This window comes from Mixophyes fleayi, chromosome 1 (assembly GCF_038048845.1).
Source record: "Mixophyes fleayi isolate aMixFle1 chromosome 1, aMixFle1.hap1, whole genome shotgun sequence".
NCBI lineage: Eukaryota > Metazoa > Chordata > Amphibia > Anura > Limnodynastidae > Mixophyes > Mixophyes fleayi.
In genome coordinates this window covers 434,728,638-434,872,816 of record NC_134402.1, presented here as the reverse complement: position 1 = coordinate 434,872,816, position 144,179 = coordinate 434,728,638, and the positions used below count along the sequence as shown (strand labels likewise).

Here is a 144,179-nt window from a genome sequence, read left to right as displayed (position 1 = left end):
TCTTGCTTGGACGGGACGATCACCTGCGATCCAACAGTCAGCAGGCTCTGCCGATCCTTCCCTCCGGATTCCGACTTCTCTTGAGATCATGGATGGAAGGCTTCCTCGTCCTTCCACTCGAAGACTTCTACGTCTTCCCATTCATCGGAGACTTCTTCGTCCTCCCATTCATCAAAGAGCTCCTCGGTAACTGGGCACTGGTATGCGAAGTGTCCAGGCAACCCACACTTCCAGCACAGCATTTCTTCCACCGGTTGCCGTTTAGTACCTTTGTTCTTCTTCTTCCTTGTCTCACAACGTTCCAGGATTTGCTTCGTGAACGCTGCCACTTCGTCACGAGAGATGACACAGCTGTATCCCTCGTACAGCGGAATGATCCCCCGATGAGCCATCGTTGATCCTGCCGACTACGCCAAAATGTAACGCCCCCTGCGGGGAAAGACAGGGACAGACGCAACAGAAAATAACTCACCTTGTAAACGATGGTCACCTCCAGTCCGCTTCCGATTTCCCAGCTGCGATCCGATCCCAGCAGATCCGCAGTCACCTCCAATCACGTCCCTCTAAGATAGAGGCAGAGATTACGGCCGTGCCTACCAGGTAAGGGCTGTCCGAGACTACGGCAAAGGACAAGGACACGGTCAGTCCAAGCTCCTTGCCGCCTCCTCACTTTGTTCTTGCCAAGACGCGGGGGACTACAGGCACTGAAGGCCAAGACTAATCCGAGGACTAATCCCGCCTCAAGTACCTCACACACCTGCCGGTGAGGGCCTAACCGAAAGGAGGAATCGAGCGTGATACTCACCGGGACACTCCCACTTCCGATCCGGTTCTCCTGCACCTTCCCGACTCCTGCGGATGACAAGACACACAGCCTCCCTCTACGCTCTCCGTGAACTAAGATGGCACCCACAAACTGGACTAACTACAACGGCGACCCGACCCTAACAACGTTCTAATGGTCGGCAACGCAACTACGTCAAACACTAGGACTAACTAAATGTGGTGCACTAACGGAACTACTAGTTACACGCTACGGGGAACACCAGCCGGTGTTCACAGCCTAAACCGGAGGGCGGTTCCTAACCCCCTCACCCAGGTCGTACCAAGAAGCTGCCTTCTTGCTATGGAGTCACACACAGGCCCTAAGTACGGGTTCTTTAAGCCCGGCTGAGGCTCAGTAAAACAGCACACTAACCCGCGGGCCGACTGCCGCACGGAACAGCCGATCGAACTGAACCGCCCGACTGCCTGTACTCGGGTATCTCACACGTGTCCCTACGTCCGGAACCACAGGTCCACCTGCACGGAACCGGCCTTGAGGACCCTTGATCAGAACCACGGCCGCCCCTGGAACTGCCTCAAGGTGTGCTGTACTGCCACCAACTCACTCAGCCACCCCCTCTGGGTACCAGTGTGACCCCGGGGACCTAAGGGACAGGAAAACTACATGTGTTCTCCCCTGACTATGTGTATGCTGGTACTTACACTTGTCCCCACACAGCACGGGTTAGCACAGGAAAACCACAGGAAACAAGAGCCTACCTTTAATGGGGGCCTGACATCTTGCCCCTGGACACAGTTAGAAAGCACACCAAAATACTGTAATGTAAACTACACTCGCCACACAGACAGAATAAATACAGTCTACAGTACTTTGCCGCTACTTACCCGAACACACCGCTGCTAGCCAACCAGCAGGTTGCTACAGCACCACGGGAGCCTACGCTCGACCGTACCTCCTAACCACGTGTGCTCACCTCACACAGGACCGCGCCTACTCTCACGAGGCTCCCACGCCTCTACCACACACCACCAGGGCCTTATGCCCTATACACCATGGGTCTCTGCCCAGCTACACACAGAGCCTTCTGCTCTGACTAATGGGCCTCAGCCCCCTCTCTACCTCAGGGCTCTGAGCCCACTCACTAGGGCCTTATGCCCTACTACCTAGGGGGTCCTAGCCCCTGCCTGAGGCCTGTGGCCTTCCTAACTAACTGAGGGCCTTGTGCCCTTAATAGCAGATGGGCTACCAGCCCCTAACCAGGCCCTCTGGCCTTCCTATGGCCTCTAGGCCACTAACTACCTAAGGGCCTTGTGCCCTTGTACACCTGGGGCTCTCACGCCCCCTGTCTAACTAATAGGGGCTTGTCCCCTTTATATCCATATACTAATGGCCTACTGGCCCACTACTTCGTTGGGGCCTAGTGCCCAGGTCCCTGGGCCTTGTGCCCCTACTTTATTGTGCCACGGGCCTTGTGCCCGAATGTGCCCACGGGCCTAGTGCCCGAACTTAACGTTGAGTATACTTACCTGCTCTGCGCAGGATACTCAACTTGACACGCCGTCTTCTGTTTCTTTCTTCTCCGGGTCTTCCAGACCCTCCAGCCGGCGGCGCCTCTTCTCCTCTTCGGCGCTGTTGAAGGCTGCTTGGCGGGGGCGCTCTCAGCCCTTACAAGGGCTCCCCGCCGACGTTCTCCGCTCCGGCGGCTTGATTGAAGTCTTCTGGCGGCAGGGTAGCTCACGGCCCTTACAAGGGCCCCCTGCCGCCGCTGCTGCTGGCTCTGTTGATGGACGTCTGGACGAGACGTCCTCTCTCTTCCCCGCCGACGGACTTCTGCCAAAATGGCGCCACCCGGCGACTTATATAGTCGCCGGCGTGACGTCATCCGCCGGCGCGAGCGCTGATTGGCTCGCGTCGGCGCCAATCTTTTGAATGGCCGGGCGCGAGCCGCGATTGGCTCGCGCATCCGGCCGCTGATTGGCCAGCGGGGAAAGATGAGCCCTGATTGGCTCATCCTTCCCCCGCGCACAGGACCTGCAAAAAAGAAGTTATACTCACCGCCGCTGGATCGATGGACGGGTGAGTACTTCTCCTCTTCTTTTTTGTAGCTGGGCACCATTGGGGACCTCTTCAGCCCCTCCAGGGGCACCGCGCTGCCGGATATCTTCGCCCTCTTCACGGGCACCGGCTCCAGCGTCTTCTGTCCCTCCACATTTACGTGACAGTAGGTTAATGTGATTACATTGATTAATTTATTACAGTCTAATAGTAACCATTGCATAGAAAATGTTTTTTAGAGTTACATGTATTGCCACTAAAAACTTTACAAGTTGCAATTAAAACAGTATCTTTGTAACAAACTCTGTCATGGACCGTACTTCAAGCAGAGCTGTAATTAGACGTTTTAGTTCTATGGGGTAGAGGGAATCCTAGCGCCTCTTCCTCCATCCTAACCAGCACAATGAGGGGTTTGCTTTGCCCACAGAGGGCATGCTTAGTCCTTTAGAAGAACTAGAACACTCTCCATCCTCCTCCATAGGCCCCCTCTGCTTCCCACGTGGCGGCTTAATAAAAATGATTATGCACTTTGCGTCACTCTGAGCTGAGGCCATGCAGGTGGCGCTCTTGAGCAGGCTGCTCATGTAGCCCCAATAGTATAAACTGTATATAAATAACAATCTTGTTATTTTCAAAGGAAAAAAAAAAGCAGTTAATCCCACACCGGAGCCCCACTAGGCTTTACGCCTTAGGCGGGAGCATCTGTTGCTTTGCCCTAGTTATGGTTCTATCTGAAAGTAAAGCTGTTATCTATTCTGATTGCCCAAGAGAGATAACAATGAAAAGCTACTGTAGAATTGTATGTTTCTGATAATTATTAAAATTGTATCACTATTTATACTTTGGAACCAAAGATTTTCAAAACAGGTACATTCCCTCTATTTTCTGTGACTCTAGTGCTCCTACTGAACTAGTACTCACAACATTCTAGAATTTCTCGTACAGCAGCTAAAAACACAGGTTCTCTAGCACTAAGCTACATTGAAATTGTCTGCTTACCTTGGTGTATTACTATAATGCTGAGCGATTCATCACAGTTAAATCACATGATTGATTATCCGAGTCACAAATGCCTGGGAGATGGAATGATATAGTAGCACATCATGGGAAATGATGGATTGTGAGTTCTCTAAGATGCACATTTCTGTATCTGTCATTTCACTAAGACGAAGCTGGTGCTTCCTTTATTCATCCTGGAGGTTCAGTGATTATTTTTAACTCCCAAGGCTCCTGTCTTCTATTACTCACTCTTAAAATCATTTATTTATTTCAATGGCTGTGCAAGGTCCATTCTGATCATCATCGCCATCATCACGTATCTTGCACAAGTGGGTAAGCAATCCCAACAGATATGACTCCAAAGAGCTTTCTAAGTTATCTGAATTGATTTCCTGCTTTGTCTTAAAAATACAAAATAATGGTATTTATTTGAATAAATGTGTGTTATTTTTTTTTAGGAAATGTTCATCTTTATGAATTCTTTTTCCCTTAAATAGAACAGAACCAAAGCATCTAAGAGAAGTTCTTGCCTATCTTGTTTTGAAATACTCTCTTGTAGAGCTACCTGTTGCTACTGCTCAATGACAGTGATGTGCTGGGAGTGTATTGTGGGTCTATGGTGTCACAACCCAGCACCGCACTCCCAGTCTGATAAAGGAGCAGAAGATGCCACTATGGCCTCCGCTCCACATAAGGTAAGAAGGGGGCGCGGGGCAGCCTCAGGGGACGGTGGGGATGGTGCGTATATATTTCGTACTGCACATGTGCAGTAAAGTTATTGGGCCTGAGTCATTAAGGAGAGCAAAGCATAAACAATGAGTAACTTTGCACCTGGGCAAAACCATGTTGCATTGGAGGGGGGAGGAAAATGTAAAATGTGATGGAAGATTTATAGTTGGGGTAGGGCATGTCCTAGATCAACTTTAAATGTCAGTGTAAAAATAATAAAAACAGCCAGTATTTTCCTTCTGTGCAAAATAACAAACTAACTTGTACCCCTTGCATTGCAACATGGTTTGTACAGGAACAAACTTACACGCTGCCTAGGTGTCATCCTCGACTCCTCTCTCTCCTTTGCCCCTCACATTCACTCTCTCGCCAAATCCTGCCGTTTCCAGCTTCGCAACATTGCCCGCATTCGGCCCTTCCTCTCCCAGGATGCCACCAAATCTCTCGTCCACTCTCTGATCATCTCCCGCTTGGACTACTGCAACCTTCTACTTATCGGCCTCCCCCTCTCTAATCTCGCTCCCCTTAGATCTGTACTTAACGCCGCTGCTAGGCTTATTTTCCTCTCTCGCCATTCCACCTCTGTCTCCCCACTCTACCAAGCCCTTCACTGGCTCCCCTTCCCCTACAGAATCCTTTTCAAGCTCCTCACTCTGACTTACAAGGCCTTCGCCAACTCCACTGCTCCCTACATCTCTAACCTTATCTCTATTCACACTCCCTCCCGCCCACTGCGATCGTCCAATGATCGTCGCCTCTCTTCCCCTCTGATTACCTCCTCTCACGCACGTATCCAAGACTTCTCCCGCGCCGCTCCCCTCCATTGAATCAAGCTCCCCCGCTCCATCAGAACTTCCCCTAATCTGTCCTCTTTCAAACGAACATTAAAAACCCACCTTTTCCTTAAAGCCTTCCAGTCTCATGCCTAAACTCCCACCGGTCGGCTACCTCTCTTTCTCATCCCTTCTTCCCTTCTCCCCCTTCCTCGACTCCGTCTCCGTTTCTCCCGTCTCTCCGTCTCAACCATGTGTCTGTCTGTCTTCCCCTCCCTTTAGATTGTTCGCTCCTTTGAGCAGGGCTCTCCTACCTCCTGTTTCCATCACTTTTAACTGCGCTCTCCAGCTACTCTGCTCACCTCCTCTCGGTCCCTCTGCCCTCTGTCTCCTCTCGCTTCTCTCCGCTCCCCTCAGTGACTCTCAACCTGTCATCTGTGCCCACCCTCTTGGGCCATAGTTACCTGCCTATACTCACTTTTCCCCTCCCTCCCTCTTTTTCATGCTGTGCCTGAGCCCCCAGAGTTATAGTGCTTACTGTTACTTGTACTGTGCTGTTTCACCTTGTACTGTGCCATTGTTTGTCCTTGTACGGCGCTACGGATACTTTGTGGCGCCCTATAAATAAAAATTAATAATAATAATAATAATAATAATTATGCTTAAGTCCATATACATTCTTAGACCTATCTGTTTGCTGTGCCTCTCTATGATTGTGTACTGTAAGGGTAGTAGCAGAAGCAGAAACGCCTCTTAGACGGCATAACTGTTGGGGCTGCTTCCCCCGGTAGATGATATATGCTAATGATGATCATCATCAGCATGGACCTTACACAGGCATTAAAATAAATAAATAAATAATAAAAAACATGACCCTCCCCAAAAGTAAGGCATTGGGCCCACAACTACCCCCCCAAAAAAATGCTGACATCAGCACTAGGTTATGCCAGCTAGTGAAATCCGCAGGATGGGGTTCCCCAGCAGTAATGTTAACCAGCCCTAGTCTGGTTACCATGGAGTTGGCTTTCTGTAGGTTGATCAAAAGACGGGGGCCTACTCCCCTTCCCCCTATGAAATATCAGCCCCAAGCTGACAGCACTAGGGGCTAGATTTACTAAGGTGCGGGTTTGAAAAAGTGGGGATGTTGCCTATAGCAACCAATCAGATTCTAGCTTTCATTTATTTAGTACCTTCTACAAAAAGACAGCTAGAATCTGATTGGTTGCTATAATCAGCATCCCCACTTTTTCAAACTCGCAGCTTAGTAAATCTAGCCCTAGGTCTTTTACCATTCACCTGTTCTTAAATGTCTCCAAGTGGGTTCCTTAGAATCCAGTAGATTCTCCAGCATGTCCCTAAAAGAGTCATTGTCATCCTGGGCTATCAGGGCATCCAGCCATCCAGGTCTGCAGTGCAGTGCTGCTACAGTGCCAGTGATTGGAGGATGTGCTATGAGCATGCACAAGAGAGGGATCCAGCAAATCCATGGAAAATGTCAGGTGACGCCATCCTGAGACGATGTTACCTTGCTGCACAATGCAGAGCTTTTCAAAGCTTAACGAATTGTTGAACTTACTACTCTATGGGGCCGCGTTAAGAAGTTAAGTGGTTTATACTATAAAACCTTCATAAATTGTGTGACGGCCATTTTACAGAGAAAACTGATGTTTCCTCCGTTTTAATGACTGATAATAAACAGACTCCTAATAATTAAAGGAACTACAGAGTTGTGCAATAATTTTATTATTATTATTATTTTTAGTCTTTGACCACTATTTAGCTCTCCTCCTTTGCTGTGTAGTAGTACAATTAATACATTAAAACATGCAAATAAATAGAGAACGGTCTAGATTATCTATGTCATTTAGATTACCTTTCTCTATTTATTTGCATATGTTAATGCATTCTGTAGATGTAAAATGAATTATACTAATAGACAGCAACAGAGGAGAGCCAAGTAGTTGGTATATAGTAAAAAAAAAAAAAATATTACTCAACCATTAAGTATTAAGCTGCCTATTTATTAAAAGCTTGTGAGCAAGAGGGTATGTGAGGAAAAAGCTGGTTGCAAAGGGTATGTGAGAAGAAAGCGGTATTTCAGGGGAGCATGTTTGAGAAAAGCAGATGGGCAGGGGGGGGCATTTTCAAAGAAAATCTGGTGGGCAGAAGGGCAGAAGGGCATGTGTGAAAAAACTGGCCAAGGCGCCTGGGGCATGTGAGTAAAGCTGAGTGGGCAAACGGGCATGTTTCAGAAAAATTGGTGGGCAGTGGGGGACATATCAGTGTGTAACAGGTGAGTGATGTAAACTTTTTTTTCGTTGTTGTTCTGAATTGTAACATTTTGGAGCCTCCCCTCTAGATATCTGCATTTGTACCTGAACAGCATTCTGCATCAGATCTCAGTATGTCTGGACATCAGTACATCTGGACATCAGTGCATCTGGACATCAGTGCATCTACACATCAATACATCTGGACATCATTGCGTCTGGACATCAGTGTGTCTGGACATCAGTACATCAGATCTCAGTACATCTGGACATCAGTACATCTGGACATCATTGCATCCGGACAACAGTACATCTGGACATCAGTACATCTGCACATCAGATCTCAGTGCATCTGGACATCAGTACATCTGGACATCAGTGCATCTGGACATCAGTATATCTGGACATCAGTGCATCTGGACATCAGTAGATCTGGACATCAGTGCATTTAGACATCAGTACATCTGGACATCAGTACATCTGGACATCAGTGCATCTGGACATCAGTACAACTGGACATCAGCATCTGGACATCGGTAGATCTGGACATCAGTGCATTTAGACATCAGTACATCTGGACATCAGTACATCTGGACATCAGTGCATCTGGACATCAGTAGATCTGGACATCAGTGCATTGAGACATCAGTACATCTGGACATCAGTACATCTGGACATCAGTGCATCTGGACATCAGTACAACTGGACATCAGCATCTGGACATCAGCATCTGGACATTAGTGCATCTGAACTGCAGCCTTACCAGCCAGCCAGGAGGAGGTAAGTGTGTGAGCAGCTGTGAAGTGAGTACTAGGGAGAGGAGGGGCAGTAGGCTGAAGCTTTGCCTAGAGTCAAGCACCATTGCACCAGCCCCGAGGTACTGTCTATCCATTTCATGACGCAGACTGAGGCTACATGCACTGCTGCTGGTTAGTATTATTCTGGGGTAACTAAAGAAGAACTGATTTTTGCTTGCACTGAGGATCCCAGGAAAGAACCCCTGCTGGACTGCCATCAAGAGGTTGTTGATTTCAGTAAAGTATTTTGGTGGTCTACCACATTAAATGCTATAATATTTATACATTCATGCTTTGCATACAACTTGTTCGTTTCATACTTGATCTAAAATACAGGGGTCGGCATTTTCAGGGAGGTCCTACTGATTCCTGTTGGTTTCATATTTCAAAAGAAGTCATACATCCCTTGTCATTTTGTAATTATCGGATTTTTACATGGGTGAAAAGTGGTTTATTTTAATCGGTGACATTTAGAACATTTCAGCCCCCATCACCATCCTGCTTTTCATCTGACAGGCTGGAATTAACATCTCAAATGTACCAGGCAAAGTGGAAATATCCAAACCAGATGTCATCCTACATACATCCATATACAAGATGGTATTTCACTTAGATTTTATGAAATAACTCTCTTCTTTTGTTCTTTACTGATTGCGGTTTTGAAAATAATGCTAAAGAGCATGAGCAAAATGCCAGCGGTGTAACTAAATACTAGGAAAAATTAATTAGATAATTAAATTTCAGCTGAAGAGGATTAGTGATTTAATTGACTGCAGTCGTTCTCTTTCAGTAAAATCCCCAAACACTTAAGCTCTTATAAACACCCTTTGCCATATGACTTTAATAGCACATCTGGGAACTTTCTAATAGATGAAAATGGATAGATACACAACTAATCCTTCAGTGCAGGTGTCATGTTATTGCGGGACAATATTGGTTTAAACTGAAGTACAACAGTTTAAATTAATCTTATGCAATTACTGCTTTGGTCATTTTAGTACTAAACACTAATGACTGGCAGTCAGTTTTCTATACCTCTAGCAGCCTTTTTGCCTTAGAGTAATTTGGCTCACCAGTTCGTTGTTGTCCCCAGATCTTTTTGCACAATGTCATAGGTATTTATGGTAGAGATTACTAACAAATCAGCTTAGGCAAAACACATTGATAACAGGATTGTTCAGGATACAACAGTACCATAGGCAAACCGAGGGGGGGTTTCCGAGTGTCTGGAAATCCACATCCAAGTCTGGGGCACTGTATAATTGAAGTGGCTGGACCCTGCCCCTGCTTCACATGGATCTGCTTGAAAAGGGAGAGCTGTGTGCATCTAACAGTAGTGCCCCTGTATATTATGGGGATAGAACGAGTTGGAGAGTTGGAGAGCAGCCAAGCACTGTCTGATATTATAGCCACGCCTCCATGCATTCTGGTCATGCCCACTGGTGGTGTGGTGTGGAAACCCCCCTCTACAAATCCTGCGTTTGCTCCTGAGTACAAAGCCAGTAGACAAGCTCAAATCCAGAAATCAGGCAAGAGGTCATGATAGGCAGCAAGCATCGAGTCATCGATAGAAACCAACCAAACATACCAGGTAAGAGCAAGACTTACCAATCCCATGAAAGTTGCTACTTTTAGGCCTAGGTGTATATAGATGCCTAGTGCCTAATGGCACACACATTCCAAGAGCCATATATCTGCAGTTCGTGTAGACCAAGGCGTGCTCCTATGATGAAGTAGGTGCTCAGATACTGCAATAAATCGCCCACACTGACAACACTATGGAACATAAAAAACTCTAATGTACACACATGCCTAAGATGATCAAGAACAGACCCTCACCTTGAATATATAAGCAAATTAATTTAGACCAAGATATAGTTTATATAAAACAATTCAGTAATACAGAATTGTACTGCATTTTATTCTATTCCAAGGATATCCACCTATGATGACGGGGATAGAAATATGTAGTTCCTACACCATTGGATGAATAAATTTTATATGCACGTTGGATGAATTTATTAAATACACACTGACTTTTCATCCATCTGGTACATTACACACTAGAGGACATTGTTAGGAATCACCACACAACTCTACACTGATATCTGGCACCATTAACGTGTTTATAATTTTTCAATCTTTATGAATGGACATCTCCTTTGGAATTTGCCTACAGATCTTTTAAGTTGAACTGAAATTCTCATACACCCAACATGAATGCTTAAACTCAAGTTATAGATAAAATAGTAGCCTCTTTATTAGGCACATCTATCTTACAGCAAGTTGCTCACTCGATTGCCATCAGAAAAATATGATTAAGAGGCATGGACTCAGCAAACGTCAAGCACAGAGATGCTGGTCCATGTAGACTATTTATTGCAAATTAACTAGTGATAAATTTTCCTATCATCTTGCAGATGCTTAAATGGATAGAGATCTGGTGACTGATATTATACATTTACTGATATATACCTGGAACCATTCCAGAACCCAAACTATGAAACAAATATATACCCAACACTATCACCCCTTCATCATTGACATCTAGGTGGGATCCAGAGCCTTATGTTGGTCTTCCCATCAGCATAAAACAATAGTAAATGTGATCCCTTGGTCCAATCCCCCAGTGTTCAGTATTCCTTGGCCCACTGTAACCATATATCTTTCTTATATATTTTTGTTCCCCTGTGATGAAAGGGAGCTGCCTAATGCCAAATTAAATGAATGATAAGCTTGATACCTGGGTTACCCTTCACACACGACTCAAGGCCAGAAACTCATTCCCCATGTTGTTACCTACACAGTTTTTTCTATGTTTCCCTCAACAGGCTTTTGACAGGTCAGTGCGATTAAAGCACAAAATCCCCAAGGGATAAAACAAAACTGTGCATCCTTTCATATAGCTATCTTATTTTGTCTCTTTGTTCCTGCATTAAGAGACTAGTTTTCCCGGGGGTTATACCCCAACAGCATCGGACCATACCAGAAGGAATTCTAAGGACCGATCTCTTAATCATGCTCCTGCCATGTTCATCCCATCTTCAGGTACCATGGTTGGGTATTGAGCAACATCTCCAGGAAATGAAGAAGCTGATATAGGTGCATGGGATCCTAGAGACAATATTGACACAGTGCCTGGTGCCCATCTTATCGGTGAGAGCACCGGACGCCTTTAATGCAGTTTCCCTGAGATGTTTGGGACTTTGGAACAACCAAAGAGGCTGTACTGGCTCAATTTGCAATCACCCTAAGGACCTACCGGACCTAATTCTGGGGGATAATGAGAGTTCCTACTAAAATGCATGTTATCCTGTTGCACCAGATTTGGGCCCAACTAGGCTCATCTATTTATTGGATTTTAGGAGAATATATTTTTATTTTCCACTGAAAGGCTGAGTGTAAACCTTTTACTCTGGAAGAGATAAATAGAATATATTTGCTAATATGTTAAAAAGATCTAGAAAATTATTTTGTCTCTAATCTGAAATAAAATGAGAGTATTCATAACATTATACCCCTTAAGTGAATCAAATCTTTAATGAAATAAATCAACTTTTAGTAATTGTTATGGATATTACCATAGTACGAGAAATGGATAGCAATAGCTATATTTTGTGATCTAGCTGCCACTTAGACAAGCGACTCAAACATGACCCATAAAATCAATACGGGCAGCCTGAAAAGAAATTATACTTCTAAGAAGACATTTCGTGAATAAGTGCACTATCAATCAAACTATGATACATGCAATCCCTCAAACAGATGATGGATGCATTAAACAGATAGATTTTTTTAAGTAAAACAAATTCCATAACAATCTAAAGATTACTGTGTGTCCAGCAAGATTTTTTTGAACTTGGGTTGTATGAAGGCTAAAAATTCAATAACCAAACATTGACATATTTTAATTAAGGGTTACTTTTTGTTAGACCTTTTAGCTGTAAAATTTAAATGTATATAACAGTCAACTAGAACTGAAATCATTTATATAACATTCTCATATCACATATTATTAAAGCATAAAGAAATCAAACTATTGAAAATAAATGGTTAAGTCAATTGAATTTTTTTTTTCAAAATGTGGAAACTTTGTTGGCTATGAGAACTGTACAAATTAATGGGGGGGGGGGGGAGGGGGACACTCATGTCCATTTTATGTCCAGAAAAGAGTATAAGAGGTAAATGTATCAAAGTGCGAGTTTCTGGTGGGTTTGCAAAGTGGAGATGTTGCCTATAGCAACCAATCAGATTCTAGCTATCATTTTGTAGAATGTACTTGGTTGCTATAGGCAATATCTCCACTTTTCAAACCCACCGGAAACTCGCAGCTTGATACATTTACCCCTAAGTTGACATAAAACCTACATATTTCTATTTCCAGAAAGCAGAAGTAGAGATATTGAGCTTTTTGGTTTTCTATAGAGATTATGGGTCCAAGTTCATCTGTATCATATAATGGCTCTTCTTTTAGGACCATTCCTGGTTACCCTTGGGAGACCTGATCTTATCTTCCATCTTTCCTTATAATAGTTATTTTATTTTAGTACACATCAGGTATATTATTGAGTAGTTTATTTGAAGTTTATTAGCTTTAAGTTATACATACTTTTTATTAGCATGTTTAAAGCTTTTTGTAATATGAATATATCTTTATATTTCTTCTGGCATATTGTAGAATGGTAATGTATGTCTAGAAAATTTTCTATATTTCTAGTTAATATCAACATTCAAAAATTTGTAGAAGAACTTTATAGTGAAAAAAATAATCAATCAATGTTCGAATAAATACATTAATGTATACAAATTGGATCAACACATTGCTAATCGAAGGATTGGAAGTGGGTTTTTATGTCCATTACATCACCTAAGGAAGTATTTTTAAATGAAAAGGAACTCTTCTTAATGTTACCTGATAAGTGAGTGCACACTCTGAAAAGCATCATAGTGAGTCGGTGAGTGGACAGTCAAGACAGATAGGGTGGGCTGTCCCCCAATAAAGGTAACTGGAAGAACGTTTCTAATTCTAGCCAATAAGATGGCGGTACTGATATCACAGTTTTGTCTTACTGCATTACGGCTTACTTACGGCTTAAATTAGATACAATTACTCATTTAATTTGGCAGCTATACAACATTATATTTGTTTATACATTGCATGTAACTTGGCTGAAGTTTGTTAGGTCTATTTAACAACGTAGCCTGGATATACCTTTGTTATCAACATTATTTTATCATTTATAATCATTAGTGAATTAGTGGCGCTATATAAATAAATGATGATGATGATGATTATTATTATTTTTTCCCTGAAATTGTGATCAGGTTGATGTTGCTGCCATCGGTGTGCCAAATTCATCCCAGGCACTCGTATCAAAAGAGCACGTGAGCACTTTTCAAAGCCAGAGTGTAGGGCTCCATCCTTGCTTCGTTGTTCTAGTATTCAATTGTGCTCTTCCGTGTTACTGACCTCAGCTAGTTTTGACCACTGATTTTTGATGGCGCTCCAAGCTACCTTTACCATGCAGCCTGCTAGAAGCAAATCATCACACCAAGAGTCAGATCTGAGGGCCAAAACCTGGGGTCTCCCTGCAGCCTTCCTTGAGGGGGTCCCTGGTGTATACCAGGGTGTCCGATGCACTCTGTGTCTGTTCTCTGCCATTATTTAACTTGATTGACACTAAGAATCCACCACTTTCCAACCCAAGTGTGTGACAAACACATAACTCATATAATGTACCAAAAAGGTGAACTTACTAATATTGCCCCATAATACTTTGAAAGAAAACATTCTCATATTTGACTCATCAAGAAAAGAGATATATATATATATTACATTTTCAAAATAAGCAATTTCATTGAGCGTGTTGTCCTTTAAATACACTCCTGCTGCGCTACTCATATAAAATGTGTATTTTTATGTTTAGCCTTTAAAGGTCACTGTTTTATTCTCAGAACACATAACACATATTGGTGATACTGGTAAAGTCTAGGGCAATATTCTTTCCCAAAGGAAAAACTGGATTAGTGGATAAAAGTTAGAGTCTCACAATAATCACCTGATACATGCAAATCTGTAAGTTGGGAAAAGTAGGAATCAATCTCATTCTACAGTCAAAATGTCAGATAGAAAATGAGCAACATATTGAAAAAAGCTGACATTCATCATGACTTTAATTCAACATTTTACATCAACTGTTTTCAATCTCTCTTGGGAAATAAGGACTGTAAGGGTACTATATTTATTTCATCACTATTTCCATTGCTTTTCAGTATTTTCTTAGCAGTTCTATATGATTTTAAGATTAGAAACCCATCGTCTATACTTATCGTTTCTTAATATGTAGATAGGCACAATGCATGGATACTCTTGTCATAGAATATTAGTATACACCAAGGTGTCAAAACTTGATAATATACATCACTGGTTCCTGTATGGTGTAATTTTATATGTAAGATGTTTATATATTAAATATTTTGTATGTAAGACCTATGATGACATGCACATATTTATACATATTAAATGTTTGAGGTTATTGGAACTTAAGGTATGTGAGCAGGCGCGGGCTGGCAGTTTTCGGCCCGGGGGGGCGCACAGGCGGTCGCATCACATGACACGCGATGATATGATCATGTGTCACGTGATGCGGCCGCCTGTACGCTGACGCGGCCGCATCGGATGCGGACGCCGGTGATATTGCTAAATTATTGCATCCTTGGGGGGGGATGGGGGGAGTCGTTAGACTGAGCGGCCCGGGTGCCCGCTGCCCCCCTGCCCCCCCCCCCCCCCCGGTGCCCGCCTCTGTATGTGAGATAAGCTTTGGTAATGTGGAACCCTTTCTCTATGTGAACACCAGGCAGTATACTTAGTAAACTGCGGGTTTGAAAAAGTGGAGTTGTTGCTTATAGCAACCAATCAGATTCTAGTTATCATTCATTGGTACATTCTACAAAATGACAGCTAGAATTTCAATGGTTTTTATAGACAACTTTTTCAAACCCGCAGTCTATTAAATATACCCCCGTTTGTACCACTAGGGAACATTTTGGAGCCTAAAATGGTTCACACACATATATATATATATATATATATATATATACTAGCCATTTAATGCAATTCCCTCATTCTTTAGAAGTCTCATCCAGGACAACTTCAACATGTGCTTTGAATAGTTGGTTGAGAAGTGTGATCAATGTTTTCTCACGTATGTGTATTAAAACAGTAGTAAATACAGAAGAAGAAGAATTTATTATCAGCCCCCGTATGGACAAACTGGAATTTGATCTTGGCACTTGGGGCCTGATTCATTAAGGATCTTAAATGAAGAGGATCCTTATTTCAGTCTCCTGGACAAAACCATGTTACAATGGAAGGGGTGCAAATTAGTATTCTGTTTTGCACAATGGTTAAACACTAACTGTTTTTTCATGTAACACACAAAAACTTGATAGCTTATCTGTACACTGAAATTTAAAGTTGATATGTGTGTGTTACATGAAAAAACAGTCAGTATTTAACTTATGTGCAAAACAGAACACACATTTGTACCCCTTCCATTGTAACATGGTTTTGTCCAGGAGACTGAAATAAGGATCCTCTTCATTTAAGATCCTTAATGAATCAGGCCCTTGGTGCTTAGACCATGTGGAGGGATTCACCCATCTATGGACAGTTTTAACGTGTCATATTGTATTATTTTAAATAAAAGGCAATTTTGGGGGCACCTCGTCGAAAGACTCTATTACACTTCTCTTGGCAGACACTGGATAGATTATTTTAATGAAGACTACAGTCAGGGGTTTAAGATGTGATCAATAGGCCTCATAGCCAAATTGGAGAGACAATACATATCAACTAGAGATGAGCGCACTCGGATTTCTGAAATCAGAGCCCACCCGAACGTTGCCGATCCGAGTCGGATCCGAGACAGATCCGGGTATTGGCGCCAAATTCAAATCTGAAACTGAGGCTCTGACTCATAATCCCGTTTTCGGATCTCGCGATACTCGGATCCTATAAATTCCCCGCTAGTCGCCGCCATCTTCACTCGGGCATTGATCAGGGTAGAGGGAGGGTGTGTTAGGTGGTCCTCTGTCCTGGTAGATCTCGTGCTGTGCTGTTTAGTTCTGTGCTGTGCTGCGCTGTGCTGTGTTCTGCAGTATCAGTCCAGTGGTGCTGTGTGCTGTGCTCTGTCCTTCTGAGGTCAGTGGTGCTGCTGGGTCCTGTGCTGTGTCCTGTTCAGTCCAGTGGTGCTGTGTCCTGTGCTCTGTGCTTCTAAGGGCATAGTTATTTCCCCAATATTCCCCTGTGTTTAAAAAAATAAAAAAAAGTTATTTAAAAAAATACCAAAAACTAATTTAATTTTTTTTAATTACCACAAAATTTGCACAACCAATCCTGCAGTATAAGCCCATTGGTACTGCAATATTACCAAGTTCACACATTCAGCAGTAAAAGTCCAGTGGTACTGCAATATTACAAAGTTTACACATTCTGCAGTATCAGTCCAGTGGTGCTGTGTCCTGTGCTCTGTCCTGCTGAGTTCCGTAGTGCTGCTGGGTCCTGTGCTGTGTCCTGTTCAGTCCAGTGGTGCTGTGTCCTGTGCTCTGTGCTTCTAAGGGCATAGTTATTTCCCCATTATTCCCAAGTTTTTAAAAAATAAAAAAAAAGTAAAAAAAAATAAAAAATTTAAAAAAAAAAAATATATATAATAATTAAAACCAAATTTGCAAAACCAATACAGCAGTATAAGTCCATTGGTACTGCAATATTACAAAGTTCACACATTCTGCAGTATCAGTCCAGTGGTGCTGTGTCCTGTGCTCTGTCCTGCTGAGTTCCGTAGTGCTGCTGGGTCCTGTGCCGTGTCCTGTTCAGTCCAGTGGTGCTGTGTCCTGTGCTCTGTGCTTCTAAGGGCATAGTTATTTCCCCATTATTCCCAAGTTTTTTAAAAATAAAAAAAAAGAAAAAAAAAATAAAAAATTTAAAAAAAAAAATATATAATAATTATAACCAAATTTGCAAAACCAATACAGCAGTATAAGTCCATTGGTACTGCAATATTACCAAGTTCACACATTCTGCAGTATCTTGTGCTACATATAATGGAGACCAAAAATTTGGAGGATAAAGTAGGGAAAGATCAAGACCCACTTCCTCCTAATGCTGAAGCTGCTGCCACTAGTCATGACATAGACGATGAAATGCCATCAACGTCGTCTTCCAAGCCCGATGCCCAATCTCGTAGTACCGGGCATGTAAAATCCAAAAAGCCCAAGTTAAGAAAAAGTAGCAAAAAGAGAAACTTAAAATCATCTGAGGAGAAACGTAAAGTTGCCAATATGCCATTTACGACACGGAGTGGCAAGGAACGGCTTAGGCCCTGGCCCGTGTTCATGACTAGTGGTTCAGCTTCACCCACGGATCTTAGCCCTCCTCCTCCTCCCCCCCCCTACAAAAAATTGAAGAGAGTTATGCTGTCAGCAACAAAACAGCAAACAACTCTGCCTTCTAAAGAGAAATTATCACAAATCCACAAGGCGAGTCCAAGGATGTTGGTGGTTGTCAACCCTGACCTTCCCATCACTGTACGGGAAGAGGTGGCTCGGGAGGAGGCTATTGATGATGTAGCTGGCGCTGTGGAGGAACTTGATGATGAGGATGGTGATGTGGTTATTGTAAATGAGGCACCAGGGGGGGAAACAGCTGATGTCCATGGGATGAAAAAGCCCATCGTCATGCCTGGTCAGAAGACCAAAAAATGCACCTCTTCGGTCTGGAGTTATTTTTATCCAAATCCAGACAACCAATGTATGGCCATATGTAGCTTATGTAAAGCTCAAATAAGCAGGGGTAAGGATCTTGCCCACCTAGGAACATCCTCCCTTATACGTCACCTGAATAACCTTCATAGTTCAGTGGTTAGTTCAGGAACTGGGGCTAGGACCCTCATCGGTACAGGGACACCTAAATCCCGTGGTCCAGTTGGATACACACCAGCAACACCCTCCTCGTCAACTTCCTCCACAATCTCCATCAGATTCAGTCCTGCAGCCCAAGTCAGCAGCCAGACTGAGTCCTCCTCAATACAGGATTCATCCGAGGAATCCTGCAGCGGTACGCCTACTACTGCCACTGCTGCTGTTGCTGCTGTTAGTCGGTCATCTTCCCAGAGGGGAAGTCGTAAGACCGCTAAGTCTTTCACAAAACAATTGACCGTCCAACAGTCGTTTGCCATGACCACAAAATACGATAGTAGTCACCCTATTGCAAAGCGTATAACTGCGGCTGTAACTGCAATGTTGGTGTTAGACGTGCGCCCGGTGTCCGCCATCAGTGGAGTGGGATTTAGAGGGTTGATGGAGGTATTGTGTCCCCGGTACCAAATCCCGTCGAGATTCCACTTCACTAGGCAGGCGATACCAAAAATGTACAGAGAAGTACGATCAAGTGTCCTCAGTGCTCTTAAAAATGCGGTTGTACCCACTGTCCACTTAACCACGGACATGTGGACAAGTGGTTCTGGGCAAACGAAGGACTATATGACTGTGACAGCCCACTGGGTAGATGCATCCCCTTCCGCAGCAACAGCAACAGCTGCATAAGTAGCAACATCTACAAAATGGCTGCTCATGCAAAGGCAGGCAACATTGTGTATTACAGGCTTTAATAAGAGGCACAACGCTGACAACATATTAGAGAAAATGAGGGAAATTATCTCCCAGTGGCTTACCCCACTTAGACTCTCATGGGGATTTGTGGTGTCAGACAATGCCAGTAACATTGTGCGGGCATTAAATATGGGCAATTTCCAGCACGTCCCATGTTTTGCCCACACCATTAATTTGGTGGTGCAGTATTACCTCAAGAGTGACAGGGGTGTGCAGGAGATGCTTGCGGTGGCGCGCAAAATTGCTGGACACTTTCGGCATTCAGCCAGTGCCTACCGCAGACTAGAGGCACATCAAAAAAGCATGAACCTGCCCTGCCATCACCTCAAACAAGAGGTTGTGACGCGCTGGAACTCCACCCTCTATATGCTGCAGAGGATGGAGGAGCACCAAGCATGTAGCTCTTGTGGATGTAGCCCTTCGTACGCTTTGCCAGGATCCGAGGGTGGTCACTCTTTTAAAGTCAGAGGAATACATTCTGGCCACCGTGCTCGATCCTCGGTTTAAAGCGTATGTTGTGTCTCTGTTTCCGGCGGACACAAGTCTACAGCGGTGCAAAGACCTGCTGGTCAGGAGATTGTCCTCTGAAGAGGACCGTGACATGCCAACAGCTCCACCCTCATTTTCTTCCACATCTATGGCTGCGAGGAAAAAGCTCAGTTTTCCCAAAAGAGGCACTGGCGGGGATGCTGATAACATCTGGTCCGGACTGAAGGACCTGCCAACCATTGCAGACATGTCTACTCTCGCTGCATTGGATGCTGTCACAATAGAAAAAATTGTGGATGATTACTTTGCTGACACCATCCAAGTAGACATGTCAGACAGTCCATATTGTTACTGGCAGGAAAAAAAGGCAGTTTGGAAGCCCCTGTACAAACTGGCTCTATTTTACCTGAGTTGTCCCCCCTCCAGTGTGTACTCGGAAAGAGTTTTTAGTGCAGCGGGGAACCTGGTCAGTGAGCGGCGAAGGAGGTTGCTTCCTCACAACGTTGAAAAAATTATGTTTATAAAAATGAATAATCAATTCCTCAATGAAGTACAGCACTGCCCTCCAGATACTACAGAGGGACCTGTGGTTGTGGAGTCCAGCGGGGACGAATTGATAATGTGTGATGAGGAGGAAGTACACACTGTAGGGGGAGAGGAATCAGAGGTTGAGGATGAGGACGACATCTTGCCTCAGTAGAGCCTGTTTAGTCTGTACAGGGAGAGATGAATAGCTTTTTTGGTGTGGGGGCCCAAACAAACCAATCATTTCAGCCAAAGTTGTTTGGTAGGCCCTGTCGCTGAAATGATTGGTTTGTTAAAGTGTGCATGTCCTATTTCAACAACATAAGGGTGGGTGTGAGGGCCCAAGGACAATTCCATCTTGGAACTTTTTTTTTTGCATTATATGACCAATCAACAGTCGTTTGCCATGTTCAAAAAGTAAAACCAAATTTAAAAAAATTCAAGAAATGAAACCAAAAGTAAAATGCTGTGTCATAATTTAAAACAAGAGGTATTGACGTGCTCTAAAACTACTGTATTGTTGTTTATATTTTATAAACACTACACTTGAAAGCTTGAGTCTTTCAATAAAAAAGTAACTGTCCATTGCACGAATATTTGCAACAGGGACAATTTTAGGGTTAAGAAAGTCAACTAATAACACTTCGACGCTGTCTGTCTTTATAAACACTACACTTGGAAGTTGGAGGAGGTATTGTGGCCCCGGCACCAAATTTACTACCGGGGCCACTCCACTGTGCAGTCCATATTTAGGTGTATCAGATATTAAACAACGGTGACAGTTGATGCCCAATTTTTTAATTATATTGTGGCCTCGGTACCAAATTGTGTACCGGGGCCACCACACTACGCAGTCCAGATACTTGTTTGGTGGAATTCAGACCAGTTGAGGGTTTTATTATTATATTGTGGGGACCACTCTATCTATACCACACTACAACTCTATACCACTCTATTTAATACTTTAATTCTATTTAATACTTTAATTCTATTTCATACTTTAATTCTATTTAATACTTTAATTCTATTTCATACTTTAATTCTATTTAATACTTTAATTCTATTACTAATTACCATAAAGAGGAACTGCCGCTTCTATTTAATACTTTAATTCTATTAGTAGTTACCATAAAGAGGAACAAAATAAACCAATTTTACCAAAAGTATAATATGACTTAGACTTACAAACACTACACTTGAAAGATGGTGCCTTTAAATGAAAAAGTCAGTCTTCATTGCACGACTATGTGCAACAGGGACAGTTTTTTGGTTTACAAAGTCAACCAATAACACTTCGACCCTGTCTGTCTTCAACATACTTGATGGGATCTCAATGACGAATTGTCTGTACCATGTTTGGAGGAGGTATTGTGGCCCCGGTATCAAATTGGGTACCGGGGCCACCCCACTACGCAGTCCAGATACTTGTTTGGTGGAATTCTGACACGTGGAGGGTTTTTTAATTATATTGTGGCCTCGGTACCAAATTGTGTACCGGGGCCACCACACTACGCAGTCAAGATAGATAGATGCGTATCATAGATAAAGTACATTCAGTGGTGTGGGGCAAATTGAAAAATATTCAAAATGCACTGACATTATCAAAAACAAGAGGTTGTCACACGCTAAAACTCCAACATGTATATGATGGAGAGGATGGAGGAGCAGCCGTATGTGTAGTGTAATGCAGACCTGTTGAAGGTTTTTTATATATTTTATTGTGGTGCCCAGTGCCCACTCCTCTAGGCAGTCCAGGTACATTTATTGGTGCGATTCATAAAAGTTCAGGGTTTTTAATATATTGTGGTGACCCACTCCTCTACGCAGTCCAGGTACATTTATTGGTGCGAATCAAACAAGTTGATGGTTTTCTTATTATATATATTGTGGTGACCCACTCCTCTACGCAGTCCAGGTACATTTATTGGTGCGATTCATAAAAGTTCAGGGTTTTTAATATATATTGTGGTGACCCACTCCTCTAGGCAGTCCAGGTACATTTATTGGTGCGAATCATAAAAGTTCAGGGTTTTTAATATATATTGTGGTGACCCACTCCTCTACGCAGTCCAGGTACATTTATTGGTGCGATTCATAAAAGTTCAGGGTTTTTAATATATATTGTGGTGACCCACTCCTCTACGCAGTCCAGGTACATTTATTGGTGCGAATCATAAAAGTTCAGGGTTTTTAATATATATTGTGGTGACCCACTCCTCTACGCAGTCCAGAAAGATACCTTGTTGCAACGTTTTGGACTAATAACTATATTGTGAGGTGTTCAGAATACACTGTAAATTAGTGGAAATGCTTGTTATTGAATGTTATTGAGGTTAATAATAGCCTAGGAGTGAAAATAAGCCCAAAAACTTGATTTTTAAACTTTTTATGTTTTTTTCAAAAAAAATCCGAATCCAAAACCTTAAATCCGAACCGAGACCTTTCGTCAAGTGTTTTGCGAGACAAATCCGAACCCCAAAAATAACGAAAATCCGGATCCAAAACACAAAACACGAGACCTCAAAAGTCGCCGGTGCACATCCCTAGTAAATACAGAAGAAGAAGAATTTATTATCAGCCCCCGTATGGACAAACTGGAATTTGATCTTGGCACTTGGGGCCTGATTCATTAAGGATCTTAAATGAAGAGGATCCTTATTTCAGTCTCCTGGACAAAACCATGTTACAATGGAAGGGGTGCAAATTAGTATTCTGTTTTGCACAATGGTTAAACACTAACTGATTTTTCATGTAACACACAAAAACTTGATAGCTTATTTGTACACTGAAATTTAAAGTTGATATGTGTGTGTTACATGAAAAAACAGTCAGTATTTAACTTATGTGCAAAACAGAACACTTATTTGTACCCCTTCCATTGTAACATGGTTTTGTCCAGGAGACTGAAATAAGGATCCTCTTCATTTAAGATCCTTAATGAATCAGGCCCTTGGTGCTTAGACCATGTGGAGGGATTCGCCCATCTATGGACAGTTTTAACGTGTCATATTGTATTATTTTAAATAAAAGGCAATTTTGGGGGCACCTCGTCGAAAGACTCTATTACACTTCTCTTGGCAGACACTGGATAGATTATTTTAATGAAGACTACAGTCAGGGGTTTAAGATGTGATCAATAGGCCTCATAGCCAAATTGGATAGACAATAGATATCAACCCAGCTCTGTTCATCTGAATTTGAGCCGTCTGGTGCATTCTCAGTGAAGCACCTTTTGTACTTTCAGTTTTGGGACAGAAACTCTATACTGGACTTGACTGCACATGTGCCAATCACTGAGCATGTCCAGGAGAGCTGATCCTGAGCATGTCCAGGAGAGTGGCCCTTGAGCATGTCCAGGAGAGCTGATCCTGAGCATGTCCAGAAGAGCAGATGGCTCTGAATCAGATACACCAGTATTGCCAGGACCCCCTCACAGGCCCCAGAGTAACCACATAGGCTGTCCAGTGGTAATTACGCCATTGACTACAGCAATGTTAATTCCAATAATTGGGAAATAATCTGGGGTTGTTGAAGGAGCCTGTTATTTGGCATGTGATCTGATTAAATACCAATTGTTATTCATTTTATGTATTAGGTGCCACAAAAGGTCCCCAGCGCTGTACATGAAATTTATATAAACAGCAGCGTTCCGTAACACATACGGATAAAAACAAAATACAAAGACCAGACATCTATTGATTAACAAGTTATGCACAGATTCCTTGGTAATGCAGATCTAGTTATTTCATGACCAGAGAGCGAGAGTGATGGAAATGTCCAATGTAAAGTAAGCCTGGGCTGAAATGTAGAAATTTCACCAAAATGGTCGTGGGTGGATGTGAGGGAATGGTGTCTACCAAGGCTGAACAGCCTACCGAGTTCCCCTGTACGTGGGTAAATACTTACACCCAGGCAGATATCCAACTTACCAATGGTAGCTTTTATTAATGGGACATCAACAACAGGCACAAAACCAACATATGTACAGGAGTAACAATTACAGGTATGCATAATGGACATGAGAGTAGTATATACAATACAATACCAGTCCTATTATGGCCATCTTGGGAAATCCGACTATAGGCTTACGCTTTCCTGGTACGAAGCCCCAGTGATTGCCTGCAGGGTAGTTGTCCGGCTTCACTGTCTCCTCGCTTTTTGCGAGCACACAGATTCCCAAGACCTGGGGTAACTTATCCAAACGAAGAGGAACAAGGGTCCTTGCAGTCCTTCTCCCGATCTCTGTCGTCCGTCAGCTGGCAGGAACCATACCTCCTACACCAGCCTGGTCTGACCTCATCAACCCCTCTGACACTCCAGTGCCCTATCTTATACCCACAGAATAGCCTCAGGCTGTAGGGGTGTGTTGACTGTCTGCTGTGTCTAAGGATATTCAGCCATAGGAATACAATACATGTTTCCTAATTAAGGTACTTAAATCAGACACAGAAAGCCACCATGTCTGGCTTGTGAATACACTACTAAACATTATCTCGTTTGCCTACAGATGTAGCTAAAAGCACCATATTACCGTTTCTTATTTTTAGCCTGTAACGTGTGGTTAACTAGCAATGCAAATAGCGGGGACAAATATGCACAATCTATATAAATGGTTACAGCATAATGTAATGGTAACTATTCACTCCATTGTGTTTTAAACATAACACTTGCCTGACTCGATTTTTAACAGAGGAGGGGACCCTACCCCTAGCTAGATCTCCTGTTGTTTAGGCAAAACAAAGATGGCTTCTGTTAAACAATAGTCTGGTCTACCGGATAATATAATTATTGATGTATTATTTCTGCAGACCTAGAATACACATAGATTTCCTCTGTTGCCATAAGTAAACAATAGGAAGCCTTCAGACTAACACGAATACATCACCTACAGTGTAATAGATAATATGACACAATCTTAAATATTAGCAATCTTAAAGCTAATATTCAAACACAGTACAGGGGTGAGCACAGACATGCTATGGGAATGAAAACACACATACTGAATACACAGTCATAATGTGTGCTAGGGCAGACACTAGCACACATGGGGATATGGGGATAAAAAGTACATGCTCAACGGTAACGTGACAGTGGACAATTAAAAAAAATAATAGTAGTGTTCTGTTGTCTCATTCTAACACAAGATGAAGAGGAGAATCTACCTGGAGTGTGTCAGAGAGTATGGGATACATTAAAACAACTTACCTTTGTAATAGTGATAAAAGAAAGTTATCACAGTTTTATGAAATCCCATCACTTTTCTAAACTTTTTTTTGTTGTTTTTTTGTTCCTAGGCAGACACAGTGAGATATTATTAGGTATATTATATCTTCTATGAAATTCCCTGTATTTATTTCAATGATAATTTATGTAAATACTCTAAAAATAACCAGCAGGTTTTGAAGCATGTTCTTTTCCGTTTGATCTTTATTTTTAGATCTTTCAATAATAATTAGCAGTCCTTGCACTTTAGAAATAATTAAGTCTGTCATTATGGTTTTGTTTTTTTTTACTTACGTCGTTACTGTAAGTTTTGCAATAATTATGAACGTTGAAAGAATATTTTTATGCTCCACATTTCAAAAGAGAAAATTGTACAAATGAGACTAACTTTGTTTAATGCTAAGTGTCCTAGAAAACAGAACAGTTAATGTTGCAAATAACTTGAGGCAATCCAACTAACAGATGTGCTGTATGCTATTCTTCAACTGCTTCTAATTATGTAACCCAGACAACTGCAAGTCTGTCTTCTCTGCTCTGTTCCCCTTATATCTTCATTATTTTAAGCATTTCATTAGTATAATTTAATATTTCATGAACACAATGTTGTTTTATCATTAAACTAATTTTCCATGTATTTTGGAGATGCCGCTTTGGTTGCCTCATCATATATTAACAAAAAAAATAATTCTTCAAGTTCACCTTGTACAATGATCAGCCACTTCGTTGCTAATAATCTAATATACTGGGCCTTTTTTGACAGTGTGTCCCATAGCTGAGTAATAAATTAGCCAGTTGCAGATCTCTACTCTGAATAAACTTGTTTCATATCATCCCACTGAGACATGATTGGTTTGAGATCTGTTGACTGGAGAGATCTTCTGTGGTAGTACCTGTTATGGCCTACGACAACCTAGATGAGCTTTTAGAACAGGCAGGGTAGAGATCTCCACCTATAGCAGCCACCTTTCCCGTAGAGCTTTATATGCTTACAGGTACTCAGATGCCCCTAGGTCTTAGGCTCAGAGTAGTAAAAGCTCATCAAAAATGGCCGCAGTGCAGGTGGAACTGGAGGTGCTGGCCTAGGCTGGAGCTGATGGTCAGAGGCAGGCCGAGGTCAAGGGTCACAGGCAAGTAGCGGAGTCCAGTAAATACGCCAAATGGTCAAGGCAACTAGCAAAGGTTCAGAGACCTAGGTACAGGCAGAAGGTCAGGGCAACAAGTGATGGTTCGGAGTTCAGGTAACAGGCAGAGGGTTATACACAGAAAGGCAATCCTGGGAGTACACCAACACAGCACAGAGCAGATAGGCTAACAGAGAATCTGAACGCTATAACCGGCAGGGAGGCTAAGCCCTGCCTTAAGTACTGGTACTGGCCAATCAGGGCTTGCTCTGAAAACATCCCCAGGCAGCCACTAATTAATCTCCTGGCTGCTAATTGGCCATAGGCTATGACGCGCGCACCCGGCTGTTCTATAATGCCGGGGCACGATAGCAATTAACTTTGGCGTCCGGTCGTTGCCCTGGCAAAGGTCGGGCCGAATACCAGAAGTGACATCCCAGGCATCATGGAGACGGCCGGGAAAACAGAAGGAGATGGAAGTGCGCGGCTTCTACCAGTACCGTGCACTCTAATTCTTCAAATTTGCCTAGATTTCTGATGAAGCTCATGGGTTCACGGAGCAAGGTGTTGGAGCTTGAGATGGAGCAGAAGGTTGCAGAGTCTGAGGAGCTGTTGAGTGGAGTGAGGTTGATTCTAGCACAATACTTAGTAGGTATAAAGTTATGTCCAGATAGTTTGAGCAATAACAAGATTTCCATTTGTGATTTGAGATGATTGAAATTAGGTAAACGGGTGGAGAAGGTGACTTATTAAGGGGTTCCTCTGCAGTGTGGAAGAGCAAGTAGCCATTTTCACTCCGCAAAAGGACTTGATTTTTATACCACCTCTTTGCTGGAGTAGGACAGGTCTCAGCCTGTACTTTTAATCAGGACGAATTTTGAACCTTCTAGTTGCACTCGGCGAGAAGCGCAATTCTAACTATACTTTGCCCAATATAAGAAAAACTCTACAACAAACAAAACTGCCACAGGCAATAAAAGCAGTTAAAATATTCCCAAAGTCTCATGTTGAATTTAAGTCATCAATGTGGTTAAACCGAGCAGTATATTAACAGAACAACTGGAGAAGTTTGATTTAACGAAAGGGACGGTTGTAATGTGGTTAGAAGTTGATGTAACGTTTGCACAGTGCGCCCTTTGGGATTTCTACACCTCTCTGTACACCTAGGAGGATTTATAGTTGCAGAAGCGTCTCCAGATAGCAGAGACACGCCTCAATGTGTGCTGGGAGAGGAACATCTAGGTTCACTGGTGCAAAACCAAGGCGATCTGTGCTACGCGTTGAGTGCAGTTTTTTTAACAACCTCCACTGAAATTCCTATTGGGGAAAAACCTGAACTGCCCTGGGAAATCCAGAACACATAGCTGCACTAGTTTTAAGATATAAGGCTTGTGTGTGTGCAGAGTTTAAAGCCATTGATTGAAGATCATTTAACTGTTACAAAAAATAACCCACCTGCTAATTACGTGGCCCCCGGTCAGTGCATCATCAGGATTTCCTTGTCTGAAGACAAAAAAACGCTAATGGACAAGATACCCCTCATTCATTGATAATTTAAAGACCATTCATACACGTTCAATTTAAAGAATGATAATTTAGTGGCAATTTTACTCATTACAGTAATTGTAATGTTCCCATTTACTGTCTATCTTTGTGTAATGTCCTGTAATTCAACCCATCAATCAGTTGCTGAAATTACTCATACTATGCAATTAAAGCGGAGTTGTGGAAGCATGTTTATTAATAAAGTACCATCCACTGAAAACAGCTCTTAAAATCTTTAAATTTAAAGATTTAAAATCTTTCTACTGACAATATTAGAAAATATGTACAGACAGGTAGCTTTTTACTGACACGTTATATTGTGCATTTGTAAGTACACCTAAAAATTTGTAGGATGAAAAGAGTAAAAACCAACCTCCAGCTTTTATCCTTGACTCCCATATGTCACTATGGTACATCTGCATTGATTTTAATGCATTGCACGAAGCTCACCAGAAGATGCTCATTCTTGTATGCCTGGAAGGTGCAAAGGACATCCCACTGAAAGTACACTGAGATATATCCCAGAGTACATACATTGCATCCTTCTAGGAAACAGGAAACTGTGTCTTCTCCACTGATTGTCATTTAAATACTTTGCTTATAAATTGAGTTTACTTTAAATTTGGATATGAAGCAGATTATTATTTGCAGGATATTTGAATATACATATGAACTGTGAAGTCAGCTATTTAGGAGAGGATGGGGGGAGGGTCAAGGGGGGGCTGGGAAATTTTAGGCTGGGTGGCAAGACTCGACTCAGCAGCGTATTAGAAGCATTTTAAAGGGAAAAAAATGCAGGTGGCCCAGTGACCAAGCCCAAAGAAGCCCATTATGGGACCCCTGCCCCCAGCCCAGCCTGCCCCTGGGGAGGGGGGGGGGGGGGTCATCATAGATATCAATAGCAACCACATCACCTTCCTATTAAGGAAAGTCAATAGTATCCCCTACAGGACAAACTAATATTCATATACCTGGAGTTATGTAGAAACATAATGGATATATAAGCTTCATTTCACACAGGGGTGCATTTAGGATCTGACTGGCAAACTTTTGCCTGGGGGCAAGACTCAGCTGAGCTGCCTATTACTAACATTTTAAAGGAAAAAAATGCAGGCAGCCTAGTGACCCGGCCCAAGGTAGCCCACTATGGGAACGGGCCGGAGGGGGGATGTGGGGGGATGAGAGCTGCCCCCTGCCCAGCCAGCCCCTTGGTGCATTTCACACCACAATCTTCCTTAATCAGTGTCATTACCCTGTGAATAATGATATGAGGCTAATGAAGACCCTGCGCCTTTCAATATCTCTCTGTCCGTAACCTGTCCTATGCAGCCCCGTCCTCACTAACATAATCGCACAAGAGGACACGTCACTGCCTAACACAAGATCAGAACATGTATCTCCTGATACATGTTCTGATCTTGTGCCCCTGTGAGGCTTATTGTCCAGTGCTGCTGCGCTGAGGAGGGTTCATTATGGTGCTGAGCCCCAACTGTAAAAATAAAAATGTCTGTAATATGAAAATAGTATTTGATTGTATTTAACATGTATTTAAAAAACAAAATGTGTATTACCATGTCCTGGAGGTCCAGTGGAAATTGAGGCTCCTCTGATGGTGTTTGCCCACCACAGTTGCCTAGTCCCAGCCAGCAGCCACAGCACAGCGGTACCAAAGGGAACTTGCAATGGTGGCCTCCTGGATTCAAACGCATCCAAGAGATTTATTGCCTCTAGGGAGTAGTGGCAGGTACCCCAAGACAAATTGTTAAAACCACTAAGAGGATAGGTTGGATGAGCCAACTGCATGCATCGCAAAGGACAAGGCTGACTTAGTGTGTGAAAGAGAATTTAATATGGGAAAACTGGGAGACACTGGAGCCCTAACTTATGTGGGAGACTTTTGCACCAAATATTGGCATGGACAAATGTGGGTAAAGCCAGTGATATACAGTATATGACCAAATACCATGCATAACCCCATGGCTGATGAGCATAGCATGCATCACCCTATTGCTGACTGGTATACTATGCAGACAAAAATCTAACTAGACACTTAAATATCTTTGGTTCTCAGCAGTAGTTTCGGTACACGGGGAAATCCAAAGAAGAGTATTCAGGAACGGAAATGGTCTGTTACACGGGAATACACTAAGCCGGCAGGAAACAACAGGAGCAGGTAATAGGGTAAACACAAGGGAGCAGAACACTAAGGTAAATGTATTACCGGCAATCCTGCAGAGGATTAGCCGGCTATTTAAGGAGAGCAGAACCAATAGGCTGCAGGTGATAATGAGGAGCCAGGTGAGTGAGCTCAGAGAAACAGGCCGGCCAGGTGAGGCATTACATAGATATGACAGCATGAAATGAGGGCAGAGTCTGACAGAGAACAGACCTAACTGACCCTATCTAAGACCTATCTAATCTATCTGCCTATCTGATCTACCTAAACTAATCTATCTAATCTATCAAAGAACTAAACTAACGACCTATCTAAACACCTTGTGGCTATCTAACTTACCTAACTACCTACCTATCCCTATCTATCTATCTATCTATCTCTCTATCTATCTAGTTACTCTGACAGAGAGCCCGGCGAGTCATAACAGCAACATTGTGCTACGTACTACCCAAGGTTTGTTTTAGCTGTCAATGGCATCCGGTAAGTCCAGTATTATGGACAGAAATCATCATGCTTGTTTCCTGGCCCTTTGTTCCTTGCATACAGCATTCATACTGAAGGCTGTATACAAACTACAGAAGTGTTTTCACCACCTAATTATTAATGGCCAGCTCTGTGATGTCATAATATGACATCACTCCGAGAGCCCCTGAGAGGCTCCCGGATTTCGGGGAGTCCGCTCGGACTCCCGGAAGAGTAGGCAAACCTCCAGGACCCTGTAAAATGATGACATTCACAGCATTGAATAGCGGGGGGCGGGGCTTTATCACGTCATTAAGCAAACCCCCCCCCCCCCCCCCGCTATTCAATACCTTGAATGTCTGTATTTTATGTTAGGGGTGGGGCTATAGTGACGTAATGATGTCGTCACGCCCCCTCCTACCCTCTGTCACATGTCACAGATATCAAAAGTAGGTAAGTATGCTTGAAGGTGGGAGGAGATTCTGTCTATGCTCCAAATTAGCACTGGGGCGCACGTATGAAAATGTTTTTGCTATCTTGAAAATAAATTCATCATACACATACTATAGTAAGAATACTTTATTTTCCTGACAGATGATTTATTTATTGCTATTAGAAGTTACTGTACGTGCTCCTCATAAAAAAACAACAACAACAACAACACAGTGCTTAGAGTCTTCTCCGTTCTTGTCAACTGTGGTCTGTTTATAGGTTTTGACAGCCTGTTAGATAACCAAAAAGTTTACCAAATTGCTTTCTATCCAAAGAGAGTTTCTTTTTCCTCTGGGGTAACAGCTTTGTATATCAATCATACAACCCACACAAATATCAGAGCCATCGCTCCAGTTGTTGTTGTTGTAAATGATTATGTGACTACAGGATGTTCGATTTAATACAGAGGGATTTCATCTTTTCCCCCAAATATTATGATAGCTAAAAAGGAGACAAAACAAGGCACAGGGTAATGCAAAAGGAAGTCAGCTAGCAACAGTAACAAATATATACGTATAAGTTATCATGCCCTGATAGACCTCAATATATTTCACATTATATGCAGTTTTGCTAGGTAGCTGGTTTTGGGGAGCAAAGGAAAGTGTAACGAGGAGAGACGTGACGTCACTTTGAATCAGATAAAGTGCACTTTTAATCTTATGGATTTTATTTAACATTTGTTTGTGATCTGTGTTAAAATACACAGCACAGTTGCACTATTCAGTAAAAGTCTGTCCGTCACAGCCTTTATATGAAATATCTTCACTTCCCACAGGCACCTGAAACATTTACACATATGTATGTGAATTTTACTAATAGCAAATTGCATTTTAAGTTTATTGGTCCTTTATATGGTAGTCATCAATGGTATTTTCTATGGCCACAATTTGTTCTCTTGGCAACTAATTTTTCTACATATGTTGGTATCTTTCTCACTTAAACACTCTAATTCCTCTTAATAAATGTGTGCATAACCTGCAGACATAGAGAAGCCATCCTAATTCATATTTTCATTTAGTTTCAAAAAGAAGGAAGCCGCAGAAGGTGCAGTAACGCTGATGGTCCCCGTGGAGGGCGCCAGTTCCCATTCTGAGCCAGACCTCGTCGTCCTTTGCCAGCTTTAACACAGCGCTGTTTCCTGACGTGTCCTGTTTCCCTTTAGACTCGTAACTGAAATAAAAATATTTGCATTAATTCCACGTGGCGTAAGATATGTTATATAAACTATTATAATTCCTAAACTAAAGGGGTTCAGAGAATGAAGTGAATTTATACACTGAATTTATAGCTGCCAACATTCCTGAATGAAAAATTGTGACAAACTAAGCTGTGCCCCCAAATTGTACAAGATCCTCCCAAACCCTGCCTGTATTTTATTAAAGCTACTTAAGTCCTGAAAGTTGGGACTATCCCATGAATATTAGGACTGTTGGCAAGTATAGTATTAGTTAGTCTATTTTCACTAGGGATGTTCACTGACCCAAGTTTTGGTTTTGGATCTGTATTAACTTTGTGTTTTGGTTTTGGTTTTGGATCAGTATTAACTTTGCGTTTTGGTTTTGGCAAAACCGCCCTCAAGGGTTTTGGTTTTGGATCTGTATTATTTTTTTTTTGTAAAAAAGAAATAGCTAAAAAATGCTAAAATAACATAATGTGCACACTTTTTGTTTCTACATTATTATTAACCTCAATAATATTAATTTACAGTAATTTTTTGTCAAGTGACAAGAACACTGCTACCCCTCCTGTTTCTGTATGAGCAATGGCACTGGAGACTAGAGGAGTGACAAGAACACTGCTACTCCTCCTATTTCTGTATGAGAAATGTCACTGGAGACTGGAGAGTGACATGTCGAAGTCAGCAAGTTGGATAAAGTCATTTCAATTAATATCGAGCAAACTTGGTTGTCTTTGTCTGAAAAGATGCGTAGAGCACGCTACGGCGTGGAAGGGCGTATCCAGCCGCAACACGTGGCAATAACAGTTTTTACACTTTTACACACATTTGCACAAACAGACACATATGTAATTAGTACACATTAATTGTAGTTACAACACATAGTTATTTATGTCTAAATATAGTAGCATGTATGTTTAATATTATACGTTATATGCATGTTAGTAAAACATATGGTTCAGGTTATAGGAAATGCGTCATGTCTGGTATCATTTCAATCCCCTTTTCATCAGCAGTTGTCCGGTTCTTTCGCCGAAGAGATCGCACATTGCATACTCTAGTTAGCGATGTTAGGGAATAAATGTTTAAAGTGATACTGACTATAAAATGCTAATTAACTAGTTGAAACTGGATTCTTGGTGGGAAAGTCGAAGCACATCCCCTGGAGAGATGCCCCCCACCTTTGGATATTTTGGTTTGAACTGGCCTATGATCTGCAACATCCTGGACCTTCCTGAAACCTGGACCAATAGAAGCAAGTCACATCATCTGCATTGTTTTACTGTATTTCTATCTGCATATAAGCAGGAGCTCTTGATCTAGTGACCAGTCTTCTTTGACCACAGACTTCAGACCTGAATGACTGTTCACTGGATCCAGGGCGCCTGTGATAAGTAATGGCTGTACTTATTTTATTTCGCTTGAATTATTCTGCTACTTTTGGATAATAAATTACTTTGTGCTTTGGAAACACATATCGAGATTCGACAATTGTTATTCGATAGCGACAAAACATGCATAACAGGCAAGAACACTGCTACTCCTCCTGTTTCTGTATGAGCAATGGCACTGGAGACTGGTGGAGTGACAAGAACACTGCTACTCCTCCTGTTTCTGTATGAGCAGTGTCACTGGAGACTGGAGAGTGACAAGAACACTGCTACTTCTCCTGTTTCTGTGTGAGCAATGGCACTGAGCAATGTCACTGGAGAATGGAGAGTGACAAGAACACTGCTACCCCTGTTTCTGTGTGAGCAACGGCGCTGGATCTCCTGGGGAGGGAGATACTTATGGAATCCAAAACCCACAAGATCCAATGACACAATGATGATGTTTTGCCTCGATTCAGATACGAGGAAGCGGGAAAGTACCGAGGCAGCTTGGCTTGGTACTCCGATTGGCGATGCTCGGGGTGGGGGGAGGGGGTCAGTTTTCAGAAAACCGAGCCTGAGCATCTCTGGTTTTCACTAATGCCTTGATATATAGGCTATCCATTTATATCAGAAGAGGAAAGATGATAAGGGGCAATAGGATAATTGCTACTTGCCTAGCACTGAATTGAGAAGGATGAAGATTCTTTCACCACCATCATTTGTGCACAAGTGAGTACATAATCGCTGCGTACAGTAGATACTTAGTTGTCGTGCTATATAGTAGGTTTCATTAGGCCATGCCAGCAATTAAACATATAACACTGGCGACCCGAGTGGGTCACTCATGTGGTTTAGGTACCTCTCCCAGCATGCAGTGAGGAGGGGGAGTGTGTGAAGGAGCAGTTACAAATGGCAGTTGTAGATTCTGAAAGGCACTCAGAGAGACAGACATCCAGAGGGAGTCCTCTGCAGCCTGTCAGAGAGAGAGTAATGGGAATCTGAGAGGTCTGAGAGACAGAGGGATTAAGGGGAGAGAGACACCATGAGAGAGTGGAGAACACTTTATAGTGGAGAGTGGGAGAGCTTACCAGATACCTGAGCAGAGAGGAGCCATCTTGGAGACAGAAGGTGGAGACCATTGGGGATAAGTAAGTACCTTGTTATTGATCTACTTAGACTGAATATTGTTCTTACTAGTCAGGTAAGGAACAGGTGGGAAGACCTGAAGAATATTTTATAATACCTTTTTGCGGGAATGTTATATAGTAACAACCACCGCCCTTAGCATAGATGATGATCAAATTGCGCTCTTATATAAATGTGACCTTACAAATGAGGGAGGGGCTACACAGAGTGCGCAAACAAGAAATATTTACCAATAAATTGAATTTAATCAGAAAACTCTGTAAGCTGATTAGGGACCAGCACATGCAGGACTACATAAGGAGTAGCGTAGAAATGACAGCACACCTTTGTATGTGGTATTGGAGAATAAATAAAAGACTTTCATTGCTGCTTAGCGGTCTCCGTGGTAGCTATGAAATCCTTGTGACCGGACCTGGCGCGAGCTTGTGGCTGACTGCAAATGGAAAATAAAGCAATGTCAATCTGCCTAGAGCAGAATTAGTAATAAGAACACAAGACTGGGGTAAGCAGCGTGAAGAGCTTAAATGTTTTTTATGCAAGAAACCAGGTCACCTAAAGGTCGACTGCCAAGTATGAAAAGCTAGAATCAATCAGCTAAAACCAAGTAATTAACAGAAGGACAAATGTGCTATAAAAAATGATGACAACACTTCAGGTATTGAGGTTTCCGTTATCACGAGTGCAATCAAGGCATGCACGGTGCACTGACTCTGGTATCTATCGACCCTGGAGCCAGGAATCCTATCACTAAAGTTAAAAGCTTTTTTCTTACTTTGATCAATCATAGCTTATGGCCAGTATATGACCTTAGAAGGAATAGGGGAAGGTGACCTTCACTCTCCGGTCTCCCCTACACTCACCAAATAAATAATTTACTCTACGTAACTAGGAATCAACCTGTTGTCTGTGAACAAACTCACAAATCTGCAGTATTGTGACATACATGGAAAGCGGCTTCATCAGAGAAGAGTCACATTCTTACTAATGATGAACCCTACCTGCTGAAGTGTATTAGAAGTGTCTATAGAAGTGACCAACGCAACCAAGCAGGGCCAAAATACAAACTGCATGCATACGTGGCAACGACGTCTAGGACATGGGAGCCCCTGAACCAATAAGGAAGCAAAGCTAAAGAGCATCTCACTGGTCGTGGTCATCAGCAGAGCCGTAACTTAGAATTCTAGTGCCCTGGGCGAGAAAGACAAATGCCGCCCCCCTATCCCTCAATTTTAACCAAATTAACCTAAAATATTCCTAAATTGCGCCCCCCTTCAGCGTTGCGCCCTGGGCGGTCGCCCCTGTCGCACAGCCCTAGTTACGGCCCTGGTCATCAGTGCAGCTCGATGATGAGATGCACTAGCTTCTTGATAGGTAAAATAACAAGCAATCTTTTCCAAAACACATCATCATCATCATCATCATCATCAACATTTAGAGAGCCTCTGGACTTCATACACACATATGGATCAAAGACCACTGGGACCCCAGGAAGGAAGGACTATTTTCTCACATTATTGAATAATCAGTCAAATACACAATAGTCTGCATATACGTTCAATTTATCTACGTACACAAAGGACACTTAATACAGCCTACAATTTGTGCGAGTGAACGGGTCAGGGAAGGCGCATTCGCCTGTAGTCAATGTACACTATGGTGCGCCAAACTGGAGCGCACGCAGCCACGTCCGAACCAAGCTTTAGGCATCTCAAGTTTACTTGTCTTTCTGCCCTGCCTCTTGCTTCAGCTACAGGGCTAGTCTAAGTACTGAGTCCTAGTGATGACAGTCGCGTATGCATTATATAACATGTGTGTGCAATCAGAAGCAGCTGTAAAAATGTATTTTATGTGCACTGGACATTAAGATCATCATAATAAATGTATTTCATTTTTTTTTTTACTGTCTAATCCTTAATTCTCTATTTTTTTTCCTCTGCATTGTTTTGTGAATGTTTAATCCACATAGGCATTGGACGTACCCCGCAGTGTGGTAGAGCACAAGAGAACTACACCCGAATTGATCAGCGCACCTATCTTCAGATCCGTTCCTTGTTGAATTCAGGTGTGAGCGAAGACGATTTACGTGCATTTTAAGGAATCGCACGTTACGCTCCGTATGCGCACATTGATGAATCAGGCACACTGACTAATGCAAAACACATATTTTCATTGTGAAGTCACAATATTCAATTGACTGTCGGTTACAGGTGCTTTCAGACTGACACTTTTAAACAAATTAGTGTTAATCGAGATCAATGTTTCCCGCAATGACACATTGAAGTGAAGTGAGACTCTGTTTCCTGTCACATGTTATGCTCTGAAAACGCTGCTTCCCCCTCCGCTGTGATCTGCCAGCACAGGAGTGTTACGTTCTATTAATGCTAGAGTTGTTATGAGGGAAAAGCGCTAGGATTACAAGCATCCGTCTGACTACACTCCTACTCTAAATCTCTCAGTGACTTGCTGCTGTCTACTGCAGTTCTTTTCTGTTTATAAGTAAACCATCCTTATATGATAGTTTATGAATGACAGGCTAGAAAAGCGCAGTATTCCGTAGATCACGTAGAGACTCGCAGCAGCATATGGGCAATCAGATCTCTCCACTACATACAAAATGCTCTTCAGCTGTCAAACTCTGCACGCAGTATTCTGACAGCTGAAGTCCTCTGTAATCTCTTCCCGTAATACAACATTTATAAATGTCAAAAGCCTTGCAGTGCAACACAGCAAAATGTACCAAATAACATTTTATGATAAATCCATGTACTGCTGTCAGGGACACCCGGATGGTTGACGGCTTGGGCCAGTGACAGTTTTGTGTGATTGCAGACTAACCTATGGTTACACACAGCATCTGATGTCTATTTATACATGCGAGAGCTGGAAATGAAAGTGTAGCTTTATCTGGCTGGAGACTGGCATGATGATCTCAATGCAGACAGCGATGTGCTGGATAAAGCCGAGATTGTTCTGTCATAATAAGTGTACTCAGTGGCGGATTAAGGGAATGGAGGCCCCTGGGCTAAGGGGGCCTCCATTCCCCCGTGAGGGCTTCCCCCGTGATCCGAGCTGCCCCCCCCCCGGCACTTACCTCCTTCCCCGGCGCACTGTACCCTCTTGACTGAGGAGGTCTCGTGAGAGTGAGACTCACGAGATCTCCTCAGCAAGGAGACTACAGCTTGCCGGGGAAGGACCGCAGTAAAAGTGCTCAGCAGCACCGATCAATACTGCTGCTGAGCACTTTCAAGGGCCCCCTGGATGCCATAGGCCCCTGGTCTGTAGCCCAGTTAGCCCTATGGTTAATCCGGCCCTGAGTGTACTAGAAAAGTGTGATGTGTTAAAGGTAGTAAAAGAAATCTGCTGTAGAACACAGTGCATTGCTGCTAATAGGACGGGGGGAGAGAGAATTATATTTTGATCCAAGTCATTTGGGGGGTAAATCGGGTTGCACTCATTTCCGAGTACTACGATATCCTGTTTTCCCTGTGCATCCTCTATACACTTTCCTACAGCCTTCAAATCTTTAGACACTCTTTGAAAACTCATCTCTTTTTTGGAGGTGACTGAGAAATGTGATTTTGCTAAGCTGACGCCATCTTGTTGCCTTATGGCCATTTTGTTCTCTTATAGCTTAAAGACATATTAGATACAGCTAGTTTGTAGAAGTTATTCATTGTTTGCAGGAGACTGTGCTCATGACCATGGATATGGCAGCACAGGGGATAAGCCAACTCTCCCCTGGGGAGTATTCCTGTGTGAATATGTGAGAATGTAGCAAAATCTTTTTAAATGAAGCATGAGTGGTTAAAACCTTTTGGGGCGTAGTTTTCTGTAATACATGATTTTTGCTATATAGATATGGATTTGTAACTAATAAAGTAGAGAGCTAATTGTACATGCAAACCATGCAGTGTATTTAATTCTCTCCAGCTGATGAGCTCATAACTGATAAACTGACACTTACAGGTGAACAATTTGATTTAGATTCGACATGACCTTATCCCCGTTATTACACTAATGCGCCCTCACAACTGTCCCACTCTGAGCCACACTCGCTCCTCTTGTTTCAGCTGTGCCCCCTTCCACTTAGAATGTAAGCTCTCTAATGAGCAGGGTCATCCATACATTTTATTGTCATGTCTACATTTATTTTGTCTACCTTGTATGTCCCTGTTTTCTGTATGTCCTGTTTTTCCTACTGTACAGCGATGCGGAGCATTGTGGCGCCTTACAAATCTACAATAATAATAATAATAATAATAATAATAATAATAATAATATGGGGTGCGAAGAAAAATGATTAACTCTACAACTGTTACTGAGGCACATCGCGAGGAATTAAATTCCCCCCATTGACTTGAAACCCCAGATTTACTTCAAAAATCTAGTAAAAAGATTGTTTGGGAGACTCCCGAATTTTTGGGGAGTTTCATGGACTCCTGGGAGTAAATGTATCAAGCTGCGAGTTTCTGGCAGGTTTGAAAAGTGGAGATGTTGCCTATAGCAACCAATACTAAATGACAGCTAGAATCTGATTGGTTGCTATAGGCAATATCCCCACTTTGCAAACCCACCGGATACTAACTGCTCTTTAAATTACTACCATAAGAGGTCGGATGACAAAGTGTCCCTTCAATTTGACTTCATCGGACGCTGCCGGGATCTTCAGCTGCCGCAATATAGTAAAGTCTTCCTTTTAAGCTGTCAGTCCTTCCACTCGGTCGTCGATGAGGTGTTCGGTTTCATCGTACCAGGGTAAGTAGTGTCGGGATTTAAACAGTCATTATATAATACCCAAACCAAGGAGAGATGGTGTTTCCTCTACTCTGCTATTTAAACTGTTTCTTGTTTTCTTTTTTCAGTTTTCAAGCCGTAGTAAAAGTAAAAGAGAACCGCACGTCAAGCCGATTTTTTTTTACAAAACAGCACATCGCAAACTGCGACGCCGGTTTTGTGTCCTGGGATCAATACAAACAGGGCAATGTATCAAGAGGAGGAATCTCATGGGAAAGCGCACACAAGTACACAAATGTTTTAAATGTGGTTCCCGTTGGTGGGATTCATGAGTATTATGATGTCTATACAAAGGTGCTCGGTTTACAGTTGATGGCTCATATGCAGCAACAAAGCAGTGGCAAAAACTTCCTTTATACACAAATCTTATCATATGTACAAATTTATATAATATAGTATACGGAGGCGTCCAGAGCACAGCTGTACCAACCGATATCATCTGCAAGTATCTTTGCACCAGGCAAATGGGACGCAGTAAGATACGTCCCCTAAAAGGCGTATCTAAAACATACTCACAGCGCTGGGGTCATGAGTTCAATTCCCGACCATGGCCTTATCTGTGTGGAGTTTGTATGTTCTCCCCGTGTTTGCATGGGCTTCCTCCGGGTGCTCCAGTTTCCTCCCACACTCCAAAAACATACAAGTAGGTTAATTGGCTGCTATCAAAATTGACCCTAGTCTCTCTCTCTCTCCCTCTGTCTGTCTGTGTGTATGTTAGGGAATTTAGATTGTAAGCTCCAATGGGGCAGGGACTGATGTGAATGAGCTCTCTGTACAGCGCTGCGGAATCAGTGGCGCTATATAAATAAATGGTGATGATGATGATGATACTACGGTTTGTGTTTGAAAACTGCAGCCGGTTGATAACAGTTTTCAAATCACGTGATAAACCATACTTTGATAGCCCCCCCCCCCAAATATTTATTGACTGTTGCTCATGAAACCATTTCCGAGTAGTCTTTAGTTTAAATAAATAAAATGCATTGCATGAAAATAAAACAACTGTAATTGCACCTGGACAATACCGTTGCATTATTCATAAATGCAATGGAAAATAACACAATTAAGACAAAACTCGGAATCTTGGCCGTCCAGAGAACAAAGGAGGAGATTTACTTCTTAAAAGGTTATTTAAAAAAAAGAAAAGAAAAAAGCTATAAAATTAAACTCTCCCTACATGTGAGAGCGGAGAATAAAGTGTGTAGATCATTATTTTGTTTCACAGTGGATAGACTGCCTGGTAATTGCCATGCCGCGCTATTATGTGACGCTGGACTTGATAATGATTACAGGCATGTTTTTTGAGTCTGATGTTTTATTGTTGAAGGTCATAGAAATGAATACACACATTTATACAATAATAACAAATCAGCTGAAGGAATGGATTGGGGAAGGTGTATTGAATCATGTTTTAAAGCCTAGAATTAATTATAGCCCACTTCACCTGAAATATATGATTATGATAATGTGTAACTTTGTAAAGGCAGGAACAATACCAACATAACTATGGTTGTTAGTATACAGGTCACTTTCTGACCGCATTTAATATTTACTGGATTATTAAAAGGCGTTGGAGTCATTTCCGTTCCGCACATGCTGCACTATCAATCCTATTGCCAGATATGGGCTGTAATATCTCAGCATAGTAGTTTGTCTTTGCCTAGAGAACTCAGGAATCATGATCGTGTCATGGAAGTTATGATTAAACTAGATGTAAAATTACCATGTGGTAGCTGTTTGGTTTGTCTCACCAGGTCCAGCAATTTCATTAGGTAAACTAAGGCGGTCGCCTAGAGCGCCAGCATTTCGGGGACGCCGTAAACACTGAATGAGTGACATTTTGTCAACCAGTGTTCCTCCACACTAAATAATTTAGGGTCTGATTCATTAGTGCACGTGTCGGCTAATTTTGTGCCTATCGTGCGCTAGTTCACTCTGGGCTTGCTCAGAAGCAAGACTTACGTCAGAGAAACAGGTAGATATGTCCGGGGAAACAAGCAATGGACTTGCAGAAAAGAGCGCAAGGATCACATACGAAACCCTACGTCCCTGGGAAGAAAAAGGGGCGCGTGATGGGCGGACAACACTGAGAAATACCCTATACACGTATAAATTGAACCAGCTCGGGGTCTAGTCTAAATCCAAGCCAATGGTGACAGCGCTGGATAGACACAGCTGCTGTTCCCATCATCTAATGCCACGGTGGACCATACACCTGCATACACTTCTCTCATTTCAAATCGTAAAAGACTTAGGGGGTATTCAATTGGCAGCGAGTTGGTTTTTTTGACCGCGTGAAGTCATTTAAACGTTGTTTTTTTTATAATTTTCGAGCGGGTTAACTTTACCCGCCATTCAATTCCATTTTTAACGCTTTGGTTTTTTTTCATAAAACGGTCCTCTCGCGCTCCAGTAGAAGGTCTATTGAAAGTATAGGGTGTGCAAGAGGCAGCGGCGTTAAAAGCTATTCAATTGTTTTTTAACGCGGTGGGTTCAACAGGAAAATATGCTGTTTTATCTCGCACCTCTTTGGGGTGTGTTAAAAATAAAAAACCTCTGAAAAGTGTTTGAAATCATGTAATAATGTGAAAAAAGGTTAAACTTATGTTTCTCACTAATACTAACTTGTGTAAGTTGATTTTCTTGTGAAAAAATAATGAAATAAAATAAACAAACAAAATAAAACCAATAATCACTAATTAATTATATTTATGTATGTTTTTGGTACAAATAAGAATGTAGTAATGTGTTTTGACATGGTATGGATGATTCTATGGTAAAAAAATAGTTAAATAAAATAAATGCTAAAGAAAGAACTGTAATGGAGATATAATCATGTGTAATGCAATCTAATGTATGACAATGTATGCAAAAGATTTTTTTTTGTGTTATACATGACCGCGTTAAAAGTCCCCTTCACTCCCCTAAAAACTCACAAACACAATGTTTAACGCGCGGGGCCAGCGTTCCTTCTATTTCAATTGAATTACACAAGTTTTTGCGCCGCGCTAACTAAAAACAGTCGCTATAGCAGTTAAAAACCTGCAGGATATTTTTTTTTTTTACACTGCGGTGAAAAAAAATCTTGCGGAAAATTGAATACCCCCCTTACTGACGCACACTTAAAATTGTGGGAGTCTAAAGTGGAAGAGAGTGTAGAGGAGTAATTTGTTTATAAGTCATTTATTTAAATGCTTTCTTGTCTCTTTATTTTTCTAGATTTTAACTTTTTTTTCTCTTAAACTAATTTTTTGTAAGATGCTTCTATGAAATAAAATAAAAATGTATCCCAAAAAAAATTAACAAAAAACATGTTGAGCTAGTAGAAAAATACTATTCAAAATAATTTGTTTTTCGCTACTTCATGATTACTTTCTGTTTTAATTATTAAAAAAAAAAAAATATCATTCCATACATTGGTGTGTTTTTTAAAAATAAAATAAAAAAATAACTGAAAATGTGTATTCATGTAAATTTGGCCCATAATGAAGGGAAATTTTGGACACTGGACCTTCCTGAAGCCTGAACCTATGGAAACATGCCAAGTCATCTGTACTGTATTTACTGTAACACCAAATGTATATATATTGCTCTCTGGAAACAGCTTGCAGTCACATTGACCACAGACTTCAGAACTGAATGAATGTATAGCTGGATCCAGCAGTGCGCAGCACCGTGCAGCGTATGAATCAGCTGTACTTATTTATTGAACTGTTATTCTTTTGCTTTTGCTAAATAAATTGCTTTGTGCTTTGGAACCACACAAATCGTGTAGACAATGATTATTGGTAAACGATAAAATAACTTTAATGGATGTAAGCTCTCAGGAGCAGAGCCCTCTTTCCTTGTGTTCTCCTTCTAATATTCCATCACCCTTTGTACCTCTTGGCCTGTTTCCCTAGCCCTGTTTTCTTAAGCTCAGTCCTACTTCTCGCTGGTTACTACCATCACTCTCACTCACTGTCCCAGAAATCATTTTATCTGCATTACCATGTTACCTGTATATTTATTCACTCAGTATGTCTGATGTTTGTATTTTGTTCTTCATCTATCATGTAATGTGTTATGATCACTGCTTTCTGTATATGTCATATACTGCGCTGCGGAGCCTTTGTGGCGCCTTATAAATAAAATATAATAATAATAATAAGGTTTCATTCAATTTGCTTTATTTCCTTTTTTTAATTAGTCCTTCCATCAGCCATATGTTTATAACATGCATATTTAAATTATTCTACTATATTATGTTGCTCCACATCTGCTTTGTGACTGGTTCATAGATTTAGTACCCTTTATGGAAAAAAAAAATGCTTTTATGATTTTTAATGCTATTGCTGAGCTTTGTAGAATCAGAGTCTGAAAATAAATATCAGGAGAGCTTGAGGAATATTATCAGGTAACCCATCTAGAACCATACAACCATGAGTTATGTAATAATTAGTTTGAATTATATGTTAACACACACCCTGCTGATTGCCAAGTCCTTCCATTGTGCCACTGGTAGTTTCCAGAAATATTGGCAATTAACCCTGACAAGTGAGTTTGGCTATTGTGATTACAAGGCTCAAATACTGTGAACAATAACTTATTTTATATTGCTAGCAAATAAAAGTGAAAGGATTGCAATTATCAGAGCTGCAGATATACCGGGAGAGTATACGAGTATTTTCAAATTGACAAATGTTTTTCTAGGAATGTAATACTGCACTATAGTTTCTGGTACATAATCTGAATCTCCGAGAAATGAATAATGGTCAGACCTTCAGGAAAGCACACGGGAGATTAATTTGTAATGAAGTTATCTGTGCACAGGATTAGAAATCTCTTGTGTTCCTTGAGTCAAATTGATTTGCTGGCTGTGAGTGCTTGTAATTGACATCTGCCCATAACTATATTTGTGACATTAAGATAAGAAGTACCAGATCTCCCTGTGTAGTGGTAATAAGGGTGTGTAGAACATAAAAACGAGGGAAGTTGCTGTGAAGTGTCACTGTAGAATATGCCATTCTGCACTGTATTTGTCAATTCACATTTTGCTGAATTTATAGTCTATAAATATAGCTGGGACCACTGCATTTAACGCATTTTACTGTGTGGTTGGGGTAGAACTAAGTCCAAAGTGAACCAGCGAAGCGTGCAAAATGTGAAATGAGGCGAATAGGTCATGGAACAGTTTTGAAAATTTAGCTTAGCTCTCATAGAAATAGTCCTACTACTCACGATGATAATGTGGATAATGTTTATTGATTGAGACAACAAGGAAAGTCTGAACATTAAAACTAACCTTTATCGAGGAGATTTGTTGTTAGCAATTTAGAATTTCATGCAATTCTAAATGCTTCAATGATTTGCAGGCTGGATTACCCACTAGCCAGACTAAGTAAAAGCCTTCAGCATATGAGATAAAATGGGTCTGCACATTTGTATTTCCACATCTATATTTTGAGTTTCATGCCTCTTAAGATATGTTCAATCCTAAATTTAGCATAAGATACAGCCGTAGCAAAGAAGCGACAAACATCATCAACTCCATAAAATGAATAGAACTATAACTATTGTGTCAAAAGAACTGACACAGTGGTGAATGACAGAGGTATACTGTATGTCCCAGGGAGATTATTTTGTTTGAGAAGGAGCTTTAGTTTTTAGGAACAGCTGGTAAGGGTCCCTGGGGCATAAATGGAGAGAGAAGGATGGGCTCCATTTATAATGTCCATTTCAGCTTCATGTTGCTGGTAATCAGGAGTTGCACCTGCACGGTGCTGATATAAAGCTGCTAGGCAGTTTCCTCACTCTCTCTCTCACACCTGGGAAGGAGGTTGGATGCCTCCTGAGATACACTGGAATTGGTGAAAAGCAAGTGCTGATGTTTTGTGGGGGATACTAGGTCCCTCACTTTAGACAGGGAGTTCCCATGTGTTAAGTTACAAGTCAGGCAGGCTAGGACTTTTGTTTCTGCTTGTTTGTTTTGAATATAGAGAATAAAAATAGCTGTGGCGAGTTAAACCAAAACAATTGATTGGTGTGATATCCTTGGCTGATCTGTCTGAATTGCAGCCATCTACCCCATAAGACAGGAACCCCCTACTTTAATAAATATCCAGTATGCATATATTACTGTTGCGTTTCATGAATAATCCAGTGGGACTGTGACAGCCAAAGCACTTACCTGAACATGCTGACTATGGTATTTCCATTATGCATGAGGTACACGTATACATCTTCCACCTCTTCATGCTTCAGCATGCTGAAAGTAAAGAAGTACACACCTGTAAGAAAAGAATTAAGAATAATTTATAGAGAATAAAATAATAAAACCCTTTGCCGACTCTTGTTAGGGACATGTCTGCCTTTCTACACCCAGGGTGGATTTCCAAATTGCAATGACATCATTGTCTCAAAGTGTGGTCCTCAAAATACCACCAACACTTATCTTTCCTGGTGAAAATTCAATGACATGCTGAAAAATTAATGAATGAATGAAAGTTGCCCGTTAATAATATAAGCATTAATGACAAAACAGGTAATATATATATATATATATATATATATATATATATATATATATACAAGTTAACCCGTGCATGATACTCATGCATTCTAGTCAAATCAAGATACTTAAGGTCTTAAAAAGGTTCTTGTCATGTATTTGGGCCTAGCCCAGGCCTCCTCAGGGGAAGATCGTTACTTCCAGACGCAAGCGCCCTTTTTAATGTGTGTTCATGAGGTAAAATTACCTCACGGAAATGAGTTTGACCCCTCAACTCAAAAATTTAGCCTTTACTACCCCTCCCACGGGGGGAAGGGGGAATGATGGAAGTTAACTGACTTGACTATTCTAATTTTTTTGTCAAATAATGTCAGTATACCAAATTTCAGGTCAATTGGATGAGCCCTTTCTGAGGAAATAGTTTTTTCCACACACACACACACACACACACACACACACACACACACACACACTAACGCACGCCTCTACACATGTGTGTTCATGAGGTAAAATTAGCTCACGAAAATGAGTTTGAGCCCTACCAAATTTCAGCCCTTTTTGAATTTTTTTTCCCACACACACTAAGAATTTAGTAGGTCAGTGTATAACTCTGCCCAGCAGGTGGCACTGCAACTTGTTTTTTTTTTTTTTTCACACACAGACGCCACTAAGCATTTATATATTAGATATATATATATATATATATATATATATATATATATATATATATATATATATATATTTTTTTTTTTTTTTATTATTATTTTTTTTTTATTTTATTTTTTATGAAATACATTTATTAGGATGATTGGAATGTCTACTGACCAAAAAATACATTTTTACAGTTCCTCCTGATTGCAAACACATGTTACAGCATGCATACGTGACTGTCATCAATAGCATTCAGGACTTAGATTAGCCCTGCAGCAGGAACAAGAGATATGGCAGAAAAACAAGTGACTTTCAGATGCCCAAAACTTGATTCAGACATGGCTACGTGCGCTCGAGTTTGGCGTGCCCTTATTGCACATTAACTACGATCGAACTCCCCTTCCCTCGCCCCATTCCCTCCCAGAAATCGTAGGCTGTAGTAAGTGTCCTTTGCGCACGTAGATGCAGTGAACATTGCTGCTTTTAGTTACGTATGTCCTAGTTCTGGGCATGCGCACAGTGATTTTGCGTGCAATGTGCAGACAGTCGGCAGACACAAGCCTTGTAGATTCAAGACCTTAGAGTATGTGGTAACAATGATTGTAGCAAAAAACACAGTATATTTCAAGAGTAAATGTAACTACAATATTACAGCACACAATGACTATTGTATAATTAAACAGCACTTTCAAATTTTTTTCCCAAAGAAGGTACCTTCTCATTTACCTGACCCATATCAGGCAGCGATGTACAGAGAATATTTAACCATTCACAACAATCCCTGCCCAATTGGAACTTACCATTTAAATTCTCTACCAAACAAATGCTACATAATAATGTTAAATATTTGTTTTACTTGCAATTTAAAGACTAAGGGCCTGATTAGTTAAGGAATTTAAATTAAGAAGTTTCTTATTTAAGTCTCTTGGACAAAACCATGTTACAATGCAAGGGCTGAAAATTAGTTTTCTATTTTGCACATAAGTTAAATACTGACTGTTTTTTCATGTAGCGCACAAATATCAACTTTAAATTTCAGTGTACAAATAAGCTACCAAGTATTGCTACATGAAAAGTGCTACATGAAAAAACAGTCAGTATTTAACTTATGTGCAAAACAGAATGCTAGTCTTCACCCCTTGCATTGTAACATGGTTTTGTCCAAGAGACTTAAATAACAAACTTCTTAATTCACGTTCCTTAATGAATCAGGCCCTAATATATTTTCTTATCAAATTAAGAGTAAACTTTTTTTGTTTCTTTGTTTCTTCAAAAAAATAAAGTTCAATTTCCGTAGAACGACTGGTAATTAGTGGAAGAAAAGCAAAGAGTCATCTTTTGGAGGAGGGCAGAATTAAAGATAAACTACAGTGCAGATCAGGAATTAATACCGCTAAAAGGAGATGCTTATTGTATATTCATGAGTAGTGCAGTTGTGTGTGAACAATATTAAGTAGCAGTCCGCCTGATTAATGAGTTGCCGGGCTTGAGAGTCCACAGGGATAGAGAACATATGTTTTAACTATCTTACTGGCAGAAGTATAAGAGAGCAATTAGCAGTGACCTGATCATGTCCTCATAATTAATTTTTTTCGTGATCCACCTGAGCTAAAGTATCATGGTGAATAAAACTGAATTAACGGGCTCTCTGACCCTTGACTCCACTCCTCCATTGTTTTCACACCTTTTTCAGAGACTCTGATCCTTTTAACAGTGCCCACACTAATGGGCTTAGCCTTCAATTTACGATGAATATACCCCTGGTCCCTCATTCCCCATCCAAGCTATTAGTAGCTGTGTTGAGAGTTGTAGTGTTATTTGTTGACTGTATTGTACTGTAATACCATGTACTGCCTTGTTGTCTGCCCTATGTACAGCACTGCGGACCACTTGTGGTGCCCCATAAAAGTTAGTAAAAATAATAATAATAATTGCTGCCTCGTGTTGTCTTATTATAAGAACACCCCTGAAGATTGCCCTGCCAGAAGATACCTCTACCAAACCATTATGCCTAACTATCTCTCTCTGCATTTTATCCTATGATAGCCTGTTATCAGGCTGGCGCAAGCACTGTTGGCAGTGTCCTACCTCAGTAGCAGTGCCCCAACACCCTGCTACTTACCTTAGGAGACAAGAAGGACGGAGGGAGAAATCTACTGCTACTTTCACTCTGGGAGTGGGGCACTGGGCAGTAGCATCATAGCCCAGCACTAGACTCCCAGCCCAGCACAGACATTGAGGAAGAGCAACCTACACCTTCATAGGTCAGATGCTTCCTGCTGGTTCTGTTCCGTCAGCAGCCATCTCTCCATGTAGGGGAACCACAAGGACATAGAAAACATTGGAGGAGTGGCATTATGTCACACAGTCTGTGTTTTAGGTGGCTCCCAAACTTTGGTGTCCTAGTCTACCTACCTAGGTTTGCCTAATGGTAGCACCGGCCCTGCTCGTTACTCTAAACATACAGGTGTTCCTAGAGTACAGTAGGTTACTTACTTCAGTTTGCTCCTGGGGAAAATATACCGCCCATCGCCTGTTTCCCCTGCCTGAGGAAGGAGGCGAGCTTACTTCGATTTGAATACCCATACTTTTTAGCATAGGAGTTTGGGAACAAGAGTGTTAATAATTAAGTACCCAAATATATGGTATTTGTTTAATTGCAAAGCAATAAAAGCAGATAAACAATAATACATTTCACATTCTAATGACATACCTATAACCGGGGCTGAAAATCTTCCAGTCATGACATCAAAAAAGTTCCCAACATTCGTTTCAACACTGCTGAAAATGATTCCGCTATTAATGTTGCTGAAGTGAGTCGCCATAGACGCCATGAAGGCTACCTGGAAGGAAGCAGAACCCTTGTTTGCTTAAAATGTATTTGTACAAATACTAATATTAAGTGAAGCTAGCTGCCCTATGTGAGAACGCCTGAGAGAAAACAGAGTAAATTAAGCCTCTGCTGTCTAGATATCACATTCGTGGGTTGTTATTACTCTCCATGATCTATCATATGCACTTCTTGTAAAAAGCCTTAATAAGTCAATGTTTTGTTCCATAGGCATGACAGCATTATCATACCTGCCAACATTTGAGTAGGCAGCACTGCGATGGAGGCGTGACTATGGAACAATGGGGGCATGACCACTGCACTTTTCAAGCACTAGGCTGCCCTGCTCTCTTCTCCCCTCCCCTCTGAACACCTTCATTGCCATGCGCACTGCACCCGTTCAGAGCAGCAGTGAACAGAACACCTCCCAACTTTCCCATCGATTGGGACAAAGCTGTCCCGATCGGGATGGCCGGACAGAGCCCTCAATTCGGTACTGTCCCACCTCAATCGGGAATCTGGGAAGTATGCATTATACAGTATTATACAACAAACACAGAGCAATCCTACTCTGATATGCACAAAGCTAAGTTCTTGTTCCTGTGTCATTTTATACTAAATAAGAGTACTAAAATTATTGAGAGATGCAATTAGGCCTGAAGAGGCGAAGAACAGGAAGGATATATATCGGGGGGGGGGGGGGGGGGTACTGACTGTTTTTTTATGTAGCACACAAATATCAACTTTAATTTTCAGTGTACAATGAAAAAACAGTCAGTATTTAACTTATGTGCAAAACAGAATACTAATTTGCACCCCTTGCATTGTAACATGGTTTTGTCCAGGAGACTGAAATAAGAAGTTTCTCAAGTTAAGATCCTTAATGAATCAGGCACAAGAAGAGGATACGCTCTGCTTATACAGCAACTGTGACATGCAGACAGACACAACAGACTGCAGGATATGTACAATGCATATAGAAAGTCCCATAAGAAAATATAGATTAAACAAAATATTATTAAATATACTGACACCTGTTAATAATATAATAATGAATACATTCATCAGGATGTTATTAATAACAATAAAATGCATTTCTACAGCTGCTTTTGATTGCAAACACATGTTCCAGTGCACATACGCGTCCGTCGCCACTATCACTCGGCACTTACATCTGTAGCTGGTGCAAGTGATACGGCTGTAAATCCTGTACCTGATAGATGCTCAGAGCTTCAATCGGACAGATGTGTATCTGCCTATCCTTGGAACACCCTTACTGTACATTTACTACGTGCATACACACCTCCACTCCCCATTCCGCCCTTGAAATCGTTGGCAGTCAGAAGTGTCCTTTGCGTTTGAAGATGAATAGGTTTCTCTTGCGTTCATTGGCGTATAGTCTATTTCTGAGCATGCCCAGAGTAATTTTACACAAAATGCGGCATATCCACATTAACGTTCCCTAATGAATCAGGCCCTATGGATATAAATTGGATTTATTTTGGGGCCTAGTATTGCCTATAGGAGGGGGGATTGAATTTGTTGGGAGGAGGGTGTTCTAGCTTAACTCTAAAGCTTAGTTTTAAAAAATAAAGCTGCCCAGTATTTATGGGCAGCATGCAACAACAGGCTGTATTTTCCTTACTTGCAAAACAAAATTGTATTTCCATCACTTGCATTGCAACATGGTTTGTCCAGGAAACTTTAGATGGGGTTACTTCAAACTCTATCTGACGACCGAATGTTTAATCTTTATGTATGTATATATTATATTTTATTTATAACATGCCACAGGTGTTCCATAGTGGTGTACACAGAGGTTAGAACATATTGCTTCTGGTTCTGACCTTGTGTGGATTCTGTCTAATTCTCTGAATAGTCACCAGCCCTGAACTTTTTGCTTGGACTTCAACCTGACTTCTCTGAATAAATGTCTGCCCTGACTTTTCCCTGGACCATGATCCTTTCTGGATGGTCACGTGTCTTGACATTTTACCGGTACCTTAACCATTGCTGCCAGCATTGAGCTCTGTCCAAACACAGCCCAGTCCCAGCTGTGTCTTCTTGTTGAATACCTGAGTTTCTCCAGTTAAACAGTTCTCTGCATTGTTTGATTGGCATCTCAAAAATTTTTGCTGCCAGCATCTATCTCAGAATCAGCCTCTACTACTGCGTGCACAAGACCTGGGGGCAACTTAATATTTGTGATCATATCCAGCTATAACGGAAAGGGGGCTGTTATAGGAGAAATCCACAACAAGCCTGATTCTAGAGGTTTATTCTGGGAATTTAGCATCTGTGTCACAGGGGCATTCAATTTTGAGACATTGAATTATTGAAATTGTATTATTGTTGTGGACACGTGTGACTAATACAATAATATTTACTATTTTGAAATGTTAACACTAGCAGTATATATATATATACAAGTTAACCCGTGCATGAGACTCATGCATTCTAGTCAAATCAAGCTTATTAAGGTGTTAAAAAGGTTCTTATCATGCATTTGGGCCATAGCCCAGGCCTCAACCATCAACCACTCCCTACTGTCACCCCCGGCAACCAACAACCACTCCCCACTGTCACCCCCGGCAACCACCAACCACTCCCAACTGTCACTTCTCCTTCAAGAAATATATATATATATATTTTTTAAATCTTTATAAACACTTTTAACAATTAACAAATTAAATTAACAAATTAAAAACATCTTAGTATACCAAATTTCAGCCCTTTCTGAATTTTTTTTCCCACACACACTAAGAATTTAGTAGGTCAGTGTATAACTCCGCCCAGCAGGTGGCGCTGCAGCTTGGTTTTATATTTTCCACACACAGACAGACTAACACACGCCACTAAGCATTTATATATATATATATATACACACACACACATATACATATAACAGATCAGGCCATTGTTTGACCCACATGGTACTCAGTGAGGGCGGGCTGCTGGATAGCTTCATGTGCTGTGCAGTGAAGAGTAAGGTAAGAAGAAGGTGTGCTGGAGAGGGGACATGTGTGAGTAAAGGTGCTGGGCAGAGAGGGGACATGTGTGAGTAAAGGTGCTGGGCAGAGAGGGGACATGTGTGACTAAAGGTGCTGGGCAGAGGGGGGACACGTGTGACTAAAGGTGCTGGGCAGAGAGGGGGCACGTGTGACAAAAGGTGCTGGGCAGGGAGGGGTACATGTGTGACTAAAGGTGCTGGACAGGGAGGGGGCATGTGTGACTAAAGGTGCTGGGCAGAGAGGGGACATGTGTGACTAAAGGTGCTGGGCAGAGAGGGGGCACGTGTGACTAAAGGTGCTGGGCAGGGAGGGGTACATGTGTGACTAATGGTGCTGGACAGGGAGGGGGCATGTGTGACTAAAGGTGCTGGGCAGAGAGGGGGCACGTGTGACTAAAGGTGCTGGGCAGAGAGGGGACATGTGTGACTAAAGGTGCTGGGCAGAGAGTGGACACGTGTGACTAAAGGTGCTGGGCAGAGAGGGGGCACGTGTGACTAAAGGTGCTGGGCAGGGAGGGGGCATGTATGACTAAAGGTGCTGGGCAGAGAGGGGACATGTGTGACTAAAGGTACTGGGCAGAGAGGGGGCATGTGTGACTAAAGGTGCTGGGCAGAGAGGGGACATGTGTGAGTAAAGGTGCTGGGCAGAGAGGGGACACGTGTGACTAAAGGTGCTGGGCAGAGAGGGGACACGTGTGACTAAAGGTGCTGGGCAGAGAGGGGACATGTGTGACTAAAGGTGCTGGGCAGGGAGGGGGCATGTGTGACTAAAGGTGCTGGACAGGGAGGGGGCATGTGTGACTAAAGGTGCTGGGCAGGGAGGGGGCATGTGTGACTAAAGGTGCTGGACAGGGAGGGGGCATGTGTGACTAAAGGTACTGGGCAGAGAGGGAGCATGTGGGACTAAAGGTGCTGGGCAGAGAGGGGGCATGTGGGACTAAAGGTGCTGGGCAGAGAGGTGGACATGTGTGACTAAAGGTACTGGGCAGAGAGGGGGCATGTGTGACTAAAGGTGCTGGGCAGGGAGGGGGCATGTGTGACTAAAGGTGCTGGGCAGGGAGGGGGCATGTGTGACTAAAGGTGCTGGGCAGAGAGGGGACATGTGTGACTAAAGGTACTGGGCAGAGAGGGGGCATGTGTGACTAAAGGTGCTGGGCAGGGAGGGGGCATGTGTGACTAAAGGTGCTGGACAGGGAGGGGGCATGTGTGACTAAAGGTGCTGGGCAGGGAGGGGGCATGTGTGACTAAAGGTGCTGGACAGGGAGGGGGCATGTGTGACTAAAGGTACTGGGCAGAGAGGGGGCATGTGTGACTAAAGGTACTGGGCAGAGAGGGGACATGTGTGACTAAAGGTGCTGGGCAGGGAGGGGGCATGTGTGACTAAAGGTGCTGGACAGGGAGGGGGCATGTGTGACTAAAGGTGCTAGGCAGAGAGGGGGCATGTGTGACTAAAGGTGCTGGACAGGGAGGGGGCATGTGTGACTAAAGGTACTGGGCAGAGATGGGGCATGTGTGACTAAAGGTGCTGGGCAGGGAGGGGGCATGTGTGACTAAAGGTGCTGGACAGGGAGGGGGCATGTGTGACTAAAGGTACTGGGCAGAGAGGGGGCATGTGTGACTAAAGGTGCTGGGCAGGAAGGGGGCATGTGGGACTAAAGGTACTGGGCAGAGAGGGGGCATGTGTGACTATAGCTGCTAGGCAGAGAGGGGGCATGTGTGACTAAAGGTGCTGGACAGGGAGGGGGCATGTGTGACTAAAGGTGCTGGGCAGAGAGGGGGCATGTGTGACTAAAGGTGCTGGGCAGGGAGGGGGCATGTGTGACTAAAGGTGCTGGGCAGAGAGGGGGCATGTGTGACTAAAGGTGCTGGGCAGAGAGGGGGCATGTGTGACTAAAGGTGCTGGGCAGAGAGGGGGCATGTGTGACTAAAGGTACTGGGCAGAGAGGGGGCATGTGTGACTAAAGGTGCTGGACAGGGAGGGGGCATGTGTGACTAAAGGTGCTGGACAGGGAGGGGGCATGTGTGACTAAAGGTACTGGGCAGAGAGGGGGCATGTGTGACTAAAGGTGCTGGGCAGAGAGGGGACATGTGTGACTAAAGGTGCTGGGCAGAGAGGGGGCACGTGTGACTAAAGGTGCTGGGCAGAGAGGGGGCACGTGTGACTAAAGATGCTGGGCAGGGAGGGGGCATGTGTGACTAAAGGTGCTGGACAGGGAGGGGGCATGTGTGACTAAAGGTACTGGGCAGAGAGGGGGCATGTGTGACTAAAGGTGCTGGGCAGAGAGGGGGCATGTGTGACTAAAGGTGCTGGGCAGAGAGGGGGCATGTGTGACTAAAGGTGCTGGGCAGAGAGGGGGCATGTGTGACTAAAGGTGCTGGGCAGGAAGGGGACATGTGTGACTAAAGGTGCTGGGCAGAGAGGGGACATGTGTGACTAAAGGTGCTGGGCAGGGAGGGGGCATGTGTGACTAAAGGTGCTGGACAGGGAGGGGGCAAGTGTGACTAAAGGTGCTGGGCAGGGAGGGGGCATGTGTGACTAAAGGTGCTGGACAGGGAGGGGGCATGTGTGACTAAAGGTGCTGGACAGGGAGGGGGCATGTGTGACTAAAGGTGCTGGGCAGGGAGGGGGCATGTGTGACTAAAGGTGCTGGACAGGGAGGGGGCATGTGTGACTAAAGGTACTGGGCAGAGAGGGAGCATGTGGGACTAAAGGTGCTGGGCAGAGAGGGGGCATGTGTGACTAAAGGTGCTGGGCAGAGAGGTGGACATGTGTGACTAAAGGTACTGGGCAGAGAGGGGGCATGTGTGACTAAAGGTGCTGGGCAGGGAGGGGGCATGTGTGACTAAAGGTGCTGGGCAGAGAGGGGGCACGTGTGACTAAAGATGCTGGGCAGGGAGGGGGCATGTGTGACTAAAGGTGCTGGACAGGGAGGGGGCATGTGTGACTAAAGGTACTGGGCAGAGAGGGGGCATGTGTGACTAAAGGTGCTGGGCAGAGAGGGGGCATGTGTGACTAAAGGTGCTGGGCAGAGAGGGGGCATGTGTGACTAAAGGTGCTGGGCAGAGAGGGGGCATGTGTGACTAAAGGTGCTGGGCAGGGAGGGGGCATGTGTGACTAAAGGTACTGGGCACAGTGGGGGCATGTGTGACTAAAGGTGCTGGGCAGAGAGGGGGCATGTGTGACTAAAGGTGCTGGGCAGAGAGGGGGCATGTGTGACTAAACGTACTGGGCAGAGAGGGGGCATGTGTGACTAAAGGTACTGGGCAGAGAGGGGGCATGTGTGACTAAAGGTGCTGGGCAGAGAGGGTACATGTGTGACTAAAGGTGCTGGACAGGGACGGGGCATGTGTGACTAAAGGTGCTGGACAGGAGGGGGCATGTGTGACTAAAGGTGCTGGGCAGAGAGGGGACATGTGTGACTAAAGGTGCTGGACAGGGAGGGGACATGTGTGACTAAAGGTGCTGGGCAGGGAGGGGGCATGTGTGACTAAAGGTGCTGGACAGGGAGGGGGCATGTGTGACTAAAGGTACTGGGCAGAGAGGGAGCATGTGGGACTAAAGGTGCTGGGCAGAGAGGGGGCATGTGTGACTAAAGGTGCTGGGCAGAGAGGTGGACATGTGTGACTAAAGGTACTGGGCAGAGAGGGGGCATGTGTGACTAAAGGTGCTGGGCAGGGAGGGGGCATGTGTGACTAAAGATGCTGGGCAGGGAGGGGGCATGTGTGACTAAAGGTGCTGGACAGGGAGGGGGCATGTGTGACTAAAGGTACTGGGCAGAGAGGGGGCATGTGTGACTAAAGGTGCTGGGCAGAGAGGGGGCATGTGTGACTAAAGGTGCTGGGCAGAGAGGGGGCATGTGTGACTAAAGGTGCTGGGCAGAGAGGGGGCATGTGTGACTAAAGGTGCTGGGCAGGGAGGGGGCATGTGTGACTAAAGGTACTGGGCACAGTGGGGGCATGTGTGACTAAAGGTGCTGGGCAGAGAGGGGGCATGTGTGACTAAAGGTGTTGGGCAGAGAGGGGGCATGTGTGACTAAACGTACTGGGCAGAGAGGGGGCATGTGTGACTAAAGGTACTGGGCAGAGAGGGGGCATGTGTGGCTAAAGGTGCTGGGCAGAGAGGGTACATGTGTGACTAAAGGTGCTGGACAGGGACGGGGCATGTGTGACTAAAGGTGCTGGACAGGAGGGGGCATGTGTGACTAAAGGTGCTGGGCAGAGAGGGGACATGTGTGACTAAAGGTGCTGGACAGGGAGGGGACATGTGTGACTAAAGGTGCTGGGCAGGAAGGGGACATGTGTGACTAAAGGTGCTGGGCAGAGAGTGGACATGTGTGACTAAAGGTGCTGGACAGGGAGGGGGCATGTGTGACTAAAGGTGCTGGGCAGAGAGGGGGCATGTGTAACTAAAGGTGCTGGACAGGGAGGGGGCATGTGTGACTAAAGGTACTGGGCAGAGAGGGGGCATGTGTGACTAAAGGTACTGGGCAGAGAGGGGACATGTGTGACTAAAGGTGCTGGGCAGGGAGGGGGCATGTGTGACTAAAGGTGCTGGACAGGGAGGGGGCATGTGTGACTAAAGGTGCTGGGCAGAGAGGGGGCATGTGTGACTAAAGGTGCTGGACAGGGAGGGGGCATGTGTGACTAAAGGTACTGGGCAGAGAGGGGGCATGTGTGACTAAAGGTACTGGGCAGAGAGGGGGCATGTGTGACTAAAGGTGCTGGGCAGGGAGGGGGCATGTGGGACTAAAGTTACTGGGCAGAGACGGGGCATGTGTGACTAAAGGTGCTGGGCAGGGAGGGGGCATGTGTGACTAAAGGTACTGGGCAGAGAGGGGGCATGTGTGACTAAAGGTGCTGGGCAGGAAGGGGGCATGTGGGACTAAAGGTACTGGGCAGAGAGGGGGCATGTGTGACTATAGCTGCTAGGCAGAGAGGGGACATGTGTGATTAAAGCATGTAGGCAGAGGGAGGCTTATGTTATTAAAGCTGCTGGGCAGAGGGGGTGTTAGGGTGAAATTGTATGATTATTGATTTAATATCATTCATGTGCTAATCTTTAGAAAAATTAAAAAAATAAAAGAAATTAGCAGATATTTTACTCAGAATAAGAAAAGAAAAAGATTGAAGCTTTGCAACAATGTTACAACAAGATGTTCTCGAAGAACATGAACAATTCAAGGGCGTACAACTAAACGTATCATTCTATGTAAAGTAACAAGACTGATGGCAGAATGCCTGAGAAGATACAATTATAAATAAGAAAGATGCAGAGTACGCATAATTAACTTGTTGTTGTTTTTAATAATTTACTGTCTTATGATTGGTTGTTACTCTTCTATACCTCTAATAATTTACTGTCTTATGATTGGTTGTTACGCTTCTATACCTCTAATAATTTACTTTCTTATGATTGGTTGTTACGCTTCTATACCTCTAATAATTTACTGTCTTATGATTGGTTGTTATATTTCTATACCTCTAATAATTTACTGTCTTATGATTGGTTGTTACGCTTCTATACCTCTAATAATTTACTGCCTTATAATTGGTTGTTAAACTACTATACCCCTATTATTTTACTATATAAATAAAGAGTCTGAAGTAACCTCTGGTTGGAACATCAAGGGAGATCTGACTGACATTGGATAAAAGTATCGGTGAACCCCGATACCCCAAAAGGGGCATGTGTGAGTAATGAATTTTTCTGTAAGAGGGTGGCCTAGTGCTTTTCACCTGCTAGACACAATCCCAATGATACACCGCCACCCCCCAATTGTATGACCACTCGCAGTTTTTTACCATGCTCAACTATAAGGGGCACCCCATGAAGTTGCTGTACTGGGGCCCTGAATTTCTCTATGCAGCCCTGTATATATATATATATATATATATATATGCACCCAACTGGTACACCTGGGCTTGACTAGATTTTAGCCGGCACTCTGATAGATATAAGTTGCCAACACTAGAATATGATTGGCCAAAGGAGAGACCCATCTAGAAAGGGGAGTCACAACCCTTTTGAGCTATAGGTGAGCTATTACTATTTAAACATAGAGCTACACATCAGACAAAGTCCCCAAGATGAAATGCGTTGAGTCTTGGCTTTGCCCACACACAGTTATTATTATTATTAACTTTTATTTATAGGGCACACACAAAGTATCCGTAGCGCCGTACAAGGACAAACAATGGCACAGTACAAGGTGAAACAGCACAGTACAAGTAACAGTAAGCACTATAACTCTGGGAGCTCAAAGCACAGCTAGAAAGAGCGGGTGGGGGATAGTCAGTACAGGCTGGTAACTTGAGCCCAAAAGGCTGGGCGCGGATGACAGGTTAAAAGCCATTGAGAGGAGCAGAGAGAAGCGAGAGGAGACAGAGGGTAGAGGGACTGAGAGGAGGTGGGCTGAGTAGCTGGAGAGCGAAGTTAAAAGTGATGGAAACAGGAGTTAGGAGAGCCCTGCTCAAAGGAGCATAGAATCTAAAGAGAGGGGAAGACAGACAGAGACACAAGGGTGAGGCGGAGAGATGGGTGAAACGGAGACAGAGTCGAGAAGGGGGGAGAAGGGAAGAAGGGATGAGAGGGAGAGGTAGCCTACAGGTGGAAGGTTAGGCATGTGACTGGATGACTTTTAAGAAAAGGTGGGTTTTTAATGTTAGTTTGAAAGAGGACAGGTTAGGGGAAGTTCTGATGGAGCGGGGGAGCTTGTTCCAGTGAAGGGGAGCAGCACGGGAGAAGTCTTGGTTACGTACGTGAGAAGAGGTAATCAGAAGGGAAGAGAGGCGACGATCGTTGGATGGAGTGTGAATAGAGATAAGGTTGGAGATGTAGGGAGCAGTGGAGTTGGCGAGGGCCTTGTAAGTCGGAGTGAGTAGCTTGAAAAGCATTCTGTAGGGGAAGGAGAGCCAGTGGAGGGCTTGGTAGAGTGGGGAGACAGAAGTGGAACGGCGAGAGAGGATACTTAGAACCTGCAGTGAAACGGTACCAGACTGACTGGACTACATTCTTTCTGATAAGCATGTTTTTAGTTATTACTCGCATTTCTAGGTTTTAACAGGGTATTTATACAATAAAAACACTCCCTCTTCCTTTCTACTAAGCCTGTTAGAGAATTGTGTCATTAAGAGGGGAAGCTACATGGTCTTAGTGTTTACTGGAGCTCCAATTTTGTTTTAATAAAAAGGGCATTTTGACCCAAAAGCCTCAGGAATTATGTGAACTAATCCAATATTATTTATTATATTTTCTCTATTAATTTATTTATTTGTATTAACTCTGCATTTATTATTGTATTTTGAATAAATTTTTAAAAGGAGGTGAAGCGCACTTCATATTTATACGCTATCATATCTAGACTATATGAACTAATTTGATTACTGGAAGGTAGATACGTCAGATAAGGATGTATGTTGCTAACAGAGGGCATTGGACATGATCAGATTCAATGTAGATAAATGTAAGGTGTATGTTTTACTACAAAAAGTAATTACTTGCTTACTTGGGCAACACAGTGGCTAAGTGGTTAGCACTTCTGCCTTACAGCACTGGGGTCATGAGTTCAATTCCCAACCATGGCCTTATCTGTGTGGAGTTTGTATGTTCTCCCCATGTTTGTATGGGTTTCCTCCAGGTGCTCCGGTTTCCTCCCACACTCCAAAAACTGGCTGCTAACAAATTGACCCTAGTCTGTGTGTGTGTGTGTGTGTGTGTGTCTGTATGTTAGGGAATGTAGACTGTAAGCCCCAATGGGGCAGGGAATGATGTGAATGCGTTCTCTGTACAGCGCTGCGGAATTAGTGGCGTTATATTAAATACATGGTAGTAATAATGGTAATAATAACTCCTCAAATAACAATTATTTATGGGCAATAGGAGGTCCTATAGTAGCCTTGCATGAAGACACTCTGCTGCGCTGTTTGGGTTGAGATCACTGCTCATTTTTGCTCACACTTCAGAGGTGCGAGAACCACTGAGCGGAGGTTTCTCTTCTGACTCTTCCTAACTGGCCGTGCTCGCTGACGCACATTGCGCAATGCCCCATAGGAGCTGAATTGAATCCCTCCCTTATTTTTTAGCAAAATTGCATATGTGCACTTATACCTTTGAGCATTCCTCCAAACTGTCCAGATTTAGGCAGGACAGCTCGGATTTGAGGACATTGACCCACCGTGCCACAGATCAGGACTTTAGTCCCGACCTCAAGACAGATGCCGCTAGTGCACCCAGCATTAAAAGGGTGTTTTAAAGGGAATGGGGTTGATGGGACCCAGTGCTTCTGAAGCACAGGGAATGCCCCCCACCCCCCCCCAGGGATGTGGCATGCCCCAATGTTGACATGGCTACGACGACATGTAACGTGACAATGCCCTCGTCTCATGCACATGTCCTGTCGAAGTGGCAGCATCGATAAGATATTTCATTAACATAATTTGCCATTTTGTTTTAAAATGTCTTGAAGGTCTTTTAAAAACCTGGGAGTATATTTACTAAACTGCGGGTTTGAAAGAGTGAAGGCGTAGCCTATAGCAACCAATCAGAGTCTAGATGTCATTTTCTACAATATACTAAATAAATTATAACTAGAATCAGATTGGTTGCTATAGGCAACATCTCCACTTTTTCAAACCCGCAGTTTAGTAAATATACCCCATTGACACAGATTGTTTTTCGAATTCCTTGTGGAAGAGACAGAGAGACAGAGAGATAGAAAGAGACAGTCAGAGTTATAGTTTTATGAGGGATACAATCTACATTACAATAGGTCAACAAAAAGTATTATAATATACAAAGAATGTGAAGCTCACACTGCCTAGATTTGCACATACTTTAAAAACCCAAACACAAGGTTGCCACAGATATGACAATTCTCATTTTAAAACGGATGAAAGAAGAACTTCAGGAACTACTGATTTGTACAACATCTGTGGTCATTCGTCTCAGTAGATTCTTCGAATCATACATATGTATACAAATGAATAAATATGAAGGACAATAAACCCATTTTAAATAGAAACAAAAAAAACAGACCAAAAAAAATTTCAAGAGACAAATAAAGCTGCTAATTATAATTAAGGATTATTTCCATTTCTTCAAGCAGAAAAGTGTTGTTTCTTATTTCTCAGATACTATTTACATATGTTTTGTCTTGCATTTCCCATATTTAAAAACATAGAATAGCTAAACAAAATGGATTTGCACAAAAATGCTCTAGATTTTGTTGTAAATGTTCTAGAATATTTGGCAAACTGGCAATTTAGTAACCAGGGGCCTTATTCATTAAGGATCTTAACTTAAGAAACTTCTTATTTCAGTCTCCTGGACAAAACCATGTTACAATGCAAGGGGTGCAAATTAGTATTCTGTTTTGCACATAAGTTAAATATTGCCTGTTTTTTCATGTAGCACACAAATATCAACTTTAAATTTCAGTGTACAAATAAGTTATCAAGTATTTGTGTGCTACATGAAAAACAGGCAGTATTTAACTTATGTTCAAAACAGAAAACTAATTTACACCCCTTGCATTGTAACATGGTTTTGTCTAGGAGACTGAAATAAGAAGTTTCCTAAGTTAAGATCCTTAATGAATCAGGATAAGAGCTGTTGGTAGGGATGGATGGGAGGAGCAGCATGAAGTGGGGAATACCTTCCAACTGTCCTGATTGTGTGGGAGAGTTCCAAAATAAATCAGGACTATCCAATTAGAATCAGTACAGGTGGTAGACTGAGCATGTTACATTAATAGCCTCTACTAACTCCCACATAACATTAATACCATCCCACACACACATTACATTATTACTCCACCATACTTGCCTGATCAGCAGTTGATTGCTATTAGAGATGGGCAGGCTCGGTTCCCCGAGATCCGAATCCATCCGAACTTCGCCTATCCGAGTACTGAGCCAAGCAGGCTCGGTACTCTCCCGCCCATTCAGAATCGAAATTGAGGCAAAACGTCATCGTGACCTATTCGTATTTCCGAGCTCAGTTCTCGCGAGATTTCAAAAGCATAAAAACCCGCCTACACAGCAATCCATCGCCATTTGACAGAGGGAGAGAGCAGGGTTAGGTCACAGGCTGTATTAGAGCAGGGACAGAGCAATAATTGTACACCTTATTCTTTGTATTATTATTTAAATTCTAATCTATTCAATTCTATTATTACCAATTCTATTAGCAATTGTTAGAGCAGGAAGAGAGGAGGATAGAGGAGGCTTTTTTTCAATATTTTGCACTACAAGTGCTTTGGGGTGTCCCATATTCCCCAGTGTGAAACAATAATTTTTCTGGCTGTCAAAAGTGATATTTATCAGCAGTTTCTATACAATTTTTTGCACTACAAGTGCTTTGGGGTGTCCTATATTCCCCAGGGTGAAACAATAATTTTTCTGGCTGTTAAAAGTCATATTTAGCAGCAGTATCTATCTATACAATATTTTGCACTACAAGTGGTTTGGGCTCATTAAAATGGATTCAAAGCAGTCCACATATGAGCAGAATCAGCAAGCAGGTGCTGGCACCAGTCTTTATAAATCAGGGGGAAAAACACACCCCAAAAAATATATACTTATAAGTATATGTATAAGTGTAGGGTGCAATCTACCCCCAAATAGGAAATGGACTTGGGGCATTTCTATATCACGTACTGTCTTGAAAGGCTGCTGTTTTGGCAATTTCTCAATAAGGGTAGGGTGTCATACACAGACTGACCCCAAACTGGCTTTGTCCATTTCAGTTAATATTGTACAGTCTATAACGGCTGAATTTTTTACTCTTTTCTGCAAGTGGAGGGGGGCCTATAGAGACAGAAACCAAACTGTCTTTGTCCATTTCTTTAGATATTTAACTATAAGTGTAGGGTGTAATATACACCCAAAGACGATGGCTGCATTGCCAATAGGCATAGATGGAGAGGAAGACAATCTGGTATGTGTGTAGAATTAATGACGGCCTACCAAGAATGAAACGGTTTTTTGATAATTTATGAGCTTTACAATTACATTACTTATCCAAGAAATAGGCGGATCACTAAATTCGGGTATTTTATGCCCAAAAACATTGATTTTTAAACAAATTGGAAAAACAAAACCAAACAAAACCAAAACCAAAACCAAAACACGCAATGGCGGTTTGGCAAAACCAAAACCAAAACACGATGGTAATCCAGATCCAAAACCAAAACACGGGGGTCAGTGAGCATCTCTAATTGCTATGCATGGTCACATGTGCTCAAGAGTAGAGGGGGGACTTTGATGGAGAAAGTGTACAGTAGAAAAGTGGCAAAAGTAGTATTCCACAAGCCCTAACATGCACAGACAACCATGGACATGTTGGCACTTGCAGTTCTCCACAGGGCCTGATCAACCAATAGGCTGATCAGGCTGCAGCCTGGGGCGCTAGGACCTGGGGGGCGCAACGCCGACGGCAGTTAAAAAAATTACTTTTTTTTTTTTTTCTACTTTTGATTAGGTTCACCGTAGGCGCCCCTCCCCCCTCCTCAACACTGTCGCTCCCTCCTTCCCTCTTCTCCCTCCTCCCCTCTCCCCCCTCCTCACTGGCACAGCAGTTACCTGTATCGTGCAGATTGCCGTGCAGGAAGAAAGTGAAGTTGCTCGGAGTGGACGAGTCTGACTTGATCAGCTTATCTTCAGGATCAGAGCTCGTTCTCTCTGTCTTCAAAAGGTGCCGAGTTTGTCTGCCAGGGACCTCACTCGCCAGAGATAGGAAGGGCTGTGCAGTGATCCAGACACTGCTAAGTCAAAGCTACCATAATGTGTGGATGTGTGTGCAATAAGTCCAGGTAGAGGAAGGATTTGTTTGGTTGAGTGTCCAGATAAATAATATATATATATATACTTTGTTTGCAGGCAAATTACCTCTCTGTGCTGATATTAACCAATTGCATCTGTCACATCCCAGAGGTTCCCAGCTTCAAACTAATATGACATGACAAGGGTGTGTGGCATTGTCACTGTGTAGCTTCCTAGCTCTGGTGGATAACTCTTTAGCTAGCTCATTCTTTAGACTTTTCCAAAGAACATTACATTGAAATCTAGAGTGTTGCACAAAATCGTGTGCAATGCCCCAAATTTGAACCTTTTGCATGCATTTCAGAGTAATTGATTTATTGTGACACTACTAACCCATTTATAACACATACATTTATATGTTTATATATTTACAGTTTATACATATATAAATATGTAATATATTTATAATTTATACATATATAATGTAAAGGGTTAGGGTTTATTCTTGGATTACGTTAGGTTTCAGAATAATGCTTGGAGCAGGTGCAAACTCCAGATCCTAGAAATGGGCTAAAAATAATGGCAGGTCTATGTGAACGTAATGATTACGTTTTTAAAGGTTAAGCTCAATGCATAATTTTGCTTTAAATTTTTACATCTCATTCCCTTACTACTAAAACCACATAGTCACATACTTGGTGCTGTGTAATGAATGATTGTTCTAGCATGAATTATTTAGAACTTTGAATCCAAATTGTGCTGGTCTAATCGAACCTGAGTGGATAGACATGTGGTGTGTCTAATAAGTTTATCAGAAAAACCAGCACAGTGCAATTTATATGAAACATTCCCCAGGTTGCCATACCCAAATAATTGTCTATTAGAGCTGTTACTTTTTTTTAAAAAAAAAATTGAATGACAGGTACACTTTAAGATTGAGGTTAGTATTTTATTTATGTCTTTTACTCTAGTTTTTTAAATAAATCACTTGAAATCGTGTACTTTTTCCATTGTCTCTCATCTTACTGGAACCCTCTTAATACCCCTTAAATAGAATACCCCTGATTACAAAGAAGGTCAGGTTTTGAATGTTATTCCTAATAAGGTACTGTAAAAGTATAAGGTCATTGAAGCTGTATGTGACATTTGGACTTTATATGATTAGTGTGTTTTAAGGGGGAAGGAGTGTGAGGGGGACAGTGTGTGCAGAAAGGGGGACAGTGTGTGCAGAAAGGGGGACAGTGTGTGCAGAAAGGGGGACAGTGTGTGCAGAAAGGGGGACAGTGTGTGCAGAAAGTGGGAAAGTGTGTGCAGAAAGGGGGACAGTGTGTGCAGAAAGGGGGACAGTGTGTGCAGAAAGTGGGAAAGTGTGTGCAGAAAGGGGCACAGTGTGTGCAGAAAGGGGCACAGTGTGTGCAGAAAGGGGGACAGTGTGTGCAGAAAGTGGGAAAGTGTGCGTTTTGAGCTGGTCAGTGTGTGTTTTAAGGGGAATAGAGTGTAATGTGCAAGCTGTGCAAGAAAGAGCTCCAACTGTGTGCAACCATTGGGATAGATTTGGATTCGTCTAAGTAGTTTTAGGATTAGAAAGTCCCTTAATAGGCTGCAATAACGTTCCTGCATCAGCGAAAAAGCTGGAAAACTGACATCACTTGTATAGAACAGTTATTAGGTCACTTGTCTCTATTCCCCCCCCCCCCCTTTGTAGAACTGCAAGAGCACCAGCACAGCCTCTAACAGGGATTTACTAATTCTAAATGTCCCCACTTGTCAGAGTTCCTTCTGGTTCAAGTTTCAAAAGGATGCTCTCTAAATAGCCTAACCATTGAGGGTTTGTAATGTTTGCACATTTTCAAAACAGGACCCCAACTTGACAGAAGACAGCTAAACAACAAAGCTGCAAGAAGAACAGCAAGAACAGGTAAGAGAATCTGTCTAAATTTATTTGCTGGAGAATACTCCTGAATTTTCTGTTATTGTTTTGAAGGGGGGAGGGGGCGCTACGGGTATATTAGCATAGGGCGGCCAGAACCCTTAATCAGGCCCTGGTTCTCCAAGTGTCAGTATACAAAAGCTTTTAACGTTAGCCAAGGCTTGCTAGGACTTGTAGTTTCACAAATATACTTAATGATTTTCTGTCTTTCAACAATTATCCTGGCACTCACCACCTGATGGGTTGAGGATAAGCTCCACTGGTGTTCTCCATTGGGCTGCTTTGCCTTTGAGGAAGGACCACATGTTTTTGTGTTTTCAATCTCCCTGGAGAATCCCACCCTGTGCTGACTAGGTTGGAGCTAGTATCACATTCTGGGACCTCACACTCACTTTTACAGGGGCGATGTCACATTTGTTGCCCACCTGCTTCAGCGGTAATCAGTACAAGCTATTGCACTGGTGCTGGTTACTTAATTTAGAGGGGAGTATGGGTGGCATGATAGCAAGTACAAGTTGCATGTAACTCAGAATTCTGCTTTGTTTTACTGAGCATGTGGATTTTTACAGCACAAAGTTGGAGTTCATCCATATTTGCCATCTCTCCCGTAATGTCTGGGAGGCTCCCGAATTTCAGGGAGTCTTCCGGGACTTCCGACAGAGCATTAACCCTTACGGATCCTATGAAGAGGTAAGGCTTAATGACGCAACTCACGTCATTAAGCAACAATTTTTTTTTCAAAGCTATGGAAATTTATCTGTCTAACAACTCATGCTAAAAAGTGAGTCATTTATAGGTGGAATTATACACTCTCAGAACATAGACAGGTTAAAGATGAACGCAATCAAAGTATTTAAGTGTGTATGTTCAGGTTTTCCTCTTTAAAAATCAAATGGGAATCTTCTATCCTGCAGTCGTTCAATGGAAGCATCAAGTAATGTGAATAGATGGACACGACTTCATATAATATAGCTGTCAGATGGAGCGGTCAATACGCATTCAGCCAGACAGAAGTGGCTGGATTGTTTTCATCATTATTGCATATCGTCATTTAAATAGGAAATAAAAATGAACAATATAAACCTATTTATACAGAGCAGTGTAAATAGCTCACTGTCACTCACCGGACTGTGAGTGCTTCTTCTCGTGTGTTTAGGAACCGTGGCCGTCCTCCATCCCTGAGGGTCTGCGCATGTGCAGCCCTTTCAACCCTTCAGTACATTTTCCTTTTAGTTAATTGGCTGATCAGACAACACTCCCTATTTAAAGCACCTGTGGTCAATACCTCGTGGCCTGATCTTGGAGTCTCATTCCCTATGAGCCTCTGAAGGTGTTCCTGTGTTTCCTCGTGTATTCAGCTCCTGCTGATTCCTGTTGTTCGTTTGTGGTTTCCAAACCACTTCATCGTGACTGCACCAGCTGATTCCTATCCGCTGCCTCCGTGCTTCTACAGTTTCCAAACCATTTCCAATCTCCTGTGTTTCATCGTGACTGCACCAGCTGATTCCTATCCGCTGCCTCCGTGCTTCTACAGTTTCCAAACCACTTCAACTCTCCCGTGTTTCATCGTGACTGCACCAGCTGATTCCTATCCGCTGCCTCCGTGCTTCTACAGTATCCTGCTCACCTCAACTCTCCCGTGTTTCATCTTGACTGCACCAGCTGATTCCTATCCGCTGCCTCCGTGTATCTGCAGTGTCCTGCTCATCGCAACCCTCCAGTACTCATCGTGTCTCCAGCCAGCCGATCCGCTGTCTCCGGGCTTCTACAGCGTTCCTGCTTGTGTCAACTCGCCTGTCTGCATTGGATCAACGCTCCGCTGCTTTCATCTCAGCTAGACCGCCTCAACTCTCCCGTGTTCTCCAGGTGTCCAGTTCTATATACTACTGTTTCCTGAGTATTGTGTACATCCTTGCTGGTCTACCTAGCGTGCGCTGCACCTACTTGGTTACCGCTTCCCCCCTCCTGGGACTTCGCATCCTGCCGGCCTCCAGCCGTTCAGGTATCCCTGCACCTCTCTCTGACAGCCTGCTCTCCTGAACCACGGTATGCATACTTCTCATTGACTGTGCTGGTGTATTGCATATCTAGCTGGACTGATTTGTTCTCCTCCGGAGTTTCCTATCCACTGAGACTATTGCTATCATTTGACTGTGTTACCGTTTAGCCTGGATAGTTTTCGTGACTTTGTATATTTGTGCAGTGCTGCTCAGTTATTATTATATTGTGCATATCATCGTGGGATCAAGTTCAGTGTGCCCGTGTATACTCTGCATTGCATTTATCTCCCCGTGCTCCTCCTCACTTATATATTTCAGTGGTACAACTTGCTAGAGGCAGACCACTGTTCCCTGTTTTCTGAGTCACCAGTTTCCAGTATCCTTTCACATAGCAGTGGTACAACTTGTTAACGCAGACCACTGACTCCCCGGATACCTTCACCTGGATTCCATTCCTTCACCCAGACAGCGGTACAACTTGCTATATGCAGACCGCTGACTCTCATCACCTCCTCGTTACTCCTGGACATTCCTCCTCACTATAGCAGTGGTACAACTTGCTATACGCAGACCACTGACTACCCTCACGTTTCCTTATCCATCCAGTTCCTCGTGTACAGTTATCTACCTATTACCAGTGCTGCTAGTCATAGACTTTCCTCGAGCATTCTCTTATCATCTGCTGTCTCCTGTTCCGTGATCACCCCGCTACCAGAGTACCATATTACCACCTATACTGCTCTGGTAAGTCTATCATCTGGTGATACCTGGGTAAAGACTCCTAGTGCCCGTGACACTCACAAAGGAGAAATGTAAAACTCCAATCTCATGTAGTCAAGGGGTAGAATACATTACAATGAGCTAATATAAAAAAAGTAATAGTTTAACTATGGTAACATTGAATTGTTTGAGCACTTATCAGACAAGCCATGTGGAAGATTAGGTATCAAACATATCGGTCAATGTATCGGTGTATTTCAATATAACCTGTATTTCTCATATGTGTGAAAACCAATCCAATATAGTTGGCACAATAATAGATTCCCATTGATTGGAGCTGAACACGCCCCTCTCTAATGGCTGGCCACACCCCCTCTGACTGCTGACCACACACACCATGCCATGTGCCTCTACCCTTCCAATCCCCTGGTGTGCCCTTCATGCTTCAGTCTCAGGGGCGCACACAGGGGGGGTTTCTGGTTCTCCAGAGACCCCTCCCCTCCGTGAAGATCGTGGGCTAAATAGTGCCCCTACATAGCGGCACTGTACTGTACAGCAGCTGTGGCGGTGCTGTATTGTAGCACCGCCACGGACGCTTCCTTAACAGCGCTGCAGCTGCTGTACAATACAGTGCCGCATGCGCAGCAGCTCTCTATATTTTTTTAAAATCCTGCGTGCGCCCCTGAGTCTGGCTCTGTACGGACGTATGCGTATGCAGTACAGAGAAACCTTAAATGATCTCCCTTGTGTGCATGCCGTGCACAGGTTGGATTCAGAAGTATCAACGGAATAGTATATGTTATCAAAAGTGCTTTCATTTATGAAAAGGGTACAGTACAAACATGTAGAGTACAGTTCCTGTAAAAAGTATTCATTCGTTTGAATTTTTGCTATTTTAATTTGATACTTCTTGGGATATACAGTTATTTATTTGTGATGCAACTAAATGTTTTGCTAATTCAATGTAAAAAAAAATGGTAAAGCTTTAATTAGTTACATTGAGGGGGTGGTGATAATGTGACAATGGATCAGTTTTGTTTGCAATTTTCTTCCCAGTGATTATCTCCGAGGCTGACAGACATCCTCCCCCGTACATCTGCAGATGAGCAAAGTCTTTTTGCTGCTGGGACACAAAATCTGCTCTCACTTTAATCAATCCTACACAGCCTGGTCCAGAACATGTCACATACACTGTAGGTTAGAAAGAAATGACCATTGCACTAGTTAAAAATGAAGGTGCTTGACATTGATTCCTGGACAATGGTAAATTTCTTTACTACTTGTGTTTTAAATTGCCAAAAATCCTGGTGGGTTCTAAATTGGTCATGGAGGTTATCTGGTCATTTTTTAAAATCAATGCAGTTTTAAATGACAGTGATTTTAACATTTACTACAGGGTGGTTTAGTATGCGGGGAGTGGTTGCGAGTTGTAGTGTGTGTGTGTGTTAGGGAATTTAGACTGTAAGCTCCAATGGGGCAGGGACTGATGTGAGTGAGTTCTCTGTACAGCGCTGCGGAATTAGTGGCGCTATATAAATAAATGGTGATGATGATGATGGGATGTAGAGAGAATGATTCTGGGCAGAGTCAGGAGAAACATGTGGTTGAGTAAGACAACAGTATTGTTAGTGCAGCTTTTGTGTAATGCCTCTATGTACTGGTACAGAGCTTCATCAACATACCTAATATCCACACTTCATATGCAGGCTAATAGAAAAAGGCACTTATATAGCAAGCACAGAATTATCGGCTGTATCAGCAAGGGGGTGCTTTCTGCAGTTGCCTGACCAGTCCGGGGATGTCATAGATGTCACAGAAACATGTATTAAAGATGAGGAAAGGGGAGCAATATAAACATGACCAGAACAGTGCATTAATGAACTCCATAGCAAAATTTGGGTAGCTGCCTGTTGATGCTGATATTCTCACCTCCCGGTCGCCCCAGTCTGCTCTCAATGAAGCATGTGCGGTCTAGCACAAGCACCCAATGCACACGCACTGCTCAGAAGGGGTCTCTGGAGGAGGGGGGTCCTCATAAGAGGGAGGGGTGACCTGGCAATGCTGGGCACCCTTACCTCTGGGCCCCATAGCAAGATGGAGAGGATTTCTTTTTTAAACCCACTGTTCTTAGGTAGCCTTCACAGCTCACAGCTTGTGAAAGCTAGTGTATATCTGGTATCAGACATTGTTTCATGTCCCTGCCCTGTGTTCTCCATGCTGGTGGCATCTCTAGAAGAAGGGCCAGGTTTGCCGCACATAGACCATCTACATCTTGTGTAATGCTGCATATGTAAGAAGCGTCTCTCCCTCCATGGTGCAGCAGGAGCGGTGCTGACTCTGCTATTCAGACCTGGAATACTTTCCAACAAGCAGAGGAGTCAAGGGTGAACACTCTATTGAGATTCTCTAGCACATTAGCGCGCGTCCTGCACAAAGGTACAAGTGGACCGCTAATGACTCCCTGAAGTTCAAATGAAGTGTGTGACGATCTCATGTGGTACTGGTACTTCATCCACCTCTACAACACCAGAGGCTATGCTAATATCAATGGTAACAGAGTCAGCATCTCTACTGCCTATGGCTTCTTCCTCGCCCTATGTGAAAATAGGCACAGATGCCAAATTCTATGCCGATTTCTCCAAAACAGCACTATGTCAACAGCTACTATGGGTGAGGTTGAAAGAGGCAAAACCTCTGCACATCTGCACTATATCACTAATTGATATCCTTATGCTGGTTACCCACTGGTATTGCATTGGCTTCAAAAAACACAGGTGGAATCCACATGTCAAAATGCATATAAATGCTATGAGTTTGCTCATGTAATTGACATACACATTTTGCATGTGGTATGCTCACAGTTAATGTGAGCTTGATGCATTCTTATGCATATGTGAATAGGTGTAATAGCAATAGAGCTATTCCCATTCATTTTATAAGCCTATCCATTGCGCACTACAGTTTAACCCTGTTGCCAGACAGCGTTGGGGCCAAGGTTTGATTTAGACCAGGACCCTATCTGTGTGGCGTTTGTAAGTTTTCCTCGTGTTTGTATGGGTTTCCTCTGTGTGCCTTAGTTTCATGCATTTTTGAATCCAAAGACAAACAGCCTTGTTTTAATGCAAGGGGGAAAATATTTAATGAAAAAGGAAATGTCCTTTATTTTAATCCAAAGAGTAACACAAATGCCAAAGTTGAATAATGAAGCAATAAAACCCACAACATACGATGGAAACTGCCACAGAATGAGAGAACAATCAATTGATCAGACTTCCTTTTATGGCATCAGAGAGTTATCTCCAACTGGGGAGCGAACCAGGACCGGCCACAGCCTACGCTACAGTGAGATGACAGTATGGAACCAGAGGACTGTGGAGGATAGAGGCCTCCAGAGATACATGGCGGCTTAAAGGGTTAAGAAGTAGCACTGATTTCACTAAAGTCTTTATTGTTAAGAGTCAGTGCTCATCTTTACACAAACTGATTTGCAAGAGTATAAGTGTCATGCCCAAACTTGCACCAATTGGATACACCAGGAAATGGCGTGTGAGAAATGTGTAAATCTACTGCTATTTATTGGTATGTTTGAGTTGAGAACTATAGAGTGTGTGTGTATGTTTTACTGATATATTGTCATTAGAACAATTTGTATGTGGTCTATCTCTAGTTTAAAACCCGGTCTTGCATTACTGTTCACCTCCCACAACAGGACTTGATTGTGCTGTTGGCAGCTCCTCTGCATTGAGTCTTAAACTCAGATGAGTCACATTACATACAGCCGCTAAAAAATATATTTTTGTTTCTGGGTCTCCATTCCATTACACCATTCCATTGCTGCCGCTCCTGTAATTCAATTGGCCTAAGCACAGGCTTATGTGACCTTTCCATAAACCAAGGCCTGCCTACTTGTAGATTTATGTGATGGCCTGTGTCGAAGTCAAATAATTGGATGAAGTCAATTAATATTCATCAATTTGGTTGTCTTTGAAAATATGCGAATAGCACGCTACGGCGTGGAAGGGCGTATTTAACCACAACACGTGCAAACACTTCTACACACATTTAAACTTACACATTCACTTGTAAATAGTTCACCTTAAAATAGTTCCAACATACAGTCGTTTATAATCAAATGTAATAGAGTTAATAGTTAAATATAATAATGTTAAAAGCACTTTATTGAGATCTAAGGTTCAGGATACAGTAAACATATCATGTTTAGTATCATTCTAATCCCCTATTTATCCTCAGACATCCGTTTCTATCGCATAAGAGACACACCTTGGGTATGTTAGTTATGGATGATAGGGAATTAATGATCAGAATGGTATTGTGTGTGTAATGCAAATAGACCAGTTTGAACCAGCTTTTCGGCGAGATTAGTATGCATCTGTTGGAGAGTTGACCCCCACCCTTCGAGGGCATCGTTTGAACTGACCTATGACCTGCATTATACCGGACTGTCCTGAATCCTGAACCAATGGAAACATGCCAAGTCATCTCTACTGTTTTTAATGTAACACCAACTGTATATAAACTGGGCTCTGGGACTATCATACAGTCTTCTTGACCACAGACTTCAGGATTGAATGACCGTATGCTGGATCCAGAGCGCCTGCGCATGTAATCGGCTGTACTTATTTTATTAAATTGTTACTCTTTGCTTCTTGCTATTAAATTACTTTGTGCGTTGGAACCACGCAATTCAAAGTGGACAATTTTCATTGAAAAGCGACTAGACAAACTTAGCATCTGCAAATAATGAAAAGAACATTTTCATCATGTTACTCTATATATTATATATGTAGTCCTAGTCTTGGGGAGTAGTCACATTTGACCTTGCTGGCTAGATACAAAACAGAAGACAGTTGACCTGTTGAGTTATGAGTATTTGAGAAGTAGTTATTTTATAAAGCTTAGCTATTTTTGCCATGATCTGCCGCTCTGACTATTCTGGACTCTGTTATGTTACCATACAGTACCTGTGAAACACCAGAGGTGCCGCTGTGTTGCCTTTTCCCACTATCAGGGAATAACTAGCACTAGCACAGCTAGTTAATCGCCCACACCTGAGGGCCGCACATATATACCTGCCTCTTCCAGCTTTCCTTGCTGGTCATTGGTGTTCCTGAGACTGCTAATATTTGTTTGTCCCTGGACTACCTGCTTTGTTATTTCTGCGGAAATCCCTGTATTAGCCAGCTCCTGCTACTCACCTGTACAATATCTCCTGGAAACCTACCTGGTGTCTGTCTCATGCCTGGACACACTACTGACTTATAATTCCTGGGAACTCCTGGCTATTGCTGTCATCTGGCTTCAGTTAAGTTACCTGCTGTATTCTGATTATCATTTACCTGCTATTTTTGCTATACCCAGAAGTCTGTTGATTTATGAAGCCTGAACTGGTCTCTCTTTATTTTTCACCTGGACTGTGTTTTCGCTGTAATAAACAGTTTAATGTTTGTATCACATTCCTGGCTCCGTGGCTATAATTATAAGGATTTAGTTTTTGAACAGAATCATAGCAATTTTATTCTGTGGATGGCAAGCTCTTTATACGTGATACCCTCAATGGGGAACAAAAAGAATTGACCTAATTTGTAGAAATATTCTCAAATTCGATACAATGACTTGTCTCACAATCATACACAATATCATATCCAGGAATTTGCAAGTGACACTTGGTCATTCACTTTGACTTATTGACTTAATGGACAACGTATTCATATATTTTTTTACTGAACAAGTGAATCTTACAAGAAAAATCATGTCAAGTTTATATCAAGACTTCAGTGAATGTTCTCCATTCCACTCCTATATCATTTGTTCACCAGCCACAAATATTTGCCAGATGGGCAGTGATCACGCCCATCACGTTCTGCTTCCTATTGGTCCAAGTGGCCACACCCCCCATAGGCTGCGCATTCAACGTTGGCTTTTGCCAGGGCTGTAACATCAGGATATACATATAAGTAGGTCATGGTTGTGTTAGTTAAAGCTGTATCCTACCAGTAATTAAAACTCATGGACTTGCCGCCCCTACAGTTCTGCTGCCTAAGCCCATGTCTACGTGGCCTTTCCACAACCTTGCAGCTGTTCGAGATGTGGAGACCTGAGTACCACCAACCTGTTTTTCTTGAACTATTTTACCATTGCAAAAAGCCTTTACCACAACACCAACCCACAACACTACACACTAACACTTCCCATGAATGGATATTTATTAATGAAAAACAATAAAAACTGCTAGCGCTCCTTAAACTTTTTATGAATTTACATGACATCATAATTGATAAACGATCTGTACAACTATATTCGGAGACTGATTTTTTTTTTATTTATTGTCTGCAAGTTCTCAGTAACCACGGAGACCTACCTGTAGTCAGATAGAAGGGGTTTACAACAATGTGATTTTGGGAAAGCTATACAACATTGAACACTAAAAACGAGTGCTCACCTGAAGTTCAGGGGGAACACCTGGATATCCTTTTTCTCCTTTCAGCCCAATGTTTCCACGTTCCCCTCTTGGGCCCATGTCTCCCTTATCCCCCTTTTCACCTTTTGTTCCTTCTTGTCCTGTTGCTCCATTGTTTCCATTATTCCCGGGATTGCCTGGACATTGAAAACAATATAATCTGATTATTGCGAAGCTTTGCATATTCTGCTTTTCACTTTAGCAAACTGCAGGCCACAAAAGTCTGAGAGCTACACTGAAACAGGTCTATACAAACTTTACAGAGAAAGCAGACTCACACATCACATTATCCACTGGTTGTGCCATAATTGCCTATCAGCATAGAAGTCATTCAATACAGGACGCACAAAACTGATACTATTAATCTCCGCTGTAGCCATAATAATAAACATAGTACAAACAGATGACCCCTATAACAACACTATTTGCAGTAGAGTTTAAGCAGATGTATATAGAAGGCAATGCTCTACTCCACAATACAAAGACACACTATTACAAGGACACAGCGCTCGCAAACAATGCCCCAAGATCTGAAGATATATGTAATAAGAAATAATATCGGCCGTGAATCAATGCAAATATAAAAACAATTCTCATCAATTCCATACAATCTCATCAATCTTATGCTTATAAAAGCTGTATGTCAAAAAAGGCATATACAAACTCATTTACAAACTAAAACCATTAACATGTATCTATAAGTTGAAACTAATAAAACCTAATGACTGCATTAAGGGACTACTTGTAGTATACACTTCAAAAAGAACACAATAATGTTATCAGCACAATTTGGTATATACAAATCTCACATGTAGATAATGAACACTTTTCATAACATCAAATAAATCAAAGTACGTAGTGCAGCCAGGCTGTGACACATAGATGTTAGTAGACAAGAGTCTTGTAAGGAATATTATAATGTACTTCTGTGCAGCTGTGTAAAGTCATGGTAATACAATGTAGGAAGCAATGGAAATAGTAGAAACACACAGAGTAATTGCCAAGCTGCTTCAGTGATACTTGAAATTGGGATTGAAACATGCACCTGGCTCTTAATAGCCACTTTAGTTCTTATGGCTCCTTGTGTGCAACAAATAAACACATTTAGTTCCAGAGCTTCTGGACAATGCAGTTCGCTTATACTGGGCTTCCAAGATGCTATATAAGGATTAGCTTTAATCCCAAAATATACTGACAGGCAATGTTTCACCTGTAAAGTCCCATAGTCTTTCTACGGATATACAGTTGGTTGATTGCAATTCATTGAACAGTAAACTTACTGACTAATTAAACTTCCATAATAAAATGTTTAAAGGCATGCAGAAATATTACATAAACCTACGCTCATTATAACCAGAAAGCGTCTTCAGAGCGAAACATCAAATGGTTACTCATAGCTTAATTTATATACTTTTACCGTGTTCACTTAAATGAAATGAGCAGCAGCTGGGATAATTACTGTAGTGATTCACGCAAGGTAAAAAAAAAAAGCCTCAAACACAGTAACAGAATCTAGTGCCTCAAAAACATGAAAATATGTAAATAACATTAAACATAGGAGTAAACATGAAAATTAAAAACAGTCATTTCTGAAGTATATACATATATATATATATATATATATATATATATATATATATATATATATATATATATATAAAACAGTCATTTCTGAAGTATGTATATATATATATATATATATATATATATATATATATATTTATATATATATACACAGAATAATATAAGCACGTTCCTTAGTTAATATAGAGAAATAACTTGCATCTAATTTCCTCCCTCCAATTGTTAATATAAAGTATATCATTGTGACCTTAAGCAAACAATAAGTGGAAGTGCATTATATATATGCTTCATTTATAACATAACTTCTTCATTATAAGGCAATGATCATGTTATTAATTTGACTTGTCATTCTATCAATCTGTGCTAATAAATCACAAAAAAAACTAAACTGATAAACAAAATATAATAAAAATTAATAAAAAACGTGAACGCTTGTGATACTGACTTTTTGTGATGTGAATAACTTTACATGTTACTAATAACTTCATTACTATTCATTCATTACATTCATGTTACTAATAACCTCAACATGTCAAATCAGTTTTAACTTTAGGTAATCCTCAATAAAATAATAGAGAACCTCCATTGATTTTCAAGGAAATCAATGGGGGTTTTGCTGTACTTGTAGGTGAAGATCAAATTAGTGAAACAATATGTCAAAATTTCACCCTCATCCCAAGTAATAAATAGATCATCTATATAATGGCCATAGAGAACTAAGTTCACCCAAAACCACCACCCCAGATATATTGGAACTCAAATTTAATTCTATGTAGGTGTTTGCGAAGCTCGGAGTAAGCCTGGTTCCCTTGGCCGTTCCATACCTTTCCTCCTGACATAGAGGAGGTGAGGACCACTATTAAGTGCCCTAAGGATGTGGCATGCCTTACAAGTCATGGCCATGCCTCCACTAGGTTGACCTTCCCCCAAAGCAACATTTTCACTCTGCTTTTTCCCCGATACCAATGCTGGTAAGAATGCAAAACAAATAACAAAAGCAACAGCCGTAAAAAACAAACAAAATTGTATAAATTTATTTTGTTTCTACTGTTAAACTTTTACTTTGGCTTATAAACCTGCATCTAGTTGTTCCTTTGTATTAACTCTGGACAGCATGTTGTTAGAATCCACTGTTCAAATAACTGATTTCAGTTAGTCAGATTTACTTTATGCATTATAATTCATAATTACCTGGGATACCGGCTGGTCCAGGCAAACCGGCTGGTCCAGGAATTGGGAGGGTATATCTATAGCCAGAATCCCCTCTGCAGCAGCTACTACAGTCTGGTTGTGGTGGTGTCTGAAGAATATGCATAAATATTGTCACAACTTCAAATACTGGAAATTACAAGCATAACCGACTCAACAGGCAATCTAAACAGAGAAACTGAGTATATGTTGTGCCATTGAGTGGGCAAAGTGCAAACACTTCTTTTAGCAATTGCCGTCAGTGCACACAAATTCTGCCATTGCTACAGTCTGCATACTACTGGGCGGCACTAATGAAGAAGCCTCTTCCCCTGGTAGAAGTCTGGTGGGGGTCTATTCCCAGGGAAACAATCTCTTACCTTGCAACTGCTGCCTGAACGGAGGCCAAGTAAGATTCAAGTTGGGTGATAGAAAAATGTATATTCTGGTGCCGAATCTTATGTCACTTTAAGCTGAAGTCCCGTCTACTATCACGTGATCTTTCGTTAATAACAACTTTTATTTTCTTTTATTAAGTTATTGATTAGTTTAGCCTAATTTGTGTTTTCAATAAATCTTGACAGTGAAGGAAACATTGTTACATTTGTCACTGTTGTACACTGGAATGTTTTATATATTGATAGAACCCTCCTGTATCAACCCGATAACTGCCATCTCCATGTATGTGTACTTCAATCTGTGTTACCAGACCTCTGTAGGCCTATGGGTCCACCACTGGTCCTTGTAGACCAAAAGAGTGGTGAAACGGCCTATTGCCAACAAAAATGGGAGAGGTTATCGCCAGCAATAAGTATCTAAAGGTGAACACTTCCTCATGCCTAAGTGCCACAGTGGTACTAGATCTGCCACAATATCTGTTCTGTTATTGGCATCTCAGGACGGTAATAACAGATCAAAACCATTTTTAGATGTCTATAAGGTTTTGTTAATTTTGCAAAACAATGAAATCTTTTTTTTTTATATGTAGATTTATTTTTACTAAGTGAAACTGAAGCCTGAATCTGTAGAGACTAACATGGCCAAGCAGTACGTTAATGCTAACACTCCGGGTCAGTATTGCCTTGGCGATATGTTATTGATAAATGTTGGCGTGAAGTGATTCTTTCTTTCCACGCTAACTGTTGATAGAAAATCATCTTAATTGCCATGATGGGGCTGGCAATGGTAACTGTGCCTCTAAGTGCATAGTAAGTGGCTTTCACCAGGATAAAACTAGATGGAAATGATACCTGTCAAATAACATTATTTGTTTTCATAAAAATATATAATCCATATTAACTTGCATTATGATTTCAGGACTTGAATGATTAAAATAGCAGATCTGTTTAGCGGGCTGTGGAGATTGAGTGGGGAGGCAGTAGGACTGCTATGCTTGACATCACAGATTTTGAGATGATGAGGTAAGGGCAGCACGGTGGCTAAGTGGTTAGCGCTTCTGCCTTACAGCACCAGGGTCATGAGTTCGATTCCCGACCATGGCCTTATCTGTGTGGAGTTTGTATGTTCTCCCCGTGTTTGAGTGGGTTTCCACCGGGTGCTCCGGTTTCCTCCCACACGCCAAAAAAACCCCAACATACTGGTAGGTTAATTGGCTGCTAACAAATTGACCCTAGTCTGTCTCTGTCTGTCTTTGTGTGTGTGTGTGTGTGTCTGTGTGTGTGTTAGGAATTTAGACTGTAAGCTCCAATGGGGCAGGGACTGATGTGAGCGAGTTCTCTGTACAGCGCTGCGGAATCAGTGGCGCTATATAAATAAATGGTGATGATGATTATGATGAAGGGTTAATGTATAATTTTCATGGTTACATTTCGGTTCTTAAAGATTTCCTAGTAATGTCTGCCATTTTTGTCCACCCAGTACCCAGTGATAGATCCATCCCCAAATCAGGGCCATATTTGTTTTAATAGATAAGCATCTACCACGGTGATCGAAGTGGAAATTTAGAAGTGGCGGTATGAAAAATGTACTCGGAATGTAAGTGAATGGAATTTGATAGTTTTACAATAAAGGCAGTAGGAGAAGTGGCGGTTTGGCATACACCTTATACACCCCCACTTCTACTACTGATCTACCAACTATGTACTGATTGCAATAAAATTGTATAAATGATCATGCTATCCTTTTGTATCTTTTTAACAAGTGTATGTGATAAATGTATTGATCCGGTAAATGGAACAGCTAACATGAGAAAATACCAGTGATAAACAGCAATTCATTTACATACTGTAGTCATAAACACAAATTAGAGTGTGAAGGATGAAAAGGAGGAAAGGAACTTGATATTTAAGAAGTTATATTTCCTATGCAGATTTGAAAGCATGTAAAGTAATATTTGACACAGGACTGCACTACACTGAACCAAGCAATGGAGATGACTAATCAAGAAACTTGGATACGGTAACAAGCAAACACCACTTTATCTATAAGAGTTCCTTTGCTTCCTTTCATCCAGGTCTGAATTTTATACCAACAGAGATTAGGGAAAGAGGCCATCTCTGGTGGCATTATAATGCCATCAGGGATAATGGGTCTGATTTTTTTGTAATCGCTACACATATTAGTGTGGGAGTGGGTGACGTATAATAATGCTGCTAGGTATTTGGGGTCTTAGTACAGAGATTAGAGGAAGAGGGGGTATTCATTAAAAAGGCACCCGAGATCTGGGGTCTGCTTTCTGCCCTAATCTATGGTTTTTCTCTCTAAAGTCATACATGTTAAATAAGCACAGTTGTGTTGCAATCTATATTTTATTCCTTGTATAGTAATTATAATCCATTTATGCAGACTGAATCGAGACAGTTATATGCATCTAATGATCAACTGAATCTCAACCCCACAAGAGTATCAGAATCAGCTGGAATATGTTCTCCACCAAGCAAGTTCTTTTATATTAATAATTAATTAATAATAATTAATAATTCCAAGATTAAAGTAACATACAGGCCCTTTGATTCTGTCTAGAGTATACTGGAATTATCAATGTTTTTGAGGAAAATGTACCCCAATTGATTATATGAGGATTGTAATAAAGGTTGATTAATACCATTTCACACAAGAATGCTCTGTGTATTGTAAAGTGGTCACTAGAATGCTGTCTAAAGATATAGATGATGCTAGAATGGTTTTTGTATTGTATAGAGGTCATTATAGCGTACTAGCTTGCTCTATTGTATAGAGGTTACAAGAATGTTCTCAGGATTGTAATTTGGCCACTAGAATGCTCCCTATATTTTATACTGGTCACTAGAATGCTCTCTGAAATGAGTAGATGGCACTAGAATGCTCTCTGTATTGTGTATAGATAACTAGAATTCTCTCTGTATTATTTAGAGGTCACTTTAATGCTCTGTGTATTTTATATAGGTCTCTAGGGGTTGGGTACAAAATTCAGACAGACAAAATACCGACACTTATCCTGCCAACATGTAAATGTCGACAAGCTAATTGCCGGTATGTAAGTTTTCCCAACATCGATAAAATACAGAAATTGTGATTGCCATCAGTGAAAATGCCGACAGTCACAATGCTGACATTAAAACGGCAATGTCAGCGGCAGAAAACAGTGATAAAAATATATTAATGTAACAAAAAAGTGTCCACCTCCCCTCCCCAATCATATTAACCCTAGTGCTGCCAGCCTATAGCTGGTTAGAGTAAAATCGGGGAGATAAACAGAGTGGGGTCCCCCAAATTCTCCTTCAACCAGCCCTAGGCTTAGCCCCTTTTTTCTCTTTCACTCCAGATTACTGAGAGTTATACATTTTGTCATGTATGAAGTTAATCTAGCTCTAGATTGACCCATCAGAATGCCGTGACCTCGTGCCATCATTCTAGCATGTCAATCAAACATGCTCAGATAGGACATATGTTTATAGCGCCTCACTTCATCTGTGAGCCAAATAGCACCTGATTGTGCAGTTGAGCGGCAGGAGAACAGTGCAGCAAATGGTAAGTGGGGTAGAGGAAGGATAGTGGGTATAGCAATAAAAGATAGCAGTGGGGTCAAAAGGATATGACTGTGGCAGAAGTATTCAGGGCTATGGAGGCATCAGAGGGAGACGACTGAGGAATATATATTCAGTTGTCAGAGGAAAGTTACTGGGATAATAGGCATCTTTTGCAATATATAATAACTAATACCTACCTACTACTGACAGGGGGTGCTTGCTGCCCCCCCCCCAAATTGTTTGTGTGTGCCTGTCTCTATTGTGTATGCGTCTATCTTTGTTTCTCCCCCTTTTGTGTGTCTGTCCCCCTTTTCTCTCATTATCCCATCTGCCCCCCCTTCTTATCTCTTTCCCCTTCTTCTCCCAACGTTTTGTGCCAAACTGTCTCCCCATCTTCCACTCTCCCCCTCTTCATGCCTTTTATTCCTCCTCTTCTGCTGGAGTTTACGTTGTGGTAGGTTGGGGTTGTGGGGCGGACGAATGTAGGCATAACCGTGTCCAACCCACACAATTGAACCGACGTCAGGTAAGCACAATTTTTCTTTAATAAATTGGAAGGGGTTTTTCTAGCTTCAATGGGTTACCGCCGATGATAACACCAGCAGTATGGTTACCTAATCATGGGGAAACCTATTAAACAAGTATTGTGGCAGTACTTGTAACAGATGAAAATAATTTAAAAATACTTTATTTTTGGAATGAAGCTTTTTTTTTTAATCTACAAAGGTTTATTTTTTTCACTGTTATTAGTAGAAATGAAATCCCAAATCATCATTTATTTAGCACCACTAATTCTGCGGCAGTCACTCACATCAGTCCCTGCCCCAATAGAGCTTACAGTCTAAGTTCCCTAACACACACACAGACCGAGAGAGACTAAGGTCAGTTTAACAGCAGCCATTTAACCTACTAGTATGTTACTAGTATGTTTTTGGAAGGAAACCGGACAACACCCATGCATCTTTGGGAGAACATACAAACTCCACACAGATAAGGCCATGGTCAGGAATTGAACTCATAACCCCAGTGCTGTGAGGCAGAAGTGCTAACCACTAAGCCACTGTACTGCCTACAAATCTGGGCTTTCAGCTCCATTGTGCATGCACGAGCGGGCTAGCTGGCTTACACATGCCCATACCTACAGACACTGCTCAAGTGAAGGGGTAAGTTAAGGCTTATTGCACCTGGCCAGTATAAATATTTGCTAAAATGTGGTCATAATGAATTAATCATCGCCACGTCTAGCGGTGTTGAAAATTATCCTTATCGCCGAATTTCCATTGCTTTTAACATAGATCAAATTTGTCCAGTTCCCTGGTCATTTTGAGTAAGACTTTCCTCTAGTCTTCAAAACTTCAAGCGTTCACTGAAAACCGTTGTCAGACAAGCTTATGATATTCCTCAACCACCATCTTAATCTCCCTAAGTTACCCTATTACCACCCTCTACACAGCTAACACAAGACAACAACCCTCTGACCAACATTGCCACACACACAGCCCACTCAATACTTTTACCTTTGCGTTCTGGCTGGTCCATTGTGCAATATGATGTAGCACATGCCCTTGTGTTTCATACTCCCATTGTCCCATAGATTGTAAGCTTGTGAGCAGGGTTCTCTTACCTCTCTGTCTGCATGTATTACCCAGTATTGTCTTATTAATGTTTGTTCCCAATTGTAAAGCGCTACGGAATTTGCTGGCGCTATATAAATAAATGATGATGATGATGATAACGCTAGTTTAGGCTTAGTGTAATCTAAGAAAGAAACATTTTTTTAAAGCTTCTGCTCTAGTACCCCTATCTGATGATGGTGTTACCAGAACAGGGAGTACCACCTCGATGCTTGATGAATAAGCTCCCCAAAATCACCAGCGGTAATGCCATATATGTATAGGGCTAAGCTTAAACAAACCCTTATGCCGGCGAAAACACCCATTTTTTTCTCCAGCAAACGGGATTTTCACCCTTTTACAAATCATCCTCTGTTTTCTATATTTTGAGCCACTTTTTAAGGATTGGCCACTGTTTATGAGCCAGTGAGTGCTATGTGCTTGCCCTCCAGGCTAACACTTGCCTGCCAAGCCCAACTACTGAATATACACCGATAAACTCTTACTAAAAATAGGGCATACCATCCCTTTAACTGCTGGTCCAGTGGTCACTACACAACATTCCTCTACTAAGACATCAGTAACTAAAGTTTTAAGAATAGCAATGGTTGGTTTGAGGAGCAATTACACGATGACTCACAAAGCACTGGAAGTGGTTTCTGTCATTTACAAGCCATGTATTTTCATTGAAATAAAACCCACAAGGTTACTTATCTTTGTTCTCAAGGCCAGCATTAGGAAAATACATTAAAGCTATTAATATCTGTGTTCTGGGTAAGAAGTTCCACTTCTGATTTTTCCCCATATATTTTATTCTTTACAATTACAATAATTTCTCATTTTCAGTTAAATTTTAAAAAACAATGATCGTCTTCCAGGATGTGCTTTAGTTTTTAAAATTGACCAGTTTCTCAATAATAGTTTATGTTTAAATTATATATAATTAAGTATTTTTTAATAGTATTACAGATAAACTGTAATGAGGTAGATAGAAAATGTCCTTACTGAATACACTGGGTCTAGAGAACAAGGGCAACACTTAGGGGACATTTCAATTAACCAGGTGCAGCTGGAGCTTGGTGCAAGGTGCACCTGTTATTATGGTAAAGGAATCTCCACTCTATGGAGGAGATTCAATTGCCGGCGAAGTGGTGCACGGACATCACCGCAATGAATAGCTGCGTACATTGTCGGATATTACGGTAGGAATCTCCGCTAGTTTTTCTGCGCACCTCTGTGGGGTCTGAGAAAAAATGAGCAGAGATTCCTGCCATAATATTGGATCGAGGTGTCTCCACGGACATTCCGGAGACACCTCGCGCTGAATTGAATCTCCCTCTATGAAGTGCGAGGATAAATGAGAAGTGATTCCACTTAGTCTCATCATGCGAAGCTCCTGCAACACTTGCTCCAAACTGAAATTCCCTTTTAAAAGTCAAATTTGCCAGAGAAAAATGCTAAATTCTGCAGCTTTACCCATAAATCACATTGGGAGAGAATTATATGAAAATTGTTCCTAGGTTTGCAAATCTCCCTCATTGGTCAGTTGAGGCTGCTGCACACTGAACAATGACTAGGTCACTTCTGCTATCATTAAATCATAATAGCAATAATAATTTTCATTATTTTTCTTATTATATAAATCAACTCCAAAATGCTGCCAATTTGGAAGTAAAATTGATGCTGGTATTTTCAGCTTTCCTCATTAGTGGTGTAAATGTAATGGATTTCTAAATCAGACCGGTATCATTTCATGCAGAGGGTTTGTCGGCTACTAGTGGCTTGGAACCTTTATGCAGCAACTTGTGTGATTTTAAAAATAAGGACTCGTTAAGTCTATTTACTTCTGTTACCTTTGTGTTAAAACAGTAAACAGAACAGGACTTGTGCTATTACTTTCTGTAACAAATGGCAGGAGCTAGTTTCCCTTTTACTCATAGTAAAAGTCACAGTTTATGCACCTTAATATAACTCCTAGGAGCGCAATGTTTTGAAATGTAAGAAAACAGAGTGTTATAACATATTTGCTTACTTTTAGGCAGTGCAGTCCGGGAGAGGGGCGTGACTAGAGGGCCGGGGTCAACCGCGTCATTTTGGCCCCGCCCCCGTGACGGAAATGCCGTTTTATGTCGTGGGGGCAGGCCAAAATGATGTGATTCACCGCAAATCGCATTATTTTGGCCAGGGAATTGCGGATGTAGGAGACTAGCTTGCTCTCCCAGGAGTCCTGGGGACCAACCCGAATTTCGGGAGTCTCCCTTACATTCCGGGAGAGTTGGCAAGAATGTGTTATAATCAGGGCCAGTGCTTGGCTGTTCGGCGCCCCCCCTGCGCAATCCTGGAAGAGGCTTTATGCGCTGCCCTCTTCCCCCCACCCCAGAATTGTTCCCATGCCCCTGCTCTGCAGAGAGTAGAGCAGAGGACTCGGATGGTGGAACGGCTCCAATCTACTCACCTGTGCCAGAAAAATACCTTTTCTGAGCAGGCAGGTTGGCAGTGCCCCCTGGTAGCATTGCACTCTGCTGCCGCACTTCTCTGGCTTACCGTATTATTCTATAATTTAGAGCAGGAATATGCATTTCTAATATTAATCTGGGTGCGAACAATCTAACCATTTCTCCTGTACATTTAAGCAATTGTACCATATATTCAAAAGCATTACTGCTTATGATGTAGCCTGTTTAAATAATGAAAAAGGAAGATTGCAGGACAAAGGAAACAGAGATGGAAGAAATTACAAACTATTGGAATAACTGTTTCAGATTTTATATGATTTTCCTAAAATGATGAAGCACTTCTCCTAAATAACAGATAAATATCATTTAATAGAAAGGCTGCGCCCTTTGAAAAACCATGAATGATGAACTTCTGTTGTTTGAGGTCTAGTTAACCCCATGTGCCCTGAGTGTAGACATACTCAGTCTCAGAATTCTCCAAGTGCTGTGGCCTGGAAAATTGTGCAATGATGGGATACAATGGATCATGGGATTTTATTTTTCTACTCCTCGCAGGGATGCAGGGTTTTCATTAAAATATTATTCCATCAAGTTGTCCTTTAACTAACATCACATACTAAGCAACACAAAAAAGCCTCACAGTAGTTAATGACTCATAAACGTACTTTGAAAATATTTACTTACTAAATAATTAAACTAAAATATTTTGGCATACAGAATCCTGACTGATGTCATGTTAAACAACGTTATGGTTCATTGCAAAATGTTCCAATTGTCAATGGTTTAATCTTATTACTTAGCGAGATGTTTCAGATCAATACATTGTTCTGACCAATAAACTAAATGCATAAACTAATAACTGAGCATAGACAGGCATCCCATGACCAGAATAGTGGAACAATCTTGTGACACTTATTTTGCCCATGAAAGACACAACATCATGCTTACGTTTGCTTTCCAAATACAATAAAACAATTATAGGAACCTCTACCCACTGAGCCCACCGAGTCTGCTGATCCATGAGCAACAAACACATGAACTGTAAGAGAATAATTCCGAGTTCAAACATTCTCTTGGCCAAGGAAGGACCCTACTTATACACATATATTGTAGCTAGCAATCATCTGTAACATAAGAATAGTGTCTTAACAATATATGGCATGCCAATGAATAAGCCACCTATGCAAAGCAAAGCAACAAGTCATATTAAACAGTTCTGCAACATTCCGTACACTGTACAAGCTAACTGCACTAAACTCAGAGAAACTACGAGACAGAGAGGCTGAGAGCATGAAGGCAGAGTACCTGGACTCTGTGTGATGTCTGTTCTAGATCATCTACCTCTGGTTTCGTCAACACTTTTTGCGTAGAGGTATTAACGAAAATCGTCTCAATCAGGATATTCTGCTCTCCTATCACTTCCCTGGGGGGGACAACATGGCCCGTCCTTTGGTGACGACTCCCAACTACCTTGGCCACCGGTTTATTAGATCTTCTCCTCACCTCCATGTGTTCATCTTGACAGAGGCAAAATGGCAAAGCAAAAAAAGCCAGCAGCCACCAGATGTGACGACGCGGTGAAGCCATATAGATAGCCGAAACCGGGGAGAGACTTGCAGCTCACTCAAGAAGCTCTTAAAAAATGTGCATTTACCAAGTTTTATACAGGAGGCAGCTGGGAAAAATCCTTAACTGCAAAATCAGCCATGTCTCAAGGAAAATATTAGTCATCCCTCTACTATGAAAAATTGATTTTAATGCTCATGTAATGTACTATCATGGTTACAATTTAGGATATTTATGAGTGTCACACCTTTCCTGTGTTTTTTTTTTTTCGTTTTGTCGTCTTCTTTGGCGCAAGGTTTAAAAAAATATATAAAATTCCGACAGGAAATACGGCCATGGAACTAATCGCCTTTAGCCCCCCTGTTAATTCTGTGTGCAGCTTGGAACAAGGCATAATGTGTACTGGCCAAGACATTCACAGAAATGTGTCTCAAAATAGACTAATCATAAACCCAGCAAACTGGTTTGTGAATGTTAACACTTTGTGCGAAAACGAGCGTTTTATTTTATCTAAAGAAAATATAATTTATTTATTTTTTTTCTTCATTAACTTAGAAGAGTATACGGAATGATTTATCTGCCTGAAATCACAGGCTGCTGTCACATAATTCATCTAGTTGTTGGAAAGGGTGTTAGGGGTCATACTCTATGCCAAATAAAACAGACAATTCTACAGGGTGAGACAGAACACATTTCCTAAACAAAGATTAAGGGCTGTATTTATAATCATACTGTCAAACAGTGTAATGTTTTATTGCCGCTATATTACTTATCGCCATGATTGACCATTACCTTAGTGCCGTGGAAGCTGATCAATACTCAGTTGCAGCAGCGAAAATATTGTTAACAGTTATTTAACTCTTTGGAGGCCCCCATGTGTGGGGCACGGTGCAAGTGTGAAACTAGAAGCTCTGTTTTTTAGCTTCCAGTTCCACTATTTAAACAGCAAAAATAAAATAAAGGCTTTAAAAAAAACAAAAAAACTTTTATATCTAAAAATAAAGTAGCTATAAAATAAGAATTATATTAAATCGACTGTGCACCCCTTCTCCAGAAAATCATATTTGGGCAATAGTCCCATTCAGTTTAAAGTCGTACGGCCTGGAAAAAAATATCTTATTGCGTATTAAATCATTTTTGTCAGTTTCTCTATCTCCTATTGCCGTCCTGAGATGGTGATAACAGAACCACCGTGGTTCTTGATAAATAGGCTTCACGATGCCAAGGAAGACATATACTGACAGTGCGGTTATTGCCAGCAGTAACCCCTTTTGATATATGAGACGTATATGGTGGAAGTTGGGTGATATACGGCGGTCTGCCATACCGCTACTTCAACTGCCTTCATTGTAAAACTATCAAATTCCATTCACTTACATTCCCATTACATTTTTCATACCACCTGTTATAAATTTCCATGACGCCACTTCTAGATGTCCACTTCACCCACTGAGCGTAGCCAGGGCCAGATTAAGGGAATGGAGGCCCCTAAGCTAAGGGGGCTTCCATTCCCCTGTGAGGCCCCCCCTTGTAAGCCGCCTGCCGCCCCCCATGAGACCACCCCCCCTGTGAGCCGCCCCCCCGTGAGGCCCTCCCCTGTGAGCCGCCCACCATCACCCGTGAGGCCCCCCTGTGAGCCGCCCGCCACCCCCCCGTGATGCCCCCCTAAGCGCTTACCTCCTTCTGCTGTCACTGTAGTTCTGATTCTGCGGCGCGCTGTAAGCTCCTTATTGAGGAGATCTCGTAAGAGTGAGACTTATAGTCTCACTCTCACGAGATCTCCTCAGTAAGCAGAGCGCCGGGGAAGGAGGACTACAGTGACAGTGCTCTTTCAAGGGCCCCCTGCATGCGCGAGGCCCCTGGGCTGTAGCCCAGTTAGACCTCGGGTTAATCCGGCCCTGGGCATAGCTAAAAAAAGCCTTACGGTTGGAACAATCTTCTGTACATGGAACTTTTCGCCACAAGAATTGCAAATGAACGACTGTGACTATGTCATTGGGTGTTAGGGTCTTATCTTTTTGCACAATGCACATAAAAGGGACATGATTGACTAAAAATAAAAAATTCCCTCTTTAAAGCCTAGATTTATAACAAGTTGCTCCTAGTGGTATAAGTAAATAAGTATTTACAGGTTGTGCTCATCAGTAAATTTCCAGAATTAATTTCAGTACACCGATATCCCCTGAGCTCCAATGTCTTTTATGGATTGTATTATGCCTCTAAGAGCGGATAAATCACAGCAAAGATGAAGAGGTCATTTTCAATCAAATATAATGAAATGAACCGGGAAGTTGGATAATATTTCATCCACTCAGTGACACAATTCATCTATTGTGGAGATTAGCACAATTATAACGACGGATCAAATGACCTCTGAATGCAAGGATCACATGACCAAAGTGGCTGCGTATTGTACGGCAACATCTCTGCAACTGCAGCAATATTTGTAGATAGTGCCTCCAGCAGAAACCTTGATAAAGGGCCCTGGATAATAAATGAAGCAGTTGTGTGAGGTCAGGACACAACCTATCCACCAACAGAATTACCATACCAAGTGAACAGTCTGTGCACATGCGTTACAAATCTATAAAACATAAGTTTTCATATAGCATTATTTGGACAAATATAGCTATTTAAAACAAGTTAAAACAATCTACCATAAACCAAGCAGGGATACAACACTTCAAAGCACAAATAATAAAAAATAATAAAAAATAAATCAAGTCATACGTAAAACTGCCTGAATTAATAAAATCATTATTTTTTTTGCATATTTTCTACTTTAGCACCCCTTAGCTTTCAGGATACGGACTATTTTTGCAGTATAAGACATTACCAGCAATCATGACCTCTGTATCTTCTGTCCATACTCTGTTTGTCATGTATAAGCTACAGATCTGTAATCTGTATGTGTGTGAGTTTTATTTCTGTTATACGCATTCTTGACACGGTGCCTGTTAGGTGCATGGTGGCGTATAATAAATAAACAGAGGGAGGGATAAAGAGAAAATATTTACAAGATATTAGAAATACAGATTTCCGCAGTTGCATTCTTTCTCTGCAGCCGGTAGCAGACAGGGAAATAAAGAAGGAAGAATGAAAAAAGTAAAATAAATTAAAAAAAGTAAAAATAAAATAAGGAAGACACAGAGGTAAGAAGGTAAAGAAAATGTTAGAGAATAATATGAAAGAAGATTAGAAGAGGTTAATATAAGGAGCTTGCGGAAGGAAGATGAGGATAACAAGATATTTAAGAGCCTTTTTAAGAACAAAAGAAACATTCACCTGTTTCTCATCTAATGCAGTTTTTTTACTATGCATCAATGTATAATGGCTACAGACATCGTACTGGACACTTTTCACCTTTTGTTGTGATAGTTCTATAAAGATTGAAGTAATTCTGCATCCATAGTACTAGCAAAGATGCAGAACAATCTTCCCCATAATAGTTGTATTTTTTGTTTTGCTTTAAATCAGGTATATTTTTATTGATTTTTTTAAAAAAAAAAAAGAAAAAGAAACAAAACAGAAAACAACAACAACAACAACAACCCCAATACACCCTTAACCCTCCATGGTATCTAGACAGAGACATAAATAGATATAACCAGATGTGTGGAACAGTCTACATTACAACAGGAGGAATACACTGGCACACATGAACATAAACATCAGTAAAGAAGTCATAAGTAACGATCGGCTTGCAAGGTAAAAAAAACTTCTCAGCGCTAAAACTGTGAAAGAAATGTCACTTGTGTCGCTAGTTTACAGAAAGAAAAAAATGTGTTTAAGGCATCCATAAATGAGAAGAAGGGATTGCGGTCGTGGTGTAACCAATGGCACAAACCTTCACCAAGGAGGCAGGATATAATAATTTAACCACCTTAATAAATCCTTCACCCAAACAAAATTGATGAATCACTTCCCATAATTATTCCACCAAGTTGAAGGCCTTGGCATTAAAAATAGCAAAAATAATTTTGTACAATATTTTCACATCCGTGCATAAAAGGGATATGGGGCGATAGGATTCCGGGTAGAGGGGATCTTTTTTCCAGGTTTGGGTAAAACAATAATCAGAGTTTCCGACAAGGCAGGTGGTAGGGTGCCCAGTTCCAAAAGTTGTGTGAAAATCTGTAATAATTGTGGGATAAAGACATTTCTGAATTGTTTGTACAACTCTATAGGTATGAGATTTGTTGTTTTAAAAGGAGGCAATAGCCAAATCTATCTCCTCAACACTAAGACGCATTTAAAAGGGCTATTGAGTCATGAAAGAGTCTGGGCAATAAAATAGGAAAGAAGTTGAGCCCATGTATATGACACTTTGGAGGTAAAAAGGTCCCTGTAATGGTGTAGAAAAGTTTGGGTGATTTCACTGCTTTTAAAAAGATTTACTTGCTGACTATTATATATAACAGGTATGGTCCTACTGGTCATATCTTCCCTGGCCAATGATGCCAAATAACTGGCTCCCATTTCAGCCTGGGTATAATTTAAATGCCTACACAGCCAATCAACCTACTAGTATGTTTTTAGAGTGTGGGCGGAAACCCACGCAAACACGGGGAGAACATACCATCTCCACACAGATAAGGCCATGGTCGGGAATCAAACTCATGACCCCAGTGCTGTGATTCAGAAGTGCTAACCACTGAGCCACCGTGCTGCCGCTTTCATAATTCCTCCAGGGCCACTTTAAATTCCCAATCCGCCCCTGCTGGAGTTCACCTTGTAGTAAACTCCGGCCATTGTGAGACCTCATGACACACAATTAAACAATGTGACTTGGCTGACCTCAGCCGTTCTGCTCTAGTCCACCTCCCTTCAGTTAATTCTGTCAGCAGAGTAATCAATTGCTGATGGAACTAACAGTAAATATTTATAGCCAAAGCCACAAGCCTTAATGGGTCTATCATAACCTTGCATACTTGGTGAATAATGCAATGAGGTACACTAAAACATTCCTAAATTTACTAATGAAAAGAAATAGTCCAGCACTCTGAAGCAAGCAATATATAAATCACTATGTGTCAGTATATACATAAGTAGCAGGATTTTTGGCACTATTTTGTATTGGCAGGTGTGATAAACGTCAAGGCATCTCCTGTAGGTGAATTCCTAGTAAAGTTTCATGCTTTGAAAATGGAGACTCAGGAAGATTTTAAATGGGGCACCCTAAGGTATACTTGTGGCTCTACGTACTAGGGACTCACCTACAGGAGATGCCTTGACGTTGACAGATGAGCTTAGATGAGCAATAGTGCGCACAAAATTCTCCTACTTATGTATATGCTGACACCTAGTGATTTATATTTTTGTTTCAGAGCACTGGACTATGGACATAGAGGTCTTAATTGTCCTGGCTGCACTTTCTCGAATGACTTTATTCACTTGTACACATTTCATTAATTTAAAGGAGTGCACCTTGGTTTTACTGACTACTAAATTTACTTAAAAACATAACTACGTGTAGCAACAAAGTTAATCTAAACACCTAGTTTAATCTGTGTAGTATATTTCATACTTATCATCAGTGATTGCCTTGCCTATGTTGGATAGTTGTTGTTTTTTTATTTAAAGAGCAAACATTACTGTGTTCGAGTTTGAAGTTCATCATTCACATGGAAAATTAAAAATACTATTCAATGTAGCTATTAAGCTTGAACATGGTGGAACCTGTGTGCTTTGCTCGAATTTCGCTTGAATTTTTAATCTAATCGAAAGTTTGAGAATTTATCATTTTAAAACTTTAGAACCGATTCAAGAGCCTCTATCAAGCTATTTGGGATATCTCTATCACTGACTGTCTGGACATCCCGCCTTGCGTACATACAGCTGGGTAAGTAGTAATGTGTATATATGTTTTGCATCAAAACATATTTATTCATTGATTTTAGGCAAAAGGATAATAATAGTTGCGTCAGTCTAATGTCATGTTTTTACTTTACTTTGGGGGGAATTTACGCGTTTTATTAAGTTACAGGAGCAATCCCATGAACAAACCACCAATCACTGTTGCAGGCTTTAAGAAGAATGTTGGTATTACCATTTTCTCTTGTTTGCTTTTTCTTCAGGTTGCTATTAATGATTTATTATTCTGGACTACCATGGCAACCACAGTCACATGGCACATGATTAGTGATCAGAGATGCTTTGGAATGTCCCTCTGAACTCTGTTTACACTGTGACATCTTAATCCTACCCCTCTGTCATCACATGACATGCAAAGAGCTGCAAGCCTGTGTCTGTGACTGCGTCTGTATACTTTTGTTTGCCAACCGGAGAGATGTTTCAAAGGAGATACTGATTTGGAGGAGGGTTCTTAAAAGGTACTTAACTTGCTATTTAAAGGGAAAAAATTCTTCTCTGCCCACTGCTTTATTCTTCACATCTAGACTCTCTCCCAGTTCTGTCAACTCCAGCTTAAAAACATTGCCAGAATACACCCTTTTCTTATTCAACATGCTACCAAAACTTATCCATTCTCTCATCATCTCCTGTCTTGACTATTGCAACCTCCTGCTATCTGGCATCCCTGACACTCATATATCTACACTTCAATCCATCATAAATGCTGCTGCAAGACTATTCTTCCTCTATCACCACTCCCCATTTGCTGCACCACTTTGCAAATCCCTACTCTGGCTCCCTGTGTCCTCCAGAATCAAATTCAAATTACTCACCCTTACCTACAAAGAGCTCAACAGCACTACCTCTGCATACATCTCAAATCTCATATCAAAATACTCTCCCTCCTGCCCTCTTAGATCTACCTCTGACCTGTGCCTTGTCTCGTCTCTGATAACCACCTCTCACTCCCGCCTACAAGACTTCTCCTGTGCTGTTCCCCACTTATGCAATTCCCTACCACGCTCAATTAGACGCTCTTTGAAAACCCATCTCTTTTTTACAGGTGACCTTATCACTGATAGCACTATTCACACTAATGCACCCTCACAACTATCCCAATCTCCACTCTGAGCCACACTCGCTCCTCTTGTTTCAGCTGTGCCCTCCTCCCTTTAGAATGTAAGCTCTCTAATGAGCAGGGTCCTCCATACCCTTTGTTTTCATGTCTCCATTAATTTTGTCTGCTTGTCTGTTCTTGTTTTACGTATGTACTGTTTTATGTATGTCCTTGTCTTCCCTACTGTACAACGCTACGGAGCACTGTGGCGCCTTACAAATCTACGATAATAATAATTCTCTGTGGGATTGCTGGTCTAATTAAAAATCTCCCAATCACCTAATAATTAATGCATAACAAAAGTGAACGCATTATTTTGCTCATCTCTGCACAGGCTAACACTATTATTACAACTGCCTCCAAGTCCAATTTGGTAGCAGCCAGCTGGCAATCTTAACTGCAATTTATATAGAAAGGTCTCCTGGTGGGCTAAAGAGTAATTGCATCACCTCATATCAAAAGTCTAGCAATCCGCCAGCCACATGATCCTGTCACTTTCATCAGAAAACACATTAATAATACCATGAAAATCCCCCAGCCTCCGACTGCTACTATAACAGTATTTACTAAGCCTGTGTGTAGAAACAGGTGTATATTCATCATGAGAGCCATGTGAATCATTGGCTAAAGAGGAACAGAAAATATTTTTATTTTATGATTTCTATTCTAAAATGTACTTTTGGTAATTAGGTTTAAAGAAAAAAACCTTCCTATTTCCAGACAGTCCACGGTGACTGCCAAGTACAAGCTAAGTAGAGAGATAGAAACATTATGAGAACTTTATGTTTCACTGTCAGAGCTTTGTTTTTGGCCAACACTAAACACACCACACGGCACAAAATCAGTTGTCCATTGTCACCCGAGTTTGTCATGTCAAATTCACATCAGTTTTGTCAGGGAGGCACTTTGAGCTCCAACGGACCTCTATTACAGAATGGGAGTAAAATTACTGGATATCCATACGGAATGGGAATAGTAGCTCACAGGCAGAATGACAAGCGGTAAACCAGTTTATTATAAACTACACAGAGAATCAGGGAAACGGTCCCAACTGACACACAAAATAACCATAGATCACGATAATATTGGCTGTCACGTACTGGTTACTAGTTGATGTTGGCGCAGCCGTGCGAGGAGGGTCGGAGTCTAACGCACCCCCGGTATTTACCAGGGACCCCCGCAAGGGAGTTTGGGCTTCGCTGCAAGGAGTGCGCAGGTCGCGATTCTCCAAGACGGCCACCAGCATAGGAACAGAATGGACCAAGCGTAGTCAATCAAACCAGGTCAGAACCAACGGGCAACGAGGTGCCAAAGGGAAATTCAAAGAATAGTCAGAGACGGGCCAAATATCAGGAAACCGGAGCTAGAGGCAAGGTACAAGGCAAAATCCTAGCGGAAGGTCAGAGGGAAGTCGGGTCAGAACACAGACAGGAACAGATGCAGGTAATAGCTGGAGCAAGAGTGAGACCAAATATTCTGGCACCCTAATGGTGCCAGAGACTTCCTTAAATAGCCCTAAGTCTACGCTGATAGGAGGCAGAGTTGCGGTGGTCAGTGACGATGACCGTTGAGCAGAAGTGCTAGTTGTCCCGTTGCTAGGCAGCGGGACGTGCCAGGAACCGCGCATGCGTACACGGCAACCCAGAAGTGAGAAGGAAGCATCCCGTTGCCAAGCTGTCAGGTCGAGCGACCGCCTCTCGCACCAGAGTTAGTGCGGAGGCAGCACCTGACATTGGCAATACATATACATTTAAACAACTGAGTAGAATTAACCGGGCTTTTGTGCTCTTCATGAGGATAGATCTTGGCCCCTGTAGTACAGTACTATTGGGCTCTTTGTTAACTGCACATCCTAGGGTCCAACTTTCATCTTCTACACCAGGTCAGTCATGCAGCAGGACATAGTGTCTCCCTGCTTTTGGTCCACCTCAGACACCTCGCTGCGCTCCAATCATCACAACCACACTCCACATCATTAGAAGGTGAACTGTGCACATCTGTGCCCCAAATAGTATAGCCTGATGGGCAATCCCCAGCCCAGACTTGTTTAAAGAAGAACCACATCACAAGACCATGAGAGCTTAACCCTCCCCATTTCTTCCACCCCCCCCTCCCCGTCCATGATTCCCTCTCTTCTTATCAATGAAAACTTGGGTCCCTATTGGACTGGAGACTTGGAGAAGAATGAAAAACTGTGAAATAAGTGTCTCTTTGTCCTTCCACCAGTACCCTGTGGTGAAGGTTTCAACAGGACTGTGTATTGAAGAAATGAGGCCAATTGGAATTACAGTGAATACACGTATACAGTAACAGGGTAAAGTTGTGGTTAAATAATAAGTTAACCCTTCCCAGTGTGTTAAACATAGGTTTTGTTTCTTGAAGGAGGGAGGGGGGCATGGGATTACACGGAAGGATTCCTGGTGAACTTCACCATTATTACATGGCCTGATACATCTATTTCGCCACACAGCTTTGTTCACAGATTATAAATACTGTAGGGTGAATTTTATAACTACAGTGAAGCAAAGGAGAACTCTATCCCCCCAAACTCTGCACCTCTGTGAAACGGTTAGTTCAGCTGTGGAACTGGATTTGCCAGAGTTGCCCATTTCTAAAGCTGAGATTGCTATCTGGTGTAACACAGTTGCAACAATTACACTCATTCATTCTTCCTTTCGACGAGATCTCTGCCATATTATATTTGTATTACAGTGTTCCATTACTAAACACTGTCAGTGCTCCAAGACCATTTTTTGCAGTCGATGAGCTATATTTTTCCTGTGCGGCATGCTTGCCAATTTTAATAAACCTTTTTTTTTTTATAGTGCTAATCCACATATATGTACAACCTACTTTATCAGGTTTAATTGCAGACATGAAAGTATTAGTATACTTTATCCCTATGCTATGGTCACTTTATCAGTTATGCTTTGGTTAAGTTACACTTTTGCTTAAAGGACGACTAAATCCCAGAAATGTTCACATATGGACATATTAATGTAAAATACATTGTTCAGTGTTAAGCTAATATTTCACTATTGCCCTGCTATAAAATAACACATTACAGCCCCGACAATTATAGCTTAAGTTACTCCAGCATATTTCACGGATGTTTATACAAGTACTGACAGCACCTATAGATTATATGCAGATATCAGGAGAGGTGATTTATACAATCAGAGGACTGTGCTTACAATTCACTTTAAGAAGCTCATGAACCTCAATCCTGCAATCCTAATTATTTCAGCTATGCCAGATTCTCCTTTTTATTTAAGCACAGGGGTTTACAAATGCAATGACTGCTTTTGGATACACGGGCAGAAAAAGGAAGCACTGTCAAAAACCAAAAGTCCTGGCCCAAATGTCATTGGTTTGAACCAAAATATAAAAGGATTAGGTAAAAAAGTAACTATTGGGTTAGCGACTCAAATTAATACATAAAATAAAATGTAAGAATTGTGCTCCTCTTTAGATATACTATAGACCCCATGAATGCCACTATTGTTTCTTTAGTGGGTGTAGTCACACCTCCAGCGCCGGTGCTAGGGTCCTTGGCGCCCTAGGTACAGTGTGAAAATCGGCACCCCCCCTTTAAAAATCGGCGCCTTCCGCCGTGGGTACCCTGTCAAAATTGGCGCTGCGCTTCCCTCCCCTCAGCTCCCCTCCCCATGTCTTTCTTTATCTTACCTGCATGAAGCTGCTCTGTCTGCTCCCCTCCCCTCACAGACACTGTTGGGCCGTGATGATGTCATCATCATGGCCTGTCACTGTCAGTGAGCGGTGGGGAGGAGACAGAGCAGAGAGGAGCAGCTTCATGCAGGTAAGATTCATAGCCCCTTCCCCCCTCTCCTCCCCGTGGATTTCCGCACAGTTTTAAATGACCATAGTCATTTTTTTTTATTTTGAGGCGCCCTGCAGAGCCCCGCGCCCTAGGCAATTGCCTAACCTTGCCTAATGGGAGCGCCGGGCCTGCACACCTCTCAACATTCCTGTAAACTGTAGAGATGTCAGGATTGGAACAGAGGCTGTGATAGAAACAGAGGTAGACTCAGGTGCACCAATGCATCTCAGGCTGTTTAAACTGTTTCTAATGATTGTCATGACAACCCTCTGACTTCAGGTGCTCAGAATTCTATCAGTGCTGAGAGGGTTGATTGATCCATCCGCCAAGAGGAATTTCAGGCCTCGGTAGAGCAACTTACTGGGGACCCTTTCCACACATAGCAGCAGAAGGGATGTGCGCCACAGCTGCGCGGTGGTGCCGTCAAAGGGAGCATGGCCACATAGTGATGGGGCGTGGCCAACATGTGCTGTGGCAGCGCCTCTTTACACATGACATTATAGGAGGAATTCAATTACCATGAATTGTCTCCGGAACGTCCAGAGATTTTGGCAGACATTTCTACCGTAATTGAAGTCAATGTTTGCGGCATTATGTACTCGTGCTACTTCGCCGGCAATTGAATTCCCCCCATTATGTATTATAATGGTGTTGCTCTCACCTACCTGTTATTGCAGCTCTCACAACCTGGTACTTGATTCTTGTCCGGATCCTGGAATGTTGGGACCTGTTTGGAAAATGTAAAGGTACAAGAAATATGGAAAATAATTAGTGAACACAGTCCAGATCACACAGTATATAATTATATAACAAGCAAAATATGCTTGATAATAATAATCACAGATATCGATATGTTTGGAAATGCTCAGATAATGAAACACAATTGTGATTGTATAAGAGAAATGGCTGCCTCTAGGGATTTTGCACCCCTTACAAAGATAAACACACAATAAACATAAATTCAATATTGATGAGAGAAAAGTACATAAAATTTTAAATTCCAAATTAATTTATTCATAAAGTAACAATAAAGGGGAGATTCAATTGCTGGCAATGTGGCAAATGGACATTGCACTGAGCACATTGCTGACAATTGCAGTAGGAGCGCTTCTTAATTTTTAGTATGCAGTATATAAGATATACATTAAAATAAAATATAACATTTAACACGCCACCCCCACAGCCACATCACGCCACCCCCACAGAAACATTACAACCCCCCCAGAAACATCATAACCTCCCCAGACACTTCATAAGCCCCCCAGCAGACATATCATAACCCCCCAAAGACAAATCACAACCCCCCCAGACACTTCATAAGCCCCCCAGCAAACACATAATCTAAACTGCGGGTTTGAAAAAGTGGAGATGTTGCCTATAGCAACCAATCAGAATCTAGCTGTCATTTTGCAGCTTGTACTAAATAAATGTAATCTAGAATCTGATTGGTTGTTATAGGCAACATCTCCACTTTTTCAAACCCAAAGTTTAGCAAATATACCCCCTACTCTGTACAATTATGTTTGTGTGCTCCAGCCCTGAATATAAATCTATAGTATTGCACAAGACCTAGATGCAACTGAGTATCAGTGTGCACATAGCACCCTATGGAAATAGGGACTGCTGTAGTTGAAGACTAAATGCAGATCTATCGGTTTATGTGGGAAAGTGGTGGCACACATTACAAGAGATTACTGAAGTTGTGGCATATTGTATTGTATATGTGCAAATTATGTTTCATGAAAGAACGTGTTATTAGCCAAATTGCAAAGTTTCAGCAATGCAATCTTTGAATTCCGATACTGCTTCACTATTTCCCTTAGTCACTATGATGCACTGTATATGAAAACTTGCGGATTTCATAGTCTATAAATAGATATGGGATGACAATGGTCAATTCATTCTGCTGTGTTGTGGAATGAGACAAATGTGCCTTAGAACAGTTTTTAAAATTTGACTCCGAATATATATATATACAAGTTAACCCGTGCATGATACTCATGCATTCTAGTCAAATCAAGCTACTTAAGGTGTTAAAAAGGTTCTTGTCATCTTCATCGCCACACACACACGCCGCTAGGCTTTTATATATTAGATAATGCTAAGAATTTAGTAGGTCACTGTAGTATAGAACTCTGCCCAGCAGGTGGCGCTGCAGCTTGAGCACTCCGTCACCCGGTAGTTTTTTCCACACATACAAACACACTAACACAGCATGTGAGGTAAAATTACCTCACGAAAATGAGTTTGACCCCTCAACTCGTAAATTTAGCCTTTACTACCCCTCCCACGGGGGGAAGGGGGGGATGATGGAAGTTAGCTCACTTCACTATTATAATTTTTTTGTCAAATAATGTCAGTATACCAAATTTCAGGTCAATTGGATGAGCCCTTTCTGAGATAATAGTTTTTTTCCACACACACACACACACACTAACACACGCCGCTAGGCTTTTATATATTAGATAATGCTAAGAATTTAGCAGGTCAGTGTAGTATATATAACTCCGCCTAGCAGGTGGCGCTGTCACCCGGTAGTTTTTTTTCACACACACACACTAACACACGCCGCTAGGCTTTTATATATTAGATATATATATATATATATATATATATATATATATATATAAATATATTAGGCCAACTCCCCGATCCATGGATGCTGCACACAACAAGACCACAACTTTTTCACCATTAAGACACAGCCCATCACAATGTTGATCTCTACGTGATCTCTTAAATTGGGGACTGCTCTTGACAGTCATGGTAGGTTTGCATTAATGCAACCTGTATATAATGTAAATTTAGGGTGAGCCTTCCTATGTGGCACAGTAGTAGTTTGAAAATGGACTGTGCAAAATCGAAGCTGTTGCATGTTTGTACCAAGGTCTAAAGTGCTTTTCATTCATTAAATCAGTTATTTTTCATTCCTGAACACTGTTTTGCTTTTTGTCCTTAACGGATCTATTTATGACCCCAGCTAACTTGTGTCGCTGCAAATCGCACCCATGCATCATGCAGTGCCACTGAAATTTACCATGCCAGGACTGCTCTGGGAGCCCCTTGAAGACCCCCTCCTCCACAAGACACTTTAACTGTTCACCGGCAACCGAACGTTTGCGCGCATAGCACTTTCAGAGGAGAGGGTTCCAGCAAAGCCGGGGAGGTTAAAGACCAGTAGCGCCATCCTGAGATATATATATATATATATTGAGCTGTTTTTGCTCCTCTGTTATTATTTATGGCATTAACATTCTTTTCCAGTCATTTTCAGCCTATTTTCTAATGATCCCTTCACAACTGTCGCAGTTTCACTGGGCTGGGTACATTATAGCAACGATGTAAGCGCTGATACGACAGACCCCGACAAAGCTTTCACCGTCTACAGAATAGTAATACCTAGTTCTTAAACCAATTGCGACGGATGAAGATCCTGGCACACTGCAATGATGTCACATTGAAGGGTAACACTGTTGTTTGTGCTGTTAAGGTAGTAATTTAAGGAGGCGCCGGCTGTACAATGTTCTTTAGAAACCCTTGTACATTCTACAGTCGTGCCTCCTTAAATTACTACCTTAACAGCACAAATGATAGTGAGGCCCTTCAATGTGAGTATTATACATGCCTATCTGAACAGTCTGTTTTACCTATTTCTTATACTTTACTAATAGAACATATAAATATTATTTATATACATTCCATATCTATATACATGGGTCTTGGGGACCACCTCCGATCCAAGTCTCGGGCAGTTCCCCTTTACCCCGGGGTTAGATGAAGCTTCCGCCCTACCCATAAATATATATGGGTCCTCTGGTTTGATTCAGAAGGACAGTTCTGTTGTTTTCTTTGTCCCTTTTTCACCCTGAACACTATTTTCAGAGCAGAGCACTAACATCCTCCCTACACATTGTCTGTTCTAAAATGGCATAGGAGAAAGCGAGGGAGTGCTATAAGATAATCATCCAAAACTCTTGTGATATTTTCCCGGAAATGACGTTTTAGCTCGTTTTGAGACCCAAAATTGGAACGCGAAAGCGAGTCACAACTCGCTTTCACTCGGAACCCCAAATCTTGGATCTGTCAAATTCCTCCGATCCCGAACCGCTCATCTTTAATATACATTACTGTTAGAGATGCTCAGGCTCGGTTCCTCGAGAACCGAACACACCAAAATTTAAGGGATCGCGCGCCCTCGGAATTAAAAACAAGGCAAAACGTCATTGTGACGTCGTCGGATCTTGGCTCTCGCGAGTTTTGAATTCCAACATAGCGAGGGGTGGGATTGAGGGCGGACCCACATTTTTCTTTTCTGCCACTGCTGTGTGCCAATGTGTCCTAGATGTGCTAGGAACTGCCGTGTGCTTGAGTCATTGCTTTGTCGCTTACCATCCAGCCAGGTCGCTGCAGTCTTTGTCCGAAAGCGTATGAAAATAATATTGTGACCTGTGAGGTGGTCAAAATTGACTGCAAATTACTTTAAATTAGTGTTATTGAGGTCAATAATAATGTAGGAGCAAAAAAAGAGCAAAATTATGTGATTTTAGCATATTTTAGGATTGTTTCTAAAAAATCCAAAACCAAAACAAAAACACACGAGGGTGGTTATGCCAAAGCCAAAGCCAAAACCAAAACACGAAGCTAATCCAGATCCAAAACCAAAACCAGTTCACGGGGGTCAGTGAGCATCTCTAATTACTGTGCAAAAGTTTTAGGCAGATCTGGCTCTGTCCCTACCTGAGATGTACATTTAGCTATTGATAACGTGGGCACCTATTCATACTAATAGGTATTAAATATGTCATCACTCTGAGAAGAGGGAAGACTAGCTGATCTTTGCCGTGTACAATTGACATTGCCGCACTTCAGAGGTTAATGATGATCCCGTTCTCCTGCTGTGAAATGTACTTTGTAGGATAAAGCTATCTGGGGGGAACACAACTGGAATTTATCACAATCTTGTGAATGGGAAATGTATGTCCACAGTCTGCTGACTGTCACATGTCTGACACTGCTCTGCATCCTTAGGAAATTAATACTTGTGTCTCTCATAAAAAGAAACTGCTGTCTGGCACATTTATTATTACTCCATTCATGGTTTCTGATGCTGTAATACGTATTTTATTTTCCGCTCGTGCATTCCCATCTGGATAGGCCTGAGGTCCATTCAGTGCTGAGTCTCACAGCCGGATACTGCCCTTAAAGGCACAATAACCACATTTTATTGAATTTTACCTTTACAGTTGTCTAATGGAAACATTAATATTATGGACAGCACGGTGGCTCAGTGGTTAACACTTCTGCCTCACAGCACTGGGGTCATGAGTTTGATTCCCGACCATGGCCTTATCTGTGTGGAGTTTGAATGTTCTCCCCAGGTTTGCGTGGGTTTCTTCAGGGTGCTCTGGTTTCCTCCCACATTCCAAAAACATACTAGTAGGTTAATTGGCTGCTATCAAATTGACCCTAGTCTCTTTCTGTGTATGTTAGGGAATTTAGATTGTAAGCTTCTATGGGGCAGGGACTGATGTGAGTGAGTTCTCTGTACAGCGCTGCGAAATTAGTAGCGCTATATAAATAACTGATGATGATGATGATTAACAAATACATGAGGTCCTGTTAATCAGGATTTGTCTAATACTTTCAATGAGACGCTTTGTACCTTCCAGTTATGTTTGTTGTTTTTTTATTTTTTTATTTCATTTTTGCATTTATTATAAATTTAATTTTAAAAGGAAACAAAACATTTTAGCACATAAAAGTGCCACATATAATAGAGGCCTTCCCAATTTACTCTTAGTCACATGATTAAATTATGACATAAACAAGGCCTAAAGTGGTTGTGGGATGGCCACTGCAGGGCCATTTCCACTCTTGTCAGCACACGCATTTCCAGGCGGACCAAGAATCCTGCAAAGGTCGGAGCAGATTCATTTTCCAGGGTAGTTCCAAAATGCGCTAGTGAACCATCAGACAGTTTTGCACAAATGGAAACGCTCTGGGCTTTTACACTTACAGAAATGACCTTTATTGTGTAACTTGCACTAGATCGGTGAAGACTAAAGTCTGCTTGTCACTGCATATTTACACTTTTCATCATCATCAACATCATCATCAACATTTATTTATATAGCGCCAGCAAATTCCGTAACGCTTTTTTTGTTAGTAAGTTAGTAAGTAACCCTCATTCAGGGACTTATGTATCAGTCTTCAGAAATAAAACTGATTTTCTATAACTGCTTATCACTACAATTTATAAATACAATATCAGAAATATAGCATAGTGGCTACCATCATCTTACAGTACATGCGCCCAATCCTGTATTTAATGAGAAGCATGAGAGGACTTGGTCAAAATTCCTACCACCATGTTTACCATAATGGTTGTAAGATGGTTGTAAGAAATCCATTGAAAATGATCAGATTTCTTAACGAATTGACTTTCCTAAGAACTTTCCCAGAATTCTCAGACCTTCAAACAAGATTACACCTTTCCAAAGAACATTTCCATCAATACTTTCACATATGTCAATAATATTATTCTACTTTTCTCCAAGCCCAAAATAAGTTTTCACTTAGCATCCAAAGGTTTTATTTTCTCTATATACAAAATAATGCTCATTTTCAGCAGAAAACTACCCCTTTCAGACAGATTGGGGGCTGGAGGTGGAGATCTCTCTAACCTATGAAGACTGGTCTTCAATATGTCAAAAATTACATAAAACCTTTGACACCAAACTGTGGCTTCATCTGTTTAAAGTCTTTGGTCTTAGAAGTTTTGGTCCTGCTTTTTGTAATTTAATCCAGTATTTTTATCTAAACCCCCACACTTCTTTATTAATTAACGGTATCAATGGACATTACCATGAAAAGAGGGACACGACAGGTGTGTATTTTCATCCCTTCTCTTTAATTTAGTGATTGACACACTCTTTATAATTCTCCAATCATAGTCCACTTTTGAGGGAAGAAAGGGGATTCAACAATTAAAAATCTCTGCAGATGATACCCTCCTCTATGTTGCCAATCCCTTATCCTCCTTGTCAGTCTTCTAAGATAAAATTGTACAGTCTGGGTCTATATCGAGCATTTCAATCATCATCACCAATTATTTATATAGCACCACTGATTCCGCAGCGCTGTAAAGGGAACTTATTCACATCAGTCCCTGTCCCATTGGAGCTTACAATCTAAATTCCCTAATACACACACACACAGAGAGACTAGGGTCAATTTTTACAGCAGCCAATTAACCTACCAGTATGTTTTTGGAGTATGGGAGGAAACCGGAGCACCCGGAGGAAACCCATGCAAACACGGGGAGAACATAAAAACCACACAGATAAGGCCATGGTCAGGAATTGAACTCATGACCCCAGCGCTGTGAGGGAGAAGTGCTAACCACTAAGCCACGGTGCTGCACAACATGAAAAATCAATGGCACTGTTCCTCAAACCCCACACTACTTGTCCCTCTTGGGGTCATAATAACAATTTACACTGGGCTAGGAAACAATTTACATATTTAGAAATAGAAGTTCCCAAGAACCCCTTTCGTCTGTATGACCGTAATATAATCCAGGAAATCAGAAAATTGGAAGGAGAGCTGGAGGGGTGGGCTGTCACCTCCTTTCCTTTACAGGTATGGTTAATCTCATTAAAATGTTGTATTTTCCAAAGCTCGTGTACTTACTGAAATCTCTGCCACTCATTCTCACAAACAGCGATGTTAAAACTATCAACTCACTATTTAGGCGTTTTATATGGAACAAAAAAGATTGCGCATTAGTATGCGGAAACTACAGCAGCCTAAATTTAATGGAGGAATTCATTTTCCAGGTATCTACTGTTATAATTATGCCCCTGCCCTTAGATATCTCAGGGACTGAACTCAGGGGGCATGAAACGTACACTAATACTGACCTAGGACAAAGTTTTTTCCTCATACTACATATTATGGTAGCACTATTATTACTGGGCAGCACGGTGGCTTAGTGGTTAGCACTTCTGCCTCACAGCTCTGGGATCATGAGTTTGATTCCCGACCATGACCTTATCTGTGTCGAGTTTGTATGTTCTCCCCGTGTTTGGGTGGGTTTCCTCCCACAATCTAAAAACATATTAGTAGGTTAATTGGCTGCTATCAAATTGACCCTAGTCTGTGTGTGTTAGGGAATTTAGACTGTAAGCTCCAATGATGGAGGGACTGATGTGAGTGCATTCTCTATACAGCGCTGCGGAATTAGTGGCACTATGTAAATAAATGATGATGTTGATGGTATATTATGTGTTGAGACATCATCATTTATTTATATAGCACCACTAATTAGATAATATCGATACATTGTAGGACGCTTCAGGGGATAATGAACTGTGAGGTTGTCCACTCTGGATTAAGTTATTGACTTACCTGTTTCCTTACTTTATTAAATAATATACTACTCCAGGCACTTTTCTACTTGTGCAAATTGTTAACTTCTAGTAAATATGTAGAGATGTTTTGAACATTTTTCATAATACATATTTATCCCACATGAAAAGTTCACAATGGACCTATTACCGGATGACAATTGATGCCCCAGGAGTGGACCTTCTTCCGCGTCTATGGGTTTGTCCAATAATCAGACACTTTTGATTATTAGTTAAAAAATATTTTACTAAATAATGTGCCCTTCAACCTAGAATGGGCTATTTTGGGGATACTGCTCCAAGGAAAAAGAATTTCCAGGCGAGGAAAGAGGCTGCTGCTAGCGATAAGCAATTCTCCAGCTATTGCTACAGAGAGACATCTCTTCATTGTCCCTCTTTAGGGAATAATATGGCTAAGCAATAGAAGAATATACTGCAAGTTGAACAAAAGTTAACTTGTTTAGGTGTGGAGATGTGCCCTGGCTCACCTCCGGCCGTTTGAATTATTGGCGCCGCGGCGAGCCATCAGTGCTCGCGGCGGCACCAAGTGATGACGGCGCGTCGGCGTCTGCCATCTTTAGAGCAGAGAGGAAGGACGTCGTGGGATGTCAGGAGTCCAGAAGGAAGAAACAGCGCCGGAGACGTTGTAAGGACTAGGAGCGCCCCCGCCTGAAAGACAGCCGCAAGAGCACCGGAAACGCAGACGGGGAGCCCTTGCAAGGGCTAGGAGCACCCCCGCCCAGAAGACAGCCATGCCGAACTGGAGAAGAGGTTAGGTAGCACTAAGCAGAGGTAAGTATGTCCCTTTGCCAACCTTCCAGATACAGCAGCAAAGTGTTATTGAGCCTGTGTGGTGAAATACAGTATCATGCATTGTATTTGGCTGTGCTGTGTATGTTTATTTACAGGTACAAGACATCAGGCCCCCATTAAAGGTAGGCTCTTGTTTCTGACTAAACCTGTGATACTCTGTGTCTGTGGGGACAAGGGGTAGATAGAGCACACACGCAGTTAGAGGGTTAGGATACACAGTAGTCTTCCCATCCCGTAGGTCCCCGGGGTTACAAAGGAATTCCTGAGGCAGTGATTGGGTACCTCACTGGCAGTGTAGCACAGCCCTTTTGAGTTCCAGCAGTGAGTCCCGTGGTTCCAATTGGGTGTCCCAGTCTGAGTTCCGGCAGGTTCCCTTGTGGTTCAAGACTGGGGCATTGTTCCATTTGGGTGAACACGACCGTCTCAATTTCTGTAGTGGCCCTGGTGTTTCCGAGCGGAAGCTGCCACCCCGGTGGCACGCTGCTCCAGTGAGCCCCGATCGTGCAGGTGGCGACTGGTCCTTGGGATTCCGTGAGTGGCCCCATAGCGAAAAGATAGTCTTCTCGGCACGACCTGGGAGAGGGACAGGGTCAGCCCCAGAGTAGAAGGTGAACACCGGCTGGTGTTCCCCGCAGGTAGAGGGAGGAAGTTGCGTACCCGACCATTAGTTGTTTGTTGTAGGGTCAGGGCGCTTGTTGTTAGCTAGTACCATTTGTGTGGGTGGTACATTTAGCCTCACCTGTACAGTAGAGGGAGGACGTGTTGTGTTCTGTCTTCCACAGGTGGCGGAGAGTATCAGGAGAGCAGGGACCAGAAGTTGGAGTACCCCAGGTGAGTTTTGCTCTTGATTCTTTCTTCCAGTTAGGCCCTCACCGAGAGGTGAGTGGAGTATTTGAGGCGGACTGTTCCTGATCCCAAATACTCATAGTCCCCGCGCCCTTGGCAAGAACAAATCAAGGTGGTGGGAGAGGGGTTGACGGAGTGTCTCTGCTCCTTGCCGTAGACTCGGACAGTCCTTTTCTGCTAGGCACGGCCTTAATTTCTGTTTCTTTCTTAGAGGGAAGTGTTATCTGTCTGTGTCTGTCCTGTTCCCTGCAGGCATTACATAGGCATATACATAGTTAATATAGTATTTCTTATATTTGTTTTCTTAAGTATGAAACCTTGATAATTAAATGTGCTGAAGTTATTTCCCAGTTTTAATAGGCATTACATTTTCTCTTCTAAATTAGATTTTATAGTTTTTTTTCTAGCCTTGACAACATAAAATGGTCATTGTTCAATGTTTTCATTCCAAAATGCTTCATATGCAAATATGGTTAAGCTTCACCTTTCCAGTAAAAAACAGCTTTTAATTATTCCCTGAACATCTGTTTTCTTCATGTTGTGTTTGTCTGTATAAACTGCCATTATTGTATTTGTTATCAGCTTTGCATTCTTTTGAAACTGCAAGCTCTGTGCACGTATGAAATAAAACTCTGACTTTGAAAAAGACGATGTTTCTAGAACGTATCCATAACAGGAAAAAATAGCATTTATATTTTGCATGGCCTGGGTTGAAGCCACATTAATGGAGGTAAATATTGAAAAATTCTTTGAAACATTGGAGAGCTACATTGATTCTCAAGCATACTCTACTATTAGTAACACATTAAGCAATGATTCCACGGTGGTAGTCGTTTTCAAGACTCTGAAAACATTGACAACGAACATACCTACAATAAAAGCAGAGGAGTATGACACCGACGGGGTAAAATAAAGACTTATTTGCAGGGTCCAGACATTAACTTAAGCGCTGGCAAGCAGTGTCTTCAGAATCAATAGCTGTCAGCATGACGCTGTGAAAGGTCAGGGGTCTTTATTATATCCCTGTTGTTGTCAAACTCTTCGCCATTTTTTTGTAGGTATGTTCGTTGTCGCTATTTTCACAGTCATGAAAACGTACCCAAACCATAATTCCAACATACCTCATGGTATGAATTACGGAAGGTGGTGGATCATTCACCTGTTCAGCTTTAACAAAATGTCCAATGCATTGTAAAATTTCGGTAGTTCGGTGGTACTGGTTGGGGGTAGGGGTACTTTATGTGGTCACTTGAGGTTATGTTCTGTCACAACGCATCTGAACCAAAATGATGTTACAGAATTCTAAGCTACAAACAATTTCCTCAAAGCTTTGATAGTTGATTTTCAGCCTATTTCTTGCTATAATTAAACATATGGTTTTGTGCATTTGATGTCTGCTTTTACAGTTGTAGCAAAGCTGTCTTTTTCCACTATGCAGACATGCAGACAGGACAGCCTGTTGCCATGGAACTGCAAGTTGAATGAGCAGTAAGCTCAGGCAATGAATCAGAGCTGGGAGGAGAAACAAGAAGGAAGGAGAAAGCTAACAGGAAGAGGCGCTGGGAGCCTTAGGTGTGTGTGACAGCAGCATGGAAAGGTGAGAGGTTGGATAGGACAGTTTGCAGGAAAGATAGAGTGTACAAGCAAAGAATGAGACAACAGAGCTATCAAAAGAGATGCTGGGTGTAGCTTTGCACAGAAAAGTCTTGTAGCCAGATCATTGCAGAAAATCAGCTATCAAGCAGACTGAGGGAGATTAATTACACAGCAAAGCAAGCCTAAGTGCAGAAAGGGAGACTCCCGCTATTAGCGAATTGCGTGTGAGCAGAGAGGGACAGCAAGATCAGGTTTTCAGTTAGCTCATGACCCAAAAGTGACTGAGACCTTCATCTTCATCCAGAAGGAGAGAGATAAGTAATAACACACCAAATACTGACATTCATTAGGGCACATATTTGGAGCGCAACCTACTCTCAGAATATATAGCCTGTATCTCGATTTTGTGTGTGCCAGAATTCATCAAGCCACAGATCACAAGATCTGTGGCCTATTGAATTCGGGTGCAGGGCTGCACTGTCCCTCCCCCACTACACAGGTGCTGCAGGTACGTACATACCTGTCAGCGCCTGCTGACCCGCCGGGTCTGTAAAGTGTTAAGAAATAAATTTAAAAAAGCATGCCCCCCCCCCCCCCCCCCACCAGCATGCACAGTCTGTTAATGGCAGCCCGGGCTGGCTGGGACTTATAGTTCCAGAACCTAGAATTGTGATTTTTAACACTTTCTGGAGCATAGTTACCCTACAACCCACTGCCCCAAGGGTGTAGAAACAGCCCTAGTACTTTCAGCAATGGGCTGTTTCTTCTTAGGGGGGGGCGAGGCTTGCACAATTTTTTTACGGTCCCCACTCTCTACGAAATCCAGCCCAGTGCTGAACAGTCTGGGGTTGGTTGTCATTATGACATGGGGACCCCCTGCCGTGTGTCCCCCTGCTATAGTGCCACCCATCCTGGCTGGTTGGCCTAGTATTGGGTATAATGAAAACGGGGGGACCCCACACATTTTTTCCCCAAAATTTTGCCACAACTGGCACTAGTCCGGCAGCACTAGGGTTAATACTGGTTAGACGGGGGAACCCACACTTTTTTTTTTAATCTATTGTTTTTACACATTAAAGAGCCGGCGGGTCAGGCGGCTCTAATGCCAGCCGACCTGCCAGCTAAGATACCCATGCCCCATAGCTGGAGCAAGAGATACGGCTGAAATGGGAGTTTACTCGAACGGCTGTAGACCTTGTTACGGCTGTGTGTATGTGCACTCAAGTGTGGCATGCCCACACAGTACATTTACTATGACCACACACCCCTTCCCTGCCCTGGACTCCTCCCTATCACGTAGGGGGCAGCAAGTCCCAATTCCATATCTGCTAGTTCTGAACATGCGCGGTGTGATTTTGAGTACAATACGCTCAAAATCAGCAGATACATGCCCTAATGACTCAGACCCTATACCTCTACTTTCACAAGTAAGACATCTTTACATTGACATGTACATATATCAGAGCCTGTGTTATCTGTCAGAGACATAGAGACATTCTAAGTATCAGAGAGCTAATGCAAGTTACCAATGTTTATACAAATGCACCATGATTAACTAGTTAATCTCACTAATATCGCTGGACTGTGAATATTGTGTTAAATAATTGTTGATTTATATTTTTCACACTATGTATGAGTGACTTGCGGGAGAGTTAGGGCGCCAGTGACTGCATGTGTGGCGGCCATCTTGTTTGTTCGTTATTACTATTCACCGTACTGTTGCCTTTGATTATTATCTTACCCATTGTCTCACTTATCCCATCCAGAAAATCCCCATATTTAAATCTGCCTTACCCATTTATTTTCCCCAAAATAAGCACCTAGTTGATTGTTCGTAACCACAGTGTGTAGTCACTTATTATTCAGAGGGTTAGTGTGGTCAAGTATGAGGGACTTCTCGAGTCAACCACTTCTTAGTTCTTTTCCCTGAATGACACATCCTAACCCCTCCCCCCCCTCCCATGCGTTCCTATTTTTTACCTGATTATAAATTATAAATAATATCATTCTACTGCTGTGTAGTGTCGATTATTTATGACAATATTGTCTACTATTTATTTTTCTTAAAAACTATTGTAACAGACATATCATTATCATCATCAGCTATTTATATAGCTCCACCAGGCCCGGCGCTCCCATTAGGCAAGGTTAGGCAGTTGCCTAGGGCGCCGGGCTCTGATGGGCGCCAAAGAATTAAAATGCATACCTTCCATGGCCGCCAACGCTTCAGATAGATCCACGGGGAGGGGCTATGGATCACCACCGACGCCCTCCCCTCGAACAGTTGATGGGGCGCTCCATCTCCTCCCCTCCAGTCACTGACTGTCGGGCGTGACATCATCATTACGGCCCGACAGTGTCAGTGAGGGACGGGACCCGGCACGGCAGAGAGGAGCAGCTTTATGGAGCCAAGTTAAGGTAAGGAAAGGCGGAATTTAAAATTGTGCCTGAGATGTGTGGGGTGGATTTTAAAATTGGGCCTGGGGGGGCGGATTTTGAAATTGTGCCTAGGGCGCCGAGGACCCTAGCACCAGCCCTGAGCGCCACTAATTCCGCAGCGCTGTACAGAGAACTCACTCACATCAGTCCCTGCCCCTTTGGAGCTTACAGTCTAAATTCCCTAACATACACACAGACAGAGAGAATAGGGTCAATTTGAAAGCAGCCAATTAACCTACCAGTATGTTTAACCTGTACGATCACTCAATAAAAATGTGAAAATATAAAAATATTAAGAGAGTTAAAAGTACATATAATTGTATGTTTCTATAGTATGTATGCAATTTGTTCTGAAATGTTTCAGTTTTGTTTTGCTTTTAGATTTTATTCTATGTATTTTTATGATGTATACAGTGTGCATGAGAAAAGGAGGAGAAAATGTTATACTTGGCTGAACATTTACTATTGCAAAGGTTTAGTTCATACTGGAGGGATAAAAGGGATCTTATGCAGCAGGTGGAGACTGTCTGCTTTTCCAAGTCGATGGATTAAAAGGATTTTCTACTTTAAATACTAAATCCTCTCCCTTCACAAAAATAGTAATTTGGTGAGGGTCTATACTAGAGATGCTCACTGACCCCCGTGAACTGGTTTTGGTTTTGGATCTGGATTAGCTTTGTGTTTTAGTTTTGGTTTTGGCAAAACCACCCTCGTGTGTTTTAGTTTTGGTTTTGGTTTTGGATTTGTATTTTTAAGTAAAATTCCTAAAATATGCTAAAATTACATAATTTTGCTCTTTTTATGTTCCTACATTATTATTAACCTCATTAACACTAATTTCAAGTAATTTGCAGTCAATTTTGACCACCTCACAGGTCACAATATTATTTTCATACACTTTCGGACAAATACTGCAGCGACCTGGCTTGATGCTAAGCGACAGAGCAATGACTCAAACACACGGCAGTTCCTAGCACATCTAGGACACATTGGCACACAGCAGTGGCAGAAAAGAAAAGTGGTGCAAGATGGAATTGTCCTTGGGCCCTCCCACCCACCCTTATGTTGGATCTTAAAAAGGACATGCACACTTTAATAAACCAAGCACTTCAGCCACAAAAGTGCCACTCCTTGTGGCTGAAGTGCTTGGTTTGTTTGGACCCCCACAAAACAAGCTAACAATGGGCTTAAGGTACCTAAGGTAACAGTGCTGTTAATGAACTCTACTGTGGCAAGATGTTGCTGTCATCATACTCAGCCTCATCCTCACCCTCATGAGTGTGTACATCATCCTCGCACATTATTAATTCATCACCGCTGGAATCCACCATTACAGAAGTCTCAGTATTTTGATGTAATTGGCGGGAAAGGCCTTCCTAGTAAAACTTGAAGTTCATTTTTATGAACATCATCTTTTCCACATTTTGAGGAAGTAGCCTCCTACTCCGATCTCTGACAAGGTTTCCGGCTGTGCTGAAAACTCTTTCCGAGTACACACTGGAGGGTGGGGAGCTTAGGCAGTGCAAAGCAAGTTGGGACATGGGTCTCCAAATTCTCTTTTTTTCCTCCCAGTATGTAAAGGGACAATCTGATGTGTCTATTTCTATGATGTCAGGAAATTAATCCTCCACCATCCTTTGGATGCTGGTAGTAGGATCAGGTGGAGTTACAGCAGAGGTGTCACGTTTTTTGGTCAATTCTTTTAGACCAGACCAGAGGTCAAAATTTGGTGCTGAGTCATCTGCATCATTCCTGGGTCTCTTGGAAAGCTAAGTTTTTTCCTAGCAGCAGCTGAGTGAAAAACTAAAGAAGGAGACACCGCCCTGTCACGTAACACTTGAGCTGTCATCTTGCTCACCAGGAGCTCCTTGCATCTCTTCAGATCTGGGTCAGTTGGAAACAAAGATAAGACATAGCTCTTAAACCGAGGATCAAGCACAGTCGCCTAAATGTAGTGATCCGATTTCAAGATTTTGATAACTCTTGGATCCTGGCGAAGCAAATAAAATGCTTGATCTACAATTCCGACATACTTAGCGTAATTGCTTTGTTTAATCTCCTACTTCAGTTTCTCAAGCTGCTTTTCAAAAAGTCTAATTAAGGGAATCACTTGACTCAAGCTAGCAGTGTCTGAACTCACTTCACAGGTGACTACTTCGAATGGTTTCAGCACCTTGCACAACACGGAAAGTATTCTCCAGTGCACTTGACTAAAATACATCCTCCGTCCTTTTCTAATGTCATGGCTTGTGGAGTAAGCATGGATGGCTTTTCGCTGTTCCTCCATCTGCAGAAGCATATACAGGGAGGAATTCCACCTTGTCACCACCTGTTGCTTCAGTTGGTGTCAGGGCAAATTAAATTGCTCTTGCAGCTGCTGCAATCTCCTACACGCTGTTGCCAAATGCCGGAAATGTCCAGATATTTTACGGGCCACAGACAGCATCTCCTGCACGTCCCTGTAATTTTTTAAAAAGCTCTTCACCACCAACTTTATTGTGTGAGCAAAACAGGGAATGTGATAGAATTCACCCAGCTGTAATGCTCCCACAATATTGGTGGCGTTATCAGTAATGACATATATTGAGGAGAGTCCAAGCAGGATAAGCCATGTTGCAATGACATCCCTTAGTTTTTGTAACAGATTGTCAGCTGTTTGCCTCTTAGTGAAGCCGGTGATACACAGAGTAGCCTCTGACAAATGTGATGTACTTGGTTACATGCTGCTGCTATTCCTGCTGGTGAAGGCGAATCACCGACCCAGTGGGCTGTCACAGTCATATAATCTTTAGTTTGCACTTGTCCACATATCTGTGGTTAAGTGTACAGTGGGTAGAATGGCATTTTGTAGCCCAATAATTAAATTTTTACGAACCTTCTGGTAGAGGTGAAGAATAGGTTTTCTACTAAAATGGTGTTGTTATGGAGTTTGCTAACGGGGACACAAGACCTCAAGTAACTGTCTAAAATCAGCTGCATTGATAGTGGATATTGGACGCAGATCTAATGCTAGCATAGTCCCCATGGCGTCTGTGATCCGCTTTGCGACTGGGTGAAACCTTTCATACTTGCTTCCTCTTGCAAAGGATTGTTTAACAGTCAATTGTTGTAAACTACTAGTAGTCTTCTTCTTGGTCTGCTTCAGGGATGAAGATTCACCCCCAGCAGCAGCAGCAGTGGGACTAATGCTCAAGAATAATTCTGCAGAAATGCTGAAAGGGGCCTTCTTTATGGGTACACTATCAGAATGGTCACAATTACACATAGCACTCATAGATAGACTCTCCTCAGGGATTTGTGTCTTGTCTGAATCTGAACATACATTTTCCTCTAATGCCTTACTGTTTTCTTCCAGCTCGGCTTTTACAAGTAAAAGTATTTGGACACCACTTTTGGAGTCCGAATGACAAGGTCTTGCTTGGTCACGACTGACTTTAGAGAAGGAAGGGGGGTTGGCTCCGCACCAGATATGAACAGACCATCCAATGAGTGAATGTGTGATTATTATATATATTTAGCAACAAAAAACGAATGCAGCGCTCAAATCTAACTATCTCCCAGTATGGGCTAGTAAAACATAAATAGCAGATCACGAGTGGTCAAATGTATAAAATAGTATTTAATATCACAATAAAATCATACATATATTACCTATTGATGCTTAAATGATGGTAATGGGAGGAAAAATATACAGAATTTACGTCACAGTGCACTGTGACATAAAATAATATAACAATTCATTGGCTGTAGAAAACCATGTGTAATAGTGCTCATGAGTCTAAATTGTTGGAACCACACCGCTACTATTAGCAATATGTATAACAGCTGTATACCTTGTAGCCGATATTGTGGTCAAAAAATATAAGAATTGAGCATTGCTCTGCAGATTCCTCCCAGAAAAAAATGCTGATTATTGCCGTAGTTATTAGTCCACATATAATAGTAAAACTTCTTCCGATGGATAATAATATCTATATAGCCATATGTATAGCTACGCACGGAGTAAAGATAATCTGAAGCCTCCGCTTCCAGTTGGTTTTATAGTATTAGTTCACCATAAAAAGTGTATTCCACTTCATACCCCATAGATGGAAAAAGACACAAATGTGTGTCATATAAAGTTTAATTAGCTAATTGATTGAAACTGCAGTGTATATAAAGGTTTCTATAAGCCTTCAATGACTATGTTCATTCCCTCTGATGAAGTTACATTCCGTAATGAAACACGTTAGGGGCATAGAGTCAACTATTTAGTTGGTCTCTTATTACATTTGGTACCGTATTGTGCTATTTTTATTCATTTTCTACATGCTTCAAGTGCCGGCTATATTCCACTCACCATACGCAGGAGTTGACATCACCGGATCAATCTGGAAGTAAATAATTGACTCCGTTGTAATCCTACGGTCTCTTCATACCCCTCTCTCCGCTTGGAGCTTTTCTTCCACCACAGATAGTGGTGGGTCAGGCGGCTACACACGCAGCTGTGAACCGCGGATTACACAAGGACCATCATCTGATGCAGTGCGTGAAGTTATTTGTGAGAGTATTCCGCTAAAGCCTAAAAGGCTACACTATCATTCACCCACGATTCCAGTCTGCATCATGAAGGAGTGGGACTCCAATCTATAACCATCGGATACATAGTGATCGTAAGGAGATGATTCTCTAATGGTATAATTAACGGGTGTGTAGAACAACGCATCTAATTTCCAATCAGAGACAGTGAGTACTATAATATATCTTACTCATTTACGTGTCTTTTTCCATCTATGGGGTATGAAGTGGAATACACTTTTTATGGTGAACTAATACTATAAAACCAACTGGAAGCGGAGGCTTCAGATTATCTTTACTCGTACGGAGCTATACATATGGCTATATAGATATTATTATCCATCGGAAGAAGTTTTACTATTATATGTGGACTAATAACTACGGCAATAATCAGCATTTTTTCTGGGAGGAATCTGCAGAGCAATGCTCAATTCTTATATTTTTTGACCACAATATCGGCTACAAGGTATACAGCTGTTATACATATTGCTAATAGTAGCGGTGTGGTTCCAACAATTTAGACTCATGAGCACTATTACACATGGTTTTCTACAGCCAATGAATTGTTATATTATTTTATGTCACAGTGCACTGTGACGTAAATTCTGTATATTTTTCCTCCCATTACCATCATTTAAGCATCAATAGGTAATATATGTATGATTTTATTGTGATATTAAATACTATTTTATACATTTGACGACTCGTGATCTGCTATTTATGTTTTACTAGCCCATACTGGGAGATAGTTAGATTTGAGCGCTGCATTCGTTTTTTGTTGCTAATTCTGTATGTTGGTGGGCGCAGCCACTTGGTTAATGCAGCAGCTTGTCTTCTATCTAATATAACATTGGGAGTACATTAATAACCAGTTGTCTCCCCTCTATTCCATTCATCTTTATTTGTATTATATTGGCGCCATATCAGGGGTATTTTTCTGTTGATTATTATATATATATCACATTTGAAATTGGAGGTGCACCAATAAAATAATTGATTAGAAGAAAAGCTTGAAAGGAAAAATCTCCTGACAAGAGAAAGAATATGATGCACTCCAGTCTGAAGTAGATGAATTTATTTTTTGTTTATTAAAACATAACCTTTATTAGTTAATAATTAATAATGATTCCTGGTCTAAAAAAAGTGAAATATGAATGATTAAAAATAATTGTTGAAGTGTGCCACAAAATTACACACACTAATCCAAAATAAGATTAAAAGTGCTTAAAGAGGAGAGAAAAGAGTCATATATATATATATATAGTGTCTGCTCTGAAATTATAGCTTGGGGAATTTAGATTGATCAGGGAAAATATCCCTTTCCTTTATAGTAATATCCCCAAGGATAAAGGCAGAAAGTATCACTATTGGCTGATTATAGTCTTTTGTCACTCCAACTGGAGTGAACAATTGACAGATAGCCAGAACCTGGAGAGGCTGGAAAATAGCAATTAAGAACCTGATCGCCAGAGTAGACTATAAAACCAATGAGGCTGAAATTAGTATAGGGACAATAATCTATCTAAGAGACCCCTCAAAAAAGCTCTCATAGGTAAGCACTAAGTGGCATAAAAATAGTTCTATATGCAAACCCCATATTGAAATAAGGAATATTCTTCCATGTGCACTCCGTTTGGTATCGTTAAATGTGTTACCATATATGGGTCTATAAGGTACAATTAGACGGGAAAGGGAATCTAAAACTCATTGTTTGAGCTCATGCCCAGCATGTGATTGAGTAATTACAGTCACGCTTGTAGTTTTCATTCAAAGAATTAGATCTATAAAGTATAATTCTCCCTCCGAGTACATGTATTAATTGGTATAGAATGAATGAAATAATCAGGGAAGACTATGTCAGAATTATTGAGGCAGAAAGCCGTGGAGCCCCGAATTGCAGATTGCCATTAAAAGAGACAGGGGCATATTTAACAAATCACGGTAGTGCACTATTGTGCACTTACCGTGGAATTAAAGTCCCGATGTGCCCTCTGCAAATTTATGAAAGGTGCATCGCAGCAGATATCATGGATATCTGCTGCTTTGTTACTCCTGATCGTTTTTGCGAGCAGTCACCATTCAACAGAATGGTGACTGCTCTGGCCGCAATCTAACAAGTCCCGAAAAAATATTTTTTTCGGGAACTTGTCTTGATAATGTACGCCAGCTTCAGAATTGAAGAAATCCACTGCTGTCAGCTCTGCTCCAAAGAGCAGAGCTGGACAGCGCATGTGTGGAGGGATCACATGATCCCTCCCTGTCACTCAGCGCGCTCTCTCTGCAACGATAGTTGCAGAGACAGAGTGGGGACTTTGTGCGCATGTGCACTGCACATGCACAATTGAAGGAAGAAGAGGAACAAAGAGGAGATCCCGAGACAGCGCATCCGAAGAGGGGGGTAAGTGTGATTTTTTTTCTATCACAGAAACAGCAGTTTTTCGGAACTGCTGTTTCTGTGTTCCCTTTTTAATAAATTTGAGAAATAGTTCAATCCTTATCCTTGCGATAAGGATTGATAACTATTTCTCACTTTTGCCGATTAATGATAAATGTGCCCCACAGAGAGAAGAAATAGTCTCCCCGTAAAAAGAACTCTGTATATAGCCGCCAATAAAGCAATTAATCAAAATAATAATGTAACGATATTGCTTAGTTCAAACACAGCATAACTGATATCTTATAGGAACGGTTGTGGCTCAGGGAGAGAAAAGGGATTTTTACGTCTGTATAGTCTCGCTGTAAAGCCTATATATATAACGCCCATAAGTCAGAAAAATAGATGCTGATATTCATTCATTCGAACGGAAAACAGCTGCTATTGAATGAGTTCAATTATGACTCGGGGAAGAGAAGTAGGACTCCCCGCAGTTGGATCTAAAATATACTCAAACAAAAAACAGCTGCTATTGTGTGAGTTCAATGGGGACTCGGAAAAGGAGAGTGAGGCTCCCCGCAGTAGGTCTGATATATGCCCGCCGAATGAATAAGAAGGTATTGATGCGTGCACTGATTCACGGTAACATAAAAGTTATTGCCGTGTTTTGTTAACCATTTAGATTGTTCTTATTGCCCCAAAATACATAGGATTGGTATTATTCGTTGCTGAGCGGAGCGGTTCTGGCTGCACAGCCGCTCGCGCTCTCCTCATAGAAGCACAGACGTCAACTAGGACGTTACCCTGACGTATGTGTCACATTGAACTTTGTCAAAGGGAATCCTTACGACTGACCTTACAAGAAAATGCCTCAGTGACAGTTGCAGAACTCACACTCATAGAGAAAGGCGAAGGTCTCATTCTTCCTTTGCCTCTGCGTGTGTAGAATGGCATGTTGGCAATTTTAGTTTTTCCTGCAGATAACTTTGCCTGGATTACAGGTCTTTTTTTTTGACCAAGGTAGAGGTGTTTTTTTACATTTATGTTTCCCTGATTTAAAAACACTCTGCACTTTAACATAGGCTTTACCAGATGAAGTAGAGGGATTACTATCATCATGACTGGTGCCAGCAGCTGCTTGGTGCTCCTGCTCTTCTGTGAACTGCTGTGAATCTATTTTGATAACACCATACACTTTGACTGCAAAGTCAGAAGAAAAGCCTGCCAGCCCTAGCATTTGTATTTTAGCAATGACAATGAGCAATGGAGCTCTGCTCTTTGTGTGTTACTATATAACATTGTACATTATGGAACTGCAGAATTTAGAAGACCAAGCCTGCCCTATTAATTCTATTTCAGCAATGACAATTAGCAATGGAGTAATGGAGCTCTTCTGAATGTCACTGTAGACTTTGAAAAACACTGCTACCCCTCCTCTTTCTATTCTACCTATGTTGCTGCCCAGCTGCTCTACAGACTGTGCTACCCCTTCTGTGTCCCTCTGTGAAATGGTGCTGGATAGCGGTGGAGGGCGGTATTTCTAGAATCCAAAACTTGCGAGATCTGAGATCCGACGACATAACAATGACGTTTTGCCTCGTTTTCAATTCCGAAAAAAGCGCGAAAGTACCGAGCCGGCACGGTACTCAGATATGCTAAGTTTAGGTATGTTCGGTTCTCGGGGAACCTAGCCTGAGCATCTCTAGTCTATACTGAGATCTTAATCAATGACTCTATGTTACAGGGTCCCAATAATCACCTATACGGTCTATTTATTAAAGGTAGAAAAGCTCTATATCCGGAGATAGGGCTTCCTCCTGTCTATCTTTCGGCGGCGAACAGATTGGCAACGCTTCTCCAGCCAAATATTGTAGTGGTACATGTTCTGCGCAATCCTCCTTTTGCTGTCGCCTTCACTGTATGGAATAGCAGAAGATTTTCATAGAAAAAATACTTTATTTAAATAAAGCATGTTTTCAAATCAGAATAAGGGCAAAATAATTATTTTATTTTTATATATATATATTTTATATTCTTTAACTTTTTTTTAAGTTGACAAGTGGAACTGGAAGCCAAAGGCAAAGCTCCAACACGGGCATGGTTCAGCAAATTCCAGTGATAATGTATTTTCTGTTGCTACGATAAGCAGTGACAGAAAATCTGTATTATCATCACCACATAGCGATAAATAGGGGATCCATGTTCATCACATGACCGACACAGCAGCTCTAGCTGAAATGTGTATTTGTATTGATCCAGCGCAAATTATTCGTGCATGGGTACTGACCTCTATGTGAAATAATGTTGTGATTTACAAATCCTCTTTGTGAATCTATTTCTGTGGTTAAATCTTTCAATGATTATTGCAGCGGTTCCCAAAGTGTGCGCCGCGGCTCCTGGGGTGCCGCGGTGATGTCACAGGAGTGCCGCGATCGCCCTCGGGAAGAAAAAAAAAACAAAAAACCCCCAAAAAAAACAACTTACCAATCCAGCGCCGGATCCTCCTCACTGTTCTCACTGACTGCCGGGCGTGACGTCATCACGTCCGACAGTATCAGTGAGGAACAGCAGCAGAGAGGGCAGAAGACAGCAGAACATGAGGGAGCAGGTAAGTAAAGGAACGAAGAGCAGGGCCACCTTAACAACAGTATAAAGTCATCTTTTATTTTTTCTTTCAAATCCCCCTCTTAACTTACCTTTCAATCGCAATAAGTTGAATCCTCTTCTGTACTTCATTGCTGTGCTCCTCCACGCTGAGCTCGCAGTGAATGTCTGGCGTGATGATGTCATCACGCCCGACATTCAATGCGAGCGCATCACGGAAGAGAGGACCAGGGAGTGAGCTGGATCGTCACCTGACCTGAATGGTCAGGTGACCGCAAAAGGTACGTTTTTTTCTTTCTTTTTTTCTTCTTTACAGGATTTTTTACAGCAGCAGACCTGCCAGGGCCCCCTTTCCCCCTGGGCCCCCGGGCACCTGCCCATCATGCCCAATGGGAAAGACGGCCCTGACGAAGAGTGAAGGGGGGCAGAGAGAGAGAGAGAGATGCTGAAGGAGGGGAGTGGGACAGAGAGAGAGAGAGACATGCTGAAGGAGGGAAGGAGGACACAGAGAGACGCTGAAGGAGGGGAGGGGGACACAGAGAGAGAGATGCTGAAGCAGGGGAGGGGGACACAGAGAGAGAGAGAGAGACACGCTAAAGGAGGGGAGGGGGACACAGAGAGAGAGACGCTGAAGGAGGGGAGGGGGACAGAGAGAGAGAGACTCTGAAGGAGGGGAGGGGGACACAGAGAGAGAGAGAGACACGCTGAAGGAGTGGAGGGGGACACAGAGAGACGCTGAAGGAGGGGAGGGGGACACAGAGAGAGAGAGACACGCTGAAGGAGGGGAGGGGGACACAGAGAGAGAGAGGACACTGAAGGAGGGGAGGGGGACACACAGTGAGAGACGCTGAAGGAGGGGAGGGGAACACAGAGGAAGAGACGCTGAAGGAGGGGAGGGGGAAACAGAGAGACGCTAAAAGAGGGGAGGGGGAAACAGAGAGAAATACACTGAAGGAGGGGAGGGGGACACAGAGAGAGAGACGCTGAAGGAGGGGAGGGGGACACAGAGAGACGCAGAAGGAGGGGAGGGGGACACAGAGAGAGAGACACTGAAGGAGGGGAGGGGACACAGAGAGAGAGAGACGCTGAAGGAGGGGAGTGGGACACAGAGAGAGAGACACTGAAGGAGGGGAGGGGGACACAGAGAGAGAGACGCTGAAGGAGGGGAGGGGACACAGAGAGAGAGAGACGCTAAAGGAGGGGAGGGGGACACAGAGAGAGAGATGCTGAAGGAGGGGAGGGGGACACAGAGAGAGAGACACTGAAGGAGGGGAGGGGGACACAGAGAGAGAGACGCTGAAGGAGGGAGGGGACACAGAGAGAGAGAGACGCTAAAGGAGGGGAGGGGGACACAGAGAGAGAGATGCTGAAGGAGGGGAGGGGGACACAGAGAGAGAGACACTGAAGGAGGGGAGGGGGACACAGAGAGAGAGACGCTGAAGAAGGGGAGGGGGACACAGTGTGAGATGGAAAGAGCGGGACACAGAGTGAGCTGGCAAAGAGGGGGATACAGAGTGTGAGATGGCGAAGAGGGGGACACAGAGTGTGAGATGGTGAAGGGGCTACAGAGTGATATGGTGAAGGGGCACAATTTTGACCCAACTACTTAAAAAAACGTGATTACCCGGTAATTATTTTGGCTTAGGGGTGCCTTGGAAATATTATGGTGACCCTAAGGGTGCCTCGAACTGAGAAAGTTTTGGAACCACTGGATTATTGATATATTTTCCTAAGACTTTAAAAATCCTCCAGTATCTAAAATAAAATATAGGTGCATTATCTGTTTATTATTATTTGTAGAGCGCCACTGTATTGCACAGCAATTTTCAGAGAATATTCAGTCATTCACCTCAGTCCTTGCTCCATGGAGTTTACATTCTAAACTTCTCTAACTCCCACCCACCCCCCCCCCCCCCACACCCACACACAAACACCTCACTGTCACCATGCCGCCCATAATAAAGGTCTCTTGCTCTTTCCTGTTGTGCATGAAAAGTCACTTCCATGTCTGGCCAGCTACAACCATAACAAAGAGCAAAGGTTAGAGATCCACACCATCGTGTCCATAAAAATAGGGGAAATGCACGAAAACAAGGACATGACTCCACAAACAGGTTTGAAACAGCATTTGCTTTGCATCTTCAGGTGTTGCAGATATAGTAGCTGATTGGTGGAGATAAAACCAATCAGAAGCTGCTGTTTTTTTCCAACAAAGAAGCTTTATTTTAGGGCTCTATTTATCAAACATAAAATGCCCCTTTGTGTAAAAGGCTTATTTGCTTTGCCCTACATGTAAGGAACTACTGCCAGCGTTAAGATGTCTTTTGCATGGGAAAGAATATTTAGAAAGTGTTTGCGGTATAAACGTCAAAGTTGTTTTTCATTATAATGTCCCTTTGATGATTTACTAAATACGCCTATGCCATCTCTCCTCACTGAGAAGTGAAGGACGGGCAGGCTTGTACAATCTGTAACTCTCTCCGGCTGCAGTGGAACTACAAGTCCCAGCTTGTCCTATCACCTCCCAATCTCTTGTTCTGTATGTAACCCCCCTACACCATAGGTAAGTAACTTGTGATCTTTCAGTTGTTGTAGAATGACAATTTCCAGCACGTTCTGTCAGCCTCTGCTTGGCAGGAAATGCTGGGACTTGTAGTCCCCAGCAAATGGTTCCTTACCTATAATGTAGAGGTTACACTTTGCAGCCCTACAATGTCAAGCAAGTGCCAACAACATCCAATGTATTATTTACATACATGGTAGAAATAAAGCACACATGTTTACTAAATAAAAGTGTTTACATGTGAAGGTGTTTGGGAAAGTAAAAGGTCTAGTCCTATGGTATTTACATCAATGTTAGAGTTGCTTCTTACTGGGAATAAATAATTTGGCGGAGAGATATGATCTAATAACTGACAGACAGAAATGTGCATACAGTGTGCAACAGAGCGATTATGTCTATAAGATAAAAGAGCAGAGTTCTATATTCCCAGGCATAGCTTGCAGGTCTGCAATCTGCCGTGTAGAAAATAAATGAGACAATCCCCTAATGACAGTTTGCTGACAGCTCACATAGACACAACGGAGGCTTTTTTCCCCTTACGCCTTAAACCTTTTCTTGTATAAAATTGGTCTCCCTGAATAAATTCTGAATATATTCCTTAAGTTTAAATGAAGAAACTTCTCCTTAATTGGGAAAAATTTAATTCTGCTGCTGAATGTGATTATACAGGGCCCGCAGTCGCAGGAAATCACACAGAAGTAATAATGCTGTTGGAATATGTACCAGGACCAATAAACCGAAGATGCTTTATATTAGAGAGATACTATTTATTATTTGTTGATATTTATGTACATGTTTCAGGAGTGTATCAATATGCCTATTTATTAGAGATGCTCAGGCTCCGTTTTTCGAAAATCGAGCCCCCCCGAACATCGCCAATCGGAACACCGCTTCCACAGATCTGAATCAAGCAAAACATCATTGTTGCATCGTTGGATCTCGCGGGTTTTGGATTCCAAAAGTACCTCCCTCCCCAGGAGATCCAGCCCCATTGCTCACACAGAAACAGGGGTAGCAGTGTTCTTGTCACTCTCCAGTCTCCAGTGACATTGCTCAGTGCCATTGCTCACACAGAAACAGGGGAAGCAGTGTTCTTGTCACTCTCCTTTCTCCAGTGATTTTCCTCAGTGCCATTGCTCACACAGAAACAGGGGTAGCAGTGTTCTTGACACTCTCCAGTCTCCAGTGACATTGCTTAGTGCCATTGCTCACACAGAAACAGGAAGGGTAGCAGTGTTCTTGTCACTCTCCTTTCTCCAGTGATATTGCTCAGTGCCATTGCTCACACAGAAACAGGGGTAGCAGTGTTCTTGACACTCTCCAGTCTCCAGTGACATTGCTTCAGTGCCATTGCTCACACAGAAACAGGGGTAGCCGTGTTCTTGTCACTCTCCAGTCTCCAGTGACATTGCTCAGTGCCATTGCTCACACAGAAACAGGGGAAGCAGCGTTCTTGACACTCTCCAGTCTCCAGTGACATTGCTCAGTGCCATTGCTCACACAGAAACAGGAAGGGTAGCAGTGTTCTTGTCACTCTCCATTCTCCAGTGATATTGCTCAGTGCTATTGCTCACACAGAAACAGGGGTAGCAGTGTTCTTGTCACTCTCCAGTTTCAGTGACATTGCTCAGTGCCATTGCTCACACAGAAACAGGAGGGGTAGCAGTGTTCTTGTCACTTGACAAAAATATACTGGAAATTACTGGAAATCAATGTTATTGAGGTTAATAATAATGTAGGAACAAAAAAGAGTCAAATTATTATTTTAGCATTTTGTGGCTTGCTTGAAATCCTGCCTTTCGTCATATCTCCCAACACGTCACCAGAGGGCTGCCTATTACATACCTCCCATCCCCCAACATTCCTACCCATGGGACAAATGTGTCCCCAGGCAGGACAGTGGGACAGAGCCCTAAACTCGGGACTGTCCCACTGAAATACACACAGTTGGGAGGTTTCATGCGTTTGTGAGTGTGTGTGTGTGTGTGTGTGGGGGGGGGGGGGCTGGAGGTGAATCCCTGTTGGCTGTGAAGCAGATTGTTTCTCTCACCGCAAAAGGACTTGTGTTTTCCATATACTCAAGGATGGATGAAGTCAGCCCTAGGCCTATACTTTTAGTGGGATGCTTGTTGGCATTCTTGCCTACTCTGATGGAATGTCCGGGAGACTCCCAAATTTCTGGGAGTTCTCCCAGGCGCCTGGAAGCGTAGGCCACCCTCCTGCATGAATTATCTTTCTTGTTGCAATGGGTGGGGCTGTGAAGACGCCATTATCAGGTCTTGTGTTTGCTGCATGATTACACCCTATCCCAGGTCTAAAAGCAACAATAAATGTACTGTAAGAATCTTTTAACATATATATTAAATGTACAGCATGTGACTGCCCAAGTGTAGGATAGTATGCTACCCATTTTTACAGTGGGTGCTGCCCTATGCATTATTAATGAATAAGCCCTATATTAACCTAACCCACTATAAAACCCCTTGCTCTACTAATTTTTTATTAGTAAAAATTAATAGTTGGTAAACTACTGGTAGTAAGATGAATATTAATAGTGAAAAAAAAGATTTTTTTTTTTATCATGCCTAGTTTGCCTTAATGGTTATCCCAACCTTGATCATATGCTTGAAGGATGTTAATTAAATTACGCGCTGAAAACATTGAATGAAACCCTTTGTGCTGCTCTGACCTTTACAGTGATAAACTGATGTTGTACATTTAGCAGCAGAGGCCCTGGATGTGATCTTGATTGAACAGAAGAGCTTTGCAGTGTCACCCCCCCCTTTCAAGATAATTGTAGTGACCCTTTAGATATCAGTCTATTCAGAAAATAACCTAAAGATTAATCTTTTGGTGGTGATGAAAAGGTTTGTGTGCTAGGGTGATGTTTAAAACAGAAAGACATGAATGACTAGATGGCTTTATGCAAATGAAATACATTTTATGAATATATTTATTTATATATATATTTTAAATGTCAGTGTTGCATTCTTAATTGAAGAATATTGTGATTATCCAATGTGACATTAATGTTTAAGAACATAACTCATTCTCAGCTACAACCAAAGTCATAAGGGTGCAATGTCTTCAAAGAATAAAACCTGGGGGTAAATGTATGAAACTGAGAGTTTGCCCGTAGGTTTGAAAAGTGGAGATGTTGCCCATAGCAACCAATCAGATTCTAGCTGTCATTTTGTAGAATGTTCTAAATAAATGATAGCTAGAATCTGATCGGTTTTTCAAACCCACCGGAAAACTCTCAGCTTGATACATTTACCCCTTGGTGCTATTCCTCCAATAGTGGAGATTTTAAAGTTAAAAAAAAAATAGCCACAAAACATCATTTAAACAATAGGTTAAAATAATTTAGAAGTACCTTCACCATATTTTCATTATATTTTTTATAGAGATGAATCTTAAATTATTTTGCCCCATAATCCTCCCTCTATCCGCTAAAGGTCTAATGTCAATCTTAATCCTGTCTAATAAATGTTTCACAATACGAACGTTTAGGGGTGTGGTTTGGATACGGTAAATGATCAATAAAGGCGGTTGTAAGTAGATGCACTCAAAACAGCTGCAAACCATTCCTCGAACCACTATGTCCAGCCTGTACAAAAATGTTAAAATTCATGGAAAACAGATCTAGATACATTTAAGCAAATTGAACAGATTCAACCATGTTCGAGTCGGTGCGCCATTAATCAAGCTGGTTCACACGTGATAAAGCCAATTTACACATATGCGAAGCGGCTTAAACATCTTCAAGCTTAAATCGATACGTTTTACCTGCTTCTAAATGCGAACTGCGAACCTTGACCCACCAAAGGCAAAATTGGAACACTGTAGTGTTCACTGTTAAAATTAAAAAAGTTTAAATACTATTATATTTTTTAAAAAATATTGTTTAAAGGAATATTTAAAAATAAAAATATAAAAAAATACTGTTTTTGAAGCAAACAGCGAACTGATAGGCGAAACCTGTTCATCTGAAGAAAAATTTAAAAATCTGTATATGAAAATGATGGAGCTGGTTCACACATTAAGCATCTAAACTTAAAAAGATAAATTTTAGCTGTTTAAATGCAAACTGTGAACTTCGCCCACGAACAGCAAAGCTGGAACCCAGTACTGATCACTGTTAAAATTTTAAAAAATTATAATGCTTTTATTATTAAAAATATTATTTGTAAAATGATTTCCTCCTTTGGTGGATTTTAATCTCCTTAATATTCTGGCAAATGTATGTATGACCATTTAATACTGTTATATATATATATATATATATATATATATATATATATATATATATATATATATGACTATTACCGTCAACCAACTCCTCGCAAAGTTATTTCTAAATTAACCTAAGAAACATTATTCTTATATTCCCTTAAATCCACAGGCTTCAAGAATAACCACAGCAAGATATAACTTCATTTAAAGTGTGTTGTATTATATTATAGAACAATAAACAGCGTAACAATATTTTACACAAAGAAGAGATTTTGGTGCCATATATTACACTTATTGCCTGTAATATAAATATATAAGTAATTGTGTGTGTGCTTTGACTAGAGATGGGCGGGTCCGGTTCCCCGAGAACCGAACCCACCCGAACTTTGGTTATCCGAGTACCGAGCTGAGCTGAGTACCGAATGCAAATCGAGGCCGAACAACATCGTGACATCGTCGGATCTCGGGACTCGGTTCTCGCGATACTTCAAGATTATAAATACACGCCTCCACAGCAATCCATCGCCATTTGACAGAGGAAGAGAGCAGGGTGTAGTCACAGGCTGATTAGAGCAGGGACAGAGAATCCAATATTCTGATTCCAAATGCTGTAACAAAAATCGCTAGAGAAGAGAGGAGGATAGAGGATTTTTTTTTTTTTAATATTTGGCACTCCCCGGTGCTTATGGGGTGTCCCCTATAATTGTGCATAAATATTGCTGGCTGTCAAAATTACGATCTGTCAGCAGTATCTACCAACTAATTTTTAGCACTCCCCAGTGCTTTTGGGGTGTCCCTCATAATTGTACATAAACATTTCTGGCTGTCAAAATTCATATCTGTCAGCAGTATCTACCAAATAATTTTTAGCACTCCTCAGTGCTTTTGGGGTGTCCCCCATAATTGTGCATAAATATTTCTGGCTGTCAAAAGTCATATTTGTCAGCAGTATCTACCAAATAATTTTTAGCACTCCCCTGTGCTTTTGGGGTGTCCCCCATAATTGTGCATAAATATTTCTGGCTGTCAAAAGTCATATTTGTCAGCAGTATCTTACCAAATAATTTTTACCACTACAAGTGCTTTGCGCTCATAATGGGTTCAAAGCAATCCACATATGATCAGAATGAGCAACCAGGTTCTGTCACCAGTCCTGATGTTAGTGTTCCCAGTGTGTCATGTGGGCAAGGCGATGTCAAACTACACAGTGTTTTGAAATCAGTCCAAAAAGCAAAAACCCCCAAAAAAATTACTGTGTTGAAGCGAAAAAGAAGTGTTACTGAGCAAAAGTTAAGTGCCGATAAAAAAAACAATTGCCAACATGCCATTCTACACACGCAGTGGCAAAGAGAGAATGAGGCCTTCACCTTTGGCTATTAGTGGCACATCCCAAAAAGTTACCGAGCCTACAATTGGTGCACAACTACTGTTACACGTCAAAGCCGAGCTGCAAGATAACAGTAAGGCATTAGAGGATAATGTTTGCTCTGATTCACAAATGACACCAATCCCGGTGGAGAGTCCATCCAACAGTGGGATGTCTAATCGTGAGCATTCTGCTGATGTGTGCCTTAATAGCCGGTTATACCCAAATTAAGGATGCCACTTTGGAATTAGAAGAGGATGAGGGGGAGATTTATGTAGGCGAGGATGAGGATTGTTTGTGTAAGTCCTGCACCAGTGGCAGCAGGGCCGGTGATAGGGTTTGCGGCGCCCTAGGCAAAATTTCGCCGCCGCGCCCCCCGTGCCCACACCCCCGCCTCCCCCCTCCCCCCCGAACACACAAAATAAAAATAAAAAAATTCTTACCTTTTCTTCCTCTAGCTGCATGCTGAGAGGGGAGGGGAGGGGGACGTCAGGAACAACTTCAGAGGCTCCGCCGGACAGACTATCACATGATCACTGATGTCAGTCAGTGATCATGTGTGAGATGCGCCGCAGACATTGAAAAACAGCGGCGGCACCCCGCCGCCGCTGCACTACGTTCCCGAGCCGCTGAACCGCTGACTATTATTATTTTTTATTATTATTAATATTTATTTATAAGGCGCCACAAGGCATCCGCAGCGCCGTACAGAGACAAACAAAATCACAATACAATGGAAGACAGCACAGTACAGTAAACACAGCAACTCAGTACGCTCAATGCACAGCTAGAGAGGGCGGGGAAGGGGGAGGGAGGATCCGCAAACGACGGGGCCCAAGAAGGAGGGCGCAGAAGACAGGGAGACCCCCAGGGGGGAGGAGGGAGAGAGAGTGGACGTGGGGTGGAGGACCCTCGAGGAGGAGGGCTAAGTAGCTGGAGAGCAGAGTTAGAAGTGGTGGAAACAGGAGGAGAGATGGACCTGCTCAGAGAAGCGTACAATCTAAGGGTTAGATTAGAAAATCTAGTCAGCGGCGCCCTGCGGGTCCCGGCGCCCTAGGCAACTGCCTAAGGTTGCCTAATGGGAGCGCCGGGCCTGAGTGGCAGCAGTTCTGGCACGTGACAAGAAAAAGGCCGTTGTCATGCCTGGGCATAAAACAAAAAAAACCACTTCTTATGTGTGGAATACCCAAATCCAGACAACAATTGTATAGCCATTTGCAGTGTATGTCAAGCCACAGTCAGTCGAGGGAGGGATCTTTACCATTTTGGAACCTCGTCTATGTTACGCCATTTAACGAGAGTTCATGGCAAAGTGTTGGGAAAAGCTGAAAGTTCTTCCAAAAAAAATACAAGCACTCTATCATCAGCTAAGACCCTATGGTCACCGACATCCCGACGGCTACAAAATAAACCCACCACACCATCCTCATCAATATCCTCAGTAGCGCTCAGAGTTAGCCCGGCATCCCACTTATTAAGGCTGGATGACTCCTGCACTATTATTGATTCCTCTGAAGAAAGCGTTAGTCCCACTGCTGCTGTTGCTGCTGCTGGGGTTGAATCGTCAGCCCAGAGGCAGGTCAAGAAAATGAACAGTCCTACATTTCAGCAATGAACTGTGAAACAATAATTTGCTAGGGGAAGCAAATATGACAGCAGTCACCCAGTCGCCAAGTGAATCACAGACGCCATGGCTGCAATGTTAGTGTTAGATCTGCGTCCAATCTCCACAATAAACGCAGCTGGTTTTTCACAGTTAATTGAGGTTTTGCTTCCGCGTTACAGAATTCCATCGCGACACCATTTCTCCCGTAAAGCAATTCCACAACGTAGCTTCCTACGAAATAACCGTGAGGTGCAGGAGATGCTTTCGGTGGCACGTAAAATTTCAGGCCATTTTAACTAGGTGGAATTCCACCCTGTACATGCTTCAGAGGATGGAGGAACAGCGCAAAGCCATCCAAGCATATTGCACAAGCCATGACATTGGGAAAGGAGGGGGGATGTATTTCACTCTTGCACAGTGGGGAATGCTTTCAATGCTGTGCAAGGTGCTGAAACCATTTGAAGTTGTGACGTGTGAGGTGAGTGCAGACTCTGCTAGTTTGAGCCAAGTCATTTCTTTAATTAGACTATTGGAAAAGCAGCAAATCTGCCTGTGACAGATCACATGATCGCAGGAGGAATGATTCCTCCACCCCTGCGATCGCATTCTGGTGCCTGGCTGTCACGGTGAAGACAGAGTAGCGGAGAGCGGACTGCAAGACAGCGGGCCCCCAGGTAAGTATGTGTTGTGGAGGGGGGCACTCATCAAGGGGGGGGGGCCCGGGGGGCGCTCATAATTTCTGAAGGCGGCCCTGACCATGAATCATGGCATTTTGACCTCGCCCCTTCCAAACTTGTTCTTCACTTCCACTCTGTGATCTCCCGGAGGCGATGAAGTATAAGTAGGCAAGTATGCTTATACCATACGCAATTAAGAAAACATTTTTGGGGATGCTATGCCTGTAAGAGTTGTGTGACTTTGTATATAAGAAAATTCCCTTTTTTTCTCTAGTTGAAAACACATCTTAGTCACCTACCATGTAAGATTAGCAGATCTTACTCCTCTACTCAAAACTGAAATGCTCAGTGAGCCTGATTCATTAAGGATCTTAAATGAAGAGGTATCTTATTTCAGTCTCCTGGACAAAACCATGTTACAATGCAAGGGGTGCAAATGAGTGTTCTGTTTTGCACATAAGTTAAATACTGACTGTTTTTTCATGTAGCACACAAATACTGGATAGCTTATTTGTACACTGAAATTTAAAGTTGATATTTGTGTGTTACATGAAAAAACAGGCAGTATTTAACTTATGTGCAAAACAGAAAACTATTTTGCTCCCCTTGCATTGTAACATGGTTTTGTCCAGGAGACTGAATTAAGATACCTCTTCATTTAAGATCCTTAATGAATCAGGCCCGGTGAGAGCATTTGGTACCCTTGACTTGTTAATAGTGATACAGAATAAGCCCTATATTAATGTATTTACTTCAGCCATGAACTTGACAAGCCTAAAAAAAAGAGAATAACTATCATCCCTTCATTAAATTAATTCCCACTTTTCTTCTGCACTGTTTGTCTTAGTCTCATTTGTGTACTAAATGAATAATGAGACAGAGAAGGCAACAGACATTATTGTATGTGTCCCTCTCTGTGTTTGAATGTTTTTATTACAGCTCCTCAGCCACGTAGGGTGCGCCTGAAAAAATGCAAAAAGGCATAGTATTACAGAGAATATATAGACCTATAGCCCTAAGGTCCATTATATGATGTGCACAATTATTATTGCACTCTGCAATGAAAGTGATCTTCTCCTCCACCAACCTGAGTCAGTCAGCTGTGCACCCTCTATAGTTCTCGGCTTCGGCTTATGTCTTCCATGCAGGCCACTTTTTCCAGGACAGTTATGGTTTTTGCTACTGGAAATCCTTACAATGGACGGGGGTGTTATAATATCCAGGTTAAATAGAAAAGAGGAAAATAGTTCCTGTAAGTTAGAGATAATCAAAATTTCTGCAACATTTTGCGTAAATACAGCTTTGTTGCAGACAGGCTGTTTCGTAGAGGTAAAAAGTTCTAGAAATACAACCTTCAAGTTCCATTAATGCCAGACAGTATATATAGTTAATTAATTAAACAACCGCCATTGTGCACCTGTTCCCAAAAACTCAACCAGCCCCAGTCATAGACAGTCATAGACAGTCTGGAGACTCAAAAATAGGGTCCCCCTGCTATAATAATAGCACCCAGGTAGGTAGGACAGTACTAATTTAAGGGCTCTGTCCCACCATCCCTCTTGGGACAGCTTTGCCCCGATAGGTAGGAAATTATGGAGTATTGCCTGTTCACTGATTCTTTGCATGGCAGGGCAGAGGTAACTGGTTTCTCTGGTGCACTGGTGAGCATGGCAATGACAGGGTTTGGAGGGGAGGAAAGATTGGGGCCGGCTAGCACTTCAAAAGCACTAGATACCCCCCGAGATATGGCCATGCCCCCAGACCGATGCTGTCTATCCAGACGTTGGGAGGCATGTATAATGAAAATCATTCCCAGGCTGGTCAGTGCATAGATGGTGCTTCTATAGGGTAGGGTGCCCCACCTAAAATAAGCTGCCAGATCTGAGTTGATCAATGCTGAGGCTCTTTCTGACCCGCACTGGGCAATGTTTGGTGATCACTAAGATTGGGAGCACTTTAGTGACAACTTGGCCACTCCAGTGACCACAGTATAATAGGAGTCTGTAAGACATTGCCCATGCTTAACATAACATAACAATATATATATTTGTAACTGTCATGAGTAGCTCTTTTACATGTACATTTTAGGTTTAGTTGGTTTAAATATCATTTTAGCCATCTCTTTCCCCATTTCATGACATGATAGCTATAAGCATGCAAGAGTTTGACAATACGTGCCCTGTAGACAGGGCCGGACTGGGACTAAAAATCAGCCCTGGCATTTATATCGCACAGGCCCACCTGTGTTCATGAGCAGGGAAAAAAACGTGCGCTGCAGCGCAGTGGCTGCGCCGCCAAGGGCGTGGCTACATTATGTTGGGGGCGTGGTCAAAATGGTGTGTTGATACATACATTATAATAAAACAATACATATATCAGGCCCTCCCCATTCACATCACACCACCCCTTCAGACACATTATGACCCCCCCAGTCCACTGTACCTATCTATGCTTCTGATCCGTCAGGGTGGGAACTTTCTCTTAGTCTCACGAGATTAATAAATCTCATGAGACTTAGAGCTCCTCAGCTTGCTCTGCAGTCTGTGCCCTGTCCGGGACTGGGAGCACAGATCCCTCCTGCTGACCAGAACTGGATTAAGGCTCGGGGGGCCAGGACACTTAAGGCAGGGGGGCTCCTATGATGCAATTTGGCTATTAGACACATTTTCGACAAATACACAGGCAATACTGTGTGCACTACTGTTAGGTGCACGCAGTTCTACCTTCACAAGCAGCACAGTGTGAAGCAGTACATACCTCCCAACTGTCCTTGTAGTCAGACCAAATCCTGACTAAGCGGGACAGTCACCCACCAAATTCAGGACAGTTGGCAGACAGTCCTGGTCTCTCCTACCTGTCTTGTCATTGTCACCACTTGTGGCTGCTGGTGTCTTTAGATCCGTTGCTGCTTGTCTGGATCCTGGGATGTTGGATGGCCTATTTGGAAAAAAAATGAGTACATTAAATTTAGAAAACTTCAACCAGCACCGCTGTTAAATTAATATAGCACCCACATTTGAAAATTAGGCCCCCCTCCAGCCTCAACATTAAAATACTAGTACTTACATTTGATAAATTCATCTATTTCCCTCCAACTAACCCTGACATTAAATTAATAATATTCCCATTTAATAAATAAACCTATTTCCCTCCCTCCAAACGACCCAAGCTAGAAATTGACATTCAATTAACAGCGCCCAAACCACGCCAGCATTAAATTAAAAATCCAATCAATTTAAAATCAACTCCAATTCATCTTAAATTGATAGGCCCCACTATTAAATTAAATTGCCCCACCATCACCCCACAAATAAAATAGCACCCAATAATTAGCCCCCCACCTGCAATTCACCATTAGATTAATAGCCTACCTCTCACATTATATTAAGACCCCACCTGACACTCACACATTATAGTCATACACCGGCCCTCACACACATTATGGTCATACACCAGGCCCCCACACACATTATAGACATACACCAGGCCCCCACACACACATTATAGTCATACACCAGGCCCCCACACACACATTATAGTCATACACCGGCCCCCACACACACATTATAGTCATACACCGGCCCCCACACACACATTATAGTCATACACCGGCCCCCACACACACATTATAGTCATACACCGACCCCACACACACATTATAGTCATACACCGACCCCACACACACATTATAGTCATACACCGGCCCCCAGACACACATTGTAGTCATACACTGGCCCCCACACACACATTGTAGTCATACACTGGCCCCCACACACACATTATAGTCATACACTGGCCCCCACACACACATTATAGTCATACACCGGCTCCCACACACACATTATAGTCATACACCGGCCCCCACACACACAATATAGTCATACACCGGCCCCCACACACACATTATAGTCGCACTGGCCCCCACACACACATTATAGTCGCACCGGCCCCCCCACACACACACATACTATAGTTACACTGTCACACACAAAACATACCCTGTCACAAACAAAACATACTATAGTTACACTATCACACATAAAACATACTTTAGATGCACTGTCCCACATATAACACTCTTTAGATGCACTGTCCCACATTAAACACTCTTTAGATGCACTGTCACACAAACTACCCTCCCTCACCTTGTTTGCTCTGCTCCGCGGCGCGCTCTGTAGTCTCCTTTAACACATGGGACGGCAACGATCACATGGTGCGCGTCCCATGTGATACTGATCGCCGAGAGCTTCATAGGGGAGGAGGGGAGGAGGCGCAGCGGCGCAGCAACAAGGAAGTTAGTGTAGGGCCGGCCCCATTGCTCAGCGCACAGGCTGTCATGCTGGAATTCGGCATGACAGTCTGTGTGCTGAGCAGTGGGGTCGGCCAGCTAGTAACCGGCCCATCTGGTCATCGGCCCTTCTGGCATTTGCCAGAACTGCCAGATGGCCAGTCCGGCCCTGCCTGTAGACAAACACTTGCTCCATCATTATTATCCCAAGCTCTAGTAATTAGTTTTGTGTAAACTTTCTGTTTTTCAGAATAGTGCAGACTAGTTCCCTAAATGATATCACTTTACTGCTTGGAAGAATGATTTACATACTTCATTTCATTTAGTTGTACATTTTAAATAAATCTGCATACAGACTAGAGCTAATTAGCATTAGTAATTGTATTATAGTTTATTAGTCCTGTAAAAAATGCAAAGCAATTCCTCTTTGAAATCAATCTTTCTGAAGGATACATTACATTTATGGACAAAATAAGGAAACTGTTTAGACGTGTCTAATTAGTGCCAGAGACATACAGAACAAGTGTTCTATATCCTGTCTTTGTTCAAGATGAGTAATGCAATTCTTAGAAATATCCTTATAGGCTTAGCTGTCTTTTGAAACAGAGAATTATGGGTAGTTATGATCCCTTTCTTAGTTCATCAGACATATATCAGATGATTGAAAAACAAAAATGATCTGTGATCTGTCATATCCAGCAATAGTGAAAGGTGAAAACGAAATAATATGCGGCAGACCAACCAACTCACCAATTTAGATATTAAGCTTTAGAAATCACTTCTCTACCAAGTGTTTGACCTATCTCTCCTTAAGCTTTGATTGTTAAAGTCACATTCCAATGTATTTCCTTTGTCCCTGACTTCTGCAACAGTGTCCCAGAAGCTGCATTAAAGTAGAGATGCTCACTGACCCCTGTGTTTTGGTTTTGGTACTGGTTTTGGATCTGGATTACCTTCCAGGTTTGGTTTTGGTTTTTCTTTTGCCAAAACCGCCCTTGCATGTTTTGGTTTTATTTTGCTTTTTTTGACAAAATGCCACTTGTTGGGTGAAAATCACATAATTTAGCTATTATTTTGCACCTTCATTATTATTAACATCAATAACACTAATTTCCAGTCATTTCCAGTCAATTTTTAGCACCTCACAGGTCACAATATGATTTTCATATACTTTTGCCCAAAAGACTGTGCCATAGCTCAACCCCAAATAGTTGCCAGTGTTCAGTGCTTCAACAGAAGTAATCGGCCTTGAATTTATTTTTCAAAGTCTCCACTCACATTGTATTGTGCCATAGCATTATTAATAGGCCTGGCAGTTTTTTTTAAAATGTAGTGACATTGTACTGTGCCATCGATATGGATTCACATCAGTCGAGAACAGACCAGGAGCACCAAGCAGCTGCTGGCACCAGTCCTGATGATAGGAATGCCTGTACGCCATCTGCTAAAGCCTATGTTAAAGACTGAGGCGCATAGTGTTTTTAAAGTGAGGGAAACCAAAATGTAAAGAAAACACAATTTTCCTTGGTAAATTGAAAAACACCTGTAATCAAGGCAAAGTTAAATGGGGTAGGGACTAATATGAGGTAACATAACTTATAACTATATCTTATAACTATCTACCTAACTAACTAACTTGTAACTATATCTTATAACTATCTACCTAACTAACATAACTTATAACTATATCTTATAACTATCTATATAACTAACATAACTTATAACTATATCTTGTAACTATCTACATAACTAACATAACTTATAACTATATCTTATAACTATCTACATAACTAACATAACTTATAACTATATCTTGTAACTATCTACATAACTAACATAACTTATAACTATATCTTATAACTATCTACATAACTAACATAACTTATAACTATATCTTACAACTATCTACATAACTAACATAACTTATAACTATATCTTGTAACTATCTACATAACTAACATAACTTGTAACTATATCTTATAACTATCTACCTAACTAACATAACTTATAACTATATCTTATAACTATCTATATAACTAACATAACTTATAACTATATCTTGTAACTATCTACATAACTAACATAACTTATAACTATATCTTATAACTATCTACATAACTAACATAACTTATAACTATATCTTGTAACTATCTACATAACTAACATAACTTGTAACTATATCTTATAACTATCTACCTAACTAACATAACTTATAACTATATCTTATAACTATCTATATAACTAACATAACTTATAACTATATCTTGTAACTATCTACATAACTAACATAACTTATAACTATATCTTATAACTATCTACATAACTAACATAACTTATAACTATATCTTGTAACTATCTATATAACTAACATAACTTATAACTATATCTTATAACTATCTACATAACTAACATAACTTATAACTATATCTTGTAACTATCTACATAACTAACATAACTTATAATGGTTTCTGCTTAGCTCTCATCTGCTCTGTACAGCGCAGCACAATTACTGGCGCTATATAATTAGCTGCCGGTGATGAGGATGATGACGGGGACGTGCAGAAGATGCTGTCTGTGGCTGGAAACATTTGTGGACTTTACAGCCATTCTCCAACAGGTAGGTAGGAGCAGCATCATGTACCCAAGTACATCACATTTTTCCGAAGTAGGCTACTCTGTATATCAGCGGCTTCACTAAGAGGCATACAGCTGACAATCTGTTACAATAAGTAAGGGATGTCATTGCAACATAGCTAATCCTGCTTGGACTCTCCTGAGGATATGTGATTTCTTATAACGACACCAATATTGTTAGAGCATTGCAGCGGGAAGGGGGGGGGGTCGATTCCATCACATTTCTTGTTTTGCTCACACAATCAACTTGGTGTTACAGAACTTTTAAAAAATGACAATGACATGCAGGAGATGCTGTTTGTGTCCCGAAAAAGTTAGGGTCATCTTCAGGATTCTGCAACAACATGTAGGAGAATGCAGCAGCTGCAAGAAAACTATCATTTGAGGGGATTGTACTTTAGTCCAGCGAAGTAGTCACCTGTGAAGAGAATGCAGACACGGTTAGCTTGAGTCAAGTGATTGCCTTAATTATACTTTTTGAGAAGCAGATAGAAAATTTTTACGGATGAAATAAAACTAGTAAATCTGCTAACTATATTGTAATTGTAGATTAAGTACTTAATTTGCTTCGCCAGGATCCAAGAGCTATCAATATCTTGTAATTATATCTACTTCATCAGTGTCTCTGGCAATTGCTTCTCAGAAAAAACTTAGCTTTCCCAAGACTCCCAGTGGTGATGCAGATGAGTCTGCACAATATTTTGACATCTGGTCTGGTATAAAAAAAACTGCCCAAAAATCGTGACAGCTCTTATGTAAAATGAACTACAAATTCCATGAGGAAGGCCATTATTGGTAGATACATCAATGTACACAGACTTCTATGATGGTGGATTCCAGCGGGGAAGAATTACTATTGTTTGAGGAAGATGTACACAATGAAGAGGGTGATTATGATGACAGTGTAGATTGCAGCAGGGGCTGAAATCTATCTTAACAGAAGGGAGCTACCTGATGCTGGTATGCCTGTTAATATTTTGGGTAGAATGGCATGTTGTCAATTTTATGTTTTTCTACAGTAAACTTTTCACCTTTTTTAGAGAGTTTTTTTTCTTTAAAAAGGTACAATATTTTTATTTACATTTTTGTTTCCCTGACTTAAAAACAATATGCACTTGAACATAGACTTTAGTACATGTGGTAGAAGGATTAGTATAATCATGACTGAGACTGGAGAGTGACAAGAACAATGTCACCCCTCCTGTTTCTGTATGAGCTATGGTACAATAAAATGTAACTGCAGATTTAGACCAAGCCAGGCAGGCCTATAATTTCTATTTCAGCAATTACAATTAGCAATGGAGCAATGGAGCTCTTCTCTTTGGCTGTTATCTATATAACACAGTAGAATTTGCCTGTAAATTCTACAGACAAGCCTGCTTGTCTTCCTCTTCATCAATGACTCTTAGCAATTGAGCACTAGTCTTTGGGTGTATATTAGACCCTACACTTTGTAGTGCAAATTCAGAAAAATATAGTGCAATGACTGCTATATTAGGATTTCAGCACTCAGAAATTCAGCTCTTTTATAAGGGTGTATATCAGACCCTACACTTTGTAGTGCAAATTCAGAAAAATACAGTGCAATGACTGCTATATTAGGATTACCACCCTCCTACTTCTATTCTATCACTTTGCCTGCTCTATACTGTGACCTAACCCTTCTCTGTCACTCTCTCAAATGGCACTAGATCGCCGTGGAGGCGGGTATTTATTGAATCCAAAACTTTCAAGATCCGACGAGAGTACCGACCCGACTCGGTACTCGGAACCCAAAAGTTTGGGTGGCTTCGGTGTTAAGGAAACCGAGCCCGCCCATCTCTTCGTTAAAGGCAAATTAAACTTTCTATATTTTACATCATAGTAGCCTACTTTCCCGGAATGCCCGGGAGACTTCAGAATTTTTGGAAGCTCTACCCACTTCATTGGTAAAGTGGGTGGGGACGGTGCTAATTGCATGATCCTGGCCATGCCCCCTACTACTATAATAGGCCGAAATTTGTGTTGTATAACAGTGGGTGGGGCCTAATGACGCAATAAGCATGGCCACGCCCCCAAGACACCGCCAACTTTGGAGATTTCCTGGAGGCGTGATCTCCAAATTTGGCAAGTATGTTTTACATTAGAAATAGTAAAATGTTAATATTAATAGATATATATTCTCTTTTTTCGTAGGGATTTTTGTAACTTCTTTCAAAGTATGAAAAAGTTTGCTGGCACAACCTGGCATCCAGTGTAGTGACATTTGTCCTATAATTCTTTTATTCCCTTCCACAGCACTCCAGACAATGTTATTCTTTAATATACTGTTCAGTGCATAATTGCATGTGGGTGTGGCCTAGTGGCATGGAACAGGTGTATCATCAATGTGGGTATGGCCTAGCTGCATGGAACATGCGTATCATCATTGTGGGTGTGGCCCAGCGGCATGGAACAGGCGTATCATCATTGTGGGTGTGGCCTAGCAGCATGGAACAGGCGTATCATGATTGTGGGTGTACACAGATGTATAGCTGAAGAAAAGTTGCACTCATCACTGATACAAAATATGTAAAATTACAGGGCAACACCTTTAAAATGTGTATGAGTAAATATCCTTCTTTATTGTGATTTTGCAGATTTCTTGCTGCAGTGTTTCAGGCTGGTGCACTATTGAGTGCATAATTGTTTGCATTGAAGGTCAGAAGACAAAGGGGAGGCAATAGTTCTAATCCTCCAGAGACAGTTGTATGTTTCAATAGCGGCTTTATTAGCAGATATGAAGGAACTCCAAGTACGGGAACACAGGAGCACAGGAACACAGCAACACAGGAACACGGGAGCACAGGAACACTGGAGCACAGGAACACAACAACACAGGGACACGGGAGAACAGGAACATGGGAGCACAGGAACACGGGAGCACAGGAACACATCAACACAGGAACAGCAGTCAGGAGTGTGAAAAAAAGGGTTATTTGCAAATTAAATAGCATTTACTCTGGCAGAGGGGAGCTCAAATGCCACACAGGTGCATAACACCTGGCCCCATAGTAAAATTTGAGGGGAAGCATGTTAATTGTCATCAAAGTCCCCCGCTAATTGGCTTCAGAGGCCCACTCTGCCACATCCACAGTGTTTGGCTGTGTAACTGTGTGGACCAGCATCATTGGGGCTCATAGCAGCTGCATGGGTTGCTCCACTGGTAGTTTTGACACTGACTAGACTCATTCATCTTAGAAACCTTCTCCATGCAAGGCCTGCTGGGCATTATGAAGAGCAGATCCTTCTAGCCGCACAGAAAAGCCACATCTGACACGAGTTCAGAGATTGCGATAAGCACAGCTCAACCGCCCCTCTTTAGGAAGCCTTTTGCTCAGTTTTAGCATTTTATACAGCAAGAGCACATGAACCAATGTGACTGCATATGTAAAATTGTGACATGTTAAATAAAAACATTTCAGTTACAAATAAAAATTCTGAAAAATAATGAACAATTATGTGCTTTGTGGTATAATCAAGCAAAGACTCCTATACGTCAAGACTTCTAACACGGAAGACCCTCCCACATTCATTAAATATAGAAATAAGGTATTTTATTCTTTTGGAAAGAGGTATGTCTGATTTTTTAATAGAAAAATAAAGCCTTCTTAAAAATAGCTGTCAGACGCCGTTCCTGCTTCCTTGCTGCCGTGCAGGGACCATCGTCTATCTTTGACGGCCGGGCACCTCCAATTGGCCAGAAACCCGGCTGTGCTTCAGGCAATGCAGAGCATGAGCGTCCCTTTGTCAGGCAATAGGACTTGATGCTGAGCTCCAGCGGCGGTCTGTGACCTCACCAACCGCCAGACACTCTTACTTACCCTCCCTATTTAAGGAGACTCTGGCACTATTAGGGAGCCATAGGATTAGGTCCTATCCTGCTCCAGTGCTCCTACTCGCTTCTGCATCCTGTACCTGATACCTTCTACCTGCTCCCAGGATACAGTTTATTCCTTGTTTCCTTACTAGGCTTGGGATATGACTGCTCTTTTGTATTCTGATTTCTGTACTGCTGCTACCGTTCAGCTTCTGACTTCTGGATTCCCTGACCACCCTTTGGATACCGGTTCTGTACTTCACTCCTGGCTGGCTTGAACTCAGACTGTCTGACCATTCTCTGTTCACCTACCTACTTTGCTAGTGACAGTCTTGGAGAACTCCGACCTGCGTGTCCCTTGCAGCAAAATACAAACCTCTTTGCCAAGGTCCCTGGTGAACACCAGGGGTGCGTTAGACTCTGCGCCTCCTAGCTCAGTAGTGTAAATACTGGCAAGTAGCTACCATCTTCTGTCTGTATCCGTGACAATAGCATATGTTTCCTTTATGTTTGTATGCCTGAAAGAATCCTTTAATGGCTAAAATTTAATGCAGATATGACCATAGCGGTTTCCCACATCTACAGTTTCTGCTAAAGTGTATAACATTACTGACTGTTTAACAATGACAGTAAGAGGCTTGCTGGAGATCTTGGATTAAATCCCAGGTCTGTGCT

At 42.0% G+C, this 144,179-nt stretch overlaps 1 protein-coding gene across 3 annotated transcripts; it reads right to left on the bottom strand.

Moving 5' to 3' along the window:
• Positions 1–31,186: 31,186 nt before the first annotated feature.
• On the bottom strand, positions 31,187–87,939 carry C1QTNF3 (C1q and TNF related 3). 3 transcript variants are annotated; one of them, XM_075193736.1, is made up of 6 exons: positions 87,588–87,939; positions 78,249–78,357; positions 75,456–75,610; positions 49,459–49,588; positions 45,774–45,873; positions 31,187–32,284 (listed from the first exon to the last, which is right to left on the bottom strand). In XM_075193736.1, the coding sequence occupies exons 1-6, from the start codon at positions 87,867–87,869 to the stop codon at positions 32,125–32,127; spliced, it is 936 nt and encodes a 311-aa protein (XP_075049837.1). In that variant the 5' UTR covers positions 87,870–87,939; the 3' UTR covers positions 31,187–32,124. The 3 variants fall into 3 exon arrangements, with proteins under 3 accessions (XP_075049837.1, XP_075049838.1, XP_075049839.1); XM_075193737.1 differs by having other exon boundaries at positions 87,624–87,939; XM_075193738.1 differs by having other exon boundaries at positions 87,786–87,937.
• Between the last annotated feature and the right edge of the window lie 56,240 nt (positions 87,940–144,179).

Coding starts and splice junctions, on each gene's coding strand:
- C1QTNF3 (XM_075193736.1), bottom strand. CDS start 87,869: ATGGCTTCACCGCGTCGTCACATCTGGTGGCTGCTGGCTTTTTTTGCT. Junction 78,358..87,587: donor AGACATCACACAGAGTCCAG/GTACTCTGCCTT, acceptor CATATTCTTCAG/ACACCACCACAACCAGACTG. Junction 75,611..78,248: donor TGGACCAGCCGGTATCCCAG/GTAATTATGAAT, acceptor TTCAATGTCCAG/GCAATCCCGGGAATAATGGA.